Below are 123,429 nucleotides of genomic sequence, written 5' to 3' on the forward strand. Positions count from 1 at the left end.
TCCTTGGAAACTCTATAGGGCAGTTCTACTCTATCCTGTAGGGTCACTATGAGTCAGAGTAGACTCAACACCAGTGGGTTTTGGTTTAATAATAAATGTCCAGTGAAGAAAATGGGTCTGCAGATGGAATTCCTGAAAACTTGTTTTACAGGTTATTAAGCACCTACTTAATTAATTAAAACTTGATTAATTAAATTAATTAATTTAAAACTTAATTAATTAAAATTAATTAAACACCTACTAGGAAACCCTGGTGGCGTAGTGATTAAGTGCTATGACTGCTAACCTAAAGATTGGCAGTTCAAATCCGCCAGGCGCTTCTTGGAAACTCTATGGGGCAGTTCTACTCTGTCTTATAGGGTCGCTATGAGTCAGAATCGACTCGACGGCAATGAGTTTTTATGTGGCAACCACTGTGCCAGGCCTGGAGGTCCAAAACAAATGAATAATTACAGGAAAATATGATAATTGCGGAGGTAGATGAAGGGTGGATCCAGATTTTGTGGTTCCTAAAAATAATAATAAATTTTTATTATTTTTTTACATATGGAGCCCTGCTGGTGTAAAGGTTAAGAGCTCAGGCTGCTAACGAAAAAGTTGGCAGTTCAAATCCACCAGCCACTCCTTGGAAACCCTATGGAGCAGTGCTATGAGTCAGAATCAGCTCCATGGCAATGGGGTTTAAACTTTTATAAGTGGTAGAGACACTCTTTAAGAAAAAGAAAATAACAAAAACAAAATTAGGTCCAGACTTTGGAAGGGGCCTGTGCAAGTAAGGTAACCTGAAGCTTAATCTGTCTCTGAGGAAAGTGCAAAGGAAGAGGAACACCAAGTCCTGACTGAGTCAGAAAGGCTTCAACAGCAAGGGTGAATCTGAATGGAAACTCAAAGGAGGCCCCATTTTGAGATTGAAATTCTGGGATCTTCCTCCAAGAAACTGATCCATACATACCCACAAACACAACTGCGTGAGCTACCACCCCTGGGCAGAGAGACCACCAGATAAGGTGTTAACTGTTCCTAAGTTTCAAGGAAAAGATAGGGAAGAACCAGGGTTAGACTGAGGAAGAAGAAAGAGAGCACAGAATGGAGTTGGACTGTCACACTTCAACGCTCAGTGCATACAGGAATGAATGAATACTTGAATGGTGAAAACAAATTAATAAAGGAATGGGTTCTGCTTTCCCTCACTAAGCCACCTTCCTTTGTAGTTCACCCGTACTATGACTTATATTTCTCCCAAATTCCCAGATTTTCACAATTATCAGGAAAGGGCTCTACAGAAAAGATGAGGAAATAAGGAGCTATGTCTGAAAGAATTCTTCTTGACCTATCATGGCTCACGTACATGTGGGCATACTTGTACACAGGAAGTAAAGTATGAAGCACACAGATCTGTATGGGTGTACTACAAGCAGACAGTTTTTCCAAGAATGCATAATATTTTGCCATTGTGTTGATTAGTACATTTGGTTGTTATAAAAGCAGCAGAAGGAGTCAACAATTTGAAAGAGCATCTAGTTTGCTTCAAAATCATATGAAGGCGGGGTAGGGGAGTGGTCGGTAGGGGTATGGATGAAACCAGATTGGTATGAGTGTGTAATTTTTGAGACTGGGTTGTGGGACATGGGATTTCTTTATACAATTTGCTCTACAGTTACTATATTTTTACGAAAATAACGTGCACCTTCTGTGTTTGCTAGGCGGACCTTCCCCTCTAGGTATTTTTGTAAGCAAGCTATGCTTTTTTTTTTTTTTTTTTAACAGCAACATGTGGAAGAGGATTGGCACGGCTGCCTCAAAGGCCTCAAAGGGCCAGCAAACGAACGCAGAAGGCACCATTATTTGTATAAAACTACAGTATATATGTTCGAAATTTTCTGTAATAAAAAGTAAAAGAAAAGAAGAACATCCCAGATGATCCTGCTCGCCTCCCTCCACCCCCATGCCATGTGATATTCACTGGTATACCAGGCTGCTTAGATGCTGAGACATCAGCCAGATGAAGCCAAGATACTTCTTTCTCTTCTCAGATGCTCCTGCCTGCTGGCTGGCCGACACCTTTGCTTTCACTTTGTGGTATACCACAGATATGCAGTAGGTTAAAATATGAATAGGGTGAGCATATTGGTCAAATGTGTATGTCTTCAATATAATAAATCCAGGTTTTCTTCTCTTGCTCTAAAGTCTAGCCTTCCTCCTCATGCTGTGTCACCACTGTGTAGGAGCCAGATGGGAGTGATCGCTGCTGCAGCCTTGGGGGCAAGAACATGAAATGTCAAAGTTCAAGCCACCTGGCTCAAGTCTTGGATCGGTTGCTCACCAGTTGGGGAATCTTGGCAAGCTACGTAACATGTGCCTCGTGGTGGTGGTATGAAAATTAAATAAGGATAAAGTAACTAGCTCAAAGTCTGGCATTTAGCAGTGCTCAATAAGTGCTAATTATTTCCTTTCCTGTCAAAACGTGCTTTTTGGCAGAAGCAGCAAACAGGAATGGAAGCTGGTATATTTATAGCTGCTGTCCTAGCAGCCACAGGAGCCTGAAAAGGGAGAATTTCCCTCTTGGTATATTCTGGGCCTGAGCCTGCATTCCTTGAGTTGGGGGATGTTTAATTTTCTTTAAATAACATTTGTGGTTTTTTCTGCTTACAAAAATACTAAATGATGACTTTAGAAAATTTGTAAAATACAGATAAACACATATAAGGAAATAAAAAAACACCCACAATCCTACCAACAGATATAACCATGGTGAAATACTGTGTATGTATTGAGATATATATATAGAGAGAGAGAATAAGTCCCCGGGTGATGCAAACAGCTAACACTCAACCGCAAACCAAAAGGTTAGAGGTTTGAGTCCACCTGACAGCACCTTGGAAGAAAGACCTGGCTATCTACTTCCAAAAAAATCAGCCTCTGAAAACCCTATGGAGCACAGTTCTACTCTGCCACACGTAGGGTCACCATGAGTCACAATGGACTGGACAACAACTGGTACATATGTGATATACATATATATATACATGCATACTTATAAAACCCAAAAGCCAAACCCACTGCCATCGAGTTGATTCCAATTCATAGCAACCTTATAGGGTTTCCAAGGCTGTAAATCTCTACAGAAGCAGACTGCCACATCTTTCTCAATGTACATGTATATATATATATACACACTTTTTTAATGAAAATGAAATTGTAGTATACATAGTATAGTGTTTGGTTACCTGCTTTTTTCACATAAGAACATATCAAAAACATTTTTCATGTCATTAAAATTTCTTCTACAGGCTCACTTTAAAATGTTTGCCTAGTATTAACCAAAATTTAACAAATTTTCATAAATCTGTGTATATTCAAAATAAATTAGGGTAAATTCCTGGAGGTAAGGTGCTGTGTCAAAGTTATGCATACATTAAAAAAATATGAAACTGGTAGCCATATTGCCCTCCGGGAAGATTATATCAATGTACATTCCAAACAACATTATTGTTGACAATCTCAGAGCTAGGGAGTGATTTTTAACTTTAAGTTTAGTAATTTATTCATCAAATATACATTGATGGCTTACTGTATGGTTGTTTGCCTCCAGGCGACCCTCCCGAAGAATCCACACGCACTTCTGACCTTGGGCACACCTCCTAAACCCAAAATTACCAAATTCATGGCACCTGCCTCAGCCAGAAACTGAAACAAGAACCCTCGCCACATGTGAGAGACCTTCCACTCAAACCTTCCCCAAAGCACTCCCTGCTAACCAGTCACCGAGCCACCCCGTCCTCCATTTCTTTCTGCCTCTCCGGGAACATCAGCTATGACCTGGTATTTCCATGGGAAAGTCCAGCTCGGTGGACTGCTCCTCTCCCTCCTTGGATGGGTCTGCTCATCTGTCACTACGGTCCTGCCCCACTGGAAGACTCAAAACCTGGAACTGAATGAAATGGAGACCCAAATGATGGGGCTTTGGGAGGTCTATGTGAATCATGAGGAAGTTGCCACTGTGTGCAAGGCCTTCGAGTCCTTCTTGCCTCTGCTCTAGGAGCTCCAGGTATCCTGGATCCTCACAGTAGCCTCCAATGCATTAGGACTATTGGGGCTTCTGCTGTCTGGCTTTGGGTCCTAATGCTTCCAGTTTCACAGGATCGGAGGGGTATTGAAGAGGTGGTTTTCCTCCTAGGAGGGGCTTTGGAGGCATCAGCTTCAGCCACTACCCTCTTTCCAGTCTTCTGGGTGGCCCACACTACGATTCAAGCTTCTTGGATAACAGCATACCTCAGATTTTGCCTCGGTGGGAGTTTGGAGATGGCGTTTACATAGGCTGGGCTGCTGGTATTTTCCTTGGCAGACTATTCATCTTCTCCTCCTGTCTGGGGAAAGAAGTTGTGTCCTCTCTCTGGATGGCTGGTCTCACCATCCAGTGATCCAGCAGATGACTCAGATGTCACCATCCATCTAACACCAGGACCTAGGAACTTGGTGATCTAGGACTAACCTGGGCCAAGGAATCTCTTATATAGGGAGTGCCAGTAGAATCCTTTCTCTTCCTTACTCTTCGTCACTCTGTACCTGTTTGTTTCTTTGGGGCGGTGGTGGTTACTGTCCTACTTGTTAATAATTTGATTGTGTTGGGCTCTGGTGATATGATGATCCTAATTTCAAAATGAAAAAACAAGGCACAGTGTCTTAAAAAGATGTTCTTGTGATTTGAAATTTTATTTATATAAAAATGTATTGAAACTCTAACATTGATTACATACTTGATCCTTTTATTACAACCCATACCCGTTGCCATCAAGTCGATTCTGACTCATAGTGACCCTATAGGACAGAGTAGAACTTCCCCCATAGAGTTTCCAAGGAGCACCTGGTGGATTCGAACTGCTGACCTTTTGGTTAGCAGCTATAGCACTTAAGTACTATGCCACCAGAACTTCCTTTTATTATTAGGGAAAAGAAAATATTTTACAAAACTACAGCCATCATGGAACTTCTAGTGTGAATAGTCACTGAATGAATGTATAGATAGAAAAGCTGAAGAAGATGCCTTGCCAAATGAAAATGAATCATTGGCCCAGAATAGCGCCTTGTTGAAGCTCAGGATAGGAACTCCCTTCAAGTCCATTTTCGGCCTCAGGAACACAATTTGAAAGGGAGCTTTTTTTTTATGTGGTAGATTCTTACTATCCCCAAGGGTAGATGCATTCTTATTTCTGCTACGTCATGAGGCTGTGAATGGTCTGCTGTGTCTTCCCAGCTCGAAGGTAATAGTAGCAGTGAGAATAAGTGGTAAGCCAAAAAGACCAAACTAAACCCAGTACCATCGAGTATATTCTGACTCGTAGAGACCCTTAGGACAGAGTAGAACTGCCCCGTAGAGTTTCCAAGGAGTGCCTGGTGGATTTGAACTGCCAACCTTTTGGTTAGCAGCAGTAGCACTTAACCACTACGCCACCAGGGTTTCCTGGTGACAGTAAGTGGTAGGGTGACTAAATGTTCCAGTTTTCCGGGACTGAGGGATTCCTGGGACTCAGAAATTTTCGTGCTAATAGTAGGAAAGCCCCAGGCAAACTGGGATGAATTGATCATTGCAGAGTAGCTGTGCCCAAATACTGCTTGGTGCGGATATGTATGTGAAGAGAGATATCAACTTTTCAGAGATGTTTTTTATCATGCGCATATAAACCCCTTAATTTTTTACCCAAATGTCAGTGGACCCACAAGGCTGTGGCTACAAAGTTTCTAATTACAATAGCTCAATTTCCTTTTCTTGCCCCACCTGCACCAACAGGTGCCTGACAAGCCCAACCCAGGTCCTCCTGGGGCATTCTGTGAGACCTGAAGGAGGAGCCTCATGCTTGCTGATAAATCTGTCTGCTGGCTGAAATCACCCACAGTGTCCACCCTGTTCCTCTCACCACAACCTGCCCCGCCCCCTTAACTAGTTGAAGAAGAGTCACCATTGGGCCTTCCAACAGTTCCCACAGGAAAACAGCTAAGGGTGACGGGTCCCAATGTGCCCAAATAGGTCACTTCTCCAGCTTCAGGAATAGCTGGATTCCCTGCAGAACTGGGAAGGTTCCTCCCTCCCCAAGCTGGTGCTGCACTTGGTCAGCTGAGCTCTGAGGCTGCTCTGTTGTGCATAGAGCCCCACAATGCTTCTCGCCTCTCGATAAAATAGCCCTGACGTCTTCCGGTAGCCACTACTCAAGCAAGAATACACACATCTCCAAGAGTAAATGAGTGTGCCAATGCCGCACAGTCCAAATCCCTCCTTAGAAAAGTAACTTTTCCCCCCTGAGTAAATGGAGTCTGCAGAAGTGCAAATTTCTCTTCAGCAACTCTTATCTTCTCACCAGAGCAGATTTCTCTAGGAGCCAGTTCCTCCAGAAAACTTTCCGTTTGTGAAATTAACTTTACATTCACAAATCCAAATGGCCCTTAGGTAAATAAATTTCTAAGTTCAAAGGGACAGATTGCATCAAAGTTGTGTTCTGCTCTTCTTTCTTAAATCACAAAACTGCTTCCAATATCTGTTGTTTCAGCTACTCCTTTTCAACAAAGTTGAGTAAAATTTGGGTCAAATTTCAATCAGGGGTGAGACTCAAATTTCCAAATGTTTTCCCTGGTCCCACAATATCTACAAGAAGGAGCCATTTCATCATTCATCTGTCTAATCACTTATTCACTCATTTAGCAAATATTCAAGCACCTACCAAATGCCAACCACTGTGCTTTGAACCAGGGATACAAATGGTAAACAAGACAGAATTTATCCCTGGCCTTCATTCAGACAAGCATGGAAAACGAATATTAATCTGAAAATCAAAGATAAATGTAAATTGTGACTATGTATGACAAACTTTACAAAAGAAAAGTACTTGGTCCTATAAAATCATGCAACAGGAGAAATTTTAATCTAGTCAGAGAGTGGTGGATGGAGTACCTGTAATGGTTAATGTTACGTGTCAGCTTGGCTAGGCCATGAATCTCAGTGATTCAGCAAATATTACGTAATCATTCCCTAATTTGTGACCTGACATGAGCAGCCAATCAGTTGAAAGGGGAATTTCCTTGGGGGTGTGGCCTGTATCCAATATATATGGATATTCTGGCAAAGCTGGCTCTTCCTCTCAATCCTGCATCTAACTCATCATCCTCTGACCTCCAGTTATTGGGACGTGCGCCAGCAGCCTGCTACCTGACCTGCAGGTTTTGGGATTCACCAGCTCCTGCAACCCCATGAACCAGCAGCCTGCTGTCTGACCTGCTGTTTTGTCAGCCCCTGCAACCACATGAGTCAGGAGGTGCCTCCAGCCTGATGCCTGACCCACAGATTTGGGAATTGCCAGCCTCCACAACTGCATGAACCATTCCTTTGAAATAAATCTCTCTATATATATATATTTTTATATATATATTTAGGACCGTGGTAGCACAGTGCTTAAGAGCTCAGCTGCTAACCAAAAATCAGCAGTTCAAATCCACCAGCCACTCCTTGGAAACTCTATGGGACAGTTCTACTCTGTCCCATAGGGTAACTATGAGTTGGAACTGACTTGATGGAAACGGCTTTGGTTTTTTGGTGTATATATTTGTATATGTGTTTCACTGATTTTGCTCCTCTAGTGAACAGAGCCTAAGACATTTCGTTCTAAACCAAAAACCAAACCTGTTGCTGTCGAGTCAGTTCCAAATCATAGTGACCCCACAGGGCAGAGCAGAACTGCCCCATAGGGTTTCCATAATGACCCCACAGGGCACAGTAGAACTGCCCCATAGGGTTTCCATAATGTCCCCATAGGGCAGAGCAGAACTGCCCCATAGGGTTTCCAAGGAGCGGCTGGTGGATTCAAACTGCTGACCTTTTGGTTAGCAGCCAAACTCTTAACCACTGTGCCACCAGGGCCCCAAGAGTGGTTCTAGAGGAACAAAATTGTAAGGATGAGTTTTCTGAATTGGTCCTCAAGTCTGGCTAGTCTTAAAATTGCTGATGACTCAGCCTCTAGTAGTAAAGAGGACACTCACTACTAATCCATGGCATCAGGTGGCAATAGAAATACACAAAATATCACCACCATTGGATCAAATATTTGTGAAAGACAAGAAACCAAACCAGCGTCTTATTGCCAGAGTGGCTGAATTACAACACCAACTGAGTTCTAAACCTTGAATAATGTCTGAAGTAAAGTGAGACCATTGATTGAGAACAAATGGGACCCTGAAACTTGAGATGGGGACAAATGGGCAGATAATCAGGAAGCTAGGGACACTGAGCCCCTAAATTCCACTGAATCACTCCTGCCGACAGAACAAGCCCACTGACTCCCATCTGAAGAGATTACTCCATCTTTGTCAGGTAAACCACCCACCCCAGTAAAACCAATTACCCTCCATCCCCATTTGATGAGATTAACCCAGCTGTGTCTGAAGAGTCTTTGTCTGAGATATCACCTGAGGCAGCGCCTGGGGCATTGCCTGGGGCATCGTCTGAGGCAGATGCCTTACAAGACGTTGCTGAATGTCCCTAGGACTCACCACCACCATCCATTTTTGCTTCAAGATCTATGACTAGACTTAAATCCCAGTACGCACGAAGAGGTGAAGTATGACCCGTGGGGAGGGACGGTACACTCTGAAAGAACTGCTTGTTTTTTCTAATATATACAAACATAAACCTGGGGAATATTTGCAGAAATGTCTATAAGAGTGTGGGGTAATGGTGCAAGGAATGTAAAGTTGGATAACCCTGAGCTTATTGATTTGGGCCCACTAAGCATAGATTCTTCACTCAATATTTCAGCCTGAGAGGCTAGAAAAAGATCTAATACTTTACTTGGTTGGTTCCCTGAAACATGGATTAAGCGGTGGCCTACGCTAAATCAAGTTGAAATGCCAAAACTGCCTTGGTATATTGCAAAAGAAGTTATCCAAAAGTTTAGGGAAATTGGCATATTAGACTGGATTTATCAGGCTGGGAAACCCTGGTGGCATAGTGGTTAAGTGTTACGGCAGCTAACCGAAAGGTCGGCTGTTTGAATCCACCAGGCACTCCTTGGAAACTCTATGGGGCAGTTCTACTCTGTTCTGTATGGTCACTAATCTGAATCAACTTGATGGCAATGGGTTTTTGGTTAGGTTATCAGGTTGGACCCAGAGACCCATTCATGATCAGAGGACATACCTTTCACCTCATTGGTGAGGAACAAATTTGTGAAGGGAGCCCCAGCATCCTCAAAGACTACAGTAATTACTATTTTATGACTTATGATGTTGGCTACTTAGTCATGGTGTCTCTGGGAGTGAAACAGATGGAAAATGTATTAAATATTTACTTGATCTGTACAAGGGGAAGAATTCTAGGTCAAGTGAATGGCAATCTAACTTGAATTGCCAGAATAGAAAGTCATAGCCCCTCAATCAATTCCCAGCCTTCAGCCAGTTTACAGACCCACGACCCCTTGAATAAAGGGGAGGCCAGGTCCCCTTGAGGAAGAACCCCACTACGCGGCCAAAAATTTATACTATTAATCTTTCTTGCAGTCTTCTCCAAATGGATCTATGCCTTTTTCAAGAGTGACTGTTCATTGGGGAAAAGGAAATAATCGGACCTTTCAGGGATTGCTGGACACTGGCTCTGAAATGACACTCATTCCAGGAGAACCAAAATGTCGCTGTGGCCCACCAGTCAGAGCGGGGGTGTGTGGAGGTCAGGTTATCAATGGAGTCTTAGCTCAGGTTCATCTCACATTGGATCCCTGAACCCATCCTCTAGTAATTTCCCCAGTTCCAGATGCATAATTGGAATACACATACTCAGCAACTGGCAGAACCACCACACTGGATTCCTGAAATGTGGAGTAAGGACTATTATGGTAGGAAAAGCCAGGCAGAAGCCATTAGAACTGCTCCTACCTAAACAAACAAACAAACAAACAAAACCTGTTGCCATCAAGTCAATTCCGACTCATAGTGACACTATAGGACAAGGTAGAACTGCTCCATAGGGTTTCCAAGGAGTGTCTGGTGGATTCGAACTGCCAACATTTTGGTTATCAGCCAGAATCTTAACCACTGCGCCACCAGATTTTTCTAAGAAAATAGTAAACCAAAAACAATACTGCATTCCTGGAGGGACTGCAGAAATTACTGACACTATCAAGCACTTGAAGAATGCAGGAGTGGTCATTTCCACCGCATTCTCATTCAACTCCCCTATTTGCCCTGTGCAAATAACAGATGTATCTTGGAGAATGACAATGGATTATTGTAAACTTAGCCAGGTTGTGACTCCAACTGAGCTGCTATTCCAGATGTGGTTTCATTGCTTGAGCAAATCAATACATCTCCTGGTACCTGGTACACAGCTATTGACCTGGCCAATGCCTTTTTCTCAATTCCAGTTTCAAAGGATCACCAGACACATTTTGCCCTCAACTGGAAAGGCCAGCAATACCCCTTCACTGTTTTTTGTCCTACCTTAGAGGTATATCAACTCTCCAGCTCTATGTCATAATTTAGTCTGCAGGGATATTGATCGCCTTTCCCTTCTACAAGATGTCACACTGGTCATTACATTGATAATATTATGCTGAGTAAACCTAGTAAGGAAGAAGTATCAATAACTCTAGACTTATTGGCACATTATTTGCATGCTAGAGGGTGGGAAATTAATCCAACAAAATTCAGGCACCTTCTGCCTTGGTGAAATTTCTAGGGGTCCAATGGTGTGGGACATGTCGAGATATTCCTTCAAAAGTGAAGGACATGTTTTTAAAGCTGGCCCTCCTAAAAAGGAGGCACAATGTCTAGTGGGCCTCTTTGGATTTTGGAGGCAATGTATCCCCCATTTGGGTATGCTACTCTGGCCTATTTAACAAGTGACTTGAAAAGCCGATAGTCTTGAGTGGGGTCTAGAGCAAGAGAAGGCTCTACAACAGGTTCAGACAGCTGTGCAAGCCGCTATGCTATTTGGGCCATATGATCTGGCTGATAAATGATCCTTGAAATGTCAGTGACAGATAAAGATGTTTGGAGTTTTTGACAGTCTCCTATTGCTAAATCACAGCTCAGAGCCTTAAGATTTGGCAGAAGCTCTACCACTCCTGCAGATAACTACTCTTCTTTTTGAGAAACAGCTTTTGGCTTGTTACTGGGCCTTAGTAGAGACTGAACGCTTAAGTATGGGCTACCAAGTCACCATAAGGCCTGAGCTACCTAATGAACTGGGTGTTGTCTGACCCACAGAGTCATAAAGTTGGAAATGAACAGAAGCACTCCATCATTAAATGGAAGTGGTATATGTGAGATAGGGCTTGAGAAGGCTCTGAAGGAAGTTACGTGAGGAAGTTCTCCAAATGTCCACAGCCCCCACTTCTCTCACTTTACCTTCCTTCTCCCAGTCTGTATCTATGGCCTTATGGGGAGTTCCTTATGATCAGTTGACATAGGGAGAGAAAACTCGAGGCTGGTTTACAGGTGGCTGTATGTGATATGCAGGTACCACTCAGAAGTGGACAGAGGCAGCACTGTAGCCCCTTTCTGGGACCTCCCTGGAGAACAGTGGTGAAGCGAAATCCTCCCAGTGGGCAGAACTTCAAATAGTGCACCTGGTGTTTTCATTTTACTGGGGAGGAGAGATGGCTAGATGTGTGATTGTATACTGATTCATGGGCTGTGATCACTGGTTTGTGTCTGTATGGTCAGGTACTTAGAAGGAACATGATTGGAAAGTTGGTGCTAAGGAGGGATGGGGAAGAGAGTGGATAGACCTTTCTGGGTGGGCCAAAGAAGTGAAGATATTTGTGTCTCATGTGAATGCTCACCAGAGGAGGATTTTAACAATCAAGTGGGTAGGATGATGAGTTCTGTGGATATCAGTAAGCCCCTTTCCCCAGCCACTCTTGTAATTGTCCAATAGACTTATGAACAATGTGGTCATGGTGACAGAGATGGAGGTTATGCCTATGGTCAGCAACATGGACTTCCACTCACAAAGGCTGACTCAGCTACAGCCACTGCTGAGTGCCCAGTTTGGCAGAAGCAGAGATCAACACTGAACACTTGATATGGTACCATTCCTAAGCGGCAATCAGCCAGCAACCTGGTGGCAGGTTGATTATATTGGATGACTTCCATCATGGAAAGGGCAGCATTTGTTCTCACTGGGATAGACTCTTACTCTGGATATGAATTTGCCTTCCCTGAACACAATGTTTCTGCCAAAACTATCATCTGTGGATTTACAGTATGCCTTATCCACTGTCATGGTATCCCACCCAGCATCGCCTCAGATCAAGAAATTCACTTCACAAAAAATGAAGTGCACTTAACCATGGGCATATCGAGATATTCCATGGGCCCATGCTCATGGAATTCAGTGGTGTTAACCATGTTCTCCATTATACTGAAGCAGTTGGTTTTATAAAATGATGGAATGGCCTTCTAAAGACACAATTACAGCACCTGCTAGGTGGCAATACCTTACAGGTTTGAGGCAATGTTCTCCAGGAGGCTGTATATGCTCTAAACCAGCATTCAATATATGGTGCTGTTTTCCCACAGCCAGGATTCATGGGTCCAGAAATCAAGAGGTGGAAATGGGAGTGGAACCACTCGCTATTACCTCTAGTGGTCTACTCACAAACTTTTTGCTTCTTGTCCCTGCCACCTTATGCTGTGTGGCTCTAGAGGTCTTAGTTTCAAAGAGAGGAATGCTCCCACCAGGACACACATCATGGATTCTACTGAATTGGACGTTAAGAATGCCACTAGGCTACTTTGTGCTCCTCATGGCTCTGGATCAACAGGCAAATAAAAGTGTTACCATATTGGCTGGTGTGATTGATCCTGACTATCAAGGGGAAATCGGATTGATATTACATAATGGAGGTAAAGAAGAGTATGTCTGGAATACAGGAGACCCCTTAGGACATCACTTAGTACTACTGTGCACTGTGATTAAATTCCATGGAAAACTACAGCAACCCAATTCCAACATGACTACTAATGGCCCAGACTCTTCAGGAATGAAGCTTTGGGTCACTTCACCAAGCAAAGAACCATGATCAGCTGAGGTGCTTGCTGAGGGCAAAGGGAATATGGAATGGGTGATGAAAGAAGGTAGTTTTAAATACCAGCTATGAGCACATGACCAGTTGCAGAAACAAGGACTGTAGTGTTATGAGTATTTCTTCTTTGTTTTGTTATACTGTATGCACGTGTGTGTGTATCTTTGTTTTCTTTCCTCCCTTATTCTGTTACTTATTATACAATGTTCATTTTCTTGCCTTCCTTTATTCCATTACTTACTATAAAATATAAGATGTAAACACGGCTAGTGCTTTTTTGGTCGCATGCATGTTAGTTGTACCATGTTAGACACAAGGATGACTTCATAATTGTCCTGAGTCAGAGGTTGTGTATGGTTTAAGGAGATGTGTACAGGTGCCAGTTTGGCAAGAGGTGGACTGTAATGGTTAATATTATGTGTCAGCTTGGCTTGGACATGATTCTCAGTGGTTTGACAGATGTTTATGTAATCATCCTCCATTTAGTGATCTGTTGTGAGCAGCCAATCAGCTGAAAGGGGAATTTCCTTGGACATGTGGCCTGCATACAATATATATGGATATTCTGGCGAAACTCACTCTCTTGATCCTACATCCAACTTGTCATCCTCTGGCCTCCGGTTCTTGGGACACAAGGCAGCAGCCTGCCGCCTGACTTGCAGATTTGGGGATTTGCCAACTCCCACACCCCTGTGAGCCAGAAGTCTTCTACACAAACTGCAGTTTTTGGATTCGTAAGCCTCTGCATCCACATGAGTCAGGAGAAGCCTCCAGCCTGATGTCTGACCCACGGATTTGGGACTTGCCAGGCTCCACAACTGCGTGAGCCATTCCCTTGAAATAAATCTCTGTATATTTATATATATGCTTCACTGGTTTTGTTCCTCTAGATAACCCAGCCTAAGACACTACCCCAAAACCAAACCAGTTACCATTGAGTTAATGCCAACTCACGGCAATCTCATGTGTGTCAGAGTAGAGTTTATGCTCCACAGGGTTTTCAATGGCTGATTTTTTGGAAGTAGATCACCAGGCTTTTCTTCCAAGGTGTCCCTGGGTGGACTTGAATTGCTAACCTTTCAGTTAGCAGTCAAGTGTGTTAACCATTTGCACCATCCAGGGACTTCCGTATGTACCCTAAAGAAGTGAGAGCTGGCTAAAAGCTGAGGGATGGATAGCAGTTATAAATGAAGAGGTGAGAATATGTATAAAATGAGGCTGACAAAATATGCTGGAGTCAGACCTTGCAGGGCTTTATAGACCACGTTAAGGAGTGTTGCCTCTATTCTCAAGGGCCATGAGGAGCCAAGCTTGTGGCCTAGGAATAAGAACTTAGCCCTAGTTAATTGCAGCAGTAACTACTCCCCTGTTTCTAATACCTTGTCCCTGTACAGTTTCCCTATCACACAGTTGTGTTGGGTTTAAGAGTTTACAAAGCACTTTCACATGTCTTGATAGTTTCATCTACATATCCTGAAAGCTTTTTGAGGTTAAGAGAGCAGATACAAGGCTTGCTAATAAGGAAATTTGAATTCAGAGAATTTAGGCAACATGTCCATGTATATCTGGGATTACTTAGCTGAGCCAGGACTTGAACCCATGGTTTTGAAGCCAAGATTTTTGCACCTATCCTGCTGCTTCATGGTGGATGGGTTGCCTCAACCATCCTCTAGACCACAGGCAAAACTAGCACTGAAGCACAAGACAAAAACAAAGATCTATAAAGGAAAACCTTCTCATTTGTGCTTATGTTGAAGTCCAGTCTTTGTTGCCAGATGGTTCACCTGCTCCTGCTGGTGGTTTGCAGCCCTCATCCTAATCCCATGGTTGCAGGCACTGTGGTGACATTTTTTCATCAGCATAGGATTATGACTTCCTCTGCAAAATAATGACTATAGCAAACTAAGGATTTAAGAAAATATCCTGTCTTCCGAACTCTCCTGATAAAGGGCACAAAGGCAATTTTTAAAAAATGGGGGTGGTCCAAGAGACAGAAAGGGCCACATAAATCAGAGACTCCATCAGCCTGAGACCAGAAGAACTAAGATGGTGCCCAGCTACAACCAATGACCGCCCAGACAGGGAACACAACAGAGATTTCCTGATGGAGCAGAAAAATAGTGGGATGCAGACCTCAAGTTCTTATAAAAAGACCAGGCTTAATGGTCTGACTGAGACTAGAAGGACCCCAGAGGCCAAAGTCCCCAGACCTTCTGTTAGCCCAAGACAGGAACCATTCCCAAAGCCAACTCTTCAGACAGGCATTGGACTGGCCTATGAGACAGAAAATGATACTGGTAAGGCGTGAGTTTCTGGCTCAAGTAGACACATGAGACTATGTGGGCAGCTCCTGTCTAGAGCAAAGATGAGAAGGCAGAGGGGGGCAGAAGCTGGCTGAACGGACACAGGGAATAAAGGGTAGAGAGGAGGAGTGTGCGGTCTCATTAGGGGGAGAGCAACTAGGAGTACATAGCAAGGTGTATACAAATTTTTGTATGAGAGACTGACTTGATTTGTAAACTTTCACTTAGAGCACAATAAAAATTAACAAACAAACAAAGAAACCAAAATGAGAGTGGGCTGCGAACTGTTGGTTTCATATAGGAAATGGCCTCTCTTCTCCAGGAGGGCATGGCACCTGCGTACTAGTGAGAATCTGCTTTTAGAGAGTCCGAGGAGGGAGATGCTGCTCACCTAAAACTGCCGCTGTTTGTATCCACTTGCTCTGCAGGGGAAATCATGAGAAATAAAATAGAGTTAAATCTTAGCTTCAACCCAGCTTTTCCTCCTATAGATTTGTGGCAACTTATTCTAACATTAAAAACAGTTATTTATTGTGGTTCCAAATGGAGAGGTAAGTGGTCATGTGTACTAGAAACAGAAAGAGACGTAAATCCATCAATATTTCAGATCAAAAGCTTTTATTACCCACAGAGCATTGGACACACTGAATTTGATACAGTTAGAATTTGATGGGGCTCAGTACTATCGTTGTCACTTATCTGCCTCTTTTTTTTTTTTTTTAACTGTTAAAATATGGCAAAGGAAAAGGTTGCTGTGGAGTTGATTTTGACTTGTGGCAACCCCACGTGTGTCAAAGTAGAACTGTGCTCCACAGGGTTTTCAACAGCTAATTTCTTTCTTTTTTTTTTTTTTTTAATTGCACTTTAGTTGAAGCTTTACAGGGCAAACTAACTTCTCATTAAATAATTACTACATTTTTTTTTTGTGACACTGGTTGTCAACCACACAACACGTCAACACTCTTCCCTTCTTGACCTTGGGTTCCCCGTTACCAGCTTTCCTGTCCCCTCCTGCCTTCTCTTCCTCGCCTCTGGGCTGTTGGGCCCATTTAGTTTCATTTTGTCTCATGGGCCTGTCTAATCTTTGGCTGAAGGGTGATCCTCAGGAGTGACTGAGGTCGTGCTCACTCATCATTACTGAGCTAAAAGGGTGTCTGGGGGTCTGGTCTTTTTTTTTTTTTTTTTTAGCTGGAATTTTGTTCTACATTCTTCTCCAGCTCTGTCCAGGACCCTCTACTGTGATCCCAGTCAGAGCAGCAGGTGGTGGTAGCCGGGCACCATCTCAGTCTGGTGGAGGCTGTGGTAGCTGTGGTCCATTAGTCCTTCGGGCTAATTTTTCCCTTGTGTCTTTAGTTTTCTTCATTCTCCCTTGCTCCAGTCACGGTGACACCAGTGGAGTATCTTAGATGGCCACTCAAAAGCGTTTAAGACTCTAGACACTACTCACCAAAGTAGAACGTAGAACATTTTCTTCATAAACTCTGTTATGCCAATTGAGCTAGATGTTCCCTGAGACCATGGTCCCCACAGTCCTCAGCCCGATAATTTGGTCCCTCAAGGAGTTTGGACGTGTCTATGGAGTTTCCACGACCTTGCCTTCATTAAGTTGTGCTGGCTTCCCTGGTATTGTGTACTGTCTTACCCTTCAACAATGGCTGATTTTTTGGAAGTAGATAGCCAGGCCTTTCTTCCCAGGCCCCTTTGGGTGGACTCGAACTTCCAATCTTTCAGTTAGCAGCTGAGAACTTTAACTGTTTGCACCACCCAGACACGTTAATTGGCATGGATGACTTTTATTCAACAGGGAGTTGCAAGGAAGGGCAAGGAATAAAGGAAGGAAGTGGTCCCTCTTCCCACTGTAAGGGGGAAGAGGGACCACTACAGTGGGGAGAGAGATACCAGAACTGTGTCTGAATACCACTCCTCTGAGACACAGGACTGTGAGGTTTTTAAAGATAGTTAATGGTGGGCTGGATGAGTGACATACTGAGGTTGCAGTCAGGGCCAGCTTGCTAGGAATGTTTTCTTATGATAAGGCCACCCCAATCCTGGGAAAGCCAGGGGGAAGTAGAGAGGAAGCTAGGAAAGGGGAAACCAGTTATTCAGAGTCACTCAGTAAGTCTTGGTCAGTGCTTTGCAATAAACCCTGCAGTTTTCCAGAACATAAAATGCTGGGGGGATTTCCTTAACAGAACAAAACAAAACAAAACAAAAACCATTGCCATCGAGTTGATTCTGACTCATAGTGACCCTATAGGACAGAGTAAGTAGAACTGCCTCATAGGGCTTCCAAGGAGTGGATGGTGGATTTAAACTGCTGAACGTTTTGGTTAGCAGCCGAATACTTACCACTGCGTCCCCAGGACTCCTCCTTAACAAAGGGTTTGGATGAAATTCAGCCTTATCAGTCCTCACCCCTTCTTCATCATGAACAACCTAGAGGGATTATAGATCCCTTGGTTGGGGTAAAGCAGGGTTTAAGAAATAGTCTCTTGAGGAGTCTTGTTGGCATTGTCTGCAAAGTCAGTTGAACCATCTGTTGATGTGGTGGCAAAGTTCAGTTGCTCCAGTGCTGGGCATCTTAACATAGCGATGTCTAAAATGAAAAATATTAATATAAAAGCTTATATTACAGTTGAAGAGTCTGGTGAATGAAAATCTTTCTTTTATGCAGCACTGCTCATTGAGTTTCTTGAACTTAGATATAGGTGCTCTTGATGATGTTTTCTAGCCCCGGTTACAACTCTTATAAGGGCATAAATGGCCTGAGCATTTTACTGGACTTTCTTAATGACTCAGACAGCGGCTTGTCCAGAGAGAAATTCAGCCCATGCACGGTCTGCAAGGGTGATGAGTTCTTTGAAGTACATCTCAGATCATCAGGACTTAAAGAACCTGCTGCAAGACAGGGTGTCAGTAAAGATCAATGTAGTCAAGTTTCAGTTCTCCGTGATTTCAAGTCAGAACTTTGCCTGACAATGTCACCATTAGGGGTTGAGGCATTTTAGGAGGTCTCTATGAAAATATTCATCTGTTAGCCATCTGGTACAGATGGCCTTTGAGGCTAGGGCAGAACTCTTCAGGGAATGCAGCATGGGCTAGACACATTTTGGGAGTGAAGCCTGAACAGTTACGTGGGTTCCTGGCCAGGAGACGTGTTTTAGCAGCCAGGGTAAGATGATGAGAAACTCAGAGTAGGGAAATAGTTGTTTGCAGTCACTGGTCTACAACAGGGAACTGAAAGCTGGAGTTCACGTGCCACACTACCAATTGAAGGATTTTTGTTTCCTCTTAACCCCATCCATGTTTATAGGACATGGAATGGACTTTTCCGCTACCCCAGAATTTTAATTGAAGCCTCAAAGCTGAGTTCCAGGGTGATCTGTGCCTCACATTCTAAAGGAAGGGGCTCACCACATTGCTGCCAGTCTTGCTAAGAGGTGGCCAGATTGGGGTCAGTCTTTAGCCCCAATATCCTTTGTGACAGAAGTACACAGATTTACTAGGGGAGGATCCCTTGAAGAGAATTCCTAACAGTTGGGAGTATTGCAATGTTCTCCACTCTTCCCTGTGAGGAATAGGATGGAGATAGACCCCAAGAGAAAAACTCAGACCAGAGACCAGTAGCTTAAACCAACTCCATCCCACCCCTGCTAAGCTTCAGAAACTCTTTCAGCCCAGTCCCGCTGCCACCAAGATGGAGCCCAAGGAAGTGCCTGTGATGTGGAGACACAGAGGAAGATGCCTGACTACCCCTGGTGCAGTCTGAAGGTAGGAGGCTGGCTGCAGTGCAGCATGGCAGCAGTCCCTGCACTTCTGCCTTTTATTGGGGGCAAGAATGGCATTTTCCCACAGCCCAGATGGATGCTGGGAAGGCAGGCTGTGGAATTCTTTTGAATAGACTTTGTTCCACAGCACCGTTGGAGGAGGTGAATGACTAAAACAGGAACTGAGAGAGATTGTAAAAGGTCAACCAGAAAGTCCAAAAATTTTCTTTCACACCAGGGAATGGGGTGTGGAGGTTTTCTACAGGGTTCTCTGAACAGCCCGCAAAAAATGACCCACACAAGACCTAATAATTGGATTCCTGCTGTAACAAAAGACATTTGAGAGCCAAGGGAGTATTACAAAAAGCACTCGCTATTTATAAAGAAAGTATGTCTTTCGCCTTCTTCCTCCATAAACCCTCCTTCCCCAGACTCTAGGGGAGCCAGAAGTTCACAATGGCATGGGGAACAAAGCAGTGAGACTGAAAGAACATTCTAAGACTCTCTCCATACTGCTGGTCCTTGAACTTCAGGGTGATGGCTGGACTAAAGGTAGGGGATAAGCAGCGGAGTGAATGAGTGAGCTTTTGATTACATTGGTCTGGACTCCATAACTCTGCAACAATAATTGTGATTTAATACTTTTGAACACGACAATAAAGTTATGAGTTCTTCCTGAAATGCAGTCAAGGGGCAGGTAGGGGATATTCAAAAGATCATATTGGAAGACAGCAGGGAAAACAAAAATAAAGCTGTTGACACATTGTGGCTTATCAAGTTCAGGCCATTTAGTAAAAAGATTACAGAAAAAAAAAATTATCTAAAATGAGAAAAGAACCAGAAGAGCTATGATAACTTCTATATCCAGCACAAACCCTATTATTTCTCCAATAACATCTCTCTTCCAGCTAGATTGGCCCATATGCACAAATCCACTTGGTAGAGGTCCATAACCCGTGGATCTCTACTTTATGCACCAATAACTGAGAACGCACCTCTGGGACCTATGCAGACTGTACAACCCTTGAAGCTCTTGCTCTGTGACAAATCCTTGTGCAAACTGCCATCTGGAACTGTATTACACTGAGTCACTGCTACACATATTGTCTCCTTTAACCCTTAAAATGTCACTAGCCAAAACCCAAACCCGTTGCCGTGGGGTGAGTCGATTCCAACTCATAGCAACCCTGTAGGACAGGGTAGAACTTTCCCAAAGGTTCTTAGTCATCTAGTGCTTCTGTGACAGAAATACCACAAGTAGATGGCTTTAACAAAGAGAAATTTATTTTCTCATGTCTACCCACTGTCTAGTAGGTTACAAATCCAAAATTGGGGCGTCAGCTCCAGGGGACAGCTTTCTCTCTCTGATGGCTTTCTGGAGGAAGGTTCCTTGTCATCAATCTTCCCCTGGTTGAGGAGTTTCTCTGAACCCCAGGTCCAAAGAACGTGCTCTGCTCCCAGCACTGCTTTCTTAGTGGTTGGAGGTCTCCCTGTCTCTCTGCTGGTTTCTCTCTTTTATATCTCAAGAGATTGATTGCCTCAAGGCACAATCCAATTCTGTAGATTGAGTCCTGCCTCACTAACACAACTGCTGTCCATCCTCCCTCATTAACACCATAGAGGCAGGGTTTACAACGTATAGGAAAATCACGCAATACCTGGAATCATGGCCCAGCCCAATTGATACATATATTTTTTGAGGGACATAATTGAATCCATGACAGGTTCCAAGGAGCAGCTGGTGGATTGCGAATGTTGACCTTTTGGTTAGCAGCCGAACTCTTAACCACTACACCACCAGGGCTTCTAAAATGTCACTAGTAGGTAAGTTATTTCCCTGTTTCATAGACCAGGAAAACAGGTCCAGCCAGTGCTTGAACTCAGATGTTTCAGATTCCAATGACAATATTCTTTCCATGGAGCCACATCTTTTAAGAAACATGCTGATTCAGCAGTGATGTCTAAATCAGCAAAGTTGTAGAACTGTTTAATAAGTTCTGGCTATTCTTTAAGCAAGGACAGACAGCATGATTTAGTGAATGACTCTGCTACTTTTAGGTCACCACTGGGAATTCTGTCCTTGCTGTTAAAATCAAAGTGCTAATTTGGGAAGACCACCTCCAGCATGCAGTGATACCTGCAGCCCACCTATAGAAAACTGGCCACCGCACCAAGAACACTTAATACCACAACCAGCACACATCTAATTTTCAAAGCACACTACTGGACATTCCTAGCTATCACTTTTATGCCAGTTTATCAATTTCCAAGTTATCTAAATTCTTTAGCTGGTTTCTATACTCTCCTTCTACTCAAAATTAATATTACCGTTCATTGCTTATTATCACATATTCCTGTCCTCAGGGCGTAGCAGGAGCAACCTGAGCGGATCTATTTTGAGACAGGAGACCAGGTTTCAGCCCTGCCTGATCCATTCCTTGAGCAGATTCCATTCATCTATCTATAAACGGCCAATGAGCTAACACAATAAGGAGGCTGACAGCGCATCGAAACTAGTCAAAACCTAATGGCCACGGCAGCACTTGGACAATCAAAGCAAGTCTGCTAAGAAGGGGAGGCACAGAAAAACCTTCAAGGTTCTCTCTTAATTCAGTTTCATTCTGACTTGTAGCTGATTAACATGTCAATTTAATGTTTAATGACTTAAAGAGAATGTGGAGAAAGTTTTTAAACATTCAGGAAGAGTAAGGTAATGAGTGAATAGCTAAAAAAAATTGAAGCTGTGAAATAATCTGAAGGGTTTATGGTAATTAACCACGATTCCTCTGTTGGTTCATCGTACTGCCGTGGCTTGCATGTTGCTGTGATGCTGGAAGCTCTGCCACCCTTATTTCAAATACCAGCAGGGTCACCCATGGTGGACAGATTTCAGTGGAGATTCCAGACTATGACAGACTACGAAGAAGGACCTGGCGGGCTACTTCTGAAAAAACTGGCCAGTGAAAACCTTATGAATAGCAGCAAAACATTGTCTGATATAATGCTGGAAGATGAGCCCCTCAGGTTGGAAGGCACTCGAAATACAACTGAGGAAAAGTGTCTCTTCAAAACAAGAGTTGACCTTAATGACATGGATGGAGTAAAGTTTTTGGGACTTTCACTTGTTGATGTGGCAAGACTCAAAATAAGAAGAAACAACTGCAAACAACCATTAATAATCGGAATGTGGAATGTATGAAGTATGAATCTAGGAAAATTAGGAGTTGTCAAATTGAAATGGAACTCATGAAGACTGATATTCTAGGCATTAGTGAGCTGAAAGACTGGTATTGGCCATTTCGAATGGGACAATCATATGGTCTACTATGCTGGGAATGACAAATTGAAGAGGAATGGCACCACATTCATCATCAAAAAGAATATTTCAAGATCTATCCTGAAGTACAACACTGTCAGTGCTGGCATAACATCCAATCGCTTAAAAGAAAAACCAGTTAATACAACTATTGTTCGAATTTACGCACCAACCACTAAGGCCAAAGATGAGGAAATTAAAGATTTTTACTAACTTCTGCAGTCTGAAATTAATCATACCTGTAATCAAGATGCATTAATAATTACTGGTGATTTAAATGTGAAAGTTGGAAACAAAGAAGATCAGTTGTTGGAAAATAAGGCCTTGGTGACAGAAATGACACCACATAGAATTTTGCAAGACCAACACCTTATTCATCGCAGATACTTTTTTTCAACAACAAAAAACAGCAAGTACCCATGTGGCCCTTGCCAGACGGAATACACAGGAGTTAAATCAACTGTATCTATGGAAAGACAGGATGGAAAAGCTCAACGTCACCACTTAGAACAAGGCCAGGGGCCAACTGTGGAACCGACCATCAATTGCTCATATGCAAGTTCAAGTTGAAGCTGAAGAAAACTAAAACAAGTCCACAAGAGCCAAAGTATGACCTAAGTATATCCCACCTGAATTTAGAGACCATCTCAAGAATAGGTTTGACGCATTGAACACTAATGACTGAAGACCAGATGAGTAGTGGGATGACATTGAGGACATCATACAAGAAAGCAAAAGGTCATTAAAAAGTCAGAGAAGAAGTGAAATACCAAAATGGATGGCAGAAGAGACTATGAAAACTGCCCTTGAACACAGAGTAGCTAAAGCGAATGGAAGAAATGATGAGGTAAAAAGCTGAAAAGAAGGTTTCAAAGGGCACCTCAAAAAGATGTGGTAAGGTAGTGTAACAAAATGTGCAAAGACCTGGAGATAGAAACCCAAAAGGGGAGAACACGCTCGGCATTTCTCAGGCTGAAAGAGCTGAATCAAAAAATTCAAGCCTCGAGTTACAATACTGAAGGAATCTATGGGCATAATATTGAACAAAGCAGGAAGCATCAAAAAAAGATGAAAGGAACACAGAGTCACTATACCAAAAAGAATTGGTTGACATTCAATCATTTCAGAAGGTAGCATATAATCAAGAACCGACGGTATTGAAGGAAGAAGGCCGAGGCACACTGAAGGCACTGGCAAAAAACAAGCCTCCAGGAATTGATGGAACACCAACTGAGATGTTTCAACAAACAGAGGCAGCACTGGAGGTGCTTATTCGTCCATGCCAAGAAATCTGGACGACTGCTACCTGGCCAACTGACTGAAAGAGATCCATATTTGTGCCCATTTCAAAGAAAGGTGATCCAATAGGATGTGAAAATTATCAAACAGTATCATTAATATCACACATTCGTATCAAAAACAGTTGCAGCAGTACATTGACAAGGAACTGCCAGAAATCCAAGCCATAATCAAAAGAGGACGAGGAAGGAGGGATATCATTGTTGATGTCAGATGGGTCTCGGCTGAAAGCAGAGAATACCAGAAAGATGTTTACCTGTTTCATCGACTATGCAAAGGCATTCAACTGTGTGTATCATAACAAATTATGGATAACATTGCAAAGAATGGGAATTCCAGAACACTTAATTGTTCACATGAGGAACCTGTACTTTGAACAAGAGGCAGTCATTCTAACAGAACAAAGGTATACTGTGTGGTTTAAAATCAGGAAAGGTGTGCATCGGGGTTATATCCTTTCACCAAATGTATTAATTTTGTATGCTGAGCAAATAATCTGAGAAGCTCGACTATATGAAGAAGAATGCAGCATCATGACTGGAAGAAGACTAACAACCTGTGATATGAAGATGACACAACCTTGCTTGCTGAAAGAGGACTTTAAGAACTTACTGATGAAGATCAAAGACCACAGCTTTAGTATGGATTACACCTCAAAGAAAACAAAATTCCTCACAACCGGACCAATAAGCAACATCATGATAAACGGAGGAAAGACTGAAGTTATCAAGATTTCATTTTACTTAGACAGACAATCAACGACCATGGAAGCACCAAAGAAATCAAACGACGTTATTGCATTGGGCAAATTTGCTACAAAAGACCTCTTTCTAATGTTAAAAAGCAAAGACGTCACTTTGAGGACTAAGGTGTGCCCGACCCAAGCCATGGTATTTTCAATCATCTCAGATGCCTGTGAAAGCTGGACAGGAAGGATGATCAAAGAACTGATGCCTTTGAATTATGGTGTTGACGAAGAATACTGAATATAATATGGACTGCCAGAATGAAGTCTGTCTTGGAAGATATAAACCCAAGAGTGCTCCCTGGAAGCAAGGATGGTGAGACTTCATCTTATGTACTTTGGACCTGGAGAAGGGCATCACGCTTGGTAAAATAGAGGGTCAGTTAAAGAAAGACCCTCAAGGAGATGTATTGATACAGTGGCTGCAACAAGGGGCTCAAGCATAGCAACGATTGTGAGGATGGTACAGGACCAGACAGTGTTTCATTCTGTTATGCATCGGATCACTATGAGTCAGAACCGACTCTACAGCATCTAATAACAACATGGTAATTAAATGAAGGGCTATCAAGAAAATAATAAATTTTTCTCTATCTCCCTGAAAATTGAGTTTAACTTTATAACATGAGAAATGTGCAGAAGATACATTTACTTGGAAAGTATGAAAGCCTATAAATTATCATTGAGGGAGGTTCTAGAGACTTTTTACAAAATCCTAACATAATATTCAGAGTGTTGATGACAAAGGAAAAGCCACTTTCTTAGGAGACATAAAAGTTCTATGAAGGAATGGTTCTCAGTTGTGGCTGTGTATCAGAATCACCTGTGATGCTTTTTGAACATGAGCCTGTCAAAAGCCCCAGCCCAAATCTAACAAATCATTCACTGTCTTCAGGGTTAGGCCCTGAGCAGCTGTTGCTTCTTTAAAGTGACACAGCTGATTCTGGACTGGCAGGAACGTTAAGGACCACTGCTAAAGAGCTTTGGGGAAAAAGCAGAGAAAAATAAGGGCAAAAGACGGTTCTCAGAAAAGACTAAATAAAGCCCTGGCAATACTAATCAAAAATAAAAGCCAAGAGGATACAATTTAGCCGGTATTAGTAATGAGAAGGGAGACATCACCACAGTTCTGTCATTGAAACACACACATACACAAGGCTATTATGAACTTTATGCCAATAAAGTTGAAATTTTAGGTGAAATGAACAAATTTTGAATGATTTTCCAAAACCGACACAAGAGGAAGTAACCCAAAAAATCTGAAAAGTAATTGAATCCGTAATTAAAAACATTCCCACCAGACAACAAAAATTTTAGACTTAGATGACTTCACCAATGAATTCTTCCAAACATTAAGGAATAAATAACCCTATCTTACCCAAACTCTCCCAAAGCGGAGAAAATAAGACATTTCCCAATTCATTCACTAAGACCAGAATAATCTTGATACCAAGCCCCTGGCAAGAACATTACAAGAAAAGAAAATTAATGGCCAATTCTCTCACATGAATACAGATGCAGAAGTCCTAACCAAAGTATGAAAAAAAAATTCTGGCTACACATAAATACTTCATGATCAAATTCAATTTATTTTGGTCATTTAACATTTGAAGTCAATAAATGTTAATTCACGTATTAATAAAGGAAGTCATGATCACTCCACTAGATATAGAAAAATCATTTGAGAAAACTCAACAGATATTCACGGTTAATAAAAAAATTCTCAGCAAAGTAGGAAACAGAAGGGATCTTTATATAATAAATGGAACCTACAAAAAGCCTATATAGCGTGATTAGTGATGATATATTGGAAATGTGGCCCCGTGATATTGCACGGGGGCAGGTAGGACGCCCACTATCATCACTTCTGTTCAGCATTGTACCAGAGGTCCTGAGTGTGATCACGCAAGAAAAATACATAAACGTTGTAAGAATTGGAAATAAAGCACTAAAACAGTCACCATTCAAATAATTGTGAATGCAGAAAATCCAAGAATTTTCAAATGAACTATTAGAATAAGTGAACTTAACAGGGTCACTGGATACAGGGTTGATATAAAAGCATTAATTTATTTCTACGTAACAGCGACAAACCATAACAATGGAATTTAAATAATTATAACAGCTTCAGAAACGTCAAAAACCCAGGCATAAATTGTATGGAAGATGTGCAAGACTTTTATATAGAAATTAAGACTTGAATAATTACAACCCATTTTATATAACCATCACATAGGTTTCTTCGTCCTCCTCCTCCACCTTCCCTTCATCCTTCCTCACAATCCTTAAAACTGTAAAACCCATTCTAAGCCTGCAGAGTGGGGTCTGATGATTGAGAGACAGGGTTGGACCTAAAGGCAGCTGTTGTTGCACGCCGGGGAGTCAATTCCGACTCACAGCCACACTACAGGGCAGCAAGTGCCCCAGAGGGTTTCCAAGGCTGTAATCTTTACAGAAGCAAATTGTCACATCTTTCTCCCACAGAGTTGATGGTGGGTTCAAACAGCTCACCTTTTAGTTAGCAGCTGAGCACTTAACCACTGTGCCACCAGGGCTCCTTAAAGACAGCTAAAAGGCAGCTAAGATGAAGAAAAAGTAGTTCTGAGCACTCCCTCTGGTGGTTTGAGTGGACCCAAAAGATACAAACATCACTGCACATTACCTATTCCCCTGGGATCCTTTCTTGGCCCAAGCATAGGTCCCTAAGGGTTCCCAAGAGCTGACAAGGCAAAAACTAACATGAAAACGGTACAATGCAAAAATATTTTCTAAGAATAGCAAGGACAGCTGTGCAGTTCAAGCAAAGCCTTTGACGTTAGGCACATCAACGGTTAGTATCCTGGTTTCTCCTACTTACGAGGTCTATGACCTTGGACAAGCCAGGGTCTCCCATCATCCCAGGGCTGTTACATTAAGTGAAATAATACAGCTGACGCACTGTGCACAATACTCAACAGCAGGTACTATGAAGTGAAAGGCAAATGGTGAAACACAGAATTTTAAACAGTAAAAGGTAATCAAAATTTGTGAGAAAATTGATCAAATTTCCATAAAACAAATGCAATGAGCTTTCAAACACAAAGCACCTCTGTATAATTGTAAAAGATGGCCTACTATCAATTTAATCAAAATATAAGAAATTCAGTTTTAGGAAAATAATTTTTTGCATTCTAAAATCTGACAAGTTATGTGCAATACAGCTAGGAAATGAGATGAAAAGTTATCAGTTACCACTAGGCATGGCTCTAAAATTGAGTGTTCCTTGCTCTTATTCCAAATCTTGACACCTGGTACATCCCCAGCAAGCTTCTCAACCCTTTCATCTGCTTTTTCTTTTAAAGGAGAAAAACTGGACAAGACAACATAATGAGGTGCAATTAATTACTTTTGCACGTGGCCTTTCTAGCCATGGTCTTGCAATTCCCACCCAGATGATTGGGTGGGGCTGCGCAAATAAGATAATTGTGGCCCACCAAAGGGATTGGTCAGTTTTGCTTTAAAACTGAGAGAGCCAATTCCAGAGCAGAGAGGAGAGCGCACCACCAAAGAAGGAGAGACCCACAGGAGACGATGCAGTGGGCTTCCCAGCCTACGGAGCAAGAAAGCTGAGTGCCTTTGGGCAGAGACTGAGGACCAGGGAGAAGTCTACACCGGATCCATGAATTTGGGGCTTGCCTGCCTCTACAATTGCGTAAGCAGTGAATTATGGAATCCAAAGACAGGAGGGAGAGTAATGAGGCGAGAGGAAATAGTTGATGTTAGAGATGATGGAGTGGTTGGTATAGCAGCTTGGAAAAGTTGGATATTTTGGACATCTTTAAAAGAAATTATTAGGATACATAATTACTGAGTCCAGTTATTTCCAAAATGGTAAAAATACATTAAAAAAAAAGTCATATCGCACACCAAAGGTAAAACAAATGCTTTTATTGCACATTTATAAAATCTGCATAGTTACACCAGTTTTCTTCCCTCCCACCATTCTTCTATTAATCTTTAAAATTTGGTAAAATCACAGTACCCAATCAGGAGACTTTTAAAAATGGTCAACAGGGCATATTTCTCTCTCTACATATACACATATATATATATTTTTTCTTTCTACAAATCCACATTCCATATTTTTTTAAATGAGAGAAGGGGTCAAAACATTCTTTTGGGCCAGCAGCAGCCTCAGACACCTGTTTTTGACAATTATCGATGCTATAAGAAGTTACCTAAATGATTAACAACTATCAAAACACTATCTTGAGTCAAGTTTCATGATGCTGTTCTATATAAAGTCCTTAACGCTTTCCTTTCTTTAACTCAGGACTGAGTATGAGGTTTTCTGGTTTATTTAAAAATGTAAAATAAAAGAGGGAGAAGACAGAAAAAGAAAGGAAGATGAAGCGGTATTCTCTTGGCTTTTCAGCATCTCACTGCCACGTAGACCCATTTTCCACCCACATGTGAAAGGGCAGTGGTTCAACAGCAATCCTTTTTTGTCATCTCCTGTCAGGAGTCAGGCCAAGTCTATATTTCTAATCTCTTGCAGTTAAGAGTTTTTAAATGTCGTTAGTATTTGATAAAATAACTAGGAGCTGTTCATCTGATACAGGTTCTGATGAAATCACTTTTCTATTCTGCTGTCAAAAATACTTAAGACCCGAAGGATAGTTTAAAAAGTGGCAAGTGACTTAGAAAAGCCCAAGCATTCCTGTAGGTACAAAAGGCATTTCAGGTCTTCTGACATAATTCAATATCTTAAACACTGCTTCCTGCTTTTTCTAGTAAAACAGTTTTTACAATTCTGTACCTAAAAAGTGCAATTTTATTTTTAATCCTTCTATATACACACAGCATGGCTGGGGTCTTGATCTGAATCTTGCTTGTCCACCTAATCCCTTTCCCAAGGTGAACATTACGACAACGGAATTCTGTACAACAGAAAAGCAACCAGAGACCAGGATGGGCCTTGAACATGTAGGGACTTATTTCACTGTCACAGTTGAAACCCCCTGAATTGACTCCATGACAGCTGCAAACCGGCTACAGAGGTCATATGGAGAGTTAGGCCGAATAGTCGGAGGCTCCTTCAGGACGATGATTTCTGCAGAGGGATCGAGAAGCCTTGGCAGGAACTCCCCTAAGCACTGCTGCAGGTTTTCTGTGGAGGGAAAGTGGATGATTACATCTACAGCTAAAAAGATCTCCAAGTAAAAAACAGTTAAGCCTGTAACTATCCCAGAAGGCATTTAAAATAGCCCGTTACCCAACCTCAAAGGTCAAAGCACTATGCCGGCCAACTAGCAAGAAATAATAATCCCTTCCAGCCAAAGCAAGAGCAAAAACCTACTTGACGAATATACCAAAGCTTTAAGTCACTGCTTTAAGTCATCTGATGTGTGGCAGAATAACACTATATATTCACTTCCTTATGGACAGGTCTTCTAATCAATCATTCTTTTAAAATTGGAGAAAATAGATATGATACTCTATAACATAAATGTAATAGTGCTATTTTCTGTCAAGCAACCAAAATACATCACTGTTCACACGGTATAAAGTAATGCTATGATCACACATGGCCTAAATTAAAATTGAAGACATTAAAAAGTAACTACTTATTAGAGAATTTTTCAATAAACTCAAACACTTGAAAAAGTCAGTGGAATATCGTCACATCGGTGAGAGAGTAACAAAGAAAATTCATATTAATTAATCTCAATACACCAACTTTCTAAATCCACCTAACTCACCTAAACTTAACTAGTTTTAGGCTCCCTCCCTGAGATGTTCTGGACAAACAAGGATATTCTGTGTACTAATTAACGGTGATGCTATCATAGTTAAAAATTTATTTTTATGTCTTACAACTTGGAAGTCACAGGAAAATTTAGTTATGGCATCATCAGGTAACCAAACTCTGCATCAGCAGATTTTGAATTTTTAAACTATAAGAAAGTCCAGATTTTGGCACATGAAAAGTAATAACAGTTTGACATTCCCGGAGAGCAGTGATTTTTTTCCATTAGGGCTTGTTGAATATCTGCAGAGGTATGTCAGCAGCAACAGAGGAAGTAAAAAAAAAGAAGCTAAGAGGGACAGCGGTCCGGATCTCAACCACGGTCTCAAGAGCAGATCCACTTTTACCTCACTGGTATCTGGGGGGTTCCAACGCCTTAAAAAGGTTTGGCAACCAGTGCTATAGAGTGAGACCCACTGTAATACCTACAATTTTCAAAAGCCTTAGAAATGAACAGAAGTGCTAACAACATACCTGCAATATCTTGCCCAAGGTAAGAGCACCAATGGTTTCTCATGACCTCGATGGCATCCAGGTCATCCTTGGAGATGTCGTTATTAATGATAAGGTGAATACAGGGAATGATCGACTCATTCATGACACTAATGCCCTCTGTTACAGAGTGCTCATCATTTGTTTCAAAGAGAGAAGCCGCTTTGGCATTCAGCTCCTAGGGATAAAAGGCCAGAGTGAAAAAAAAAGTCCCAACAACTTAAGTACCTATTTAAAAAGTGCCTAAGCAAGCGGTTCCCAGACTGCTGCCCACGGAAGTGCCGGGGGGTCTTCATAAATTGCTGAAGTTTGGTTCCCACCCCCAGACATGCTGATTTCATTGGTATGGGACTAACCTGGGTATTTTTTTTTTTTTTTTAATAATTGTGCTTTAAGTGAAAGTTTACAAATCAAGTCAGTCTCTCACATGTAAACTTATACACACCTGCTATATATACTTCCGCTTACTCTCCCCCTAATGAGTCAGCCCGCTCCCTCCTTTTGTGACCATTTTGCCAGTTCCTAACCCCCTCTACCCTTCCACCTGCCCTCCAGACAGGAGATGCCAACATAGTCTCAAGTGTCCACCCGATGCAAGTAGCTTGCTCCTCATCACCATCTCTCTCCAACCCATTGTCCAGTCCAATCCATGTCTGATGAGTTGGCTTCGGCAACGGTTCCTGTTCTGGGCCACCAGAAGGTTTGGGGACCGTGACCACCGGGGTTCTTCTAGTCTTAGTCAGACCATTAAGTCTGGTCTTTTTATGAGAATTTGGGGTCTGCATCCCACTGTTCTCCTGCTCCCTCAGGGGTTCTCTGTTGTTGTCCCTGTCAGGACAGTCATCAGTTGTGGCCAGGCACCATCTAGTTCTTCTGGTCTCAGGATGATGTAGTCTCTAGTTCAGGTAGCCCTTTTTGTCTCTTGGGCTCATAATTACCTTGTGACCTTGGTGTTCTTCATTCTCCTTTGATCTAGGTGGGTTGAGACTCATTGATGCATCTTAGATGGCCACTTGCTAGCGTTTAAGACCTAACCTGGGTATTTTTAAAAGCTCCCAAGGTGATTTGAATGTAGCAAAGTCCAGGACCCACTGGTCAAAGCCATTACTTAAAAGTCGAGGTCATACTTAACACCTATTTCTACCGAAAGACTGATTCAATGTCAGAATCGCCTGCACAGGAAACACTGCTGCCCAGGCCCCTCCCCTGTAATTTTGGTCAATTGTCTGGGGGAGGGGCCTGAATATCGCTACTGACAGAAAGGTCCCTAGGTAATTCTGACGCTCTGATGCAGCGATTACTGTGTTACTGTGGAACCTGAGTGGGACGTTCAAATGTAAATGTGTTTGGTGATTAGAAACAAAGACATGACTCTAATAAAATTTACATCCATTAAATCTATAAGGAAGGCCCCTTTTTCAACTTCAAAGTGGTCCTGCACACCTACCAATACAGAAATCAAAAGTATAAATAAGAAAATAAAGTTCTTGAGATGAATATATGTCATGTCTTAATCTCTTCCATTTGGTATTACCAAGGCAGGGGTAGAAATGCTGGCCTGACTTCTCCCATGAAGAGTAAATCTGCTGAGTATTAGGGAAAAGACGCACAAGCACACAATCTGAAGGCAAACTGCCTCTGTATCATTCTCTGAAGGACAAGCACCTGTATAAACCCTCGGGCAGGCAGAGAGGATATGGGTCAGCATTTCCACGTGGCTACCAAAAGCAAAACAGGTCAAGACAGACAAAGTCTTCACTGGTATGTGACAATGACAGTAACAGAACAAGAGGGCCAATTATTACGGTTCATACCTTTTTGAAAAAATCACAACTTCTTGGAAGTCACTAAAACTTTCATCTACTAGCTTAGCATGGAACACTGAAAAAATACTGCATTCCTTTAACATAGATTTATTTGTTTACTGCATTGCCAGGCACTGAGGACACAGCTGAGTAAGAAAACAAATCAGTGCTCAAGGAACTCACAATCGAGCAAGGAAGCACCAGGATAAACGCTGTAATGCAGGTGTATTTAAAGGAGAGAGAGAATGGGGTGACTGATTCGCATCCTAACCTCTATTAGAAATTGAAGAAGAATGATATTCACTTAAAGTAACTTAAAAGAACATGTTCCTATGGTAAAACTACTCTTGAGAGTTTGGAAAAAGTCTAAAACCTGTTGTTGATAATTATTTAATTTTTTTAAGTTATAGCTCTTCATGGCTTCAGGGAACAGAGATAAAGACAACAAAAGAAAAAAAAATCTTAAGGCTTTACAAAGTGTACCCACCAGAAGGCATTTTCTTCGGTACAAAGCGATCACAGATTCCTTCACCCCCCGGCAGGGCCCCTTCGTTAGCAGAGCAGCATTGCTCTGGTAGGCATACACCAGGTACGAAAGTGCCTCTTGGTACCTTAGAAAAGGGAAAATAAACAACATTTGAGTGCTCTTTCCTCAAAATGTAGGGTTTAGGCCTCACTGTTCCCCAATATAAGAATCTACTTGGCTGCAACCATGGAAAAGTCTTAAAAGTAGAGGCAGCCAGGTACACTGGGAAAAGCCTGAAGGCTAGAGACTGCGGCCAGTGCCTGCCCGGCTGCAAACTGGCTGAGAAACCAAGGCAAATCATGAAGCCTCCCAGGGCCCGTTTTCCTCATGTCAAAAACAAGTGAACTAGGTGCTGACTAAGGTCCATGCCAACTCTAAAATTCACTGAGTTCATCTTTATTTATCACAAAGAAAACGTGGTGCAGTGCACCTCTATAATAATAAACCTGTCATTATGGGAAGGCTGAAAAAGCTAGTGTGGTGCTCAGAGCAGAACTGAAGAGAAGCACTGGGAAGAGCAGGTGCGCACTGGCTTTTGTGACAATGGAGGTGGTACACTGTTGTGATTCTTAGTATTCAATAAACAGAGCACCCTGACGAATATCTTAGTGAAATAAAAGACCAACATACTTTCCTTTTTGATAGAGTTCCAGGCCTGTTAGAAGATAAACAGACACCTTTCGAAACAAACTATAATCTTCATGCCACTTCTGAAAAGGAATGACTACTATGAATGATTATGACCACAATAAACTATTTCTATACTTTCTACTACAATAAGTTCTGAATTCAACACAAACATTTATTAAGCACATAAAACAACAAAGGCTTTCAGAAAAAAAACTTATCCACAATTTAGAATAAAAGTCTACCTCTGATCTTAATTTCGACATCCTGCTCCTTCTACAGAGGAACAGAAATATTATTTCACTTGAGCTTTAGAATTTATTATCTTAATTTCCAAGTCAAAGGCATTCAGCTCTGGCTTAAAAGGATGGCCTCTCAAGTTCCAACAAAGCCATCCACATGTGAGATGGAAGGACAAGATAGTTCCAAGTCACAAAGAACAAGATCTGTGCCAGGCATACCATAACCATACCCATTGTCACTGAGCTGATTCCAACTCATTCTGACCCTGTAGGACAGAGAACTGCCCCGCAGGGTTTCCAAGGCTGTAATCTTTACAAAGCAGACCACCACCTCTTTCTCCCGCAGGGTGGATGGTGGGTTTGAACAGCCAACCTTTCCTTTAGCAGCTGAGTGCTTAACCACTGCACTACCAGGGCTCCTTGGCACGCCATGGGGGGTGGGGGTACATGATATTGTTTTAGGTAGAATGCAGTGATTTTTAAAAAATATATAGTTATACATGTATTTCAGTGCATATTAGCAAGCTAATATTTAAAACAACCTAAAACCATGATTTCAAGAATTTTATTGCCTAGGAAAAAGCTAATAAAGTGAGAAGTTATGGGGAATAAAGTATCGATTTATTCTAACAGAAACAAAGTCTCCTATTTTAAGCTTAAGAAAACATTGTTCATTCCAGTTTTTTTTTTCCGGGGCCGGGGGCGGGGGAGTGGGTGGTTTGCAAGAAAAATAAGTTAGTCCGTGATAATACAAACTTAGTAGTTTTGCCTCATGTACCATGTGTCTCAGAAATTAACATTCATGCTCGTAAACTCCCCAGAGATTTAAAGAAAAGACTTCACCTTGTACTCTTCCATATTCATGTCATCTGGACCAATTTCCTTCAGTTTAGCTTGCGCCACCTTCATAATACTGATTGATCTGTGGGGGCAAATTTCGGAAGGCAATGAGTGTGGTGCGAGACGTCCCCACCAGTGTGGCCGGCCACGAGGAGGGGCGAATCACCTGGGTATTCCCTTCTCACCTTTCATCGTAGCTAAGATTTTTATCAGCAAATTGTTCCAAAAGGGTCCGTTCTACTACCCTTTTGGGTGCTTCATTTTGGAAAAAGTAGACAAGGACATGCTGAAGTCGAGGATCACTGTGAGAGGTGGGGGTCTCCTTGGCAAGCTGATACAGTCTGGAGTATTCCTCATGGAATGCCTATTAAAGACAGAACTGATGGTTAGGAAAGGGTCCACTGAGGAGGACTTTCGCACAAAGAAATTGATGCCCAAAGGTGAGAGGTTCTCATGAGACTGAGACCTCTAAGGAATAAGCCATAAGCAATCACAAGGCAACTACAGAATCTACGTTATTTCCATTTCATAGGAGGTGAAGCTCCTCTAGCATTCTGGTAACACTCCGGTAACAAAGACATACTGTACTCATAAGAAACTCATTTTCTTAGTTTTAAGTATATCCATGAGTCCCACTGACCTGAATTTTAAATATCCACATAAATACAATTTTATCCAAGTAAGTACCTTGAAAAGTCTGGCCTATGTCCTAATATTATGGCCCTGAAACTACAAGGGCAAATCTCATTCACAGCTTTATTAACAGATACCTCCCTACAGCAACAGTAACAAAACCCTCCCGGCCAGGTGTGACACAGAATGGCCCTGCTAGCAAAGGCTGCCTTGGTGTGAGGAGAGAAGCACTCAGTACTGCGGGATAGCTTGCCCATTAGTTGGACAGGAAATGGTGGAAAGCCAATTATTTCTGTTTCACTTCAGTGAAAAACTTTTTTTTTTTTTTAATTGTACTTTAGACGAAGGTTTACAGAACTAGTTTCTCATTAAACAGTTAGTACACGTATTTAATGATGTTGGTTAACAACCCCACGACATGTCGACACTCTCCCTTCTCAGCCTTGGGTTCCCTATTACCAGCTTTCCTGTCCCCTCCTGCCTTCTAGTCCTTGCCCCTGGGCTGATGTGCCTCTTTAGTCTCATTTTGTTTTATGGGCCTGTCCACTGTGGCTGAAGGGTGAACCTCAGGAGCGACTGAGGTGAAAGGGTGTCCGAGGGCCATAGTCTCAGGGTTTTTCCAGTCTTTGTCAGGCCAACAAGTCTGGTCTTTCTTTTTGAGTTAGAATTTTGTTCTACATTTTTCTCCAGCTCTGTCTGGGACCCTCTATTGTGATCCCCGTCAGAGCAGTCACTGGTGGTAGCCGGGCAACATCTTCTAGTTGTACTGGACCTGGTCTGGTGGAGGCCATAGTAGATGTGGTCCATTAGTCCTTTGGACTCATCTTTCCCTTGTATCTTTAGTTTTCTTCACCCTTCATTGCTCCCAAAGGGGTGAGACCAGTGGAGTATCTTAGATGACCACTCAAGACCCCAGACGCTACTCACCACAGTAGAACGTAGAACATTTTCTTTATAAACTATGTTATGCCAATTGAGCTAGATGTTCCCCGAGACCATGGTCCCCACAGCCCTCAGCCCAGCAATTTGGTCCCTCAGGGAGTTTGGATGTGTCTACGGAGCTTCAAAAAACACTTTTAATCCCATTTTTTCCCATCACACAGAATTATTGCCCCAATATTATACCTGTGTTTTAAGGATTAGAATTTGAAAAACAGTGATACCTTGATAAGCCCTGCTTCAGACCCATCCCGGTCAAAGGTCTGGCGGGCTTTAGCTATGGCCAGGATGACCCCTTGCATGGCAGGGCTCAGCATCACCTACCACAGGAAGGCACAATACATACAGAGAGAGAGGACAGAAGAAAGGTTCAAAAGAACACTATGAAAGAGAGGTGAACAGATTGCCGATGGGACGCATAGCTGTGTGCTCTTTGATCGGCCTCTACTACAAGCCAAGTTTCAGACACATGTTCCTGTATGCGTTTACAGCCTTCTACATCATGTAAAGATGCTGTTCACAGCAAGCTACCTCTATACATTCTCTCTAACTTAGCAGGATGAACAAGGATGTGCATCTAAAAATAGCTGAAGAATCTAGTTAAATTATAGTTCTCAGAGGGGAAGTATTTGCGGTGAGAATTCTAATGCAGTACTGTAGGTTGGGTGTATATCCTGAATACACAAATATTTTAGTTTTAGTAAGATGAATAGTACTTTTACAGCCACCTGGAAACTAGAGGCCACACAAATGACTTTATAAAACCAAAACCTTTCAATGATTAAAAATAAAAAATTAACTATTGCCAGGCACCTTAAAAAAGTATATGCAACCACATGAGAAGGAAATACAGACTGACGACAAACAGCTACATCCTGTACTTGTCTCTGTACCTCCTCATTATATCCATATGCATCAGATCTAACCAGAATCCTTCCCACACTGGGAATCTCGACTTCAGAGACCTCAGAATTAGGCTGGGCAGCAGACTCTGCTTCATTAGCCTTTTGGGGCTGTTCTGACTGCTCTGCAAGGTCTGCTTCCTGGGGCATGGGCTTCTTGGGTTCAGCTTCCTTAAGCTGTGGCAGCAGAATGGACAGAAAGAGTAAGGAAAAAAGAGAAATGAAGAGGAGTTGGTTAACTGCAGGAGAGATACAGAGCAATAGAAACATGAGAAAACTGCAGCAATTACTGCTGAAAGACTGGGCCTCTTCAATTTGGGATTCCAAGTCATTCTCACCTCACTCAACGCCGCTTCTACACCACTCTTCTCATAGGCACGTGCTGTGTTTGCAATAGCCTGGGCAGTCTGCTCCTTGGCAATCACAGCATGCTCAGATGACAAACAGCGAACCCCATGACAAGAGGCCACTGAAGGCTCTGATGAGAATGGCATGAAGGTATTAGCATCTAACGATAAAAAAGTCTAGCACACTCTGATAAAACACAAGCAGGATAAAGGATTTAATACAAACCCTCCTAACCTTTAAAAAACTATACAAATTACTCCTAGAAACTAATGACTATAAGAAATGGCTACTTCAGTAAGAACTCATTGATGATTTTGTAAACTTTACCATGCACCCCAATTTCATCACATTCCTTTATGCCAAGAAGGCTTCCTACCAACAAAAGACCACCCTGGGGGAACAGTACAGGTAGTCCCCAACTTTCGACATATTCAAGTTATGATGAACTGTACTTATGACAGTCTGCTTTTTGGGGGGTACATCTTATTGTTAGTAATATGTACTATATACAATGTTGCAGAGCATAATTTGCTGATGTTACCATTCTCAGACGTTCAATGTTATGATTTATAAAGATACTGATGATAAAAAGCAATAATGAAAAAAAAATGAGGTATCCAACTTACATCAGAACCAACTTACAACTGAGTCATCGGAACGTAACCCCATCGTAAGTCAGGGACTACCTGTATTCATAAAGTCTACCTATTAATCTTATCATAGTTTCTCCTACAACCTAGAAAATAAGCAAAAGCTACGTACACAGTGGAAGTACAGGTAGCTAGTTAGTCTTTCTGATGTAACTTCTGCTCATCAGAAACCACATTCTAAAACCACATGTTACTCCATCAGCTTATACGATACTGACTTTATGGGACGACTGGGGCATCAATCAGCTAACGTATACAGGGCTGGCTTAGGGAGCACAGCATGAATATCAGTAGATCACTGGTATACATACTCTTTTCAGATACCTGGTGATGTAGAGAAATCCTGTGATGTTGAGTTGGTGGAAGATTCCATTTGGGGAATTTTGCAAGACTGCTCTTCTTCCCACTCCTCTACTTCCTGCTCAAACCTCCAGTTATCTTCCTGAATATAACGCTTAAGTTCAACAGACAGGGCTTCCAGTTCTTCCAACATTTGATCTGATTCATTTGAGGCTGTCTCTGAAGAAGAACAAAGACATAATCAAAGTGGTATGCCATCTAGCAAAAGGTCCTTTCTAGAAAGGAAGAAAATAAGACATTTTGTCATTTTTCTTCCTCCTTATCAAAAATACATAGATACATGAGATATCAGAAATAGTAATAACATAATGCCAACAGTCAACAACACACCAGTAACAGTGCTTGGCATATCAATAGGCAGACACTCGTTAAATATCCATTAAATAAATTAATGAATGAAAAATGAATAAATGATGGAAAGTAAAGATACAGAATAGAGACCAATCATTGACCAAAGTACCAAGGACACATCAAACATTTCTGGGGAATTCAGAAAATCATGAGATTCAATGGGAATTTCAAGCTAAACTGTTTTATCAGTTTCACCACTGTGCCTATTATTGATGAGAATGTTCACTTCATGAGGGTTAGAGACGAATTCCAAGACATTTATTTAAAACAAACAAACAAAAAACCTAGCTGCTGTCAAGTCAATTCTGATTCATGATGACCCCATGAGTTTAAGAGTAGAACTGTGCTCCCTAGAGTCTTCAACGGCTAATTTTTTGGAAGTAGATCACCAGGCACCTCTGGATACACGTGAATCTCCAACCTTTTAGTTAGCAGCTGGGCACGTTAACTGTTTGCACTACCCAGGGACTCCCAGGGAAATCTGACCGTCTCAAATTTCATACAACTTTGTGCTATAAGAAAGCAATTTAATGCAATGGTTATATGGTCAATAATACTTGCTTATTAAAAACTATGATGGACTATAATTCAGCAATTCCAATCCTAGGTATGTTCCCAAAAGAACTGAAAACAGAACACATACATGTACACATACACGTACGCCAATGTTCACTGCAGCACTATTCACAATAGCTGAAAGATGGAAACAATCTAAATGTCCACCAGCAAATGAATGGATAAACAAAATGTGGTACACACATACAATGGAATATTACTCAGCCATGAAGAGAAATGAATTCTTGATATACACTACAACATGGATGAACTGTGAAAACACTGATGAGTGAAATAAGTCAGTCACAAAAGGCCAAATATTGTATGATCCCACTTATGTGAAATATTTCGACTAGGCAAATGTACAGAGACCAAAGTTTACTAGTGGTTACCAGGGGCAGGAGGAAGGTGGCAGAGGGGAACTCCTTGTTTAGGGGGTACTGAGCATCTGTTAAGGATAATGGAAAAATATGGGAATGGATAGTGGTGATGGTTGCACATGGTGAATGTAATTACTGTCACTGAATTGTACACGTAAAAAATGTTGAAATGGCAAATGTTTTGTTCTGTATCTACTTACCACAATAGTTAAAAAAAAAAAAAAAGCTATGACAGAAATATCAAAAAAAAATTTTTTTTTTTTTATATCAAATTTCATTTCTAACTCTGTGACAAAAACACAAATAAGAATGAATTACTGTTAAGTGATCATTCTCTTCAACATGCACCCGTCAACCATACCAGCAAATCAGGAAGAAAAATGTCTTATGTGAGTAATATGTGATTGTTTTCTTATTTACGCAACACAGTAAAGCTGGAATACTGAAAAAAAAAAAAAAGCTTTCTGTGATCTTAAATGTGAAATGCTGGTCAGTCATAGACCTCTCAGAGAAGACGTGAACGGAAGAGACAGAATAATGGAAGCTGAACACAGCACAGGATCTGGAGTCAGACCTGGGTTTGAATCTTGGGCCTGCCGTTTAGTTACTAGCTCTACGACTCTGGACACTGGAGAATCTCTCCGGGCCTGCTGCCCAGCTGGAAAGTGTGGAGAGTAAGAGTTTCTGCCCTGTCCACTTCCTCTGGGGGGTTGTAAGTCATTAGAGAAGCAGTTTCAAAGCCTGTGTAAGGAGTAAAGTATCGATATAAATGGTAACAATTACGATTGCTCTTAGTATTAACAGCACTGTGGGAAGTATGAAATCATTCAGGCAAATCCACTTTTAAAATCTGGCCATTCTCCAAAGGGTGCAAAAATGTGTGAAAAAGGATGTCAACAAGAAAGCAAAAAACTAGAGACAACTTAAATGTCTATCAACAGGAGGCGGGTTAAATAAATGCAATGGAATTTTTATACAGTTGTTCAAAAGAATGAGTCAGTCCCATTTATGAAAATACAGAGATTGCTAAGATACACGATTAATTGAAAAAAAATTAGATGCAGAACAGAATGGAAAAATATCCCATATGGGCAAAAAATAAGGGGAGGGAGATAAAATCTAGCATATACATAGAACAATTCTTAAAGGCTACATAAGAAACCTAATAGCGAATACTTGTTGGGAAGTAGGTAGGACCAGGGCTCGGGGATGGAAGGAAGGCAAACTTAATTTTCCTTTTGTACTATTAGTATTTTTGAAATGAAATATGTCTTTACAATAATAATAACATAGTTTACATTTTTTAAAAAGAAGTACAAGACCATTCCTTTCTCTGGACAGTGCAGTTTTTCTCATATTCACGGCTCTGCTAAGATATTTACCTGCATTCAAATGGGGAAGCTTGTCGTTAATGTACATCAGACAATATGCACTAACATTTCTCAGACCTCCGTAAGAATCCCTTTCAAGTTCTTCCCAGGAAGATTCAGTAACGGAGATGTCATTGTACTTGAGCCAGGTCTGTCGGGGTTGGTTATAGATATAGGCCCAGTAGTGTCCGGCATTTGCTTGGCCTTCGTGAACAAGAACTGCATGCAAGCGGTAAGGCACCTGCAAATCAAAAGGTAAATAAGGAAGTATCTGATAGAGTTTAGGTTATTAAAATCAAAATTATTCCCAACTATTAGATATAGAAAAATGGACTGTTTACAAGTATTGGATATGGGGTTCACATCAAAATATCCTGTTGGCTCAAGATGAACTAACAAAAACAGAGCAATCTAGGCCATTGGAAGCGATCACTATGCCTCAGTTCCCGAATCTTTAAAGCCATACAGTTGAAGTAGAAGACCTCTTTGAGGTCTCTTCCCATTCTAAACCCCTATGATTATACATCTAAAACCAAAGCTAACCTAGACCTGTTTACTGCCCCCTACCCCCAATTCCAAACTCAGTTTACTTCAAAACTAGAATACCTTGGCCACTCACTCTGAGAAAATGTTTACCATATTTGGGGCCAACAACAAGTTTGGCAGCCATCTTGTTCTATGCCTATTATATTTGGTACTAAAATTTAAGTCAGCATATTTCATTATGAATCAGTCACATGCTCCTTGTATTTCTTCTTGTGATTATTCACCTATCTGGGTTAAAGACCCTTTTAAATACATATTGTTTTAATATTTGAAAAGCATGTTTATTTTTTCAATATGGAGAAAATAGAGCAATGCTTAAGTGTTCCATAAATATTGGTGAAAGAAGAAAACATGTCACAAAATCAAATTAAACTCAATCAGTACCTTGACACATTTTTATTAGTGGTGAAGATTTCTGAAATATAGCACATAAGAGAAAATGGGAAAAACCCAGGATACACACAGTGGGTTCCTGCTATACACCACAACTGCACCTCACTGCCACTCTAGAAAGGGCTCTACTCCTACAGCCATTCTGTCCATCCACACAGAAGTCAGTGCCTAAGTCATATCCCGGGGCGGAGGCTCTTTTTCCCTCATGCCCACAGTGTTAATCTAAACAAAAATTCATGTGGATAGTAAGAATTTCTGCCCTGGCTACCTCTCTTGTGAAGTCATAAGTTATTAGAGAAACAAAGCTTGAAAGCATGCTGCTAAATGAGGGATTAAAAGGGTGGTCTTTTAGAAAGGATGAATAACCTAGTTCTGGTTTTCCCCGTTGCACCACTTAAGTTACCATCTTGTGAGAAATTTTTATTAACATTATGACAGCAAACCTTTCTACTGTACGAAAAAACACTGTGTGACAAAATTATGTCATAGGTTCTATTGTTGGTAAAAGATATATTGCTTTCTTTGGCCTAAAATAAACTAAACAACACCCATTTCTATTTAAGTTTATTCTTATATCACATGGAGACTCCCGTTTAGTTTCACAGAAAAACTAACTTTTTTTTTTGTATCTACCATTAGCACCATTTGAACATGCCTTGACTACTTTCCCATCAATTTTCATTCTACCTGACGAAGGAGAGGATCACAATACATCTGCTCAATAGTCTGGGTACTGCTTGCAATACAATTCTTTAAGTCTGTTAAAAAAGAATACTTAAAGTTAGATCCTTCATTCCCTGTCACACTGGCAACTTCAGTTAAGCAAAAAGTAGCTGCTTATCTGCACCCGGGGTTCTGATGATTTCAGCTTCACTTTACGAACCACGAAGGTCTCCGTAGTTTTAAAGCAGCTAGTACTTATGGTTAGAAGGCTTTTAGTTTAAGATAATTACACTGAGGTTAAAAAAAAATTTATCTTTTATATCTAGCACCAAAATTTCTTAAAGACAAAACTGTCTAAAAGACCTTAATATGTCACATGGGTATAAAATATATGGTCCGGAGACAGGATGTGAAAGAAGAGCAAGAAGTGGGCAAAATTTCTCTGAATAAGAATGCAGGAGGAACCTGGATTTTTATTCACTTTTTGCTCCATAGATAAAAGGAGAAAGGAAGGAGAAGTTTAGTCTGAGCAACATGGCAATGAGGCCAAAGGACTTTTAGGAATAAAATGTTGACTAATTTAATTTTACATTGTTTGCATTGCTCAAACACTCTCTGCCTCATTAACATTCAGTAAAGCATGCTTTGTATAGAAACGACCTTAGAAATAAAGGAAAGCTAAATTTTAAGGTTGGATCAAGTGAAGTCAGGGTTGAGATAAACAGCTAACTGAACAGAAATCAGCAGAGGCACATAAATCCCAGCCAAAGGTGACCTTGAGCACCTGAGCTTCCCAGGAATACCCAGAAATCTTGAGGAGGGCCTTTCTTTCCACAGCTGTAGAATGGGCGTGTGAACCAATCTTAGGAAAAGCAGTCATAATTACCCTTAAGGCAATGGCAGGAAATATGCCCAAGATGCTGACCTCCAGATATTCAAACAAACAAAAAAGGCAAAGAATAACTACTTGACACATTTTAAAAGAGCCAACCTTGTATATCTTGTTCAATCTCACTCCTCCACCTCTGAAGGCAGGTCTTAACGAAGTTTATCTCCTCATCTGTGACTGTTCGAGGAGCAGGGTGTGTGGGCATTTCCATGGCAGACCGGGAAGATGTAAGTGGCTTACTCTCAGACTTGTGTAGAGAATCTTCAGGAGAAGAAAAGGTACTTTCAACTTCCTGAGAAGAGCTTTCTGTACTTGTACTGAAGGAAGACAAAAACCATGCTCATATGGTAAGGGATGGCTTTGGCTTAAATTAATGCACTTTGGAAAGCTAGCAGATCTATCAAAAAGTACAGCTATTATTCAGTATTTACTCTGTAAAGTACTGAGCAAAACCCTTTTCTTTATATGCATCATCTCATCTAACTCAACTTGCTTATGAGGCAGATACTGTTACTAACCCCACTTTACCAACTATAAGCCTGAGGTTTGTAGAAATTAAGAACTTGACACAGAAGAATTAAAACCCAGATGTGCCTGACTCTAAGCTTCATGCTGTCTAACCACTTACTGTACTGCCTTCTCACCAAGAGAGGACAAGAAGGAAGATAAAAAAGGAAAACTGTGACTGGAACAATCAAGGAATCAGCTACAGAGTTACCAAAATTCAACAGACTCAAGTAAAACTATCCATCCAGGAACAAAATATACACAAGCAGAAAAATGAAGTATCAGCTGAACATCCAACTGGGTAGTACAAATGAGATGGCATCTTGGAAGAGTACAGAGAACATGACTTAAAAGCCAGATGATCTCAGCTCTACCCGAACCCATTGCCATGAAGTTGATTCTGGCTCATAGCAACCCTATAGGACAGAGTAGAACTGCCCTATAGGGTTTCCAAGGCTGTAATCTTTAAAGAAGCAGACGGCCACATCTTTTTCTGGTGGAGCAGATGGTGGGTTCGAATTGCTGACCTTTTGGTTAGCAGCCACATGCTGAACCACTATGCCACCTGGGCTCCCACCCACCCAGCTCTACCACTCCTAGCTTGTATTTAGCTAGGAAAAAATTATTAGCCTCAGGTAAGTAATCTCATCTACAAAATAAACATCTTCGTTGTAAAGGAGAATACAGTATGTAAAGCAGCTATTCAGTAAATGTTAATTACCTACTAGTTAACTATTGTCAAACAGAGTACAAACGGCAAGTAGACAAACTAGCAGGAATATAATATAAGCTTCTAATTGTATTCAGGTTTATTTGACACCAAAACTGAAGAACACAAAATTTCCTTTAGCTTTGACTTAAAAGAAGCCCTAATTCCTTACACACCCTTACACACACACACACCCTTACACATACACACACACACACACACACGGGGGAGGAAACCTCTTTTCTCCAAGGACACAGGCATATGGAGAAATAAACCCAATACATGCAGAAAGGATCGCACCGTGCCCACACATACATGCTGTAACTTTAATAGTCTAACAATACTAGGGAGTTTTATTTTATGCAATTAAATAGCCTGCCCCCCCAAATTAAAAACATTTATTTTTCATAAAATACACAAAAACATCATTAAAAAAAGTCACCCAACCCTACTCCCAGACTCATGCCACCCCCTACAGGTAATTATTCTTAACATTTGGTATGTTTCACCCAGATACGTGGTCCCTAGGTGGTGCTCTGCACTGATAGCTAACCTAAAGGGTGGTGGTTTGAACCTCCCAGCGGTGCCTTGGAATAAAAGGCCTGGGATCTGCTTCCGTTTAGACTGCAGCCAAAAAACACTAGGGAGCAGTTCTACTCTGTAACACATGGGATCGCCATGAGTTGGGATCAACTCCACAGCAATTAACAACAACCCAGATACATATTTCCATGTACTGACGAATGAGTAAAATATTAACATGTGGGGGTAGGGGCAGGGAGAATGAGTTTCTTAACATATAAAAACATTTTTCATTACCTTTCCTTGGACGTCAGGTCAGAAACTGGACAGTGCACTGAAGAAAGTGGTAATGTCACCCGTGTGTCACTTGGAGATGGAGAGCTTTCTGAGGCAGGTTTTGTACTAGCAAATTCAATAACATATTTCAACATGTCCGGGAGTGGGAACCGAGCTGGGCCTGAGCCATACTTCACATACCTAAGCGGTAAGGACAGTGCAGTGGTCCTTTACTGGCCAAGTCCGTTTTGTAATACCCAACACTGTGCTATTACTAGCACATGTTAGTAAGAGAGTTAATGAATTTTATAGTTCACTATAACATCTACAGTTTAAACTGTACAATCATCAAACTGATTATACAGTAATCAAATTGGTACAAGTAACCCCATAATTCTGGGATTACGTCAAAAACCAAAATGGAGTCACTCCATATTTTTCTTCTCTCAATAAAGTGGAAAAAAGAAACAAATACAGAACTAAGGAAAATCATGTAAGGACATTATGAAATGAAATTACTACTGGAAAATAAAGTATAATGCAACACACACGTTAAAGGATACGTAGCAAAGGCACTTCACAGTGTGCAAATGTAAAGGGGAAAGAGAATTTGCACACCGCAGAGAACTACAGACTTCATTTAAAAAAAAACTTGAATATGTAAAGATAGAGGAACCTTAGAGAAATGTTCTGTTCCCTGGATGTATTTTCTCACCTTCATTTCAGCAATTACCAGCTTATAAACTCTACTTATCCTTCAAGATCTACTTTCTCTGTGACATCTTCCTCAATATCTCATCCCCTAAATGCTGGCAAGAGCATCTCCCCACCTGAACTCTTACAGTATATGAACTGAACCCTTCTCTTCTATCCCACAACACACAGTTCATGTCTTTTTAAGCACTCAGTGTTTGTTTGTTAAATAAATTAATACATGACTAGCCAAATATATGACTAGCCATAACCAAAGGAAACATTTTCTTACTGCAGTCATTTCATATGCAACACAATATTTATAATGCCACAGATTTTAACTCATCATTTTATAACTGTAATTTTTCCCAGATTTGTTGCATTTTAATATGATACTTAAATTACTTCTCAGAACAATTTTTTTCTAAGAAACTTATCTTGGATTTTATAACATCATTTTCCTGTTCTTGTATTGACTTGAATTCCTTTAGACAACTTTTAGAAGCAACTACTTCATACAATGTAGTACCTATGTCAGATAGGAGATCACAGCAAAAAAGGCTTCAAAAAAGATGTCTACACTCTAAGTAGGAAATCTTCTTTTCAGTATTATCTTAGAGAAGAAACAGTGGATATCTTTATTTTTTAAAACATAAAAGTAATGCATACACCTGGTAAGAAAATTCAAACACAGAAAGTAGACAGCAAACCATAAAAATCATCTACCGCCCACCTAGGTTCTGCTACCTCGTGGTATTCACTAACAGTTTCTTACATATTTTCCCAGAAGTGTGTCACACATATACAAACATGTACATGTACCCTTTTACAAAAATACAAATAAAGTTATCTGAAATTTTAAGTCATTTGATTTTAAAACAAAAATAATATCATGCTATAGGAAATGCTTTTATATCCATTTTAAAATCTAAATAAACCAGAACACCTTGTTAGTTACTGGTGAATTCAGTATTTCTGATCTATGAAACATCAGGTATGTTTGAGTCTGTATGAACAATTGACAATATCCAGCCTTACAAACTGTAACTAAAACCTTAAAGTACTGTCCCATCTGGAATCCTGCAAATCACTTCCAAGACAGTATTTGAGGAATCACTCCTCTGCTCAAATCTATAACAAGACAAATAGAGAAATGGTCACAATACATCTTGGATAAGTTCTTATTGAGGGAGACGGGGTGCTGAGGGGAAAAAATGGCAACTGGCCTATCTTGGGCCTGCTATGAAAAGTGTTGTCTCTCAGGGAAAATAACGACCTAGCAATGCAGTGGGTGAAAAGGGGTTGTGCTAGCCAAATTGTTAAGTAAGGGAGAAAAAGGCATTGACAGCATTTAGGATTTCCTGAACTGCTGAATCAATGGAATCTATCTAGACTAAAAAGAAATCACATGGATTCCTCCTTAGTAAGTCAGTGTGATTCTGCACAAATAATTAAAAAAAAAAAAAAAGGCACAAAGATTTCTCTGTAAGAGAAAGGATTCTGTGTGTATCCAAATCAGTTAGCACTATTCTCAGTTGAACAACTTTGCTTTTTATCTATACCAGAAACTTCAGAGCCAGCTTTTCCAAGAAAAATGGATTGGAGCAATCTAACAGTTATTAGTTATGTTTGTGAAAAAGATGACAAGAGGCACAGAAAAAGCAAAGGGCTATGAAATCAGAACTTGAGTTTTCCACAGTACTGCCAGTAACAGCTGTGTGACTTTGGGTTACAAGTTCTCTGGGACTACTGTTTGCCGTGGATATTAGCTGATCTTGAAGACTGCTTCTTTCTTAGAAATTTTTTTCTTACCTATTTTATTATAAAATGCCCTAGTTAATACTTGAACTTTGAATTAATTATGAAATATAAGAAAATTACCTGATTTTAATATTCCAGTCTTTCACATTTCTAAGCCCAAAGGTGTGAACGATGACTCACCTTTCCAGTTTTTGCTGCAGAACTTTTATTTCCTCCTTCAACTTTCGAATACATTCTCTCTTACTTCGAATAAGCTCTTTGCTCCTATACATGTACCTAGGCAAATAATAATCCCAAACATACAATCTATATTTAAAAACTTTAATAGCAAAACGTCTCAGAAAACTAGAAATACAAGGAAAGTTCCTCAACCAAATAAAGGACATTTATGAAAAAGTTACAGCTAACAACAACACTTAATGGTGAAAGACAGTCCCTAGGATCAGGATCAGACAAGGATGTTCACCCTCACCACACCCACTGAACTGCAGGTATAACCAGTGCAATAAGGTAAGACAAAGATATGAAAAGATTACAGACAAAGAAAAAAATAAAACTTTAGATACAGATGGCATGATCATCTATGTATATTTTCCTGAGGAACCTACAAAAAGTCAAAGAACTAATACGTAAATTTAGCAAGGTCAAAAAATAGAAAGTCACTTGAAAGAAAAAATCATTTGCATTTCTACATACTCTTAACAAGCAACGGGAACGTGGAATTAAAAACATGCTATTATAATTCAACATCAAAAACATGATTTAGGGCTAAATTTAATCAAATATGAAAAAGACAGGTACACCAACAATTACAATAATGACTTAAATAAATGGAGTTATACTACGTTCATGGATTGAAGGACTCGCTATTGTTAAGATGTCAACTCTACCCAAACTGATCTATAGGTTCAATGTAATCCCAAACAAAATCCCATTAGCTGTTTTACAGAAAACTGACAAGTTGTATAGACATGCAAAGAACCTAGAATAGCCAAAACAATTTGGAAATGATCAAAGTTGGAGGATTCACATTATCTGATTTCAAATTTTACAGTAAAGCTACAGTAACAAAGAAAATGTAGCACTGGCATAAGAAGAGACAAAGAACAGTGGAATAGAGTCCTGAAATAGACCCAAAATATATGTTCAATTGATTTTTGACATAAGTGCCAGCATAATTCAATAGGACAAAGAAGCGTCTTTCAACAAATAGTGCTGGAGCAACTGGAATTCCGTGCCCCCTCCCCCCAAAAAAACTCCTTTATCTCCACCATATACAATAATAATTCTAAATAGGTCACAGGACTAAACATGTGCTAAAACCACAAAATTTCAAAAAAAAAAAGAGAAAATCTTTATGCTCTTGGGTTGGCAAAGATTTCTCAACTAGATTACAAAAAATACAAATCATAAAAGAGAATGACACTAGGTTTCATTACATCTGAAAATGTGTGCTCTTCTAAAGACACTGGTAAGAAAATGAAACAAAATACAAGCAGAGAAAATATTTGCAAAACACCTATCTGATAAAAGACTTGTATTTAAATTACATAAAGAACTCTCACAACTCAGTATGAAGATAACCAACCCAATTAAAAAGTGAAACAAAAGATCTGAAGAGACACTTCACCAAGCAAAATGTATGAATGACCATCAAGGATGCAAAAAGATTTTCAACATCAATAGTTAACAGGGAAATGCAAATTAAAGAAGAAGGATACACTGCTACACACTCACTTTTGTTGTTATTAGGTGCCGTTGAGTGGGTTCCAAATCATAGTGACCCTATGTACAAGACAACGAAACATTTACCCATCCTGAGCCATCCTAACAACTGTTGCTATATTGCAGCCACTGTGTCAATCCATCTCATGGAGGGTCTTCCTCTTTTCAATGACTCTCTACTTTACCAAGCACGATGTCCTTCTCCAGGGATTGGTTCCTCCTGATAGCACGTCCAAAGAAAGACAAGTCTCATCATCCTTGCTCCTAAGGAGCATTTTGGCTGTACTTCTTTCAAGACAGATTTGTTCATTCTTCTGGTGGTCCATGGTATATTCAATATTCTTTGCCAACACACTGATTCAAAGGCATAGATTCTTCTTCGGTCTGCCTTATTCACTGTCCAGCTTTCATGTGCAAATGAGGTGACTGAAAAGGCCACAGCTTGGGTCAGGCTCACCTTAGTCCTCAAAGTCACATCTTTGCTTTTTAACACCTAAAGTGGTCTTTTGCAGCAGATTTGCCCAATGCAATGTGTCATTTATTTCCTGACTGCTATTTCCATGGGCACTGATTGTGGATCCAAGTGAAATGAAATTCTTGACAACTTCAATTTTTTCTCCATTAATCATGATGTTGCTTACTGGTACATCTGGGGGAATTTCTGTTTTCTTTATATTGAGGTGTAATCCATACTGATGGCTGTAGTCTTTGATCTTCATCAGGAAGTACTTCAATTCCTCTTCACTTTCAGCAAGCAAGGCTGTGTCATCTGCATAATGCAGGCTGTTAATGAGTCTTCCTCCAATCCTGATGCCACATTCTTCTTCATATAGGCCAGCTTCTTGGATTATCTGCTCAGCATATAGATTAAGTATGGTGAAAGGATACTACCCCCATGCACACCTTTCTTGACCTTAAACCAGGCAGTATCCCCTTGTCCTGTTCTAAGGACTACCTCTTGGTCTATGTACAGGTTTCTCATGAGCACAATTAAATGTTCTGGAATTCCCATTCTTTGCAATGTTATCCATAATTTGTTATGATCTACACAGTCAAGTGCCTTTGTACAGTCAATAAAACACAGGTAAACATCTTTCTCATGTTCTCTGCTTTCTGCCAATATCCATCTGACATCAGCAATGATATCCCTGGTTCCACGTCCTCTTCTGAATCTGGCTTGAATTTCTGGCCGCTCCCTGGTGACGTACTTTTGCTTTTGAATGATCTTCAGCAAAAATTTTACTTGTCTGTGGTATTAATGACATTGTTTGATAACTTCTGCATCCGGCTGAATCACCTTTCTTTGGAATGGCACAAATATAGATCTCTTCCAGTCAGATGGTCACGTAGCTGTCTTCCCAATTTCTCGACCTAGCTGAGTGGGCGCCTCCAGCGCTGCATCCGTTTGTTGAAGCACCTCAGCTGGTGCTCCGTCAACACCCGGAGCCTTGTTTTTTCACCAGTGCCTTCAGTGTAGCGTGAGCCTCTTCCTTCAGTACTATCGGCTCTGGATCACATGCTACCTCCTGAACTAGGTGGACATTGACCAATTCTTTTTGGTCCAGTGACTCTGTGTATTCCTTTCATCTGCTTTTGATGCTTCCTGTGTCATTTAATATTTTGGTCATAGAATCCTTCAAAATTGCAGTAGAGGCTTGAATTTTTTCTTCAGTTCTTTCAGCTTAAGAAATGCTGAGCATGTTCTTCCCTTTGGTTTTCTATCTCCAAGTCTTTGCACATTTCATTAGAATACTTTGTCTTCTCAAGCAGTCCTTTGAACCTTCTGTTCTGCTCTTTTACTTCATCATTCCTTCCTTTTGCTTTAGCAACTCTACGTTTCAGAGTCTCTTCTGACATCCATTCTTTTCTTTTCTTTCTTTCCTATCTTTTTTAAATAACCTCTTACTTTTTTCACATATGATTTCCTTGATGTCATCCCACAACTTGTCTGGTCTTCAGTCAATCGTGTTCAATGTGTCACATCTATTCTTCAGAAAGTCTCTAAATTCAGCTGGAATATACTCAAGGGCGTACTCTGACTCTCGTAGACTGGTTCTAATTTTCTTCAGTTTCAATTTGAACTTGCATATGAGCAACCGATGGTCTGTTCCACAGTTGGCCCCTGGCCTTGTTCTGACTGGTGATACTGAGTTTTTCCATTGTCTCCTTCCACAGATGTAGCCAATTTGATTCCTGTGTAACCCATCCGGTGAGATCCATGTGTACAGTTACCATTTATGTTGCTGAAAAAAAGATATTCGCAATGAAGAAGTCATTGGTCTGGTAAAACTCTACCATGTGATCTCCAGCATCGTTTTTATCACCAACGCCATATTTTCCAACTACCAATCCTTCTTTTTTGTTTCCGACTTTCGCATTCCAATTACCAGTAATTATGCATGTTTGATCAATTTCAGACTACAGAAATTGGTAAAATCTTCAATTTCTTCATCTTTGACCTTCGTGGCTAGTGCATAAATCTGAATAATAGTTGTATTAACTGGTCTTCCTTGTAAGCGTATGGGTATCATTCTATCACTGACAGCACTGTACTTCAGGATAGATCTTGAAATGTTCTTTTTGACGATGAACATGAAGCCATTCCTCTTCAATTTGTCATTCCTGGATGGCACAGCAGACCATATGATTGTCTGATTCAAAAGGGCCAATACCAGTCCATTTCAGCTCGTTAATGCCTTGGATATTGATCTTTCTGCATTTTGTTTCATTTTTGACAACTTCCAATTTTCTTAGATTCATATCTCAGATGTTCCACATTCCGATTATTAATGAATGTTTGCAGCTTTTTCTTCTCACTTCCAGTCATGCCACATCAGCAGACGAAGGTCTCGAAAGCTTGGCTCCATCCACACATCATTAAGGTCGCCTCTACTTTGAGAGGCAGGTCTTCCGCCGTCATATTTTGAGTGTCCTCCAACCTGAGGGGTTTATCTTTTGGCACTATGACAATATTCCATTGCTATTCATAAGGTTTTCCCTGGCCAATTTTTTTCAGAAGTAGACTGTCAGGTCTTTCTTCCTAGTCTACCTTAGTCTGAAAGCGCCACTGAAACCTGTCCACCAAGGATGACACTGCTGGTATTTGAAATACCGGCAGTAAAGCTTCTGGTATCACAGCAACACGCAGGCCACCACGGTACGACAAATGGCAGACATGACACACTCACCAGAATGGTTAAAATTAAAGACCGACGACTCCATGCATTGATGAGGATTTGGAGCAAACAGAGCTTTCATATAGTGCTGGTGGGAATGTAAAATTGTACAGCCACTTTAGGGCACAGTTTGGAAATTTCTTATAAAGGATACACTCTTCATACAAGCCACTAATTCCACTCCTAGGTATTTACTCAAGAGAACTAAAAACCACACTAACACCTATGTGCAAATTATCATAACAGCTTTATTTATAATAGCCTAGAACTGGAAATATGCAAAATGTCCATCAACTGGTGAATGGAATACTATAGTACATCCGTTTAACAGAATACGACTACCAGAGGCCCTTGAGTGGATTCCAACTCATAATAAAGAACAAACTACTGATACATACAACATGGATGAATCCCAAAAACATTATCCCAAGTGAAAAAAGACAGTTAGAAAAAGGTACACAGTGATTATTAATCTCACAAATATGACGTTCTAAAAATGACAAAATTTTAGGGCTAGAAAACAAGCACCGAGTGGTTGCCAGGTCTCTGGGTGAGCAAAAGGGATTGACTGCAAAGGGGAACATGGGAAGCTTCTGTGTGATGCAAATGCACTGTATCTTGACATTGATAGTGGCTACTTGACTATACATTTGTCAAAAGTCATCATCCACACACTTAAGAATGCTTAAATTTTTTTGTACTGTATCTCAATTAACTAGACTTTAAAACAACTGAAATTCTATAAAATAAGCTCGGCCTAGGATTTTTTTCAGGAATACAAATAGTATTCACATTAGAAAAGCACACACTGTGGCTACTCCACAGACTGTTCTTCACCCCAAAGCTGCATGGTTCTCACCTTAAGCCTTGCTTCTCAAACTGTGGTACAGAGATCAGGGGCATCATTAGTATCTCCGTGGGAGCTTTGAAAAATGCAAACTCTTGGGCCCCAGCCTGGGACCCACTGAATCCAAATCTGCATATTATCAAGGTCTCCAAATGATTCCTATGCACGAGGACAGTTCTACTGTCGTTGAATGTATCAGGACTAGAATCAACCAAAGAACTCACCTGTCTATATAAATAATCTGAGGAAATTCCAGCTTATTGTGAATTTTCTCTGGTTGACCAAGGGACTGATTGAACTCGAATCTTGAGAGTTCAAAGGTCAGCACTGGAGGTAGCTTTGTAAACCAACACTGTGTCAGAAGTAGAAATGCGGAAGAAAAAAAATAATTTTAGGAGATAGCAATAGCCAGCTTTAAAGTATCCCTCATCAAACATTCTTCTTTAGGATTATGGACTTTATATTCAAAGCAAACTCATACTAAAGCATTTTTCATCCCAATATTAAAGGAAATAATCACTCAGAATCATGCCCTCTTAAAAAATATCATTAGACATTCCTCAAAACCCCAAATTTACTAGCCAGTCAACAGCATTTTGCCCAACCATCATCCTCAAAAATACCCACCCTCAAACATGTGAACTGCCCCAAGAATCTATATAACTCATGAAGTCATCAGCATTCAAAAGAGGCTCAAAAACCTGATGAAAACAGCTAGCCGAAACAAATAATTAGAAATATTGATCTAAGCAACATATAACTAAGAAAGGAAACAACTGCCTCCATGAATTAGCTAAAATGTATTATGTACGATTTATTCAGTCTACTAACTGTAACTCAGATTCCCTTTATATCTAAAAAGGAAACCCTGGTGGTGTACTGGTTAAGTGCTACGGCTGCTAACCAAAAGGTTGGCAGCTGGAATCCTCCAGGCGCTCCTTGGAAACTCTATGGGGCAGTTCTACTTTCTCCTATAGGGTTGCTATGAGTCGAAATGACTCGATGGCACTGGGTTTGGTTTTTTTGGTATACCTTAAAAAGAAACTTGAAACAGCCTCATGATTATGATTTTTCAAGTTTCTGAGAAAATCTTTTAATTCCAAGAATTTATAAATGTCTCATAAGGAACCCTGTCAAACCAACCTATAATGCTACCTTGAATTTCAAGAGAAGAAAACATTGACTTTTATAAAAGATTCCAACTGTCACTCATGACAGATCAGAAAAAGCTAAACCAAGAAAGGCATTTCTGCTCAATTCACCTGTATGCCAGAGGTTCATGTCAACAGCTTTAAAATGTTCCCTTTACCAAAGATGTAAACAGCTATAGTCCCTTCAATACCCTGTAGGCACTACAAGGTGAATCCAGATAGCCAGAGGGCTGCTTCATTACCTCAGGGCTAAACTTAAGCAAGCATAATGATTTCCTCTCTCTCTCCCCCCTCCTTTTTTTTTTTTTTTTTTAATAAAGAGCTCCCATTCTTCAATAAAGGTCTCTTCTCTTTTGTGAGTGAATATATCTGGTCTGTACTTATGTACACACGGTATGTGTCCCATCAGGAATTAGTTCTTTTCTTGAAAAGCTAGAGGCAGGTGCTCTGTCCACGTTCCAACACTGCTCTACAGCTAAGGTACTTTCACAAGGCTCAGATTAGGCTCCCTACTTTAACTCAAAAAAGCTTTCCTTTCTCCTATAGTAATTGCTGAGATAAATTCTAATATAAGCCTCAATTTTGCCTCGAAGTGTGCTGAAAAGAGAATAATCTAAGCTGCGTAGTGTTGACAATTATGCTACTTACTAAATCTTAACCCAACTGGAATTTTGAGGTATTAATTACCCTTGCTCTCCCTTTACTTCCTTTCTTTCCAACCCCCCAAAATAAAAGGAATGAGTAAAAATTAAATTTAAAAAATGTTAAAACCAAAGGCAGAAGAATTTACAATTGAGAATAGTAAATACTATAATAGGGAAAATATTCTAAATGGCATACCATAGGTGTTAAGCACTGTACTTTTACCCTCCGAAAATATGGGGGCAGTGGGTTCTCCCTACTCAGGTACAGGTAGGCTTCAACAGAAAGAGAGAAACTTGATCATACTTAAAACATCAGAAGCAGCATACAACCTTTAAATGATTAACTCAAATTCAGTTTTACTAAAGAATTTATTTATTAAAAGACTAAGGCTCACTAATGCATACCAACTCATGAGAGACTTAAGACAAATTCAAGTTTTGTTAAGTGTAAAGTTATTTAATATGTGATGGAAACTAGTTTGCCTGAAAGCTCAGTCCTACTTAACTGGCTTCCTCATTGGCACAACAAAGAAAAATGTCTAACTTACCTCTTGTCCATACTTCACTGAATGATCGGAAGGAAGCAGCTCAACATCACCCTCCACCATGGCCCCTTCCAAACATTCATCTAAGTTGCGATAACCGTTTACCTGAAGGGGATACTGGCCAAAGGTCTCGCTGTTACAAAAGGGCTTTCCTAGGCAAAGAAAGATTGATTTTATAAAAGAGACCATTACACCTATCTATAGCCTCTCTTCTGGCACCTCAGAGACAGTGGTTGTTGTTAGGTACCATCGAGTCAGTTTCGACTCACAGGACAGAGTAGGGTTTTCAAGGAGTGGTCGGTGGACTTGAACTGCTGACCTTTAAGTTAGCATCTAAGTTCTTAACCACTACGCCACCAGGACTCCACAGAGAGAGTAGCTTCCTAAATTGACAACTTCCTGAAAACTCATTACAAGTGCTTTTATGCTGCTGATAACCTCTAATGAACCAGTGGGTCCAGGCATTCATCATTAACAGCTGCTAACATTGCAAACAGAGAGACAACCAGACATTATGTGCCTCCTGATTCAAGAGCATCCCGCCACCTGTGAGTTGAACTTGCCAAAAAAGAACCTTACCTAAATCTGATTAAACCTCTAGACCCAACTAATTTACAGCAGTTGGAGTAGAGTGCATTGTGTTAAATTGTATCATGGGCATGCAAGCAGCAAAACTCAGAGTGAGGACTATAGAAAAAACACTTGTTTCAAGGAAAAAGGATGGAAGGGGAGCCTACAGAGACTTGAAAGACCTATGAACCAATCATACTTGAATTTGAATACTGACTAGATATTTGATTTTTTTTTAAATAATTTTTATTGAGCTTTAAGTGAACGTTTACAAATCAAGTCAGTCTGTCACATATAAGCTTATATACACCTTACTCCATACTCCCACTTATTCTCCCCCTAATGAGTCAGCCCTTCCAGTCTCTCCTTTCGTGACAATTCTGCCAGTTTCTAACCCTCTCTACCCTCCTATCTCCCCTCCAGACAGGAGATGCCAGCACAGTCTCAAGTGTCCACCTGATACAAGTAGCTCACTCTTCATCAGCATCTCTCTCCAACCCATTGTCCCGTCCCTTCCATGTCTGATACGTTGTCTTCGGGAATGGTTCCTGTCCTGGACCAACAGAAGGTTTGGGGACTATGACCGCTGGGATTCCTCTAGTCTCAGTCAGACCATTAAGTCTGGTCTTTTTATGAGAATTTGGGGTCTGCATCCCACTGATCTCCTGCTCCCTCAGGGGTTCTCTGTTGTGCTCCCTGTCAGGGCAGTCATCGATTGTGGCCGGGCACTAACTAGTTCTTCTGGTCTCAGGATGATGTAAGTCTCTGGTTCATGGGGCCCTTTCTGTCTCTTGGGCTCATAGTTATCATGTGACCTTGGTGTTCTTCATTCTCCTTTGATCCAGGTGGGTTGAGACCAATTGATGCATCTTAGATGGCCGCTTGTTAGCATTTAAGACTCCAGATACCACATTTCAAAGTGGGATGCAGAATGTTTTCATAATAGAATTATTTTGCCAGTTGACTTAGAAGTCCCCTTAAACCATGGTCCCCAACCCCCCGCCCTTGCTCCGCTGACCTTTGAAGCATTCAGTTTATCCCGGAAACTTCTTTGCTTTTGGTCCAGTCCAGTTGAGCTGACCTTCCGTGTAGGTACTTGATTTTAAGAAATGCTCTTTTCTTCAGTAATAGTGGTATTGGATTATGTTTTTAAAAGGACATGGGAGAGGTAAAAGTAGATAGGGGTTGAGTGGGGAACGACTGACAGGGGCTAATGGTTGCTGTGAACATGGAATTTTATATTACTCTATTTGTATGTGTTTGAAATTCTCCATAATTAAAAAAAAAATTGTGCATCACATACGCAGCTTAGGTGAGCCTCAACAGTAGACATTTTTGGCTGCCTAACTCAACAAAACCTTTTGAGGCTGGTTATTACATCAGAGAAATCAACACAGAAATTTAAGTAACATCACTATACGTCCGACGTTACTGCTAGAGCTGGGCTGTGCACATATTATAAAAGTTAATATAACACCTCTGAGACACAGCTGGAAACCCTGGTGGTGTAGTGGTTAAGTGCTATGGCTGCTAACCAAAGGGTCGGCAGTTCGAATCCGCCAGGCACTCCTTGGAAACTCTATGGGGCAGTTCTACTCCGTCCTATAGGGTCGCTATGAGTCGGAATCGACTCGACGGCACTGGGTTTGTTTTGGGTTTGAGACAAAGAGTGTCCTTGTTTTAACAGAGGAAGAGACTGAGGCTCCAGGAGCTTACACATCTTGTCCCCAATTACACAGACATTAAGAGGCAGAACCAACACCCAGATTTGAGTTTTTCTGGCTCCAAAGCCTTTTCATTATATTGCCTCCCCAGAGAAAATTTAACAAGCACTGCCTCCTAGACACAGTAAGAAAGAGCTGGTCACAAGTCACAGGTCTAGAATTAACTCAGAGCAGAGAATTTACCTTCACGAACCCCTTCAGTCAGGAAAGTACCGTAGAAAAGCTGCACCATTGGGTTTTCACATTTGTTGCTGGAGTTGCTGCTTTTAAAGAGGGAGACAATTCTGTATCATTCTGATCAGATATGTACTACACTAAGCTCAACCATCATTCAAAAGCAACAAGTAGTGCACTGTCATCAACCCCCAAAGAGCGAGATTATGTTCTAAAGTATTGGACAGATTCAGTTCAAAAACTTACTGAACAAGTAAGTATATGCCTCTGCATGTGCTGAGTTCTGGAGGTACAGACAATAAGGCATGATCCTTGGCCTTAAGGAGCTTAATGTCCCGTAGGCGAGCCACATATGTAGACAAACACATGTATCTGTATACATTCAATACATACATACATCTATATCCAATGACAGTTGTATACAAGGTACAAAGTAGTGTAGAGGTAAGAAGGAACCCTCCGTGCAGTTTTACAAATAAATACATAAGGGTTTTCCCAATGGCACAACAGAAATGAAATGAAAGTGGTTTTTTTCCTACAAGCCCACCTTAAATTGTTATTAACTATGTCAGCTGCTATTTGTAAAACTGTTTTATGATATACAATTCTTCTACCTAGAGTTAAAATAATTTAGGAAATGAATCTGTCAGCATCTGTATTAGATGGAAGGGACACATGAATTCTTGGCCCTAAATTTCACTTGTCAGTCACTTAAATGACTAAAATCTATCTTCAACACAAACTGGTCTTAGATTAAATTTTATATATCCATATTATACCACTACGTTCACATCTAGGATTTATTTGGCTTTTACAACACAGGGTACGTGATTAACAAAGTTAAGAATTATGGTTCTTCTAGTGAAAAATTGGTAGGTTAAGATGATTATACCCTTAGAGGGGAAAGCCAAAGGCAATGGGGATATACAATGAGGAATATCTCAGTGGTTACCCAATGAAGTCTAGTAAAAACCCAGCTATTTCTACTTGAGAACAGTAGCTTTCTCCCATGTCTTAATTCACACTGGACCACTGTGTGTAGGAAGCATCGTACAGGCAAATCCTCAACACTCACTTAACATTAACAGCTGGCTGGAATGCGTCCTCTAGCCAATCCAGGAGCTTGTGTGTGAATTCACTCACATCTTGCTGTAAGACAGGCATAAATTGCATAAGAGTTAGTCCCAACACTATACTTAGCGAAATGAAAATGTTTTTATCCCATTAATGACTAAGATTCTACTACTATGAGAAGATTTAGTTTTTAGGGCCAAATATCATGAAGATACCAGGGACATTGGAACCCAGCGACCACAAGTAAAACAGAAGGTGAGTTAGGCAACCTCTGAGTAAGTTGCTGCTAGAAGGAAATCGAAACTCTACCACTTCCAGCCATATCTATCTGTGTGGCAGAGAAAAACAAGGAAGTAAAATCTCCCAATTAGGCCTTAAACAGAAAAAAGTCTAAAGAAGAGACAGCAGTCTTCTAGAACAATGTAGAGAGTAGAGATCTGAATGGAGAATGGAAACGCTTATGAAAATGCTTTGACGATTTTGTAGAGCTGTAGGCACCTTTATCTAAATAGAAAAAAAAAGAAATAAAATTTATATGGGGAAGAAGCTGTTCTACTAGTGACAGCTTTGTTTTTTAATAGGAGATAGGGAAAGGAAAGGAAAGTACTAAGTCTAGAAAAGGAAAACTGCTCAGAAAAACCTGAACTCAGGTTTAGACAGTTTTAAAAAACATGATTTCTATTTTTAATCCCAAGACAAAGGTACAGGCCAAAGACTTTACTTCTCTCAGTGACTCTCTGCTATGGCTCACTGGAATATTTTCTAACCTCCTTCTTTCTACTTCAATCCCCCATTGCCATATTCTATTTTGATTAATAGTGACGCTAGGACAGAGTAGAACTGCCCCATGGGGTTTCTAAGGCTGTAAATCTTTACAGAAACAGAATGCCACATCTTTCTCCCACAGAGTGGCTGGTGGGATCAAACCACTGACCCTTTGGTAAGCAGCCAAGCGCTTAACCACTACACCATCAGGGCTCCTTTCTACTTTAATAGTCTTTATATATTTCTATTCTTTCTATCATTTCTTCCTTCCTGCAGAACTGCCATTCCCTGCCTCCCACCACAGACAAACAGATGGATACACACACACACACTTTTACTATCTGTTTCTTGGGCATTACAAAGAGGCAAAAACAGGCACCCATGGCCTTGCCACATCATGTTCAGAATTTACAAAGTTGATATGAAGCAGTATTACAGTAACATAAATGAGGCATAATTTGAAACCTCCAAAAAGTCTGAAGAAAACAAGGTAAGAACAAGGCCTTCTTTATTGTACCTGCTGTTCCTCAGATGATCGGAATGCTCCTTTTAAGAGATCCAGGGCTGCTGAAGGATCTACAAATTTGCGATTTGATCCCATCATCAGAGCAAACAGATACTGAAGCTCTTGCATAAACACGATATTTCTCTTTTCCTGTAGAAAACACAGCAATGAGTACTCTCACAACATCATTTTTTGAAAACCAGAACATATAATGAGAAAAGTTGTCAATGATTACTCCCTAATTTATATTTATCTAGATCTAGATCAGCATCTGATGTCAAACTGTGTTACAGGAACTCTGCTAGGCCTATGGAATGGAATACTCTAAACTGAAGAACACTTATGTAGGAGCCAGAGAGATAATATTGTCCGAAAAGTAAAATGTTCATTTTCTGATGCTGTTACCCTCCCTCCTGTTAGGAAAATGCATCGTCAAGGTGAAATCCTGGCAAGGGTTAGAGAGCTGGCAGGAGGCTACATCCTTTGACAAGAACAGACAAGAGTCTCTTCTAAGAAGGTCCAACCAGCCCTCTGGCATCAGGTCCTCTATTCTGCATCATGTGGGCTGAGCAGCTCATGGAACCGTGAAGGACACGATAAACAGAACAGGAATCTCTGAAGCTCCCTACCTAGAGACAGAAAACTGAGGCTGTCCCAGTGACTCACCATACTTTCTGGGAAGTTTTCCTAATGTTATTCCTACTTTGTATTTTTGCAACCTCTTATTTCTTGTCACAAAGAAGGAAAAGATCATTTAGAAATGAAAAAATATTAGCATAAGGCAAAGAATATTAGTTACGAGCTTCAGCTAAAAATTTAAACTTTTGGGGACGAAAAGACTAAACAGCAATGAAGAAGTTCCTCAAAACCAACTTACCGTGTGACTTCGACAATTTTCAAGTACATTTTGTGGCAGGCTATAGCTGAGAACAAGTCTTCGAAATTCGGGCAATTGAAAGAGAGACTGAAATAAGAAATGGATTCACAATCTTTCTTTCAAAATAACTGCAACAAAAAATATTGCTGTCAACCCAGCAATTCCACTTCTGCTATTTCTAAGGAAATAATTATGGCTATGCACAAAAATTTAGCTGAAGGAATGTTAATCCCTTTCAAACAACCTAACGGTTAACAAGAGCAACAGATTAAACTATACAGATTATGTAGTCATTAAAATAACATAGAAAAACATGTTCATAAAAATGGACTACTATAAAAACAGCAGTGAAAATCAATGAACAAGAGCTAGGTTTATCAACATGGATAAATCTCAGAAATATATTTTGAGTGAAAAAGTTGCAGGGAAATACATGCATGAGGTTACACCTGTAGGGGAGGGAGGACGTGACTGGGGACAGGTACAACAGACTCCATAATACAGGAATTTGTAACATGTTGTTCCTTACATTGGGTGGTGAGTACAGCAGTGTTTACTACTCACTTCTCTATTTCAAAGATTGCATTAAAAAAAAAAAGCTGAACAGGTATCTCTGGCTGGCAGAATTGGGGAGAGGAATTCTTTTCATTGTTTATAAATCCCACATTTTTCTACAGTGAGTATCTTCTGGAAGTTAAAAAAAAAAACAAAAACATGCTTATATGAACCTGACTCCTCATCTCAACATATTCCTCAAATAAAAAATGCCTCTGTATACTAGCACTCTTGAAATAGCATCCCAGGCACAATAGGCAAAACTTGTGAATCAGAACTAAGTAAATATTTTATCGGTATTCAAAAAACCGCAGGTATACCTTCTAACGTCAAACAAAGAATCGAAATGCTTATACCTGGCCAGAGGCCATGGGCCACCCCCTCCAACTTCCCTGACTTTATCACCAGCCCTGGTGGGAATCAACCAACAGGGTGAGTTTTTACAACGGGCTAGGAATTTAAAATCATGTCCTGCTATTATACCAAAGTTCTACCTAGAAAGTGGAGGCAGACTGGTTCCTCTATTCTCGGCCCACTCTCTCTTCTCACCTTACCTGTCTACCTGGTACATTTCCATTCTTCCCAGCGTCATAATGACTCTGCTGACTACCCCACTAACAGTTTCTAGGGCTTCTGCTTTACCATGAGGAAACTGGCAATACATTCCTAATCATTTCCTCCCACCTCTTTGTCTTCACCAAAACCTGGCTTTCCCCAAAGCTGCCATTATTCTTAAAAGCCACAAAAGTGTGAATTAATACTACTTGCATTTCATTTCCCAATCCAGCAGCAATACGATTTTTTCAACAAATCTGCTTCTTCTTCTGTGTTTTCTGTTATCACTTAATTATATCCTCTGCTCCAGTGACCAAAGAATTCAAGAACAAGCTTTGAGTCTCTTCCATTTCTTAACTAAACATCCACATCCCATAAGTAACAAGTCCCTTGGACTCTGCCTCTGAGGTGCTATTTATAACCACCTCCTTCCTACCAGTCTCCCACCAACAGCTCTAATCAAACTCCCTTCACTGCTCGTGGTCTCCTGCCTCCAGAACCTTCCATCAATCCACTTGCCATACAGATCCTTCAAACTATCTTTCTAGCATGACCAAAATAAAACCCCTGAGTCTGGTTAACAGTTCTCCTCACTATCCCAAGTCCTGCCTTCTAGGTGACTTTAGTCAACATCCGATCCACAGGGTCATCTTGTCATCCCTACCTTGAAAGTATAGCAATCATCCAACCACTTCTTTAAGTCTGGTCCAAGCCACCGTCTCTGACATGGCATACTGCAACAGCCTCCTTAATAGGTTTCTCCATTTGCATCCTTGCCCCCTCCATTCTACTCTTGTATCCTTGCCCCCTCCATTCTACTCTTGTATCCTTGCCCCTTCCATTCTATTCTTGTATCCTTGCCCCCTCCATTCTACTCTTGTATCCTTGCCCCTTCCATTCTATTCTTGTATCCTTGCCCCCTCCATTCTACTCTTGTATCCTTGCCCCCTCCATTCTACTCTTGTATCCTTGCCCCCTCCATTCTATTCTTGTATCCTTGCCCCCTCCATTCTATTCTTGTCACAGTAGCCAGAGTGAGTCCTCGAAAACGCAGGTCAGAGTTTCTCCTTCTTCAGTGCAGAACTTTCAAGTTCCCTCTCCAACCTCATCTCCGATGACTCTCCTTTGCTCTTTGCATTCTGGGCACTCCTTGATGTTTCCTCAACACACCAAGTATGCTCCCACCTTAGGGCCACTGCACTAATGGTTCCCCCTACCTAGAATGCTCTTCCCCTATAGCTGCGTGTCTCACTCTCACCTCCTGTGTATTTGGTATTTACTCAAATTTCATCAACTCAAACCCAAAACCCACTGCTGTCAAGTTGATTCTGATTCAAAGAGCCCCTACAGGACAGAGTAGAACTGCCCCATAGGGTTTCCAAGGCTGTAAATCTTTATGGAAGCAACTACCACATCTTACTCCTGTGGAGAGGCTGGTGGATTCAATCTCTACAACCCATATCCAAGGCCACACACAGCATATGTCAACACCTGAGAAGGTGCCAATTCTCAGATCACAAACTCAGATAATCCTACTCTTGGACCATAACCTCTTTTCTGGCTTATCTGTTCAATCACCCACAGAACACTTGTTTTTTACTTCATCAGAGCCCAAGCAAACCGATCTCTTTGCTTTCTCCTTAACCACTAGTCCCCTCCTGTCTTCATTTGTCTCTCTCTCTAGCTTTAACCTCCCTTCATTAAATTCTTAAACTGCCCTTTTGTCCTTTCATCACATTTATCCAGCAAACCCACCAACCTAAATGGACAGACTGCTGCTAAGAAAAAGTGCTGATAAAAACAGGATATACTGACATCACTATACATTTAAGGTCAATAACCTCAAGTAGGCCCTCAGATTTTAGAAATCTTACTATTGTTTTTCTGGTACCAGCTGGTTTGCCCACTGTCTGCAACAAACTTCCACTCCCTTTGAAATCTGACTGTCACTTCTTTCTCATCTCAGGAAATGGCTGCTTATATTCAAGGAGGAAAAATAAGTCCACTTCAGTTTGCAGCCCTCATTCCTTCCTTCCTCTATTATTCCCTCCCCTCCTCTGTCTATGTGAGGCTAGTCCCTCCAGATAGGCTCTATACTCTGTCCTCTCATGCTTTCTCAGAAGCCTCACTTAGTATCCCCTCTATCTGCTGACTCTTTCCAACATCTCTCATAAGAGTGAAGACTGAGGGGATGTGAATAGAGGGAGGATTCTTTTCTTTCTCTCTTTAGAAAGAACTAACTGATGGCCCTAATTCCACATTACCTCCCTACCTTCTATTCTCAACAGATGTCAGTGATCCTTTTGAAATGGAAGTAGACTCAGGGGACATCCAGCTCAATTGGCATAACATAGTTTGTAAAGAAAATGTTCTGCTCTACTTTAGTGAGTAGCATCTGGGGTCTTAAAAGCTTGTGAGCGGCCATCTAAGACACTCCACTGGTCCCACCCCATCTGGAGCATAGGAGAATGAAGAAAACCAAAGACAGAAGGGAAAGATTAGTTCAAAGGACTAATGGACTACAACTACCACAGCCTCCACCAGACTGAGTCCCGCACAACTAGATGGTGCCTGGCTACCACCAACTGCTCTGACAAAGATCATAATAGAGGGTCCTGGACAGAGCTGGAAAAAAATGTAGAACAAAACTCAAACTCACCAAAAAAGATCAGACTTACTGGCCTGACAGAGACTGGAGAAACCCCAAGAGCATGGCTTCCGGAAACCCTTTTAACTCAATACTGAAGTTGCTCCTGAGGTTCACCCTTCAGCCAAAGATTAGACAGGCCCACAAAACACCACCACACACAGCTCAACCACGTATACGAGACTAAATGGGCACACCAGCCCAGGGGCAAGGACTAGAAGGTAGGAGGGGACAGGAAAGCTGGATGAATGGAAATGGGGAACCCAAGATCAAGAAGGGGAGAGTGTTGACATGTCACAGGATTGGCAACCAATGTCACAAAACAATACTTGTATTAACTGTTTAATGAGAAACTAATTTGCTCTGTAAACTTCCATCTAAAGCACAATAAAATAAACAAATAAGTTTAAAAAAATGGAAGTAGAATCACGTTACTTCTCTGCTACAAACCTTCTAATGTTTTTTCATCTTACATACAGTTAAAATCTCCACCCCACTCCACTATACCTCTCTGACCTCAGCACTTTCTCTTCTCTCCCTTAATCACTCAGTTCTAGTCACAGTGGCTTTCTTGCTCTTTCTCAAACACATCAATCAAGCTCCCGAACCTGAGCCTTTTTACTTGCTGTTGTCTGGAATGTTCTTTATGTAATTATATAGGTCATCCCCTTGCCTCTTTCAGGCCTCTGCTCAAATGCCCACCAGAAAGGCCATCCCTGACCATCCTACATAAATAGAATCCCTTCCCTCTCCAGTTGGACCCTCTCTAGCCCAGCCCCTTTACCCTCATTCATTTGTCTTTATGGCACTCACCACCTGATACATATTTGGTTTACTGTCTGTCCCACTCTTTTCAAAGCAAACTCCATGAGAGCAGGGGGTTTGTTTTATTCACTGCTGTTTTCCCAGGGCCTGAAACAGTGCCAGGCACATGGTTAACTTGAATGAATGAATGGATTGTACATGGTGGTAAGAGAAAGAAAGGATTCCATTTCTTTGGCTTGAGCAGCCGGGTAGATGACATGTACCATGTTGGAGAAGACTACAGGGGCAGGAATCAAGTGCTTTATTGTGGATATGTGAAGTTTAAAATGCCTAGGAGGTCTTTTCCAGGTAATACTCTCTTTGGGTGAATTCATTCACTCCCCTGGCTTTATTAGTACTAAATCCCAAAAGTATACCTGTAACCCAGACCTTTTTCTGAACTATAGATTCATATACTTAACTGTCTACATGGTATCTCCACGTGACATCTTACACAGTCCCCTCAAACTCCGAATGTCTAAAACTGAATACTCTGAGTACGCACCCAAATTGTTGCTCCTCCAGTGTCAAACGGTGCTATCATCTACCCGGTTACTCAAGCTAGGAACCTTGGAGTCTTTCTTAACTCTTCCCTGCACATGTTCCATATCCAATCGCTCACCAAACCCTGTAGCTTTGATCTCCTAAATACTTACAAAACACTTTTCTTTCTTTCCATGACTTTTACCACTTCTCTATTTCAGGTATCATCTCCTGCCTGGATATCTATGATATGCTTTCAACAATGAATTTCTCCTTATTCACTCTTGCTTGGCTATAATACAGCATTTTCGGTAGCAGTGGGTTTTTGGTGGGTTGGGATCTGAAAGACCTATTCAACATACTTGCAACCACAGAAGATTTTTTTCTTTAGTACTGCCCAATTTACACATCAGAGCATCAAAATACAAAATACAAAAGAAGAAACCAAAACACAATAAAATCATTGAAAAAAATACCCCACTTTTGTTTATCTGTTTCCATTTTTTAAAAGCCATGTTTCTCACATTTCAGTTTAATAAATTACAAAAATTATTTCCAGAAGACACAGGTGTCTCTTAAAAATGTCCTACCTGAATAACAGCATTAAACCAACATGTGTTGCCAACGTTTTTCAGCCCAACTGGCCAGCCATCGACTCTTCTCCAGTCACGGGGGTTGGGATTTTCTCCCCAGACCTCACAGCGTTTTCTCTTGGAGCGTTTAGTTTCTGCAGAGGTTGCTTCGTGCATCCTACATTGTGTCAACGTACCACACACCCAAAAAAACAAAAACAACAAAAGTGAAAGAATACACTATACGAAGGGTTTGAGTAATCTTCCGCAGACAATTCAAAATTCTGGATAAGCTATTTACTGGGTAATTACTGGCTCTTTAGCAGTTATAAGATCATAACATACATGAAAAGCAAAGTTCAAACAGAGAGATGTTAAACCTTCTGCAACAGCGATTACTATTAATAAAGTCCATGATGGAGTTGGGACGTAAGACTATTTATGGCTGCTGTATTAAAAGTTTTAGATTTCAACTACAGTACCTTATCTCAGACCTTGCCATTAAAAGGGCAAAAGGGAAGCTCTGCTAAGGATAAGAGCCTCCAAACTGCCTAGCACACACAAAATCTGGCCCTCTGTTTCCTTGATAAAAATAATTTAGCAGTGTGAAGGAATAAACATGTCCAGAAACTGACCACCATTAGAACTGGATGTTTGTGAATAATACCAAACACCAAATTAGTACCAATTAAAAAAAGATATCTCCTGGTTCCTTCTGAGGCAGGGCAGTTGAGTGATAACTTTTATTTTCAAACATGCAACAATATATCTCTCAAAGTTAATAAAGGGAATATAAATTTATCAAATACATGGGCTAGGTTTTTTTTTTTTTTTCTTTTCTTCCTAGCAATTGTGAACTATTCAAAAGTTCACAGGCTGTAGTAAGAACTTTGTCACATTTTGCTTTTTCAAAAGTGGCCCAAGGACTAAATAAACCAACGTGAACTCAAATTTTTCCTAAAAGAAAGTTCATTCAGGTTCAACAAAAGGAGCTCTGCAGAATTTTCTGAATGACATTTACAAAGATACTGCCTTTGACCTACACCCTAATATGGGGAGCAAAGATTATATATTAAATCAATAACCTGTTAAGATCTCTTCCATCAGCTTGAATTTTCGGGGATTCCAGTAGACTCAGAGCAATGGCAGCCTGAAGATCATCTTTGTTATCATGAGTAAGGTCTATCACTTCTGTAAGACGAAAAGAAATTTAATTAGTCTATATACACAAGAAGCACTACCATTCTATCCGTAGCGTAGGAAAAAGGGCCAAGAAATTCACAAAACTAAGTATCCTCCCTAGCTCTCCCTACAATGGCTCATTTGTGTAACAACTTTATTACTCTTTCCCAGAGTCAAATGAATAACTTACAGCTACTTTGTAACTCTAGACTAACCAATGGTCCAGAAACAACAAGCAGCTAAAATGCAATGAATCAAATATTCCCTTCTGCAGTCTTATTCTACAACATACAGTCTCCCCTCGGTAGCCAGGGGAAATTGGATACCAAAACGTGGGGATGCACAAGTCCCTTATATAAAATGGTGTAGTATTTGTATATAACCTATGCACGTCCTCCTGTATACCTTAAATCATCTCTAGAATACTTATAATACCTAATATAATGTGCATGCGATGTAAATAGTTGTAAAACCCCATTGCCGAGGAGTCGATTCCGACTCACAGCACTCACAGCAGCCCTACAGTTGTAAACAAACAAAAAAACCACACCAAACCCATTGCCATCAAGTAGATTCCAAATCATAGTGACTCTATGGGACAGAGTAGAACTGCCCCACAGAGTTTCCAAAGAATGCCTGGCGGATGTGAACTGCCAACCTTTTGGTTAGCAGCCTTAGCACTTAACCACTTTGTCACCAGGGTTTCCTGGAGTTGTAAAGTGCTATGTAAATAGTGCTTTATGCCCCCTCTTAGCCTTTGAGGGATTACCTTGACCACTTCGTTGCTTTTTAGGAGCTACTTTTTCACAGAAACAAGGGTTCACTCGAGGCGAGACTCAAGGCAAGCAATGCTCAAACCAGTGCTGGAGAGATTGAGATCTGTGAAATGGCCGGAGGCTGCAGCAGGAGATGCCTACACATTCCTTCATTTGCGTGGATTCAGCGACTGCTCAGCTGCAGCAAATGCAACTTTTGCTTTTTGAAACTTCTTTTCCCCCCAAGTATTTTCAATCTACAGTTGGCTGAATCCATGGATGTGGAACCATGGATACGGAAGGCCTGCTGTATACATCCCAGACCTCTAGGTGAAACAGTCTCCTTATTAATCACTGTAAAACATGGGCTCAATAGTGAATGTTCAAGAAAAAGACATTTTCAATCTCACATGAACTATTCTAGACATGAGAGGACACACTCCTGAACTCATTTTATGAGGTCAGCATAACATCTTGGTATACGCTAAACCATTCAAGAAGAGTTAAGAGGAGGAAAAATGACAAACTCACACATGATCACAGATGCAAAAAACCTAAACAAAATACTAACAAATGGGATTCAATAATGTATTAAAAAAAGATTACTTATTAAGATCCACTGAGTTTATTATGGAATGAGATATTGAGTTGACATTAGAAAATCAATAAAAATTACTATCTTGATCAGATTAAAGAAAAAACCTATCAGCTCAATGGATACAGAAAAAGTATTTGATAACATTCAACCACCATTCTGGATAAAAGCTCCAAGCCAACTAGGAAAAGAAAAGAATATTCTTAGACTGAGAAAGAGTATCCAGGAAAAGCCCACAGTGACCTTTACATTTGCTGATGAAATGTTAAATAAATTTGTTTTAAAAACAGTAGTAAGACAAGGATGTCTACCATTACTGCTTTTTTTCACCATTGTTCTGAAGTGTTGCCCAGTACAATAACACAATAAAAGATACAAAAAAAAAAATAATAATAAGGATTGGACACTAAGAAACAAAACTGTCATAATTCACAGATAATAATCAGCTATGTGGAAAAGCCAAAATAATCCATAGAAAATTATGAGGCAGTTTGATAAAAGATCAATATACAAAAGATAAATAAATTTCTATACATGCATATTTAATTTAAAAAAATACCACAAAGCTACTCTAATCAAGACCATACGCTACTTGGTATAAGGACATACACACAGGTCAATGGAATGGAATTCAGAGTCCAGAAATAAACCCATACACATCTACGGCCAACTGATTTTTGATAAGGGCGCCAAAAAAATTCAATTGGGAAACAGAATCTTTTGAACAGATGGTGCTGGAACAACTAGGTATTCACATGCAAAAGAACGAAGTTGGGTTCCTACATCATATCACAATACAAAAATTAACTCAAAGTGGATCAAGAGGGAGGCAGAGCCAAGATGATGGAATAGACAGACGCTTCTGCCAAGCCCTCTTTACAACAAAGATCTGAAAAAACAAGTGAAACGAGTATATTTATGACAAGCTAGGAGCCCTGAGCATCAAAGGCAAGCTTAGAAAATGAACTGAGGGGCAGGGGGAGAAAGAGACTGTTCAGGAGCAGAGAGGAATTACCGGACCTGAATTGCGGGGAGCCCTCAGGCACCGTTCCTTGAGCAGCAGCGGTGGGCCGGTACTACCGTTTGGCCACAGTTTCCTCAGAGAGAAGCAGCCAGCCACACAGCCCACCCACAACTCCAGAACCAGAGAAGAATGGCGCTCTGGGCAAAAGCTAAGCACTTGCGTATATTTTACCATGCACCACCCCCTCCCCACCCCCAAGCCAGCTACAGCAGTTGAATTCCCTGGGCCTAAGATAGGCCCTGTTGAGCACCTAGAGCCATCCTCCCAGCCTTGAAGAAGGAATAAATTTGCAATTGCGAGAAAGGATAATTTGCCAGCTCCAGTACCTGGGGGAGCTCAGGACAGAAGCAGCTCCCATCCAGGCATAAACGATCCCTGGACTTTGAGTACCTTTCCCCTCTCCATGGTCCTGTGTGGGCCTATCTCAGGAGAACAGACCCTTGTTGGTAGACTCCAGCCATTTCAGCTATGCGGCAAAGAGGTGAGTGTTTGATATTTCACACTGCTTTGCCTATTAAACAGGGTCCTCACCTACCCACATCGGGTCCTAAGGACTGGTAGCTCCACTCTGGTCACCCAGCCACCCACGACAGGGATCCAAGGATAAATGGTGCCTCTCAGTAGTTACAAACAAAAACATTGGGTGCCCATGGTCCATCTGCAGAACCCACCTACCTGTATGCTCTAGAGAACAGGGACACGCTTTCCTCAGAGACACGTGGGGGACGATTCTCAGCCCCCTGCCTTGTTCCGAGTGTGACTCCCTGCTGCAATCAGATACCGGTACATACACCAATCACCCCTGCCCCTCTAAGACTGTAGGGCAGAGCCCGTACCACAGGCTTGATGATCAGCTACCTGGACACCTGAGCTGAATTAATACAAGAAAAGTGAATGGACTCCTAAACTGATATACCTGGTAACAGCTTCTAGCCATCTGGGGACAGGACATCAGAGCTCCAAAGGTGAAAATAATCAAGCTAGCTTACTCAAGCAACCCATTTGGGCATATCAAACCAAAACAAAGAAGTAAGCAAACATAAAATAAACTAATATAATAACTTATAGATGGCTTGGAGACAACAGTCAATATCAAGTCACATAAAGAAACTGACCATGATCACCTCAACAGCTCTCAAAACAAAGATTCAAGGGATCTTCTAGACAAAAGTACATTCCTGGAATTATCAGAGGCAGAATACAAAAGATTAATATACAGAACCCTTCAAGACATCAGGAAGGAAATGAGGCAATATGCAGAACAAGACAAGGAACACACAGATAAAGCAATTGAAGAAATTAAAAAGATTATTCAGAACATAATGAAAAATTTAAAAAGCTGGAAAAATCCACAGAAAGCAATCAGAAATTCAGAAGATTAAAAATAAAATTACAGAAGTAAACAACTCAATAAAAATCAGAGGAGCAGAATTGAGTTAGTGGAAGGCATGATTTCTGAACTTGAAGATAAATCACTTGGCACTAATACATTCGAAGAAAAATCAGATAAAAGAATTAAAAAAAAATGAAGAAACCTTAAGAATCATGTGAGACTCTATAAAGAGAATTAACCTACGAGTGATTGGAGTACCAGAACAGGGAGGGATAACAGAAAATACAGAAATTGTTCAAGATTTGTTGGCAGAAAACTTCCCTGCTATCGTGAAAGATGAGATGATATCTATCCAAGATGCTCATCAAACTCCACATGAGGTAGATGTTAAAACAAAGTCACCAAGACGTATCATAATCAAACCTGCCAAAACCAAAAGTAAAGAGAGAATTTTAAGAGCAGCGAGGGGTAAATGAAAAGTCACCAACAAATGAGAGGCAATAAGAATAAACTCAGACTACTCGGCAGAAACCAGGCAGGCAAGAAGGCAATAGGATGACTTACATAAAAATTGAAGGAATAAAACTGTCGGCCAAGAATCATATAGCCAGCAAAACTGTCTCTCAAATATGAAGGTGAAATTAGGACATTTCCAGATACACAGAAGTTTTAGGAATTCATAAAAACCAAACCAAAACTACAAGAAATACTAAAGGGAGTTCCTTGTTTAGAAAATCAATAATATCAGGTATCAACCCAAGACTAGAACACTGGGCAGAGCAATCAGAAGTCAACCCAGACAGGGAAATCAAAAAAATAAAGCAAGATTAAAAAAAACACTCAGAACAGGGTAACAGCAATGTTATTATATATAAGAAGACAACATTAAAACAATAAACAGGGACTAAGACTTGATGGCACTGGGTTTGGTTTTGTTTTTTTTTTTAAGAAATGTAGTCATAGATCTTCCATATGTAGAGGAAGACAAGGCAATACAAAGAAATAAAAGCTAGGTTTAAATTTAGAAATAATAGGGGTAAATAATAAGGTAACCATAAAGGAGACCACCTATCCTACACATTGAAATAAAATACAAGAAAAAAATAGAGACTCAGCAGAAACAAAATCAACAACAATGGATATGAGGAAACAACATATAAAGATAATCTACTCAGCACATAAGATTAAGTGGGAAAAAGAAACTGTCAACAACACACAAAAAAAGATATCAAAATGATAGCACTAAATTCATACCTATACATAATTATGCTGAATGTAAATGGGCTAAATGCACCAATAAAGAGACAGAGTGGCAAAATGGATTAAAAAACATGATCCGTCTATATGCTGCCTACAAGAAACACACCTTAGACTTAGTGACACAAACAAACTAAAAGCTTAAAGGATGGGAAAAAATATATCAAGCAAACAACAATCAAAAAAGAGCAGGTGTGGCAATATTAATTTCTGACAAAATAGACTTTAAAGTTAAATCCATCATAAAGGTTAAGGAATGACATTATATAATGATTAAAGGGACAATATACCGAGGAGATACGACCATATTAAGTATTTATGCACCCAATGACAGGGCTGCAAGATACATAAAATGAACTCTATCAGCGTTGAAAAGTGAGATAGACAGCTCCACAATAATAGTAGGAGACTTCAACACACACCACTTTCGGTGAAGAACAGGACATCCAGAAAGAAGCTCAATAAAGACACAGAAGATCTAATTGGCACAATAAACCAACTCGACCTCATAGACATACACACAGAACACTCCACCCAACAGCAGCCAAGTACACTTTCTTTTCTAGTGCACATGGAACATTCTCTAGAATAGACCACATATTAGGTCGTAAAGCAAGCTTAGCAGAATCCAAAACACTGAAATATTACAAAGCATCTTCTCTGACCGTAAGGCCATAAAAGTGGAAATCAGTAACACAAAAAGCAGGGAGAAGAAATCAAACACTCAGAAACTGAACAAAACCCTGCCCAAAAAAGACTGGATTATAGAAGACATAAAGGATTGAATAAAGAAATTCAGAGACTCCAATGAGAATGAAAACACTTCCTATCAGAACCTTTGGGACACAGCGAATGCGGTGCTCAGAGGTCAATTTATATCAGTAAATGCACACATCCAAAAATAAGAAAGGGCCAAAATCAAAGAATTATCCCTACAACTTGAACAAATAGAAGGAGAACAACAAAAGAAACCCACAGGCACCAGAAGAAAACAAATAAAAAAAATTAGAGCTGAACTAAATGAAATAGAAAACAGAAAAACAACTGAAAGAATTAACAAGACCAAAAGCTGCTTCTTTGAAAAAAATCAACAAAATTGATAAACCATTGGCCACATTGACAAAAGAAAAGCAGGAGAGGAAGCAAATAACGCAAATAAGAAATGAGAGGGGCGATATTACAACAGACCCAACCGAAATTAAAAGAATCATATCAGATTACTATAGAAAACTACATCTTACAAATCTGAAAACCTAGAAGAAATAGATGAATTCCTAGAAACACACTACCTAGCTAAACTAACACAAACAGAGGCAGAACAACTAAATAGACCCATAACAAAAGAAGGGATTAAGAAGTTAATCAAAAAACTCCCAACAACAACAAAAAACCCCTGGTCTGGATGGCTTCACTGCAGAGTTCTACCAAACTTTCAGAGAAGAGTTAACACCACTACCACTAAATGTTTTTCAGAGCATAGAAAAGGATGGAATACTCCCAAACCCATTCTATGAAGCCACCATATCCCTGATACCAAAACCAGGTAAAGACACCACAAAAAAAGAAAATTACAGATCTATATCCCTCATGAGCTTAGATGCAAAAATCCTCAACAAAATTCTAGCCAAGAGAATTCAACAACATATCAAAAAAATAATTCACCATGACCAAGTGGGATTCATACCAGGTATGCACAGATGGCTCAACATTAGAAAAACAATTATGTAATCCATCATATAAATAAAGCAAAAGAATCACATGATTTTATCAATTGATGCAGAAAAGGCATTTGACAAAATTCAACAACGATTCATGAGAAAAACTCTCAGCAAAATAGGAATAGAAGGAAAATTCCTCAACATAATAAAGGGCTTTTATACAAAGCCAAGAGCCAACATCATCCTAAATGGAGAGAGCCTGAAAACATTCCCCCTGAGACTGGGAACCAGACAAGGATGCCGTTTATCACCGCTCTTATTCAACACTGTGCTGGAGGTCCTAGCCAGAGCAATTAGGCTAGATAAAGAAAAAAAGGGCATCCAGATTCCAAGGAAGAAGTAAAATTATCTCTATTTGCAGATGACATGATCTTATACACAGAAAACCCTAAGGAATTCCCCCTAAAACTACTGAAACTAATAGAAGAGTTCAGCAGAGTATTGGGATACAAGATAAACATACAAAATCAGTTGGATTCTACACCAACAAAAAGAACACTGAAGAGGAAATCACCAAATCGATAACATTTATAGTAGCCCTAAGAAGATAAAATACTTAGGAATAAATCTTACCAGAGATGTAAAAGACTTATACAAAGAAAACTACAGAACACTCCTGCAAGAAACCAACAGAGACCTACATAAGTTGAAAAACATACCTTGCTCATGGATAGAAAGACTTAACATTATAAAAATGTCCGTTCTACCAAAAGCGATCTATAGATTTAATGCAATTCCGATCCAAATTCCAACGACATTCTTTAATGAGATGGAGAAAGAAATCACCAACTTCATATGGAAGGGAAAGAGGCCCCCGATAAGTAAAGCACTACTGAAAAAGAAGAACCAAAGTCAGAGACCCTACTTTACCTGATTTTAGAACCTATTATACTGCCACGGTAGTCAAAACAGCCTGGTACTGGTACAACAACAAATACATACACCAATGGAACAGAATTGAGAATCCAGACATAAATCTATCACATATGAGCAGTTGATATTTGACAAAGGCCCCAAAACTGTTAACTGGGGACAAGACAGTCTTTTTAACAAACAGTGCTAGCATAACTGGATATCCACCTGCAAAAAAATGAAATAAGACCCATACCTCACTCTATGCACAAAAATGACCTCCAAATGGATCAAAGACCAAAATATAAAATCTAAAACGATAAAGATCATGGAAGAAAAAAATAGGGACAATGTTATGAGCCCTAATACATGGCATAAACAGTATACAAAACATTACTAACAATGCAGAAGAAAAACTACATAGCTGGGAGCTCCCAAAAATCAAACACTTACGTTCATTCAAAGACATCATCAAAACAGTAAAAAGATCACCTACAGACTGGGAAAAGGTTTTCAGCTATGACATTTCCTGATCTCTGAAATCCACATGATACTGCAAAAACTCAACTACAAAATAACCCAATTAAAAAATGGGCAAACGATATGAATGGACACTTCACTAAAGAAGACATTCAGGTAGCTAATGGATACATGAGGAAATGCTCACGATCATTAGCCATTAGAGAAATTCAAATCAAAACTACAATGAGATTTCATCTCATTCCAATAAGGCTGGCATTAATCCAAAAAACACTAATAAATTTTGGAGAGGTTGTGGAGAGATTGGAACACTTATACACTGCTGGTGGGGATTTAAGATGGTCCAGCCACTTTGGAAATCAACATGGCGCTTCCTTAAAAAGCTAGAAATAGAACTACCATAGAATCCAGCAATCCCGCTCCTTGGAATATATCCTAGAGAAATAAGAGCCTTTACACGAACAGATATATGCACAACCATGTTCACTGCAGCACTGTTTACAATAGCAAAAAGATGGAAGCAACCAAGATGCCCATCAACGGATGAATGGATAAATAAATTATGGTATATTCACACAGTGGAATACTATGCATCAATAAAGAACAGTGATGAATCTGTGAAACATTTCATAACATGGCAGGCATTATGCTGAGTGAAATTAGTCAGCTGCAAAAGGACAAATACTGTATAAGACCACTATCATAAGAACTCGAGAAATAGTTTAAACAGAGAAGAAAATATTCTTTGATGGTTAAGAGAAGGGGGAGGGAGGGAAGGTAAGAGAGAGGTATTCACTAATTCGATAGTACATAAGAACTACTTTAGGTGATGGGAAAGACAACACACAATACACGCAAGGTCAGCACAACTGGACTAAACCAAAAGCAAAGAAGTTTCCTGAATGCTTCTAAGGGGCAGGGGTTTCGGGACCATGGTTTCAGGGGACATCTAAGTCAACTGGAATAATAAAATCTATTAAGAAAACATTCTCCATCCCACTTTGGAGAGTGGCGTCTGAGGTCTTAAACGTTAGCTAGCAGCCATCTAAGACGCATCAATTGGTCTCAACCCACCTGGATCAAAGGGGAATGAAAAACACCAAGGACACAAGGTAATTACAAGCCCAAGAGACAGAAAGGGCCACATAAACCAGAGACTACAACAGCCTGAGACCAGAAGAACTAGATGGTGCCTGGCTACAACCGATGACTGCCCTGACAGGGAACACAATAGAGAACCCAAAGGAGGGGAAGAGCAGTGGGATGCAGACACCAAAGTCTCCTAAAAAGACCAGACTTAGTGGTCTGACTGAGACTAGAAGGACCCTGGTAGTCATGACCCCCCGACCTTCTGTTGGGCCAGGACAGGAACCATTGCCAAAGCCAACACTTCAGACATGCACTGGACTGGACAATGGGTTGGAGAGGGACGCTGGTGAGGAGTGAGCTTCTTGGATCAGGTGGACTCTCGAGACTATGTTGGCATCTCCTGCCTGGAGGGAAGATGAGAGGATAGAGGGGGTTAGAAGCTGGCGAAATGGACATGAAAAGAGAGAGTGTGGAGGGAGGGAGAGGGCTGTCTCATTAGGCAGAGGGCAATTGGGAGTATGTAGGAAGGTGTATATGAGTTTTTGTGTGAGAGACTGACTTGATTTGTAAACTTTCGCTTAAAGCACAATTGAAAAAAAAAAGAGTGCATCAAGGCCTCAAGGTAAGAACTAAAGCTACAGAACCCTTAGAAGAAAACAGTCATAAATCTTTGTGACCTTGGATTAGACAGTGAAATCTTACATAGGACATGTAAAGCACAAGCAACAAGAGAAAAAATAGATACATTGGATATCATCAAAATTAAAAACCTCTGCATATCAAAGGACACCACTGAGAAGGTGAAAAAATAACCCACAGAACGGGAGAAAATATTTGTAAATCATGTAGCTGATAAGAAACCTATATACAGGTTCTGATCAGGACAACAAAAATGGATTCTAATAGAAAGTAAGAAAAATAATCTAGACTTTCTGAACCCACTGAGCCAGGGGGAATCCCTAAGACTATTGTCCTGAGATATTTTTTAAGGCTTAAACTGAAACTATTCACTTAAATCACCTTTTAGCTAAATAGCAGGTTAGCTCACAAAAAATGAATATCACCTTTAAGTACTGTTTGCTTTTAAAAAAACATGAGATCAAATGGTCAACAAATGTTCTAAAGCATAGATGGGAAGGTTGGGGGCATGTGAGACTAGGTTCGTGGGAACAGAACAACTAGAATAGAAATAGTGAGAATGTAGATAAAATGTGTAGAATGTAACCAGTGTCACTGAACAATATGTGTAGAAACTGAATGGGAACCTGTTTTGCTCTGTATAGTTCCACTGAAAAAAACACAATATTATTTTTTTAAAAAGCAAAAAAAAAAAAAAAGAATCCTATATACAGAATATATAAAGAACTCCTGGGACTCAATAATAAAAAGATAAACATCCCAATCTTTAAAAACAGACAGATCAAAGGATATGAATAGGTATTTCTTTAGGAAGATATAAAAATGGCCAACAAGCACATGAAAAGATGCTTCTCATCATGAACCATTGGGGAAATGCAAATCAAAATCACAATGAGAAGCCACTTTTACACCAGTTAGGATGGCTAGAATCAAAAAGACAGATAATAACAAGCGCTAGTGATGATGTGGGGAAAGTGGAATCTTCAGACACTTAGTGGTACAGCCACTCTGGAAAACAACCTGGCAGTTTCTCAAAAGTTAGTAACAGAATTACCACATGACCCAGCAATTCTACTCCTAGGTATATACCCAAGAGAAATGAAAACACATGTCTGCACAAAAACTTATACCTGAATGTTCAAAGCAGCCTTATTCGTAATAGGTAAAAAAGGGAAACAAAAATACCCATTAATTAATGGCAGGGAAAGCAAAACATGGCATACCCATATAATGGAATATTATTTGACAGTAAAAAGGAAAGTAGTACTGACAGATGCTACAACACGGATGAACTATGAAAACATCATGCTGAGTGAAGTCAGTCAGTCACAAAAGAACACCAATTATATGATATACCCAGAAAAAGCAAAACTATAGAGGCAGAAAGCAGACTGGTGGTTACCTGGGCTGGAACTGGGTGGCCACTGAAGTGCTGAATGACTGCTAATGGGTTCAGAGTTCCTCTTTGGAGTAAAGAAAATGTTCTAAAACTGATTGTGGTGATGGCTGTACAACTCTGTGAATAAATTAAAAACCACAGAACTGTACACTTTAAATGGGTGAACTGTATAGTATGAGAATTATATCTCAATAAAGTTATTATGGCAACCCTGGTGGCGTAGTGGTTAAGTGCTACTGCTGCTAACCAAAAGGCTGGCAGTTCAAACCCACCAGGCGCTCCTTCGAAACCCTATGGGGCAGTTCTACTCTGTCCTATAGAGTCGCTAGGAGTCAGAACTGACTCTATGGCAACGGGTTTTTTTTTAAAGCTGTAATAAAAATAAAACCAAAATAATGCCCACAGATACCATAAAGGGAAAAGGTATTTTGACTGATCTGTCAGATGCCACCTTAAGCAAGTAATCAAATTCAGCATTATGAATAATGGGACAAAGCGACATCCTGTGCCCCATGTGACCTAACTGGAAATGCTAAATATTCTCGCCAAAATGTTTTAACTCAAATCTAATTTTGAGAAAACAATAAGTCCAGATTATAGGGCACTCTGCAATACAACAGGACTAGTGTCTGGCATAAGCCCCCTCCCCTTGTAGAATAAGGAAGACTAATGGCATAGCAGTTAAGAGGTAGCAGTTACTAATCAAAAGGTTGGCAGTTCAAATCTACCACCCTATGGGGCAGTTCTACTCTGTCCTATAGGGTTACTATGAGTTGGAACTGACTCGACGGCAACCAACAACAACAAAAACACAGATATAAAAAGTAGAATAAATGCTCCTTGGTTAGATCCTAGATATTAAAAAAAAAAAAAAAAATAGAAAATTGAGAGAATTTAAATACAGACTTCTAAAACTAAAAACTAAAATAGTTGCCTTAATGTCAATTCCAACTCATGGTGACCCCGTGTGTGCAGGGTAGAACTGCTGCATAGGGTTTTCAAGGCTGTGACCTTTCTGGAGATTGCCAGGCTTTTCTTCCGAGACACCTCTGAGGGGGTTCTAACTGCCAACCTTTTGGTTAGCGGTTGAGGACTAAACCATTTGCACCACCCAGACACTCCTAATATAGACTACATATTTTTTACTTAAAAAGTATACCATAACAACAAAAATATTAGGTATCTAGGAATAAAGCTCTACAGACAAACAGGCATGGCTAAGACTCAATTATTATAAAGTTGCCAAATCTCCCCAAATTTATTCATAGATTTACCTACCCATTGCCATCGAGTTGATTCTGACTCATAACAACCCTACAGGACAGAACAGAACTGCCCCATAGGGTTTCCAATGCTGTAATCTTTATAGAAACAGGCTGCCACATCTTTCTCCCGCAGAGTGGCTAGTGGGTTCGAACTGCCAATCTTCCAGCTAGCAGCTGAGTGCTTAACCACTGGTCCAACAGGGCTCCTACAGATTAAATGCAGTCCCCATAAAGCTCTAACAGACCCCGATAAGTTGTTCTTAAAGCATATACGGAGAAGCAAAAAGGTAAAAATAGCCAAGGTATTCATGAAGGTGGACACGGTGGAAAGATACGGCCCTATGGATAGCAAGACTGATTATAAAGTTATAATAATTAAAGTATATGTGTTGGCATGAAATAGAATGGAACATATGAAAATCTGATAGAGCACAGAGCTGAAACTACAGATCAGTGGGCAAGGACAGCCCTTCAACAAAAGGTACTGGGACAACTGGGTAGCTACTGGGGAAAAAAATCTAATTGTTCCCCTAACTCTATGGCATACGCAAAAAAAATTAATTTCAGATGAAGTACAGACTTAAATGTGAAAACGAAATATTACTATTTTAGAAGGAAACAATATCCTTATGACTTCAGGGTATAGAAGAAGTTCTTAAACAAAAAGCACAAGCCATAAGAAAAAGACTGATAAATGCAACTGCAATAAAATTTAGCTCTTCAGTTCACCAAAAGAGTGTAAAAACACAAGGCACTCACAGAGAGAGGGTATCTGCAACACATAAATCCCCAAAAGAGGGATTAATATCGAGAATATGAAAAGCATCCCTACCAATCAACAAGAAAAAGGCAAGCAATTAAACAGAAAAATCAGCAGAGGAGACGAAGAGAAATTTCACGTAAGAGGAAACAAGAATGGCCAAAAATGAAAAGATGCCCAACCTTATTACTAGTTAGAAAAATTCAAATTAAAAATGAGATACCATTTCACATCAAAAAAGATGGGCAACAATTTTACAATCTGCTATATCAAGTTTGAGAGCAATGGTTACTCTGAAACCCCACTAGTGGGAATATAAATTAGATAAAAAATCATTTTGGAAGATAACGCCATTACCTATAAAGTCAAAGATGAGCTATCTCAAAACCCAACAATTGCAGTGCTAGATATACCCCATTAAACAAACTTGCATACATGCACAAGAAACAGGAACAAAAACAGCCTTTATTTATAATAGCAAAAACCTGGAAACAACTCCGAAGTCAATCAATGAATAGATAAGTTGTGGTATATTCACACCATGGAATACTACACACCAGTGAAAATGAATTAACTACAGTTAAAACCTTCAATATGGGTGGGTCTCAAAAAGAAAAACGTCAGCTGAAAAAAAGTCACAATGTGTACCAGAATACACATATAAGGATAGACATAGCAGCACTATTCAGAATAGCACAAACTACAAACAGCTCCAATATTCATTAGCACCAGCTGATGGTCCCCTCATCATGGAATTACCTTCTCCACTTGGCTTCCACAGCACCAGTTTCCTGGTTTTCTTCCAACCTCCCAGGACACTCTTCACCTCCCCTGACCTCTACTGGGAGGACCTAATGCTTTGTCGCTGAACCTTTTCTCTTTATCTAAACCCACTCACTTGGAGAGCTCATCCAGTCGCGTGGCTTGAAATATAATTTATAGGCTTATGATTCCATGTTTATATGTCTCCAGCCCAGATCTCTTCCCTGAACTGCACGGGTGGATCTCCACTGCCTTTCTGACATTTCCACTTGGATGTCTAACAGGCATCTCAAACTTCATATTGCCGAAACTGATTTCCTCATCTTCCACCCCAAATCTGCCCCATCTGCAGTTAACTCTCATCTCAGTTCAGCCAACTCCATCCTTTCAGCCGCTGAGGCCAAAAAACGTGGAGTCATCCTTCAGCTCCTCTCTCTCACAACCATTATCTCCTTCTCTGTAAGCAAATCCTATTGCCTTTACTTTAATACTACTACATATCCAGAATCCAACCAGAATTCTCACCTCTCCATCACTACATCCTGGCCCAAGCCACCATCATTTGCAATAGCCTCCTGACTGGTCCTGGAATCCCTGCTCAGACCCATGCTCCTCACTACCCACTCCTCCACATTCTGTTTATCAGAGTGACCTTTAGAAAATGGAAACCAGTTTACCTCATTCCTTTGCTGGAAACTCTCCAACAGCTCCCCATCTAACTCAGAGAAGAAGCCAAGTACTTACGAAGGCTCTGCCTGACCGTCTCCTGCTCCCTCTATGCCTCATCGCTGTGCTCCTCATCAAGCCTCAGCTCTGGCCTCCTTGCAGCTCCTTAAGCAAGCCAACGTAACACCCACATTAGGGACTCAAGTGATTTAGTCCCTCACTTCCAGCGTACATTCTCAAAAGGTCCATCCCTATTCAAAATCCAGTTCCGGTTCTCCTTTATTTTTCTCCCTGGCACTTTTTCACCTTCTACTATGCTATGTAATTTACTTACTTGTTGATCTCCGCCTACTAAAAAAAAATTAACTATATGAAAGGCAGGATTTTTGTCTTGTTTATTATTCTATCTGCAGTGCTTGGCACATAGTAGGTGCTCAGTAAATAGTTGTTAAATTAATGAGTGATTGAAGACATTTAAGTACTTAGAACTGTGCCTGGCCCAATAATTGGCTGCTATTATTATTTCCAAAAGGTTAATGTGATTGATAGGGGATTCACATATTAACTCATTGCTTATTTTCTGCTAGTTTGGAGGAGGAACAAGACAGCATACACCCACTTGCTAGTACTTCTTTGTTGGCAGCACTGTCCTCCACTTCAGATGGTTCTGTAGCAACACTGTCTTGACTGGGTTCCTTAACTCTTTCATCTGTGAGAAGACTGACGGCCTGGGTGATGTCACCATTACTAGCCTAAGAGGACAAAAAATAGAAATTTCAAAAGTGAAGCATCACAGAATTTAAAATAAATAATAAGTTAAAAGTCTGCTGATTATAACTCCTTACAACCCTGGTGACATACTGAATAAGTCTAGGCATAAGACTAAGGTAGAAGTTAGAAAAACAGGTAGTGTGGTAGAGGGTAGGAAGTCCAGTATGCTTGAGGCACACTTACTTGCAGCAAGGGAGTTGTCATGCTCTGATCTTCCACAACATGCAAACAGGAAAGAAATTTTGCTTGAGATTTGTTCTCACTGCTTTTGAATACTATTCCTCCTGATTTCACAAAATAACTAAGGCTCAATGTGTAAAAACAGGGGTTGGCAATGAACACAGAGTTCCAAATGAAGTCACTGTCTTATCGTTAATAAAAGTTTTAAGAAATTACCATATTCTATGATAGTAACCATGTTTCTATTTGTTTTCAGCCTTTTTATCATGAAAAAGTTCTAACACATACACCAGTAATGTACAACAGAATGTATAATGGAGCCCTATGCACCCATCACTCAGCTTCAGCAATTATCAAGTCACAGCCAATCCTGTTGTATCTCTACTGCCTACCTTCTCCCCAGATATTTTTGAACCAACTCCTCAGCATCTTATTATTTCATCAGTCAACATTTCAGAATGTATCTTTTTAAAATATAACCTACAACGCTATTATCATACCTTAAGAGTAACACAGCCTTTTAATATCAAATAACTAGTTCAAACTTCCCTGACTCAAATCTTTTCTAGTTTGTTGGTTTGAATCAGAATCCATATAAAGTCCATAAAATGCAATTGGTTGATATGTCTCTTAAATCTCTTAGACTATAGGGGGGTTCACCCCACCTCAGGTTTCCCCTCACCCATCCACACCTGTCCTTATAATTTACATGTTGAAGATACAGTTATAAAGCTTCTGTCCCCTATACGCACTTTCATTTTGACATAAAACCAGTCTGAACTGACTTAGCTATAATATGGACTATCCTGAAGCGTGTTGACTAATTGGGCTCTTGAAACCAACCTTCAAAGCTTCATGAAGAAAGGAAGGGTCCTGAATGCCTGTGACTTCTCTCAGTTGATTTAACAGCATTTGGCAGCTCTACATTTGAGAGACAAAAAAAAAAGCCACAGACACATGTCAGTCAGAAAACAAACCTGGATACATTTAAGGAGTAAGTAAAAGCATCTTGGATAAACAGGCCTGAAACTTGCATTTTTTTTACTCAAAAAAACCCGACAAGCTACACATAAACTAGGTATTGGCCATCGAACACATTCTGAAACGCCAAACCCAACACTCCTTTAAGAGTTTAGTCAGGGAAAATGCTTTTGGTGCTTATGAGAGAAACATGAGTAATCAGCAACACTACAAATAAATAAAACCCGTCAATGCGATATTCCACATCTCCAACGGACTGGTAAAGTGCCCCAGGTATTTCTTTCTCTGAACAGTGCTTAAGTAGGTCATATAAGGAGTCCAGGGAATTTGCGTGGATGTGGTGATGTGCTATTTTAAGCGTCACTACACATGCCATTTGTGTATGTCATTTTTCACTGACAATAACTTTCCAATCGTGTAGTTAACAAATGATACCACCACTGTCATTTTTAAAACTCTAGGCTTGATTGCTTAAAAGGAAATGTACAGCTAAAGCTAGAACTTTCTGAATTAGTAAATAAAATGTGTAATTCCCAAAGGAAGGAACTATGGAATATTTTCTTTTTATTAATCTGAATCATGGAAAAACCCATCTTGTTAATTTCTAGCTACCCCAAGATCAGTCTATAATCTCTTTTCAGTCCTAGAAGTCTTTGAGGGACCATTTTATCCTATTTTACAAAAAGACAAGAGTAAACGCAAAAATCTATTTATAAGTACAGCTCAATTTAAACAAGTGGTTGGCCCAACTTAAGGCACGATGACCTGTTACATGAACACTGTGACAAAATAGTTCAAAATTAATTCAGTGAAAAGAAATCTAACTTATACCATTCTAAAGTTATCCTAAAATTAAGTCCTGCTTCAAAATCTGATGTTTCACCACATCAGTAAAATCCCCATTAATTATCTTTAAGTTAGTGATATGTCTCAGACACAGTCTACACTTCCTGCCAGATGTAACAGAAACCGTATCTTATGTTCTTCAACAGCTGAGGGCATGCAACGCTTCAAGTATCACTCAGCTGGAAATAACTTAGGAGAAACTGGCACAAATGGAAACATCCCCGTGCAGTTCTCAGAAATGCGTCAGCAGTCTTTCTGTTCTCGTCACAGGCGACAGTCACAGGCTAGAAACGGAACCCTACCCTGCTAAGACGAGCAGTCTCAGAGGCTGAGTCCTGTTACAGGCAGTCACTGCCTGTCCACTGGGAGGGTGGTTATCAAACTAAAAAGTGTCCAGATTTAGCCTCAGCCAGAGCTGAAAAGACACGCAGTGACTCTTAGAAAAGTAAAGCATTTGACATTTTTTCCCCAAATGAGTCCTAATTCCGTTCAATTTTATTGGGCAAAAGTATGCAAATCCTTAAACGTGGCTGAAATAGCAAATATGTCCCTATACATACTACACAATAAAAAATATTATTTTAAGTGTGTGAATCTGTGTATCTCAATCACACAAAATTTTCAAAAAGACCACAGTCAGTATGCCCAAAAACTGGTGAAATATAGTTGCTATTGTTAGGTGCCCACTAGAAGGTTGTAACTCAGAGTGACCTTTGCACAAAAACCTAGACATGACCTGATCCTGTGCCATCCTCACCATCGTTGTTATGCTTCAGCCCTTCGTTGCAGCCACGGTGTCAATCCATCTCGTTGACAGTCTTCCTTTTTCTTGCTGACCCTCTACTCTACTAGGCATGGTATCCTTCTCTAGGGACTGGTCCCTCCTGGTAACAAGTCTAAAGTACATGAAAGGAAGTCTCACCATCCTTGTTTCTAATGAGCCCTCTGGCTGCACTTCTTCCAAGACAGATTTGTTCGTTCTTCTGCCAGTCCATGGTATATTCAATATTTGCCAACATCGTAATTCAAGGGCATCAATTTTTCTTTGGTCTTCCTTATTCACTGTCCAGCTTTCATGTGCGTATGAGGTGATTGAAAATACCAGGGCTTGGGTCAGGCAGCCTTAGTCCTCAAAGTGCCATCTTTGCTTTTTAACACTTAAAGTGGTCTTTTGCAGCAGATTTGCCCAATGCAATGTGTCACTTGATTTCCTGACTGCTGCTTCCATGGGTGCTGATTGTGGATCTAAGTAAAATGAAATCCTTGACAACTTCAGTCTTCTCTCCCTTTATCATGATGTTGCTTATTGGCCCTGTTGCGAGGAATTTAGTTTTCTTTATGTTGAGGTGTAATCCGTATTGAAGGCTGCGGTCTTTGATCTTCATCAGGAAGTGCTTCAAGTCCTCTTCACTTTCAGCAAGCAAGGTTGTGTCATCTGCATATTGTAACATCCAATCTTGATGCCCTGTTCTTCTTCATACAGTCTAGCTTCTTGGATTATTTGCTCAACACACAGACTGAATAGGTATGGTGAAAGGATACAACCTTGATGCACACCTTTCCTGACTTTAAAACATACAGTATCCCTTGTTCTGTTTGAACGACTGCTTCTTGGTCTAAGGACAGTTTCCACATGAGCACAATTAAGTGTTCTGGAACTCCCATTCTTCACAATGTTGTCCATAATATGTTATGGTTCACATAGTTGAATGCCTTTGCATAGTCAATAAAACACAGGTAAACATCTTTTTGGTGTTCTCTGCTTTCAGCCAGGACCCATCTGACATCAGACATGATATCTCTTCTTTCATACCCTCTTCTTAGTCTGGCTTGAATTTCTGGCAGTTCGCTGTCCAGGAACTGCTGCAACCGCTTTTGACCAATCTTCAGCAAAATTTTACTTGTGTATGATGTTAATGATACTGTTTGATAATGGGGGGGGGGGGGAATAAGTAGATGGAACAATGGAACAGATAAATCTTCACTTCAAATTACTCTGTATGATGTTGTGTGCCGTCAAGTCATTCCGACTCACGGTGATCCTATAGGACCAAGCAGAACTGCCCCATAAGATTTCCTAGGCTGTAACGTTTATGGAAGCCTGGTGGGTCAGTGGTTAAGCACTCGGCTGCTATGGAAAAGTCAGTGGTTTGAACCCACCAGCTGCTCCACAGGACAAAGTTGTGCCAGTTTGCTTCCATAAAGATTACAGCCTTGGAAACCCAATGGAACAGTTCTATTCTGTCCTATAGTGTCACTATGTGTCAGAATCAACTCAAAGTCAACTTCTTCTTTTTTTTTTAATCTTTACAGGAGCAGACCACCAGGTCTTTTTTGTAGCGGAGCCACTGGGTAGGTTCGAACCAACGACCTTTCAGTTAGCAGCTGAGTGCCTAACCGTTGCCAACACCAGGGCTCCTTTACTCTCTGTATAAACCAATTCTAACCATACCAAATCCATTGCCATTGAGTCCATTCCAACTCATATTGACCCCACAGGACAGAGAAGAACTATCCCTTATGGCTTCTGAAACTATAAATCTTTACGGGAGCAGACTGCCACATCTTTCTCCCACAGAGTGGCTGGTGGGTTCAAACCACTGACCTTTCGGTTACCAGCTGAGCGCTTAACCACTGTGCCACCAGCACTTTTATTCTGTGTATAGTGATCAGCATTTAAGATTCACAGAAAATAATCCCAGGGATCGGGGAGCCAAGGTGGCACACTAGTCAGATGCAATACACAGTCCCTCTAGAGCAAAGACCCCAAAAAACTGATAAAACAGATACAGATGTTAATGCTAGAACCCTGAGGATCAAATGAAGGGGTAAAGAATTAGACTGAACACCAAATGGAAGAAGAAACTGACTGAAAATGTCGAACAAGAAAGGACAGAGCAGAGGTGCCTAGCCAACTGGACTAGCACAATGGAGACATCTTAAGATGAAGACAGTGGCGGACCTGGGTGAGGAGCACAGGAAGCAACCTCGTGGAATTACCATCAGGACACACTGAAACTGAGAAGACACACCCAAAGTGAAACAAAACAGCGGCACACACCCCCATCCCTGCAGCTCAGACCACCAGGGACTATAGTATCAGCACCCCCCCTTTCTTTTTTTCTTCTTTCTCACCCCCTCTCTGCCACCGCCCATCTTCCCCTCCCACCCAAGCAAGCCGAGAGCCCGCAGGCAGATTCAACGCGGCTTCAGCTGCCCACTCAGCCTTTCCAGCCGTCTGAGCGAGCCAAGCACCAGCAGGCAGCTCCAGCGTAGCATTGGGTCCCCCCAAGCCCACCTTTCCCACCCATCTGAGTCAAGCATGGCAGGCTGCTCTGGGCAGACTCTGCAGCCTGACCCTCATTTTCCGCCTGCTCAATCACACACAGGAGCTAGTCCATCCGTTACCCACCCCCTTCCCCCCACACTAGGCAAGTACCAGCGACCATGTGCCCGAGTGCTTACATGCCTACCACACACCTTCCTCTCCTCTTCCGTTAGGGGAGGCAACCGCAGTCCAGTGGCGCCTTCTACTCCCTTCAGTCACCTGTGAGGCCCAAAGACCAGCAGCACACCTTCCCCACAGAGCAATCTAGTTGACAGGGCACACCCTCCCACCAGGCACCCACGGATGGATGGCATCTCCCCTATCTTGCCCCCAACATCGTCTCCCCTCTATAACAAGAGGCTTGAGGCCACTCCAACCACCTCTGCCCAGGATCATAGGTGAGAGTTTCATTTCGCCTACCAAGTGACTGGTAACCTGGGAACCCTCGCCCAGAAGACCCAGCAACGGACACTGAGCATACACAATACTCAACCCAGTGGCCAGTGAGAACGTTCCCTGCACCCACACCCAGCTGACCGGCCAGACAGACACATCTCACCAGAAATGGCCAGTTATATGCTTAGATGCCCCACACCAGTGAACAGAGGACTGCGATCGCACACCCAGTCACTGCCCCACCCTCCCAGAGACAGGAGGTGAGAGCTCCAGTGTGCTCAGACTAGACAGGAGAGTAGCACACACACCCTGCCTACCTGGATATATCAAAACAAAACAAACAACTAGGATACAGCAAAAGTATATACAAGAAATATGATATCACCTTGATGCCATGGAGACAACAGGTAATATCAAATCACATAAAGAAGCAGGTCAAGATGGTTCCAGCAAGTGACCAATATAAAGAACTAGAAAACCTTCTGGAGGAAGAAATGGTAATGGAACTACCTGAAAAGAAATTCAAAAGACTAATATACAGGGGTGTCCAGGAGAGAGAGAGAAAAAAAAAAAAACACAGATAAAACCAAGGAAAACACAGACTAAACACAATAGAATTCATGAAAACAATAAAACGACAAACAGAAACCACACAAAAACAGCAAATGGAAATCCAAAAGTTTAACAATAAATTTTCAGAAATAGACAATATAATAGAAGGATACAGGAGCAGGATTGAATTATTGGAAGACAGACTCAGTGAAACTGAGGAGAAATCCCTTGACACTAATTTGCTTGAAGAAAAATCAGAAAAAAAGCATGAGGAAGGCCTAAGAGTTCTGTGGGACAGTCTCGAGAGGAAAAATCTGTGTGTGATTGGAGTTCCATAACAGGAGGAGGAAATGGAAAACACAGAGAAAATTGTTTAAGATTTGCTAAAACCCCCTTACATCATGGAAGACAAGAAGACATGCATCCAAGAAGCTCCACAAACCCCTTACGGGATAGACCACAAAAGAAAATCACTAAGACATATCATAATCAAATTTGCCAAAACCAAAGACAAAGAAAAATTCCTGAGAACAGCTTGGGAAAAATGAAGTGTCATCTACAAAGGAAAACCAAATAAGACTAAGCTCTGATTACTTGGCAAAAACCATGCAGGCAAGAAGGCAATGGGATGACATACATAAAACTTTGAGAGGAAAAAAAAAAAACAAAAAAAACTGCCAGCCAAGAATTATATATATCCAGCAAAATTGTCTCTCAAATACGATGGCGAAATTAGGACATTTTCAGATGAAAAACCAGACCAAATTTACAAGAAATATTAAAGGGAGTCCTTCACATAGAGAACCAACAATATCACACAACAACCTAAGATTAGGACACAGATCAGCATCAGCCAGACACCAACCCAGATAAAGAATTTTCAAAAATAAAACAAAGCTAAAAGACTGAAAACAGGGAACCAGAGATGTTAATCTTTAATGATAACAATGTCAAAACAAAAAAGGAGGGAATAAATGGTGTATAGAACTTCCATATAGAGAGGAAGCCAAGGTGATATGAAGAAATAAAAGGCTGTTTTAAACGTAGAAAGACAATGGTAAATTTCAAGGTAACCACAAAGAAAGTTAACAAACCTATCCATCAAAATGAAAAAGAAAAACAAAGTCTCAATATTCACAAAATCAACAACGCAAGTAATGAAAAGAAAGCCCACGAGCAAAAAGAAATCAGTGCAGAAAATTAGGTAGAACAAAGAAATCTTCAATACCACACACATGCACACACACAAAACCATACAACAATATGACAGCAGTAAACACATGCCTATTGACACTCAACACTGAATGTAAATGGCTTAAATGCACAAGCAAAGAGACAGAGAGTGGCAGAATGGATTAAAAAAAACATGACCCATACCCCATCAATATGCTGTCTACAAGAGAAACACTTTAGACACAAAGACATTAATAAACTAAAACTCAAAGGATGGAAAAAAATATATCAAGCAAACATAACCAAAACAGCAGGATTGGCATTATTAATCTGATAAAGTAGACTTTAAGGCAAAACCCACTATAAAAGATAAAGAAGGACATTATATGATAATTAAAGTATCAATCCACAAAGAGGACACAACCATAATAAATCATACACACCCAATAACAGGGCTCCAAAATACATAAAACCAACTTTAACAGCAATGAAGAGAGAAATGACAGGTCCACAATAATAGTAAGAGCCTTCAACATCACTTTCGGTGAAGGAAAGAACTAGAAACAAACTCAACAAAGATACAGAAGATCTAATTGCTACCATCAACCACCTTGACCTCACAGACATATACAGAACACTCCACCCAACAGCAGCAAAGTAAATGTTCTTTTCCAATGCACATGAAACACTCTCCAGAATAGACCACATTTTAGTCCACAATGCAAGCCTCAACAAAATCCAAAATACTGAAATAATACAAAGCACTTTCTCTGATCACAACGTTATAAAAGTTGGAATCAGTAACAGGAAGAGCAAGAAAAAAAAATCAAATACATGGAAACTGAGTAACACCTTACTTAAAAACCAATGGGTAATAGAAGAAATCAAGGATGAAAGAAAAATTCCTAGAATCATATAAGAATGACAATGCATCTTATCAAAACTCTGGGACACAGCAAAAGCAGTGTTCAGAGGACAATTAGTAATAAATGCAGACATCAAAAAAAGAACAGGACAAAATCAAAACATTAGCCCTACAAGTCGAACAAAGAGAAAAAGAACAGTGAAAGAAGACCAGAGTTGCCAGAAGAAAGGAAATGATAAAAATTAGAGGGGAAATAAATGAAATAGAGAGCAGAAAAACTATACAAAGAATCAACGAGACCAGAAATTGATTCTTTGAAAGGATCAACAAATCTTTGGCCAAAGTGACAAATGAAAATCAGGAGAGGAAGCAAATAACCTGAATAAGACATGAGATAAGTGACATTAAAACAGAACCAACTGAAAAGGATCATAACAGAATACTATGAAAAACTGTACTCCCAACATATTTGAAAACCTAGAGGAAATGACACATTTCTAGAAACAAACTACCTACCTAAACTAACAACACTGAGGTAGAAAAACTGAACAGACCCACAAAAAAGAGATTGAAGAGGTAATTAAAAAAAAACAAAAACAAAAAACCTCCCAACAAAAAGAAGCCATAGCCTGGACAGCTCCACTGGAGAATTCTACCAAACATTCAGAGAAGGGCTCACACCAATACCACTCAAACTATTTCAGATCATAGAAAAGAGAGTAAATAAAACTAAGCCTGCGCTACTCCGCAAAAACCAGGCTGGCGAGAAGATAACGGGACGACATATGAAAAGCCTTGAAGGAAAAAAATTGCTAGCCAAGGATTATACCTGGCAAAATTATCTCTCAAATATGATGGTGAAATTAGTGCATTTCCAGATAAACAGATGTTTAGGAAATTTGTAAAAACCAAACCAAAATTACAAGAAATACTAAAGTGAGTCCTCCAGTTAGAAAACCAGTAACATCAGATAACAACCCAAGACTAGAATACAGGACAGAAAAACCAGATATCGACCTGGATAGGAAAGTCACAAAAATAAATCAGAGCTAAAACATTAAAAATAGGCAAACAGAGACGTCAATACATAAAAGATAACAACATTAAAACAACAACAACAAAAAACCCCAAAAACCAAACGCAGTGCTGTCAAGTTGATTCCAACTCATAGAGACCCTAAAGGACAGAGTAGATCTGCCCCATAGAGTTTCCAAGGAGCGCCTGGCAGATGCAAACTGCTGACCCTTTGGTTAGCAGCCACAGCACTTAACCACTAGGCCACCAGGGTTTCCAAAACGAAAAAGAGAGACTAAATAATATAGTCATAGATCTTTCATAAAGCAATATAAAGAAATGAAAGACTGGTTTAAACTTAGAAAAATAAGAGTAAAAACTAAGGTTAACCACAAAGGAAACCAACAATCCCACACATCAAAATAAAAAACATAAAGGCTCAGCAACTACAAAATCAACAATGAAAACACGCTAAGAAAAATGACTCAGCACACAAAATTAAGTGGAACAAAGAAACTGTCAACAACACAACACAAAAATACATCAAAATGACAGCACTAAACTCTTAACTATCAATAACTACGCCAAATGAAAACAGACTAAATGCACCAACAGAGAGACAGAGAGTGGCAGGATGGATTATAAAACACGATTCATCTACATGCTGCCTACAAGAGACACACCTTAGACTTAAACACACAAACTAAAACTCAAAGGATTGAAAAAAATACATCAAGCAAACAACAATCAAAAAAGAGGAGTGGCAGTATTAATCTCTGACAAAATAGACTAGAGCAAAATCCACCACAAAGGATAAGGAAGGACACTATATAATGATCAAAGGGTCACTATACCAGGAGAACATAACCATAATACATATTTACAAACCCAATGACAGGGCTCCAAATACATAAAATAAACTCTAACGGCACTGAAAAGAGAAAGAGAAAGCTCCACAATAATAGTAGGAGACCTCAACACACCACTTTCAGTGAAGAACAGATCCAGAAAAAAGCTCAAGTAAGACATGGAACATCTGAAGTCACAATCACCCAACCTGATCTCATACACATATACAGAACACTCCACCCAACAGCAGCCAAATATGTTTTCTTTTCCAACTTGCTTGGAACATTCTCCAGAACAGACCACATATTAGGCCACAATGGAGGCTTTAAAAGAATTCAAAGAATCAAAATATTACAAAGCATCTTTTCTGACATAAAGCCATAAAAGTAGAAATCAATAACAGAAAAAGCAAGGGAAAAAAACCAAACACATGGAAACTGAACAACACTTTGCTCAAGAGCTACTGGGTTATAGAAGAAATTAAGGACAGAAAAAAGAAATCCACACAATCAAATGAAAATGAAAACACATCATATGATGACCTTTGGGACACAGTAAAAGCACAGCACTCAGAAATCACTTCACAGGAATAAATGCACACATCCAAAAAGAAGGACCAAAATCAAAACATTAACCCTACAACTTCAACAAACAGAAAGAAAGCAAAAAAAAAGCCCTCAGGCATCAGAAGAATGCAAATGAAAATTAGAGCAGAATTAAATGAAATAGAGAACAGAAAAACAATTGAAAGAGTTAACAAGACCAAAAGCTGGTTCTTTGAAAAGATCAACAAAATCAATAAACCACTGGCCAAACTGACAAAATAAAAACAGGAGGGGAAGCAAATAACCTGAATAAGAAATGAAATGGGTGATATCACAACTGAATTAAAAGAATCATAACAGAGTACTATGAAAAACTGCACTCCAACAAATTTGAAAACCTAGAGGAAATGGACACATTTCTCGAAACACGCTACCTACCTAAACTAACACAAACAGAGGCAGGAAAAACTAAATAAACCTATAACAAAAGAAGAGATTGAAAAGGTAACTAAAACACTCCCAACAACAACAACAAAAATCCCTGGCCCTGACACCTTCACTGCAGAGTTCTACCAACTTCCAAAGAAGAGTTAACACTACTACAACTAAAGGTATTTAAGAGCATAGGAAAGGACGGAATACTCCCAAACTCATTCTATGAAGCCAGCATAACCCTGATACCAAAACCAGGCAAAGACACCACAGAAAAAAGAAAATTACAGACTAATATTCCTCATGAACTTAGATGCAAAAATCCTCAACAAAATTCTAGCCAATAGAATTCAACAACATATCAAAAAAATAATTCACCATGACCAAGTGGGATTCATACCAGGTATGCAGGTATGGCTCAACATTAGATCAATGTAACTCATCACATAAATAAAGCAAAACACAAGAACCACATGATCTTATCAACTGATGCACATGATCTTATCAACTGATGCAAAAAGACATTTGACAGAGCACAACACTCATTCATGATAAAAACTCTCAGCAAAATAGGAATAGAAGGAAAATTCCTCAACATAATAAAGGGCATTTATGCAAAGCCAGGAAGCCCTGGTGGCGTAACGGTTAAGCACTACAGCTGCTAACCAAAGGGTCGGCAGTTCGAATACACCAGGCGCTCCTTGGAAACTCTATGGGGCAGTTCTACACTGTTCTATAGGGTCGCTATGAGTCAGAATCAACTCAACGGCACACGGCTTTGTTTTTTTTTTTTATACAAAGCCAACAACCAACATCATCCTAAATGGACAGAGTCTAAAAGCATTCCCCTTTAGAATGGGAACCAGACAAGGATGCACTTTATCACCACTCTTTGCTGGTGGTCCTAGCCAGAGCGATTAGGCTAGATAAAAAAAGGGCATCCAAATTGTTTAAGAAGAAGTAAAAGTGTTCCCATTTGCAGATGATATGATTTATACACAGAAAACCCTAATGAATCCACAAAAAAACTACTGGAACATTATAATACAAGAGTTCAGCAAATTCTCAGGATACAAGGTAAACATACAAAAATCAGCTGGATTCCTCTACACCAACAAAGAGAACATCGAAGACGAAATCGCCAAACAGTACCATTTACAATAGCCCCCCAAAAGATAAAATACTTAGGAATAAATCTAACCAGAGATGTAGAAAACCTATACAAGGAAAACTACAAGACACTACTTCACGAATCAAAAAAGACCTAAGTAGAAAAACATATTTTGTTCATGGATAGGAAGACTCAACATTGTAAAAATGTCAATTCTACCCAAACTGATCTACGGGTACAATTCAATCTCAATCCAAATTCCAACAGCATTTTTTTTAACGAGATGGAGAAACAAATTACCAATTTTATAGGAAAAGTGAAGAGGCCCCAGATAAATAAAGATTACTGAAGAACAAAGTTGGAGGCCTCACACTACCTGATTTTAGAACCTATTATACTGTCATAGTAGTCAAAACAGCTTGGTCCTGGTACAAGAGATACGTAGACCAATGGAACAGAACGGAGAATCCAGACGTAAATTCATCCACCTACATAAAAAAGTATATGAGCAGCTGGGAAATCCTGGTGGCATAGTGGTTAAGTGCAAAAGCTGCTAACCCAAGGTTAGCAGTTCAAATCCACCAGGTGCTCCTTGGAAACTCCATGGGGCAGTTCTACTCTGTCCTATAGGGTCACTATGAGTCGGAATCAACTCAACGGCAATGGTTTTGTTTTTTTTTTTTTTTTGAAATGAGCAGCTGATATTTGACAAAGGTCCAAAGTCCCTTAAATGGGGAAAAGACAGTCTCTTTAACAAATGGTGCTGGCATAACTGGATATCCATCTGCACAAAAATGAAACAAGACCTACAGCTCAAATCATGCACAAAAACTAACTCAAAATGGATAAAAAACCTAAACATAAAATCTACAACAATAAAGATCATGAAAGAAAAGACAGGGACAACACTAGGAACCCTAATACATGGTATAAACAGAATACAAAACATTACCAACAATGCACAAACACCAGAACAGAAACTAGATAACTGGGAGCTCCTAAAAATCAAACACTTATGCCCATCCAAAGACTTCACCAAGAGTAAAAAGACAACCTAAGGACTGGGAAAAAAATTTTGTTTACAACAAATTTGATCGGCATCTTATCTCTAAAATCTACAAGATACTGTGAAACCTCAACAACAAAAAGACAAATAACCCAATTAAAAAATGGGCAAAGGATATGAAAAGGTGCTTCACCAAAGGCAACATTCAGGTGGCTAACAGATACATGAGGAAACGCTCACGATCATTAGCCATTACAGAAATGCAAATCAAAACTGCAATGAGATACCATCTCATCCCAACAAGGCTAGCATTAATCCAAAAAACACATAATAATAAATGTTGGAGAGGTTGTGGAGAGACTGCAACACTTATATTCTGCCGGTGGGAATGTATAATGGTACAACTACTTTGGAAATGGATTTGGCGCTTCCTTATAAAGCTAGAAATAGAATAAAAAAAAAAAATTAGAAGTACCACATAATTCAGCAATCCCACTCCTTGGAATACATCCTAGAGAAATAAGAGCCATCACACAGTTAGATACATGCACACACATGTTCACTGCAGCACTGTTCACAATAGCAAAAAGACGGAAACAACGTAGGGGCCCCTCAATGGATGAATGGATAAACAAATTATGGTATATTCACACAACGGAATAAGTATTAAGAACAATGATGAATCTGTGAAACATCCCACAGCATGGATGAACCTGGAAGGCATTATGCTGACAGAAAGTGGTCAGTTGCAAAAGGATGAAATATTGTATGAGATCACTATAATGAGAACTCGAGAAAAAGTTTAAACAAAGAAGAAACATTCTTTGACGGTCACGAGGTGGGGAGGGAAGGAGAGGGATATTCACGAACTAGATGGTAAACATGAATTATCTTAGGTGAAGGGAAGGAAACACACAATACAGGGGAAGTCAGTACAACTGGACTAAAGCAAAAGCTAAGAAGCTTCCTGAATACAACCAAACACCTCAAGGAACAGAGTAGCAGGGGCAGATGTCTGGGGACCATGGTTTCAGGGTACATCTAGGTCAACTGGCGTAACAAAATTTTTTAACAAAATGTTCTGCATCCCAATTGTGGCGCCTGGGGTCCTAAATGCCAACAAGCGGCCATCTAAGATACATCAATTGGTCTCAGCCCACCTGAAGCAAAGGCAAAGGAAGAAGACCAAGGTCACACGGCAACTAAGAACCCAAGAGACAGAAAGGGCCACATGAACCAGAGACCTACCTTATTCTGAGACCAGAAGAACTAGTTGGTGCCTGGCCACAATCGATGTCTGCCCTGTCAGGGAGCACAACAGACAACTCCTGAGGGAGCAGGAGACCAATGGGATACAGACCCCAAATTCTCATGAAAAGACCATACCTAATGGTATGATTGCGACTAGAGGAATCCCAGAGACAATGCTCCCCAGAACTTCTGACGGCACAGGACAGGAACCATCCCCGAAGACAAATCATCAGGCATGAAAAGGACTGCCCGGTGGGGGGGAGAGAGATGCTGATGAAGAGTGAGCTAATTAACTCAGGTGGACACTGGAGAGTGTGTTGGCAACTCTTGACTGGAGGGGGGATGGGAAGATAGAGAGAGAGGGAAGATGGCAAAATTGGCACGAAACGAGAGACTGTAAGGGCTGACTCAATAGGGGGAGAACAAGTGGGAGAAGGGAGTAAGATGTATGTAAACCTACATGTGACAGACTGATTGGAATGGTAAATGTTCACTTGAAGCTTAATAAAAAAAAAAAAAAATGTTCTGCATCCCACTTTGGTAAGTGGCGTCTGGGGTCTTAAAAGCTAGTGAGTGGCCGTCTAAGATGCATCAATTAGTCCAACCCACCTGGAGCAAAGGAGAATGAACAACACCAAAGACACAAGGAAAATATTAGCCCAAGAGGCAAAAGGGGCAACATAAACCCCAGATTCCATCAGCCTGAGACCAGAAGAACTAGATGGTGCCCAGCTACCACCAATGACTGCCCTGACAGGGAATACAACAGAGTCCCTGATGGAGCAGGAGAAAAGTGGTATGCAGATCTCAAATTCCAATAAAAAGACCAGACTTAATGACCTGACTGAGACTGGGGAACCCCAGAAGACATGGCCCTCTGACTCTGTTAATCTAGAACTAAAACCATTCCTGAAGCCAGCTCTTCAGACAAAGATTAGAGTGGACTGTAAGACATAAAATGATACTTGTGAAGAGTGTGCCTCTTACTTCAAGTAGATACACAAGACTAAATGAGCAGCTCCTTCCGGGAGGTGAGATGAGAAGGCAGAAAGGGACAGGAGCTGGTTGAATGGACATAGGAAATCCAGGGTGGAAAGGAGAAGTGTGCTGACATATTATACGGATAGAAACTGGGGTCCTATAACAACGTGTATATAAATTTTTGTATGAGAAACTAACTGGACCTGTAAACTTTCACTTAAAGTAAAATAAAAATAAAAAAGAAGTAGTACTGGCGTTTGTTCAGAGTTGATGAAAAAGTCTGGAAATGGTGATGGTTGCACAACATGGTTTGAGTGTAATTAATATCACTGAACTGTACCCTTAAAAATAGCTAAAATGGTCACTTTTAAGTATATATTTTATAATAATTTTTTTAAAAAAGTCAAAGATAGCTATTAAAAGTTTAAACAACGAATTTCACAAGGATTAAACTATGCTATTGACACACATATACAACTGCTATTAACAAGACATACATAGCACGAATATAAGTATATGCCTGGGTTTGGGTGGGTTATGCCAATATACTTATCATATATATGATGTATGATAAGTTCTTAACAGCATCCACACCCAAATCCTAACAAGTAACAAGTACTATACACTAAATGTTAATTTTACAGTAACACACAAACTAAACTCATTAGTATTCTACTGCAATACTGACTCAGGGTTTCTCTTGAACTTCACAGAAGCTGATTTATTAACTTCATCCAAAACTACATTGCTTTATTTAAAGTACATGGTCAAGTTGAGACAAGCCAAAACCTGTACTCCAGTCACAATGAAGTAACAGGCAAGAGCCAACAGATTTGCATTTCCTTAGCTATATTCATATTGTTGTCATAAAACAAAAGTACTCCCAGAGGCAGTGAAGAAAGATTGACACACAAAACCTCTAGAAAGAAGGAACTCAAGCTTTCCAACCTCAGCTGCACTGTGGTTTGGTGAGATGCAGTTGGCTTCTCAGGACTGAGATTGTCTAAAGCAAAGACAGTAACTCACTTCACAATACACAATGAACAGGATCATTCAGACAATAAAACCATTAAGCAATCAAGTTTTCGTAACAAACGATAATTGGCCTAATCCTACTGCATTTAAATTAAAACTCTCTTTGCTTGAATAAGACAAATTTGTGAGATTACTAATTAAGGAGGAGTTTTCTCTTTAAAACACCCAATTTAGCACCGTGACAAGGAGCTTTCTAGATTATTCCATTTCTTCAAACAAGGATGCTATTTTCATTATTCTGATGTACATACTTCCTGGTTTCAGTTGTCTATTCTTAATGAGGGCATTTCTAAATTTAAAACTAAATAAATAATTGATAAACGGTCCTTTCATTTACTCCACTGAACTACCAAAGCGTGCCTCCAAAACTCCTTCCAAAGTTAAAGATTTGGCTTTCCAATTTTAAAATAAAATTAAAAGTATGCAAGGAAAGCAAAAGAATAAGTAGGAGTCAAAGAATATGCATAGCTGCAACTCCAGAAACCTAGACTGGACAACGGGGTTTTAACACACCATCTGAGATTGTCACTAAACTTTCCCGTCCCCACAAAACAAGGAATGACCCACAAAAAACCTGTTTTTTTTCCAGTTTTTCTTCCAGCAACAACTCCATGTTCGTCCAATTTACTCATGAAGGAGAAACCTAAAGCAGCACAAGCATATGACTCTCTAAAAATGACAAACAGCAGCTTTTTGTGGATATAATTAAATCTCCTGAGATGGGCTATTTGACCATTTTTTTAATGATGCAAAAAGTAGCTACATGATGACATTGTTTGTTTATCAACTGGGTTAAAGATTTTAAAAAGCATTAAACAGTTTTTAAATTTCACTAATATTATATGGTGTAAAAATGTGGTGTACAGGGGTTTAAATTGAAGCTTACAAGAAAAGAAAATAAGGAATTAAATTCTTACTTTTAATTTTTTTCACCTCTTTTTCTCACATGCACAGAGTAAGAAATTGCGACTGCACAAAAAGAGATGAAATGAAGGGAAATCTTCCCTTCCTTCTACCTCAGTTCCATTTCTCAAGAGTAAGCACTAGGAATGGAAACCCTGGTGGCATAGTGGTTAAAAGCTATGGCTGTTAACCAAAAGGCCAGCAGTTTGAATCCACCAGGCAACCCCTGGAAACCCTATGGGGCAGTCTACTCTGTCTTATTGGGTCACTACGTGCTGGCATCAACTCGATGGCAATGGGTTTGGTTTTCTTTGGAATTATTATTAACAGCTTTTTTAAATGTATCTTTCCAGAAATTTTCTATGCACCTGATATCTTTTTTATGCTAAACAAAATGTCTGGCACCTTGCTTTTTTCTTACTTTAGAATACGTTAAGAAAATATTTTTTTCATGTCTTTGAATAAATGCCCCAATCAAATGTGTGAAAACTGAGGCTGGAATGCCTATACAATAAGGATATACGGAATGTACCTCCAAAAATTAAGGAAAATACCATTTTTAGCAATAAATTGCTAAGGTTAATTGAGAAACTAGGACGATATCAGAAAAAAAATAAACCAAATGGTTGTACTTGTAGTTTCAGAAATCTAACAACAGTAAAATTTTAAGTTATTATTAGGTGGGAGGTGTGTAGTTTCTATTTTTGATAAATAATTGAGATCAAAGAGGTGACACAGAATTGGATTATTAAGGGTTCTAAATGTCCGAATGAATTTAGACTTGACCTGATGAACAGTGTAAAGTCAGTGCAGGTTCCTCAGCAGGGAGGGGACAAGAGGAAAAAAGTTACTTCAAGAGGATTAACTGCTGATTCAAAATGGGACTAGACTAGGGAAAGAAAGCTCAATTATGAGTTACAGGGCTATTGAAAAACTCAAGTGTGATGAGAGCTAGGATGAGTAGGAGAAATGGTAAGGTAGGACATATTCTAAACATCTCAAAGAATGAAGAGATAAAAAACTTAGTTACATATTTGAAAATGGATGCCTAAGAAAGTACTATTGCCAATGACAAAAACAGAAATCAGTAAGAAAATCAATGTAATATGCTACATTAATAGAACCAAGGAAAATGATCACATGATCATCTCAATTGACGCACAAAAAGTATTTCACATAACCCAACACCTTTTCACGAGAAAAACAAGCAGAAAAGTAGGAATAGAAAGCAACTTCCTCAACACGACAAAGGGCATTTATGAGAAACCCACAGCTAATATCAGACTCAATGGAGAAAAAGTGAAAGAAAGCTTTCTCCCTAAGATTAAAAACAAGACAAGGATGCCCACTTTCATCACTGCTATCTAACACTGTCCTGGAAGTTACAGTCAGACCAATTAGACAAGAAAGAGGAGTAACAGGCATCCAAATTGAAAAGGAAGAAGTAAGACTAACTCTAGTTGAAGATGACATGATCCTATGTATAGAAAATCTCCAAGAATCCACAAAAAAAGCTACTAGAGTTAATAAGCTAATTCAACAAAGTTGCACAATACAAGATCAATGCACAAAAATCAGTTGTGTTTCTATGCATCAGTAATGAACAATCTGAAAAGGAAATTAAGAAAACAAGTGCATTTACAATTGCATCCAAAAAGCAAAATACCTAGGAGTAAATTTAACCGAGGGGGTGAAACACTTATACACTGAAGCTACAAAACAGTGCTGAAAAAGTGAAAGCTTAAATAAATAGCAAGACATTCTGTGTTCCTGGACTGGAAGACTAAATATTGTTAGGATAGCAATTGTACCTAAAGTGATCTACAGAGTCAATGTAATCTCTATCAAAATTCCAACCGCCTTTTTGGCAGAAATGGAAAAGCCCATCCTCAGATTCATATGGAATTGCAAGGGGCCCCAAATAGCTAAAGCCATCTTGAATAAAAAGAAAATCATTGGAGGACACACACTTCCAAATTTCCAAAGTTACAGTAATCACAACACTGTGGTGCTGCCACAAGGACAGACAATGGACCAAGGGAACAGAAATGAGAGTCCAGAAATAAAGCCATACATCTACAGTCAACTGATTTTTGACAAGGATGTCAAGACCATCTGAAGGGGAAACAGTCCAACAAATAGTCCTGGAATAACTGGATATCCACATGCCAAAGAATGAAGTTAGACCCTTAACTGACACCATATACAAAAATTAATGCAAAATGGATTAACAACCTAAATATAAGAGTTAAAACTATAAAATTCTTAAAAGAAACACAGAAGTAAATCTTCATGACCTTGTATCTGGCAATGAATTCTTAGGTATGATACCAACAACACAGGCAACAAGAAAGAAAAAATAAACTGGACTTCATCAAAACTAAAAACTTTTGTGCATAAAAGGACATTATCAAAAAGACATTGTAATGAATGGGAGAAAATCTTTGCAAATCATACATAAGGGTCTAGTATTCTGATTATATATATATATATAACTCTTGCAACAACCGCACCCTAAGTTAAAAATGTGCAAAGGAATTAAATAGACATTTTTCCAAAGATTCCAAACAAATGGTCATTAAGCACATGAAGAGATGTTCAACATCAGTGATCATTACCACTGCCCTGGAGTGGATTCCAGCTCACAGACACTAACCAGGGAAATGCAAATCAAAACCACAACGAGATACATTTCACATCCATTAGGAAGGCTATAGGAGCCCTGGTGAGGCAGTGGTTGAGCACTCAGCTGCTAAGTGAAAGGTCACCAGTTCAAACCCACCAGCTGCTCTGCAGGAGAAAGATGTGGCAGTCTGCTTCTGTAGATTTTCAGCCTTGGAAACCCTATGGGGCAGTTCTACCCTGTCCTACAGGGTCGCTATGAGTTGGAATTGCCTAGACAGTAGTGGGTTTAGTCTTGGTGGCGATTTCAAGCCACCGACAAGAGGTCACGGGGTGTGGGGTTGGGGAGAGATGTACACCATCAGCTGGAGAGCCAGTATAAGCTGGCTCCAGCACACTCAAGTTTCTGTACTTCTAACAAGCTCCTACGTGATATGGATAGTCAGTACTTGCGTAGTAAGGCTGCAGAACACAGGGAAAGTGTCTGGGGGTTAGGGTAGGACAAATAAGTGAGGTAACTGAGGACAGTGAGGACAGATATCATCCACAGGATTTCTCAATATGGGAACTATTGACATTTTGGACTGGATAATTTCTTTGTTGAGGGGTGCTACTACCCTGTAAATCATAGGGTGTTTAGCAGTATTCCTGGCTTCTACCCACAAGATGCCACTGGCACCCATCCTCCAGGAGTCACAATCAAAAAGGTCTCCAAATCAGAGACCAAACCCATTGCCACAGAGGCAATTCCTACTCATAGCGACCCCATAGGACAGAGTAGAACTGGACCATAGGATTTGCAAGGAGTGGCTTGTGGATTCAAACTGTCCATGTTTTGGTTAGCAGCTAAGCTCTTAACCACTGCACCACCAGGGCTCCAAACACTGGCAAATGTCTTCTCGAGGGCAAAATCATTCCTGGATGATAAACACTGATCTACATTTATCTCCAAAAAATGAAGGTGGCCAGGGAAGGAAGGGTATCTCTTCCACTGAGATAGGAGAAAAGATGAGACGGGAAACTAGATATCAGCAACCTCAGTCAAACAGAAAGGGAAAATATCTATTTAGAAAGAGGGCAGAGAGGCTCAGAAGTTTAAAACATCTGGAAAAGAGTTCTACATAAGGCATTAAGACAGTAATGAAAAGGTTCTGACCCAGGACAATGGGTCTCTCAACTAAGAAAGAAGACCAGGGATAGCTTGGGCTGTTAAGAGTCAGAATTACCTGGGTTCAGCCTTAGCCAAATAATCTAACAAGTATAAACCTCCTCAATGGAAAATGTCACAGAGCTGTAAGTTCTGCAATAATATACATTTAATTCTGACCACGGGATCTGGTAGAATACATGATCAATTAATGTTAGCTTTTATTGCTCTCATCGGAAACCCTGGTGGCGTAGTGGTTAAGTGCTACGGCTGCTAAGCAAAGGGTTGGCAGTTCGAATCCGCCAGGCGCTCCTTGGGAACTCTATGGGGCAGTTCTACTCTGTCCTACAGGGTCGCTATGAGTCGGAATCGACTCGACGGCACTGCGTTTGGTTTTTGGTATTACTCTCACCAGAGTCCCTGGGTTTTACCAATGGTTAACATGCTTGGTTGTTAATTGAAGGGTTGGAAGTTCAAGTCCACTCAGAAGCACCTCAGAAGAAAGTTCTGATAATCTGTTTTTGAAAAATCAGCAAGTGAAAACCCTATGGAGCGCAGCTTTACTCCGACACACGTGGGGCTGCCCTGAGTAGGACCCGGCTCAGCGGAGACGGATGGCCGTGGAGCGCAGCTTTACTCCGACACACGTGGGGCTGCCCTGAGTAGGACCCGGCTCAGCGCAGACGGATGGCCGTGGAGCGCAGCTTTACTCCGACACACGTGGGGCTGCCCTGAGTAGGACCCGGCTCAGTGCAGACGGATGGCCGTGGAGCGCAGCTTTACTCCGACACACGTGGGGCTGCCCTGAGTAGGACCCGGCTCAGCGCAGACGGATGGCCGTGGAGCGCAGCTTTACTCCGACACACGTGGGGCTGCCCTGAGTAGGACCCGGCTCAGCGCAGACGGATGGCCGTGGAGCGCAGCTTTACTCCGACACACGTGGGGCTGCCCTGAGTAGGACCCGGCTCAGCGGAGACGGATGGCCGTGGAGCGCAGCTTTACTCCGACACACGTGGGGCTGCCCTGAGTAGGACCCGGCTCAGCGGAGACGGATGGCCGTGGAGCGCAGCTTTACTCCGACACACGTGGGGCTGCCCTGAGTAGGACCCGGCTCAGCGCAGACGGATGGCCGTGGAGCGCAGCTTTACTCCGACACACGTGGGGCTGCCCTGAGTAGGACCCGGCTCAGCGGAGACGGATGGCTGTGGAGCGCAGCTTTACTCCGACACACGTGGGGCTGCCCTGAGTAGGACCCGGCTCAGCGGAGACGGATGGCCGTGGAGCGCAGCTTTACTCCGACACACGTGGGGCTGCCCTGAGTAGGACCCGGCTCAGCGCAGACGGATGGCCGTGGAGCGCAGCTTTACTCCGACACACGTGGGGCTGCCCTGAGTAGGACCCGGCTCAGCGGAGACGGATGGCTGTGGCGGGTTACTATTATCGGCATCATTTTTTTTCCTTTGGAGAGTCACCTGCTTTACTTAGCTATTGGTTTAAATTTCTTTGATGAAGATTTTCATAAATAAACAGAACACATGGAAAGAGCTTGCACGGTGAAACGCTATTTGTCAATAAGCTTTATAAATAACTGTACTCGCTGTGTCAACATTAGCCTTTTGTGGCCGAGGTGGCATGAAAGTTGTGGAAGTCAACCAAATGCTGACTAACTGATGGGCCCAAAATCACAATTAAGGAGACAAAGTAAATGGGAATGAAAAGTCAATAAAACAAGAGAAAGTAAAAGGACATTAAACTTTCACTGAAATTGGAAGGTTGTTAAACGGCTTCAGTTTAGCACAAAGAATGTGTGATGTGTACGGCTGCCAAGGGACAGGTGTGCCAACAGACTTCAAGTTGTTTATTCCACAAAACAAAAGCCCATTGCCATCAAATGATTCCGACTCAGAGCACCCCTACGGGACAGCGTAGAAGTGCCCCATAAGGTTTCCAAGGAGCACCTGGTGGATTTGAGCTGCTGACCTTCCGGTTAGTAGCCACAGCTTTTAACCACTAAGCCACCAGGATTTTGGTTTATCCTACAGTAAAGGTAAACTTTGCTTTTTACCTGAGTCAATATGCTCAGCAAGCAATCTGAGAAGCTGGACTATCCAAAGAAAAACAAGGCATCAGGGTTGGAGGAAGACTCACTAACAATCTGTGATATGCAGGTGACACAACCTTGCTTGCTGAAAGTGGAAAAGATTTGAGGCACTTCCTGATGAAGATCAAAGACTACAGCCATCACTATGGATTATGCCTCAACATAAAGAAAACAAAAATCCTCACAACTGGACCAATAAGCAACATCATGATAAACAGAAAAGATTGAAGTTGTCAAGGATTTCATTTTACTTGGATCCACAATCAACACCCATGGAAGCAGCAGTCAAGAAATCAAAGAACATATTGCATTGGGTAAATCTGCTGCAAAAAACCTCTTCAAAGTGTTAAAAAGCAAAGATGCCACTTTCAGGACTAAGGTGCACCTGGCCCAAGCCATGGTGTTTTCAATTGCCTCACATGCATGCAAAAGCTGGACAATGAATAAGGAAGACCAAAGAATTCATGCATTTGAATTTTTTGCTTGGCAAAGAATACTGACTATACCATGGACTGGCAGAAGAAGGAACAAGTCCGTTTTGGAAGAAGTACATCCAGAGTGCTCCTCAGAAGGATGGCAAGACTTCGTCTCAGGTACTTTGAACATGTTATGAGGAAAAGTCCCTGGAGAAGGACATCACCCCTGGTAAATTAGAGGGTCAGTGAAAAGGAGGAATACCCTCAACAAAATGGATTAACACAGAGGCTGCGACAATGGGCTCAAACACAGCAATGACTGTGAGGATGGTACAGGACTGGGCAGTGTTTCGTTCTGTTGTACGTAGGGTCTCTAAGAGCGGAAATGACTTGAGGGCACCTAAATACAACAAAGGTAAACTTTGCGTTTTATCAAAGTCAGGAAATGATTAAAATAACAGGAATCTGTGAGGAAGCAATCTCTAGATATTTAAATATCAGTCTGCAGTCTGGAGAATTTAATGATAACACAAAGTTCCAGCTCTCTAGATTCAAGTACATACTGAGAGTATATTTCAAGAGTATTACATTTTTCTCTCACTAAAATTCTTTGGAGGCTATAAAGGGTTCTGTCTGTCCCTTGTACAACTGACCAATAAGGGAAAGGAAGCATTCTAGGTTTTAAATAGCTTCTAAGTGTCAGAGGAGGATAGACAGTTATTCTCACTAGAACAATTAAGTATCCTTTAAGGGAAAGACAGAAAGCCTCATAGAATTCAGAGCAGACAAGAGTTCATCCTGCTGTTGTTAGCTGCCGTCAAGTCAATTCTGACTCACAGCGACCCCATGCTTGCAGAGTAGAACTGCTGCAGAGCGTTTTCAAGGCTGTGACCTTTCAGGAACAGGTCACCAGGCCTTTCTTCCAAGGTGCCTCTGGGTGGGTTCAAACAGTCAAACTTTCAGGTAGTAGTCAAACACTTAACTGTTCCAGAGTTTATTCTAGCACATAACTTAAGATGAGGAAGAAGTTATCAACATCTTTCCTCAGATCTGAAAAGGTACTTTCCCTAAGACTCCTCCAATCTAGCCTGCTAACTCCAACTATTTTACATTAGCAAAAATAAGGGCAAATACTATAAAGCATTCCAAGCTCATCATTTGTCTGTATAAGGCCCACTGCTGCAAAGAACAGTAAATGTCATCGCTCTGCAGGTTGCCAGAAGTCAGGGTATTCCAGCCAGCCACAGCCACAGCCACTGGAGTGCCGAGCCTTCCAAAAATAGCTATGACTGATACACAAGGTTCATCAAAAACATCACACAGGAACTCTCAAACGGAGTGTTGAGGTAGTGGTCACTACTCAAACTGTGGCAGGGGTAAATGAAGATGCCCTGATTAACAGGCACGTGGTGTCAACTGACAAAGCTCCAACAAATTTAAATATGACTTGCACTCCCTTAAAATAGTCTCTTCTTTCCATCAACATGACTGTCTCAAAACTAAGATTTTTCACCTGATTTTTAATCACTGTCCTAAAAACAAACAGAACTGATTTTCTGAAACCTAACAGAGAAAATCGTGACTCAAACTCCAACAGGCATTTGTGAACACCTATTTTTTTTTTTAATAATAATATTTCCATTAGAAACCAGCACATGCCAGCACTCTACAGGAGTTTAAAAAGGAAATGGTGTTCACTGTAACCACTGGTCTTCTTTTGAATGCATTAAAACAATAAAAGGGTATAAGGTTTCTTACTTGGAAATATTTTGACAGCTTTCTATTTTAAATATTTTATGAAATTCGTATTTCCGAGCTTTGAATACAGGGCACAGCTTTTTCGTTCTGTCTGGGAGAAGTGCAGTAACTGAGGGATAAAGAAGTTGTGTTAAGATTTAACACTAAAAAGTAACATTAGAAGACATTCTCAAATTGCTCCAAGTTTCTCCACACAGGCATTAGTCTTTTCATTTTCTCCCAAAACCATGGGTTACCCACGTTCTTTTACTCTCACCACCTTAGCCCAGATTATCCGCATACCTTCTATTCATCGGGCTGTTCCTCTCCCCTCCTTCTTAAAAATCTAGAACGATGAATTCGATAATTGAGGAGGCAACTCCCTGCTTTAAAAAAATAAAAAAAGGGGGGTAGATATGTGGTGGTAACTAGAACCCTGGTCTCTCACCAGGTTGATAAACCCCGGCTCCAAGTGAGATAACCTCGGGCTGTTTTAGTCACTGTGCAACAAGACTGCCGTGAAACTGATTTGAAAACAAACCACCAACACTGCTGCTGCGGAACTTCACCAGCCCGGTGGGGACGCGGGGCGCTCTGCTCCGGGAAGCCCTGCTGCAGACAGGCTCGCGTGCAGCCCTTTATGCCTGTTTTCCAAAACGCCTGGCTCCCGTCTAACTTCAGCTCGTCCACGACCCCAGGATAAAGCCCTCCATCTCTGCGGCCCGAGCCTCGCGAAGACTTGAGCCTCCTCCCAGACCTCTCACCCTCGCCCACCCGGGCGCGTTCCCTCGGCCGCAGCCCGGCCGCCGGCAGCCGCAGCCCCTGCCGTCCCGCGCGCGCCCCGCAGCCCCGGAAGCCACGCCGCCCGGCCCGGCCTCCCGCCCGGGCCCCGCGCCGCTCCCCGCCGGGACCGGAGACCGCCCGCACCGCCGCTCGCCGCCGCGGGACCCACCGAGCTGTGGCTGTCGGCTGCGCCGGCCGTTTCGTCCTGCTGCAACTCCGCAGTCATGGCCGAGGCGCCCCTCCGCGGGTCCCCGGCTTCACGCCGCCGCCGACAGAGCAGCCTCGTAGGAGGAGACCCCGCCTCCGCCCCGGCCCTCGCCCTCGCCTTCCACCTCCGCTCCCTCAGTCCCCGCCCCACTCCGCTCCCTCAGTCCCCGCCCCCACCCCACTCCCTCAGTCCCCGCCCCCACCCCGCTCCCTCAGTCCCCGCCCCACTCCTTTCCCTCAGTCCCCGCCCCCACCCCGCTCCCTCAGTCCCCGCCCCACTCCCCTCCCTCAGTCCCCGCCCCACTCCTTTCCCTCAGTCCCCGCCCCCACTCCGCTCCCTCAGTCCCCGCCCCCCACTCCGCTCCCTCAGTCCCCGCCCCACTCCGCTCCCTCAGTCCCCGCCCCACTCCGCTCCCTCAGTCCCCGCCCCCACCCCACTCCCTCAGTCCCCGCCCCCACCCCGCTCCCTCAGTCCCCGCCCCACTCCCCTCCCTCAGTCCCCGCCCCACTCCTTTCCCTCAGTCCCCGCCCCCCACTCCGCTCCCTCAGTCCCCGCCCCACTCCTTTCCCTCAGTCCCCGCCCCCACTCCGCTCCCTCAGTCCCCGCCCCCCACTCCGCTCCCTCAGTCCCCGCCCCACTCCCCTCCCTCAGTCCCCGCCCCACTCCCCTCCCTCAGTCCCCGCCCCACTCCTTTCCCTCAGTCCCCGCCCCCACCCCGCTCCCTCAGTCCCCGCCCCCCACTCCGCTCCCTCAGTCCCCGCCCCCCACTCCGCTCCCTCAGTCCCCGCCCCCGCCCCGGCCCTCGCCCCCGCCCCCGCCCCCGCCCCGGCCCTTGCCTACCACCTCTGCTCCCTCAGTCCCCGCCCTCGTCCTCGCCCCGCCCTCGTCTTCCACCTCCGCTCCCTCAGTCCCCGCCCCCGTCCTCGCCCCCGCCTTCCACCTCCACTCCCTCAGTCCCCGCCTCCGCCCCAGCGCGCGCGCTGGAGGCCCCACCTACACGCCCCGCCGCCGGCCTGCGCGCGCACGCAAGGCGCGCGGCCAAGGGCCGAACTGCTCTGCATGGTCCCGAGCACGCCGGGCTCTGACCGCCCCCTCCCTCCCCGTCCCGGCGCCGGCCACGTGACCCCAGCCTCGCCTGCGCCTAGCAGTCACCGTTGCCACCTTAGGCAGTTAGTTAGGTTTGGGGCGGTTGGCGCCAGGGAAGTGGCTTTGGAAAGTGTGGACTGTGCCCAGGGAGCCCTGATTGTGCCGTGGTTAAGCACTTGGCTGCTAACAGCGTTTAGAAACCAGCAGCTGTTCTGCAGGAGAGAGATGTGGCTGTGTGTTTCAGTAAAGATTGCAGCCTTGGAAACCCTATGGGGCAGTTCTATTCTGTCCTATAGGGTCGTTATGAGTCAGAATTGGCCCTCCTCCACCTCAAAACCTAAACTCCAGCTCAAGCCGACCCACAGACAAGTTAAAGCTGCTCCAAGTGTCAAAAAAAACATTGTGGTGGAGTCCACTTTAACTCATAGCGACCCCATGTTTGTCAGAGTAGAACTGTGGTCCATAGGTTTTTCAATGGCTCCAATCTTATGATCCTTACAACTGACCAATAAGCAACGTCATGGATCAACAATCAGCACCCACAGAAGCAGCAGTCAAGAAATCAGAGGACACGCTGCATTGGACAAATCTGCTGCAAAAGACCTCTTTAAAGTGTTAAGCGAAGATAATGCTTTGAGTACTAAGGTGTGCCTGACCCAAGCCATGGTATTTTCAGTCATCTTACATGCATGTGAAAGCTGGACAATGAATAAGTAAGACCAAAGAAGAATTGATGCCTTCTAAGTACGGTGTGTGTTGGTGAAGAATTACTGAATAAACCAGGGACTGCCAGAACAATGGGTTTTTTGCTAGAACAAATATATATTGGGAGAAGTACAGCCGAAATGCTCCCTGGAAGCAAGAATGGTAAGACTTCATCTCATGTACATTGGACATGTTATCAGGAGGCACCAGTCCCTGGAGTACAGCATCATGATTGGTAAAGTAAAGGGTCAGCGAAAGAAAGGAAGACTGCAACAGTGGGCTCAAGCGTAGCAACAATTGGGAGGATGACAGAGGATTGGGCATTGTTACATTCTGTTGTATGTAGGATCACTGAGTCAGAACCAACTGGATGGCACCTAACAACAACAACAGTCTTACAATCTGATCAGCAGGTCTTTCTTCCTCGGCACCACTGGGTGGATTTTTCAGTTAGCAGTCAAGGAAAAAACCATTTGTGCCACCCACCCAAGTGTCTAGGGATTATGTAGCCTCGTAGCCACTTTGAAGCCCGGTGACCCAAGAAGCTATCCGTTGTCTTTAAGAGAGGAGAGATGGAGGCTGAATGGAGAGGTCTAAAGCTAACCATACCTGGGCATGATGATCAAGAAGAATTGCCAAGTTTTTCAATTTTAGATTCTCATGACTTCAAACTAAAATTTTGCAGTATTTTATTAAATTTGGAAAAAAAAAATGGTGCTTCATAAGGTGCCCCAGTTGAATTGCATTTTGAACATGATGGAAATTGTAACTGCTAAACCACACTTAAGGAGCCCTGGTGGCACAGTGGTTAAGAGCTACAGTTGCTAACCAAAAGGTCAGCAGTTTGAATCCACCAGCTGCTCCTTGGAAACCCTGGGTGGGGGGGGGAGGGCAGTGCTACTCTGTCCTATAAGGTCACTATGAGTTGGAATTGATTCCATAGCATCAGGTTTTTGGTGGTGCAACGGTTAAGAGCTCAGCTGTTAACCAAAAGGTTGCCAATCTGAACTCACCCAGCAGCTCTGTGGAAGAAAGACCTGGTGATCTGTGGCACACTTTGGCCTTCCCAAAACTGCATGAAGTTGGGTGTGAAGGGCCCCTTCCAGGGGTACTATTTACACCGCTGGCCTGGTCTGGCCTTCAGGCAGTACTTGGGTGAGAATTTATATGCACCGTGGCCTTCTGAAATGCTAGGCATTGTCATTCATGTGACTGTGATGTATCACCTGCAGGCCTTTTCTTGAATGTCTGCCTGTGGGCGTAGCTTGTAACAAAAGGAAATAGGCTTGGCTTGGGTGCAGCTCACTTGGAGGGACCTAATTACTGCTGCTGCATCCATCACCCTGGAGACACAGGGGTACCCATTTTGCCAGCAAGTAAACTGCCTCAAAATCTTCCCACATTCAACAGACCGACACTGTGCTTACATCTGAGGGTTGTAAGACTTACATCTGTAGCTTTGCCTTTTTTTTTCCTTATGAGTAATCAAACTCTGTGTTTATGGGCTCATCCTGGGTGTCATTGCAGAACAAGTTGGTTTCTCTATCTAGTACATTTGCAGCATTGTGTACGTCTGCTTTGTTAAAAAGTTTTATTTCCATCAGAATTATATCTCTGGAGCAACCTTTGTCTTTGCACATTCATTTTAGGAAATTGCTTCTTTAATGTGTGTAAGGGGTGACAGAGAAGCCCTGTGGCCCAGTGGCTAAAGCGTTCCAACTGCTAACCACTAGCAGCTGTGACAGTCTGCTTTCATAAAGATTGACAGCCTTGGAAACCCCATGGGGTCACTATGAGTGAGAACTGACCCTATGGCAGTGGGCTTGCTTTGGGTTTGGAAGGGGTGTCAAAACCTATTAGCAGTTACTCATGAAATTTTTCTGTTTTGAAAGAAATACATACAGGCCATTTGGCAAATACAGGCTCCTGAGCAGGAAACCCTGGTGGGGTAGTGTTTAAGTGCTATGGCTGCTAAGCAAAATGTCAGCAGTTCGAGTCCACCAGGTGCTGGTTGGAAACTCTTTGGGGCAGTTCTACTTAACTCGATGGCAACGAGTTTGTCTTTATTTTTTTGAGGAGGCTGTGTGGTAAAAAAAAAAAAAATTTTTTTTTTTTTTTTAGTGTGGTACAGCGGTTAAGACCTTGGCTGCTAACTAAGAAAGATCAATAGTTTGAATCCACCAGCGGCTCCTTGGAAAACCGTATGGGGCAGTTCTACTCTGTCCTATATGGCCGTTATGAGTCGGAATCCACTCGACGGTGACAGGTTTTGGTTTGGAGGTTTGATTAAGCCTCTTTCTGCAACATGGTACTAAACAGGGCTCCAGGTCTTGTATATTCAATCTGATACATTTGAGGGCTCCAGATCTGATAAACAATCTTAGTTCCCTGGGTTTAACTTCTCCCTGGTCCTGGGCATGGTAATCAGCAAGAGACACACTGTCTGACCATAATATTTAATGAACAACTCTTTTTTTTTTTTTTTCTATCCCAGTGCTTGGCCATCAGTTGGCAAGTTGCGTGGTGATCACATATCAGAAGTGGATACCACGGAACTTGTGCTGTCACCACGGAAGATCCCTTCTCATTCTCTTAAAAGCCCACACATGAAGGCTCCAGAATAATTACATTATTAGTTGATAATCATTTCAAGAGTATTCAAGGGAAAAATATTCTGGATAGAGAGTAATAAATACCTGACATCTTTAAAAAGGGAATAGTTACCGGAGTATTCTCCTAGAGAAGAAGTTGAAATGCTGTATTTGTTTTTTCCTTTCCTGGAAAACTTTTTGTCCCAATGGCAAGTTATTTTCTGGGTCAGTGAATTTATCTTTCTGTTTCTGGTTGACCTCAGCTGAAAATATAGTTTGTATTATAATCAAATGATTCTATTTCTACATTACTGAACGCTTGTGTGGAGTGAGGAGATAAGTGAGAATGAAGGGAAAATGTTAAAAATAGAAAAGAAGGCAAGAAAGAAATGTACTTATATTTCATCCCTGCTTCACTCCAGAAATAGTTTTTGCCACTGCCTTCTGAACGAATTTGAAAGCTGAAGAGTGAGGCTGATTGACAGATGTGACTGGTCTTTGAGCTACAGATTCCTTTCCAGGAATGATCCAGTCAGAAATGTCCATAAGAGTCAGCTCTTCAGCAGCTAGGAAAATGGCCTTTCTCACTACGCAGTAAAGAATATGCGTATTTCTGTTATAAACCCTAAATTAAAGAGTTAGTTCAGGTTGGTGTTGTTGTTAGGTGCCATCGAGTTGGTTCCGACTCATAGCGACCCTGTGCACAACAGAACGAAACACTGCCCAGTCCTGCACCGTCCTTACAATCGTTGTGATGCTTGAGCTCATTGTTGCAGCCACTGTGTCAATCCACCTCGTTGAGGGTCTTCCTCTTTTCTGCTGACCCTGTACTCTGCCAAGCATGATGTCCTTCTCCGGGGACTGATCCCTCCTGACAACATGTCCAAACTATGTAAGACGCAGTCTCGCCATCCTTGCCTCTAAGGAGCATTCTGGCCGCGCTTCTTCCAAGACAGATTTGTTCATTCTTTTGGCAGTCCATGGTATATTCAATATTCTCCACCAACACCACAATTCAAAGGCGTCAACTCTTCTTCGGTCTTCCTTATTCATTGTCCAGCTTTCACACGCATATGATGTGAATGAAAATACCATGGCCTGGGTCAGGCGCACCTTAGTTTTTCAGGGTGATATCTTTGCTCTTCAACACTTTGAAGAGGTCCTTTGCAGCAGATTTGCCCAATGCAATGTGTCGTTTGATTTCTTGACTGCTGCTTCCATGGCTGTTGATTGTGGATCCAAGTAAAATGAAACCCTTGACAACTTCAATCTTTTCTCCATTTATCATGATGTCCATCATTGGTCCAGTTGTGAGGATTTTTGTTTTCTTTATGTTGAGGTGCAATCCATACTGAAGGCTGTGGTCTTTGATCTTCATTAGTAAGTGCTTCAAGTCCTCTTCACTTTTAGCAAGCAAGGTTGTGTCATCTGCATAACGCAGATTGTTAACGAGTCTTCCTCCAATCTTGATGCCCCATTCTTCTTCATATAGTCCAGCTTCGTGGATTATTTGTTCAACATACAGATTGAATAGGTATGGTGAAAGAATACAACCCTGATGCACACCTTTCCTGACTTTAAACCAATCAGTATCCCCTTGTTCTGTCCGAACAACTGCCCCTTGATCTATGTAAAGGTTCCTCATGAGCACAATGAAGTGTTCTGGAATTCCCATTCTTCACAGTGTTATCCATAGTTTGTTATGATCCACACAGTCGAATGCCTTTGCATAATCAATAAAACGCAGGTAAACATCCTTCTGGTATTCTCTGCTTTCAGCCGGGATCCATCTGACATCAGCAATGATATCCCTGGTTCCACGTCCTCTTCTGAAACTGGTCTGAATTTCTGGCAGTTCCCTGTCAATATACTGCTGCAGCCGTTTTTGAATGATCTTCAGCAAAATTTTGCTTGCGTGTGATACTAATGATATTGTTCTATAATTTCCACATTCAGTTAGATCACCTTTCTTGGGAATAGGCATAAATATGGATCTCTTCCAGTCAGTTGGCCAGGAAGCTGTCTTCCATATTTCTTGGCAGAGACAAGTGAGCACCTCCAGGGCCGCATCTGTTTGTTGAAACATCTCAACTGATATTCCATCAATTCCTGGAGCCTTGTTTTTTGCCAATGCCTTCAGAGCAGCTTGGACTTCTTCCTTTAGTACCATCGGTTCCTGATCATATGCCACCTCTTGAAATGGTTGAATATCGACTAATTCTTTTCAGTATAATGGCTCTGTGTATTCCTTCCATCTTCTTTTGATGCTTCCTGCGTCGTTTAATATTTTCCCCATGGAATCCTTCACTATTGCAACTTGAGGCTTGAATTTTTTCTTCAGTTCTTTCAGTTTGAGAAATGCCAAGCGTGTTCTTCCCTTTTGGTTTTCCATCTCCAGCTCTTTGCACATGTCATTATAATGCTTTACTTTGTCTTCTTGAGAGGCCCTTTGAAATCTTCTGTTCAGTTCTTTTACTTCATCAATTCTCCCTTTTGCTTTAGCTGCTCGACACTTGGAAGAAAGCTTCAGAGTCTCCTCTGACATCCATCTTGGTCTTTTCTTTCTTTCCTGTCTTTTCAATGGCCACTTGCTTTCTTCATGGATGATGTCATTCTACAACTCGTCTGGTCTTCGGTCACTAGTGTTCAATGCGTCAAATCTATTCTTGAGACGGTCTCTAAATTCAGGCGGGATATACTCAAGGTCATATTTTGGCTCTCGTGGACTTGCTCTGATTTTCTTCAGTTTCAGCTTGAACTTGCATATGAGCAATTGATGATCTGTTCCACAGTCGGCCCCTGGCCTTGTTCTGATTGATGATATTGAGCTTTTCCATCGTGTCTTTCCACAGATGTAGTCATTTTGATTCCTGTGTGTTCCATCTGGTGAGGTCCACGTGTATAGTCACCGTTTATGTTGGTGAAAGAAGGTATTTGCAATGAAGAAGTCGTTGGTCCTGCAAAATTCTATCATTCGATCTCTGGCATTGTTTCTATCACCAAGGCCATATTTTCCAACTACTGATCCTTCTTCTTTGTTTCCAACTTTCGCATTCCAATCACCAGTAATTATCAATGCATCTTGATTGCATGTTCGATCAATTTCAGACTGCAGCAGCTGATAACAATCTTCTATTTCTTCATCTTTGGCCCTAGTGGTTGGTGTGTAAATTTGAATAATAGTTGCATTAACTGGTCTTCCTTGTAGGCGTATGGATATTATCCTATCACTGACAGCGTTGTGCTTCAGGATAGATCTTGAAACATTCTTTTTGACGATGAATGCAACACCATTCCTCTTCAAGTTGTCATTCCCAGCATAGTAGATTATATGATTGTCTGATACAAAATGGCCAATACCAGTCCATTTCAGCTCACTAATGCCTAGGATATCGAAGTTTATGCATTCCATTTCATTTTTGACGATTTCCAATTTTCCTAGATTCATACTTCATGCATTCCAGGTTCCAATTATTAATGGATGTTTGCAGCTGTTTCTTCTCATTTTAAGTCGTGCGGCATCAGCAAACAAAGGTCCCAAAAGCTTTACTCCATCCACGTCATTAAGGTCGACTCTATTTTGAGGAGGCAGCTCTCCCCCAGTCATCTTTTGAGTGCCTTCCAACCTGGGGGGCTCATCTTCCAGCACTATATCAGACAATGTTCCACTGCTATTCATAAGGTTTTCACTGGCTAATTCTTTTCAGAAGTAGACTGCTGCGTCCTTCTTCCTTGTCTGTCTTAGTCTGGAAGCTCAGGTGAAACTTGTCCTCCATGGGTTACCCTGCTGGTATCTGAATACCGGTGGCATAGCTTCCAACATCACAGCAACACACAAGCCCCCACAGTACGACAAACTGACAGACACGTGGGTACATAACTACACGTGGGTATATAACTATACCTTATATAGTTCAGATATAAGGTTAAATTATAGGTGTTAAGGCAATTTTCCTGAAAAAGCTCTCTTTTTTTAGATTAAAAAAAAAAGTGTTTCTGATCTTCCTAAAATATGTACTCTAAGTAAGTGTAGTTTGTGGAGAATTGGAAAAAATTTCGGTAAAGTTAATGAGTTCATTTAAGAAGTATTTAGCCTTGGTATTCAAAGTAATAAACTCATGTCCCCTTTTTATTTTCAAGGAAAATACTGAGAAACACTAAAAAAAAAAAAAAACTTAAAATTTACTGTTTTCTTTAATTTTTTAGAATTTAGCTTAGAGTCCAGTTTTCTCTTTACAAGAAGGTAAAAACAACTATGGCTTCCACATAGAGAAGTAACAATAAAATAGAGAGCTAGAAATAGGCCCATAGATTTCTGGAAAGTGATTTTTGACAGAGCTGACATTGTAGACCAGTAGGGATAGGATGGACTTTTAAATAAATGGTGCTTAAACCCAAACATACCCGTTGCAGTCGAGTTGATTCCTACTCACAGAGACCCTGTAGGACAGCGTAGAAGTGCCACATCGGGTTTCCAGGGAGCAGCTGGTAGCTTGGAACTGCCAACCTTTTGATTAGCAGTCAAGCTATTAACCACTGGGCCACCAGGTGCTTAGGCAATTGGTTATTAATATATACAAAAGATTTTGGACTCCTACCTTGTATCATCTACCACCCATCTGTCAGTTTGTCGTTCTGTGGTGGCTTGCATGTTGCTATAACGTAAGCTATGCCACTGGTTATTTCAAATACCACAGAGTCACCCAGGTTGGACAGGTTTCAATCAGCTTTCTAGCCTAAGTCGGACTAGGAAAAAAGGCCTGGTGATCCACTTTCGAAAATAAGCTAATGAAAACCCTATGGATCACAACAGAATATTGCCCAATATAGTGCTAGAGCCCCTTTGCTAGAAAACTTTTTTGTCCCAATGGTAAATTATTTTCTGGGTCAATGAATTTATCTTTCTGCTTCTGATTGACCTCAAACTGAAAGTATAGTTTGTATATTCCTCTAGGTGAGAAGGCACTCAAATATACACACTGGCCACAACAATGGGTTCAAGTATATCCATGATCCTGAAGATGGTGCAGGACCCACAATGTTTTGTTCTGCTGTGCCTGGGGTCGCCATGAGCCGAGACTGAGTCTACGGCAACTAACAATACCTTACATCATAAACAGAAGTCAATACCAGCTGCACTGAAGACCTAAAAGTAAAAAAGCAAAATTTAAAACTTTTAGCAGACCTTATTTACTAGAGAATCTCTATCATTTGAGGATAGAAGAGGCTTTTTGTTTGTTTGTTTTAATTGATTTTGTTGTCGAGAATATGCATAGTGAGGATTATATTCTTGGAGTTGTGCAACCATTCTCACCCTCCTTTTCTGAGTTCCTTCCCTATTAGCATAAACTCATTGTCCTCTAAGGTTCCTATCTAATCTTTCAGTTGCTGTTGTCAATTTGATCCCATTAAAAAAAAAAAAAAAACCCCATTGCCGTGGAGTGGATTCTGACTCATAGTGACCATATAGGACAGAGTAGAACTGCCCCATAGGGTTTCCAAGGAGCAGCTGGTGGATTGAAACTGCTCACCTTTTGGTTAGCAGCCTGAGCTTTTAACCAGTGCGCCACTGGGACTCCTTGATTCTATACAGATAGTTCTTAAAAGAGCATCATGCTCAAAGCAGACATTTTTTACTACTATGGTTTAGTTTTAAGAAGACTTCAGGGGATACTTTTGGTTTAAGTTTCAAAGATTATCTCAGGGAAATAGTTTCCAGGGTTCATCCAGCCCCCATGAACTGCATGAGAATTTGAAATTCCGTTTTGCCATTTCCCCCTTTTGATATGAATCTTTGCTCAAAATGTTCAGTAGTGGTAGCCAGGAGGAGAGACTTTCTTAAATAAGATACAAAAAATACAATTCATAAAAGAAAAAATTGGTAAATTCAATTATGTTAAAATTAAAGATTTCTCTTCATCAAAAGATACTATGAAGAAAATGAAAATACCCACAAACTGGGATAAAATATTTGCAGCACATATAACTGATACAATATTAGTGTCTTGAACAAAGTTCTTCAACCTTGCCGCTATTGACATATTGGGCCAGGTAATTCTTTGTTGTAGGGTGTTGTCCTGTGCGCTGTAGGATGTTTAGCAGCATTGCTGGCCTCCACTTACTAGATGCCAGTAACTCTCCTCCACCCTGCTGTGACAATCAAAAATGTCTCCAGAAGCTGCCAAATGTTTTCTGATGGACAAATTCTTCCCCAGTTGAGAATCACTGATCTAAAATATATGAAAAATTCTTAAAAATTAAAGGCAATACAATAGAAAAAAGGGCTAAAGGCTTAAGCAGATGTTTCATGGACTAGGAAGTCCAAGCATATGAAAAGGTGATTAATTCATTGGTAATCAGTGACATGTGAATTAAAACAAAAGATACCATTACACGGCTACAGTTGCCAAGAATTAAAAAAAAAAAAATCACAGGTTTTGGAGAGAATATGGAACAACGGGGGAACTCTTATGCACTATTTGGGAGTGTTCTTTTTGATCTTTTGTTTTTATTAACTATCAAGTACATATAAAATATAAAAATGTAATAATGATGTAATGATCATTATCTACCATATACCTACCACGTGACTTGTGAAATAGAACACTGGCATTTATCCATGAAATAACCACATGCCCTTCTCCACTTCATTCCTTTTCTTCCCTCAGAACTACTATCCTGAATTTTTTGTTTATAATGTCCTTGCTTTTATTTATAGTTTAATCATATGTTTATATCCCTAAGCAATATATTGTTTTGCTTATGTTACTGAGATTCATCCATAGTATTGCATAGCTACAATCCATTTTCAGTGCTCTATAGCGTTCCGTTAGATAACTACACCAAAATTTATCAATTTTACTTATAACATTTAGGTTGTTTCCTGTTTTGTTTGCTGTTAAAAGTTCTATGAACATTTTTGTACGTATACCCTGGTACAAATGGGCAAGATTTTTTCTAGAATACTGAGGAGAGGATTTGCTGGGTATGAGGCAAGCGCAACTTCCATCTTAGTAGTTAACGTCAAATTGTTTTCCAAGTGTGTAGCACATTTTACCTAGTGTCTTAGGCTGGGTTCTCTAGAGAAGCAAAACCAATAAAGAGTATAAATAGAGAGAGAGAGAGAGATTTATATCAAAGAAACAGCTTACGCGATTGTAGAGGCTGGAACATCCTAAGCCCATGGATCAGGATTGAGGTTTCTGATTCACGTAGCTGTAGGGGCTGGCGAACCCAAGATTGGCAGATCAGAGAGCAGGACTCTTGCTCACAGGCTGTGAAGATCCACGAATCCCAAGATCGGCAGGTAAGCTGCTAGCTGAAGCCCTAAGAACCAGATACCAGACGAACAAGAGGCATTAAGATTCAGAAGAAGCCAAAAAACCTTGGCAAGGCTAGCAGGAAGGAAGTAGGCGGCGGAGGACGGGGAGATGAAGGCTGAGGGGGCAGTGAGCCACCACAGGTCCTGCCCCTGCCGGTACCATTCAGCAGATTCCATCATGGGGGTGATCACATATCAAATTTCAACACAGAAGTGATCCCAACATTATACAACTGCCAAAACACTGAGAATCATGGCCCAGCCAAGTTAACACACAATCTTAACCATCACAACTAGGGAATGCTCTTGGGATCAAGAGGAAGTAAGATCGGGCTGAGGGAACTAGTTGAGCCGCAATGCAGCCACCAACAAAGGTCTTAGCCAGTCCTGCAGGAAGCCCTGGAGCTGGAACGGCCCTTCTGAGTTGTCCTGAGTTGGGGAGGGAGAGGGGGAGCAGGCCTTTATACCACCACGTCAATCAACCACTGGATATCATTCACCCCAGAAAGGGGATATTACCTTGGGAAAAGCAGTTCTCTTCAGCTGAGGCATTCCCCAAAGTGGCTGACAGACAAGGCCTTTCTGCTGATACCACTGCAGCGACTAGGGAATAAATGTTTTACTCCTGAACAGGGATCTCGATGGCATCCACCATACCCAGGAACGCAAGACTGGCTAATCTTTGAAAATCAGCATAATTCACCACTGTGAGTTTGCTTTCCAGAAGGCGAGGGCAAAGGCCAGACCTCTTTTTGGGCAAGGTTAAGTTATTTACCACATAACCGCATAAATAGAATAAAGAAGAAAAACTGCATGATCTTCTCGATAGGTGCAGGAAAAGCATTGACAAACTTCAAAACTCAATTATAAAAGCTTGTAGGAAGCTAGGAATAGAAATTTCTGCATCTTGAAAAAGGGCACCTGTGAAAAACTTACAGCTAACATCATACTTATGAAATATTGAAATGCTTTCCTTTAAAGATTGAGAACAAGGGAAAAATATCTGTTCTCACTGCTTTTAACATGATACTGGTCTGGGTGAAGCAAGAAAAACAAAAGG

General features: G+C 41.0%; 2 protein-coding genes across 16 annotated transcripts; one reads left to right on the plus strand and one right to left on the minus strand.

Annotated features, from left to right (window-relative positions):
* The first annotated feature begins 3,685 nt into the window (after positions 1–3,685).
* Positions 3,686–4,493, plus strand: CLDN25 (claudin 25). Its single transcript, XM_049857549.1, is given in 3 exon segments — positions 3,686–4,160; positions 4,163–4,249; positions 4,252–4,493. Coding segments are annotated over 3 exon segments (603 nt in total). The 5' UTR covers positions 3,686–3,814; the 3' UTR covers positions 4,422–4,493.
* Positions 4,494–28,423: 23,930 nt separating this feature from the next.
* Positions 28,424–110,770, minus strand: USP28 (ubiquitin specific peptidase 28). 15 transcript variants are annotated; one of them, XM_049856655.1, is made up of 27 exons: positions 110,628–110,725; positions 109,979–110,058; positions 85,228–85,305; positions 84,388–84,411; positions 84,053–84,185; positions 68,743–68,848; positions 67,676–67,835; positions 62,042–62,128; positions 61,177–61,314; positions 59,896–59,969; positions 58,830–58,909; positions 56,356–56,504; positions 54,237–54,364; positions 48,445–48,540; positions 45,832–46,011; positions 43,899–44,113; positions 42,932–43,002; positions 41,318–41,546; positions 38,614–38,808; positions 37,630–37,769; positions 37,283–37,468; positions 35,003–35,181; positions 34,821–34,899; positions 33,739–33,818; positions 33,070–33,193; positions 30,760–30,955; positions 28,424–29,646 (listed from the first exon to the last, which is right to left on the minus strand). In XM_049856655.1, the coding sequence occupies exons 3-27, from the start codon at positions 85,294–85,296 to the stop codon at positions 29,471–29,473; spliced, it is 3,294 nt and encodes a 1,097-aa protein (XP_049712612.1). In that variant the 5' UTR covers positions 85,297–85,305; positions 109,979–110,058; positions 110,628–110,725; the 3' UTR covers positions 28,424–29,470. The 15 variants fall into 15 exon arrangements, with proteins under 15 accessions (XP_049712612.1, XP_049712611.1, XP_049712621.1 ...); XM_049856654.1 differs by having other exon boundaries at positions 109,979–110,061; positions 110,628–110,719; XM_049856664.1 differs by lacking the exons at positions 84,388–84,411; positions 109,979–110,058 and adding an exon at positions 36,614–36,709 and having other exon boundaries at positions 110,628–110,770.
* Between the last annotated feature and the right edge of the window lie 12,659 nt (positions 110,771–123,429).

This window comes from Elephas maximus, chromosome 17, assembly GCF_024166365.1.
Source record: "Elephas maximus indicus isolate mEleMax1 chromosome 17, mEleMax1 primary haplotype, whole genome shotgun sequence".
Classification (NCBI taxonomy): domain Eukaryota; kingdom Metazoa; phylum Chordata; class Mammalia; order Proboscidea; family Elephantidae; genus Elephas; species Elephas maximus.

What these genes read in the sequence shown, in the direction of transcription:
- USP28 (XM_049856664.1), bottom strand. Translation starts at nt 110,684, where the DNA reads ATGACTGCGGAGTTGCAGCAGGACGAAACGGCCGGCGCAGCCGACAGC. An exon ending in TTCTTCATGAAGCTTTGAAG is followed by an intron (nt 84,186 to 85,227) that starts GTTGGTTTCAAG and finishes TTGTCCTCTTAG; the next exon opens with GCTAGTAATGGTGACATCAC. An exon ending in GGATTTCTCTACATCACCAG is followed by an intron (nt 37,770 to 38,613) that starts GTATCTGAAAAG and finishes CATTCTCATCAG; the next exon opens with AGCCTTCAGTGGCCTCTTGT.